The 102,163-nt window shown below is 38.4% G+C and overlaps 6 protein-coding genes across 12 annotated transcripts; 5 read left to right on the top strand and 1 right to left on the bottom strand.

Moving 5' to 3' along the window:
- Positions 1–3,739: 3,739 nt before the first annotated feature.
- Positions 3,740–25,889, top strand: abcb6a (ATP-binding cassette, sub-family B (MDR/TAP), member 6a). The gene is made up of 20 exons (XM_041782217.1): positions 3,740–3,993; positions 8,632–9,155; positions 15,037–15,177; positions 15,287–15,476; positions 15,793–15,885; positions 18,246–18,438; positions 18,539–18,660; positions 18,748–18,857; positions 18,934–18,999; positions 20,308–20,433; positions 20,599–20,675; positions 22,624–22,687; positions 22,766–22,851; positions 22,941–22,998; positions 23,084–23,188; positions 23,898–24,072; positions 24,254–24,366; positions 24,456–24,550; positions 24,652–24,720; positions 24,809–25,889. Exons 2-20 carry the CDS (start codon positions 8,640–8,642, stop codon positions 24,963–24,965), a joined length of 2,556 nt encoding a protein of 851 aa, XP_041638151.1. The 5' UTR covers positions 3,740–3,993; positions 8,632–8,639; the 3' UTR covers positions 24,966–25,889.
- A 2,702-nt stretch (positions 25,890–28,591) lies between these two features.
- On the top strand, positions 28,592–37,769 carry cnppd1 (cyclin Pas1/PHO80 domain containing 1). The gene is made up of 8 exons (XM_041782299.1): positions 28,592–28,787; positions 30,249–30,351; positions 32,946–33,027; positions 33,140–33,260; positions 33,394–33,522; positions 33,603–33,664; positions 33,785–33,902; positions 36,145–37,769. Exons 1-8 carry the CDS (start codon positions 28,725–28,727, stop codon positions 36,787–36,789), a joined length of 1,323 nt encoding a protein of 440 aa, XP_041638233.1. The 5' UTR covers positions 28,592–28,724; the 3' UTR covers positions 36,790–37,769.
- A 4,694-nt stretch (positions 37,770–42,463) lies between these two features.
- Positions 42,464–52,652, top strand: prkag3a (protein kinase, AMP-activated, gamma 3a non-catalytic subunit). Of its 5 annotated transcripts, none has more exons than XM_041782223.1 (14): positions 42,464–42,607; positions 42,934–43,187; positions 43,306–43,345; positions 43,461–43,561; positions 43,665–43,746; positions 45,721–45,779; positions 47,174–47,234; positions 47,321–47,375; positions 47,469–47,595; positions 47,669–47,834; positions 48,451–48,488; positions 49,482–49,628; positions 49,700–49,893; positions 52,451–52,652. In XM_041782223.1, exons 2-13 carry the CDS (start codon positions 43,170–43,172, stop codon positions 49,814–49,816), a joined length of 1,011 nt encoding a protein of 336 aa, XP_041638157.1. In that variant the 5' UTR covers positions 42,464–42,607; positions 42,934–43,169; the 3' UTR covers positions 49,817–49,893; positions 52,451–52,652. The 5 variants fall into 5 exon arrangements, with proteins under 5 accessions (XP_041638157.1, XP_041638156.1, XP_041638158.1 ...); XM_041782222.1 differs by having other exon boundaries at positions 42,919–43,187; XM_041782224.1 differs by lacking the exon at positions 42,464–42,607 and having other exon boundaries at positions 42,621–43,187; positions 49,700–49,793.
- A 1,177-nt stretch (positions 52,653–53,829) lies between these two features.
- retreg2 (reticulophagy regulator family member 2) lies at positions 53,830–77,185 on the top strand. The gene is made up of 9 exons (XM_041781972.1): positions 53,830–54,134; positions 58,538–58,641; positions 61,759–61,789; positions 62,122–62,251; positions 64,938–65,022; positions 65,354–65,491; positions 68,134–68,222; positions 74,953–75,088; positions 75,999–77,185. The coding sequence occupies exons 1-9, from the start codon at positions 53,881–53,883 to the stop codon at positions 76,760–76,762; spliced, it is 1,731 nt and encodes a 576-aa protein (XP_041637906.1). The 5' UTR covers positions 53,830–53,880; the 3' UTR covers positions 76,763–77,185.
- Positions 77,186–79,349: 2,164 nt separating this feature from the next.
- mdh1b (malate dehydrogenase 1B, NAD (soluble)) lies at positions 79,350–91,826 on the bottom strand. Its single transcript, XM_041781971.1, has 10 exons — positions 91,805–91,826; positions 91,590–91,702; positions 91,365–91,499; positions 90,944–91,086; positions 90,705–90,870; positions 90,316–90,634; positions 88,520–88,661; positions 86,695–86,867; positions 86,371–86,510; positions 79,350–86,301 (listed from the first exon to the last, which is right to left on the bottom strand). Exons 1-10 carry the CDS (start codon positions 91,824–91,826, stop codon positions 86,263–86,265), a joined length of 1,392 nt encoding a protein of 463 aa, XP_041637905.1. The 3' UTR covers positions 79,350–86,262.
- Positions 91,827–92,092: 266 nt separating this feature from the next.
- fastkd2 (FAST kinase domains 2) lies at positions 92,093–100,829 on the top strand. Of its 3 annotated transcripts, XM_041781970.1 has the most exons (13): positions 92,301–92,610; positions 94,050–94,732; positions 94,808–94,911; positions 95,111–95,219; positions 95,508–95,631; positions 96,692–96,831; positions 96,908–97,080; positions 97,306–97,469; positions 97,560–97,796; positions 99,250–99,321; positions 99,355–99,643; positions 100,354–100,468; positions 100,589–100,829. In XM_041781970.1, exons 2-13 carry the CDS (start codon positions 94,109–94,111, stop codon positions 100,709–100,711), a joined length of 2,274 nt encoding a protein of 757 aa, XP_041637904.1. In that variant the 5' UTR covers positions 92,301–92,610; positions 94,050–94,108; the 3' UTR covers positions 100,712–100,829. The 3 variants fall into 3 exon arrangements, with proteins under 3 accessions (XP_041637902.1, XP_041637904.1, XP_041637901.1); XM_041781968.1 differs by lacking the exon at positions 92,301–92,610 and adding an exon at positions 92,093–92,230 and having other exon boundaries at positions 99,250–99,643; XM_041781967.1 differs by having other exon boundaries at positions 92,302–92,610; positions 99,250–99,643.
- The last annotated feature ends 1,334 nt before the right edge of the window (positions 100,830–102,163 follow it).

The following is a 102,163-nucleotide window of genomic DNA, read 5'->3' as shown; positions in this document are numbered from 1 at the left end:
AAAAGGAAATAAACAGGCTTTTCAGTGGTATAAGATTTATTACCAGGAAGCATTGTTACAACAAAGAAATAATCTACCAAACATAAATTTCCTTACTTTTTGTGCTGAGTTTACATATCTACATATCTAAAATATCATCTGTTGATAAACTGATCCTTCAGGCTTTGGCTCTTTGTAGATGGTAAACTCTGGTGTGTTCATATTAAGCTCTGTACCTCTGTCTTCTCTATGAAGAACCTCTGCACACTTGTGAGTCGTTCTCTCACACAATAGATCATTTGTGATTTGTGAGTATTAACTGTAGCAAAGGTCATCTACAGCGAGCTGAATTCCCAATCCTTCCACATTCATCACAACCCAAAGCTTTATCGATCTCTCTCAGCACTAATGAGATTGGACGTAGCTTTCCTAACACCACCCATATTCTCCTCTCACTAAATCAAGGGATTAGATTGGCGTGCACATCCGTTTCATCCCCACACCTTCCGTATGTGTGTCAGCCAGGCAGACAAAGAAAACGGGAATAAAAGAAAAGGTGGGAATAAAAAAGAGGCACCCAAAGGACTCATAGGGCTCCAGCTGAGAAGTGGAGGTGCCTACAAAAAGGCGGAGGGAGATGAGGGCTGTGATGGGCAGGCCGTCACATCCACAGGGAGACAAAAGAGGCGAGGCGATGGACAGAAGGTCCATTTCCACTTGCACAAAAGAGCCGGGGAGATGAAGCAGATTAGCAGCTCTTTATTCCCATTGTGAAGGCTCTAAATGATAAGATTTACCCCCTTTTTTCATCCCTCTGTGTGCATGTGTGCAAGTGTGTGGGTGTTAGCTCTCAGCAGACATCACAAGCTCCTTCCCTTGCCTTTTTTCTGTGTTTATACACCAGGATATACTTCCCGTTTTTCATCTTCCAAGCACACGCAGGTACACTTTTATTCTGAGCACTCTTTTATTCCTCCCCATAGGATGGACACATGCGACAGCTGCCTTTTGAGTCACTTCCCTCCTTTGTGCACAGCCTTGAATTTATAGTTTGATGGGAAACGCTCTTAACTTAAATCCCTCCGTCACTCCAAGACGCTGCTTTTTATGTTCCTTTGACTTGAAAATTGCTCTTTTCAGCACAAGAGGCGCTTGGGTTATGCTGCTGCAGTCATTAATCACTCATTCAGCAGCCTAAATATAGCAGTAAAATTACACCATTAGTAATAATATTCATGCCATTATGTTTCATTGTACAGGCACATTTCTTTTTCCCTCTACCTGTGGGACCTTTTGTGATGGGGCTTTTATGATCTATTGTTCACCCATCAGTCACTGTGTAAAGTGCTTTCCTCTGATTATTCCTTAGTATGTACTGCCATCTGCTGGACACTGTTTAACACTGCACGCTCCAAATTGTCAAACAATTAGAGTATCCATGAAAATGATCATATACTAGTGCCTGTGTTTAATTCTGAGGGGCTCTGCCTCTCTAAAATGCTCCTTTTATACTCAGTCATGTAACTGACCAGTTATCAATAAACCTTATTAGCTGCAACATGCTGTTTTCATAAGCACCACTTACTTTTCCAGCCAGTTGTTGTCCCGTCCTGACTTTTTTGAGATTGCCATCAAATTTAAAACTAGGTAATGTTGTCCATGTCTCCGTTTCAACGTCTGATGTGTCGTTTATGTTCTATCGTGAATAAAATATGGGTTTATGAGATTTGATAATCATTGCATTCTGTTTTTATTTACATTTTAAGTGTTCCAACTTTTTTGAAACTGGTTTTGTATATTCACTATAACACAAGACAAGATATTTAGCATTCAAACAGATAAACTGAACTGATTTTTTGTAAAGTTAAACACATTCTGAATATGATGCTTGCAACATGTTCCAAAAAAGTTGAGACGGGGTAAGAAAAGACAGAGAAAGCTATAAAAAAAACTCGAACATTCAACAGGTTAGTAGGTTAATGGTTAAAGGCATGCAGATAAAGAAAAAGGAAATGAAAGAAATCCAGAAGGGGGTAATTTTTTTTTTCACGACACTGCATTTATATATTTATTTATTTATTTACTCTATCTATCTTTCTGTCTATCTATCTATCTATCTATCTGTCTGTCTGTCTGTCTGTCTGTCTGTCTGTCTGTCTATCTATCTATCTATCTATCTGTCTGTCTGTCTGTCTATCTATCTATCTATCTATCTATCTATCTATCTATCTATCTTTTATCTATCTTTTCATTCTTAGATAAATGTTTTATTTTTAGCATTGAAATATAAAAGGAAGCACCATCTCATTTAAATACGGCAAGAAAACATTTATTATTTCCAGGTAATCATCTTAAAATTCAAAAGATACCGACAGTAGTCACGTTAATATCATCAAAGGATAACATAGAAGGAAGAGGGGATAATACTTACAGTAATTTAGGATGATAAAATCAAGTTTCCTTGGTTAACTTTTATGCTGCCCCCTCAGTTTTGTGAAACTTAGACTTATGTCTATGGCACTGATCATCACCTGGCAGCTGAGGGCCAAATCAGGCCCCCCAAAACTTTCTGTCCAGCCCCCAGAAGATCATTAAATTCAGAAAAGGAGAAAAAGAAGATGTTATGGTTTTAGGAGTGTCTTTTGGCTTCAAATGTCTGCAGCTGTTAAATCCATCCAAAATAAATGACTATTGAAATAGTTTTAAAATGATCTGATGTTGATCTGTTTTTACAGAAATTCACTCGTCATTCATAATTAGTAAATATATTTTTAATAATGGGTTAAGACTGGCAGAAATGTTGCAAAAATGGCCCGAGTAAGTGATGACAAGGGGTTAGAGAGTGGCAAAATGGGTTGTGGAGAGACACAAAGGGGCAAAAATGTGCAGGAAAAGAGGTAAAAAAAAAAAAAAACGGGGCAAAAAATTGGTAAAAGAGGAAAGAATGGGCAAAAGGTATAAAAAATGAGTTATTAGTTGTAAAAATGGCACAAAAAAGTAATTTAGAAAAAAGGTTAAAAAGTAGCAAAAATGGATACAAGGATGGCACAAAGGGGCAAAAAGTCAGGAAAAATGGTTTGAAAGGGTTAGAGAAAGAAAAATCGTTTTAAAGAGTCAAAAAGTGATCAAAAATGAGTTAAAAGTGGCAAAAATATTGCAAAAATAGCCTGGCAAAGTAGTGAAAGGGGGTTAAAGAGCGGGACACAGGAACAGTTATTGGCTGGAAAGTCGCAAAAATGGGTTAAAGAGTGGCAAAATGGGCAAAAGGGGCAAAAATTGTTTTAAAAGGGGCAAAAATGATCAAAAATAAGTTGAGGGGCAGAGAATGTTGCAGAAATGGCCAAATGAAGTAAGGAAAGGTTTAAAGTGTCAAAAATGAATCAACATCAGTGCTTAGTTACAGCTGTGGAGGGCCCATTATTTGGGATTTTCAGGGACAATTCTGTGGGCTGGCCTGTCTCTCTGTGGCCTGCTGCAGTATAGATAATAGGGATTGATCTCGCTGTAAAACCTAAAAAAATCCTGCGTTTTGAGAAGAAAATACAAATACTAACACAATAATATTTTAATCAGACCAAAATATTTATTTAATTTTTGTTTATTTGAAAGTCCGGCCCCCAGAGTCTCTGGTCTCTGGACTTCTGTCTGTGGTACGTCTATGTTGTGGTTGTAGGCTCCGTCGCCATCCACTAGATGGCGCTGAGTCCCAGGCCATGCAGTCGATCAGTGTTGTGTAAAGTGTCGATCGCCGAGTCATCGATGGGGGTTGTTTAACGCGCGTTGCAAGGACAACAGCCCTCACAGCATGAGTGCAAGACCCAGGTCAGCGTGGCTCCGAGAGAAACTTTAGTATGCATCACAAACTCTCACCTTTCTGTCACGATATTCGCTGTTATTTCAGTCTCAGCTGCGTTTAGTCGAAGAAGCTAAGCGAACGGCTAAGTGGACTTGTTAGCCTCTGGAGTAACGTCTGTGTCTGACAGGGGAGAGGAGGACGTCCGTCAGGAGAATACGGTAAAATATGTATTTAAAAAGCTCCTAAAAGTATATCATGTTTATATGAACAGCCTCTGAAATACATGACATTGTATTCTCTGCTTTCTTTGTTTCGTTTTTTTCGCCTTTTACTTACGTAAGGTAATAATGAGCGGTTGAATATTTAGTTTATCATTGATAAGAAGTCTATTTCTCCCTCTACCATTTGGTTAATGTAGTGGTAATGTTATTCAGAAAGGTGGCACCTTTTTAATTTACAACCAGCAGCTAATAGAGGTGCTTTAGTGAAGCATGACTCAGCGAAATGTCAGTGAAGTTCACAGCCTTAATATAGCAGAGACAGGACATACGAGTTTGTGAGGGGCTATAAGAGGATCAGCTGCTTTGTTAAAGACATATTTTCCATTGTTTAAGACTTAAACACAAGGGAGATTAGAGTTTTTTTGTACTGCTAGGAGCAAGTGAATATAAAAACATGGGAAACTGTCAAAAATACAGGCATAGTTTGAATAAAGTTGAAAGCTACAGTCACTAATACTGATGAATGATTAGACAGACTAGTAAACATGCAGACTTTGGTGTAGTTTTACTGTCCAGACCACCTTTACAAAACTAAATGGAGATCAAAACAGTGCAAGTCAGACACTTAATTACTCACTTACAGAAAAAGACACTCCTTTCTCAGAAAGCATTCATGAAAAACAAATTATAATAGTTGCAAAAAATATATTTTAAGAATGTGAGAAGTTACTGGTTGCGTTTACAGCAGGACATATTATTGTCATGGTATACATCAGAGTAAAAGGTCAGTTTAGTTCAAGATGAGGCTGCAACCTTTAAAAAGTGATCATGAGACCAAACCAATCTGGAGCACTACAACACCGCTGTGTGGTTTCTGATAGGAGCAGGAGCATTTTACTTGTAAGAACATGTTCGGATAAGTTTAGAAAAAGCTGCTTTCTGCAGGATTTGCTGGTTGCACAAGAAGAAATTAGTCTCTTTGGTTATTGCTGCAATCCCAGAACAGATTTTGGTCTTACTGTTTTATATATCTTTGGTTTGCTGCAGTAAAAGATTAGTACTATGCTCAAGAGAGCAGAGACTAAACTTCTCACACAATTACAATGAAGAATGTTTACTTTTCAACCTTCAAGTAGAGATGCACAAAATTTAACTTTCCCTGCTTTAAAATATAAGGATAAAAGCAAATTCATTTTATCTGATGTCAGTGTTGTACAGGTCTTATTCTTCAGTCTTTAAAATCTACTGTAATACATGGGGAATGAGGATGAATACAAAAAGGAGTTGATGTAGGCCTGTTGGTCCTGCTTAGAAATAAGTACATTTTTTCATACTTGCAGCAAATATTAACAGCTGATATTTCCAGACAGCATAGACCGATATTTACAGCTGCCGTATGCAGATAGATGAAGAAAATAGAGGCCAGTATTTAGATTGATAATTCTGAATTACAAAATACAAACTTTACAGCTGATATAAGCAAATATTAACAGCTGATATAGGCCAATATATACAGCTGATATAGGCCAATATTAACAGCTGATATAGGCCAATATTAACAGCTGATATAGGACCAAAATATAAACAGCTGATATAGGCCAATATTAACAGCTGATATAGGCCAATATTAACAGCTGATTTAAGCCAATATTAACAGCTGATATAGGCAAATATTAACAGCTGATATAGGCAAATATTAACAGCTGATATAGGACCAAAACATTAACAGCTGATTTAAGCCAATATTAACAGCTGATATAGGCCAATATATACAGCTGATTTAAGCCAATATTAACAGCTGATATAGGACCAAAATATAAACAGCTGATATAGGCCAATATTAACAGCTGATATAGGACCAAAATATAAACAGCTGATATAGGCCAATATTAACAGCTGATATAAGCCAATATTAACAGCTGATATAGGACCAAAACATTAACAGCTGATTTAAGCCAATATTAACAGCTGATATAGGCCAATATATACAGCTGATATACGTCAATATTAACAGCTGATATAGGCCAATATTAACAGCTGATATACGTCAATATTAACAGCTGATATAGGCCAATATTAACAGCTGATATACATCAATATTAACAGCTGATATAGGCCAATATTAACAGCTGATATAGGCCAATATATACAGCTGATATACGTCAATATTAACAGCTGATATAGGCCAATATTAACAGCTGATATACGTCAATATTAACAGCTGATATAGGCCAATATTAACAGCTGATATACGTCAATATTAACAGCTGATATAGGCCAATATTAACAGTTGATATACATCAATATTAACAGCTGATATAGGCCAATATTAACAGCTGATTTAAGCCAATATTAACAGCTGATATAGGACCAAAATATAAACAGCTGATATAGGCCAATATTAACAGCTGATATACGTCAATATTAACAGCTGATATAGGCCAATATTAACAGCTGATATACGTCAATATTAACAGCTGATATAGGCCAATATTAACAGCTGATTTAAGCCAATATTAACAGCTGATATAGGACCAAAATATAAACAGCTGATATAGGCCAATATTAACAGCTGATATACGTCAATATTAACAGCTGATATAGGCCAATATTAACAGCTGATATACGTCAATATTAACAGCTGATATAGGCCAATATTAACAGCTGATTTAAGCCAATATTAACAGCTGATATAGGACCAAAATATAAACAGCTGATATAGGCCAATATTAACAGCTGATATAAGCCAATATTAACAGCTGATATAGGACCAAAACATTAACAGCTGATTTAAGCCAATATTAACAGCTGATATAGGCCAATATATACAGCTGATATACGTCAATATTAACAGCTGATACAGGCCAATATTAACAGCTGATATACGTCAATATTAACAGCTGATATAGGCCAATATTAACAGCTGATATACATCAATATTAACAGCTGATATAGGCCAATATTAACAGCTGATATACGTCAATATTAACAGCTGATATAAGCCAATATTAACAGCTGATATAGGCCAATATTAACAGCTGATATAGGCCAATATTAACAGCTGATTTAAGCCAATATTAACAGCTGATATAGGCCAATATTAACAGCTGATATAGGCCAATATTAACAGCTGATATAGGCCAATATTAACAGCTGATTTAAGCTAATATTAACAGCTGATATAAGCCAATATTAACAGCTGATATAGGCCAATATTAACAGCTGATATAGGCCAATATTAACAGCTGATATAGGCCAATATTAACAGCTGATTTAAGCTAATATTAACAGCTGATATAAGCCAATATTAACAGCTGATATAGGACCAAAATATTAACAGCTGATATAGGCCAATATTAACAGCTGATATAGGCCAATATTAACAGCTGATATAGGCCAATATTAACAGCTGATATAGGCCAATATTAACAGCTGATATAGGCCAATATTAACAGCTGATTTAAGCCAATATTAACAGCTGATATAGGCCAATATTAACAGCTGATATAGGCCAATATTAACAGCTGATTTAAGCCAATATTAACAGCTGATATAGGCCAATATTAACAGCTGATATAGGCCAATATTAACAGCTGATATAGGCCAATATTAACAGCTGATTTAAGCTAATATTAACAGCTGATATAAGCCAATATTAACAGCTGATATAGGACCAAAATATTAACAGCTGATATAGGCCAATATTAACAGCTGATATAGGCCAATATTAACAGCTGATATAGGCCAATATTAACAGCTGATATAGGCCAATATTAACAGCTGATATAGGCCAATATTAACAGCTGATTTAAGCCAATATTAACAGCTGATATAGGCCAATATTAACAGCTGATATAGGCCAATATTAACAGCTGATATAAGCCAATATTAACAGCTGATATAGGCCAATATTAACAGCTGATATAGGCCAATATTAACAGCTGATTTAAGCCAATATTAACAGCTGATATAAGCCAATATTAACAGCTGATATAGGCCAATATTAACAGCTGATATAGGCCAATATTAACAGCTGATATAGGCCAATATTAACAGCTGATATAGGCCAATATTAACAGCTGATATAAGCCAATATTAACAGCTGATACAGGCAGATATATACAGCTCAAACAGGCCAATATTAACAGCTGATATAAGTCAATATTAACAACTGATATAAGCCAATATTAACAGCTGATATAGGACCAAAATATTAACAGCTGATATAGGCCAATATTAACAGCTGATATAGGCCAATATATACAGTTTATATTGGTAGATTCAGAGCAGATATAGGCTGATATTTATGACTGTTAAATGCAGGTGTTTTCAGCTGATATCGGCCAATATTAACAGCCAATTTAGGCAGATATTTATGGCATATTTATAGATTGAGGTTGGGTGTGATGTTTTTGCACATCTTGTATATTGCATCACTCATATCCTTCGCCTTGTGTTTGAAGGAACCATAAATAATCCAGTATCGTAACTTCCTGTCTTGCTGGCAGTGGATAGACTTTGTTATCCATATTTGTTTATTTTGATCTTAAGCGTGCTCTAGATCGTGTTGTTTAGTGTCAGCTTCCATCTATTATAATAGTTAACAACAGTAGATCTGCCTCTCTCTCTCCTCAGCTGCAGCCATGGGTTTTATTCAGAGCTACTGTGAAGCCAACTCCTCCATCTCCCACACCTGGGTGGACCAAGGCATCGCCCCCTGCTTCTACTTCACCCTCGTCCCCTCCATCCTCCTCACCATAGCCTTCTTCCTTGGCACCGTGCACTGCATCTGCTACCAAAAATACGGCACAGCCATGGAGCCCAAGTTCATCCCTCGTTCTCGCCTCTACGGCCTCCAGCTGGTCATCTCCATCCTCCTCCTGCTCCAGTTTCTCGGCGGGATGGTGTGGAGAGCTGCCAGTGGAGGAGAGCTCCCGGGTTACGTGGTTCTTTACGGTTGTTTCTCCATGCTTGGCTGGGTTTGGGCGATCACTCTGCTCAGGACGGAGAGGCGCAGGGTGTTGGTGATGGACAGAACGAGGGGCCACAGTGCAGCTCTGCTGCTGTTCTGGGCCGGGGCGTTTTCAGCGGAGAACCTCGCTTTTGTGTCCTGGTACAGTCCACACTGGTGGTGGGGTCTGGAGGACGATCAGCAACAGGTAGGCTTAGCTAAATGCCAACAAAAAAGATAAACATGTTGTTTTACCATCACTGCCTTAAACCCACAAAACTTCGTCACAAATATGACTGATATTTACTGCAGGTACAGAGCAGTTTTAACAGTCAATATGTTGGTTGTAAATATCATCAGAAATGAAGATTACATCCTGCATGCCTAATAAACTGGATATTGCAATGTTAATATTTTCCACCATTGTACAGCTATGTAAGCAATCTACTCCTTTAACTGTTGTTTTAGATAACAAATACAGATGTTGGTGTTTCATAGAGCCGGTTTTTACTGCAGAAGTGAGAAGAAAGAGTGATAAAACATCTAAATCACAGTACTTTGTGGTTATTTTTCTGTCAAGATAATCACTCTGTTGCTCTGTGGTTGTATAGCACAGATTTATAACCAAAGTATCTCCACACACTTTAAGAAGACTTTACTCTCTGTTATGTTGTTTTTAAAGAAAACACCCAACATTAATCACCCACCATGAGCTCAGCGCTTAGGGTCATAAACCTCCAGCAGAAGCAGACTCATAGTGAACTTCCACAGCTGAGTATGTAGGAGATGAACAAAGGGACGGAGGAAAAGCAGCAAGAGCCGAAGGAGACAGAGAAAGAGAAGATAAGCAGAGCAACAATAATGATCACAATACATTTCTGACTGTCCTGGCCATAAATCCATCTCAACCTTATTTAACATGCAAAGTTTATGTGCAAGAGCATGTAAGTCACGGGTGTCAAACTCAAGGCCTGGGGGCTAAATCCGGCCCATGGTGCAGTTATACTCCGTCCACCAGATCATATGATATTTTTATCAGAACTGGCCCACCAGTATGAGGTCTGCAGATTTCCTCCAGTATAAAAATGTAAACTTAACCTTGAAGATTTAAAATATCCTTGTTGAGTCATAAAAATTAGAAAAAGTAAACAGTAAAAATATTTTGTTAAAAAGTCAAGAATGTGGGGAAAAAATTAGTGTTTTCTCTATATTTTCAATTTTGCATCTCACAGTTATGACTTAAAGTTATGATTTTGACTTTTTATTTCATATTTAAACCTTTAAATCTTATAACTTTGACTTTTATCTCATAATTTTACCTTTTAGATTCATAATTTTAAATTTCAAATCCTATTTAGACCTTTTAAATTCATGATTTTGACTTTTATCTCATGTTTTGACCTTTTTTTAACTCCTAGCTGTAACTTTTATCTCATTTTTTTTACCTTATAAAGACTTGATTTTTTTTTTATCTCAGTTTTTTGACCTTTTAAAGTCCTGATTTTGACTTTTATCTTACGTTTTGACCTTTTTCAACTCCTAACTTTAAATTGTACCTCATTTTTTTTACCTTCAAAACTCATGATTTTTAATTTTATTTCATATTTTGACATTGAAAGTCACGATTTTGATGTTTACCTCGTATTTTGACTGTTAAAAATTATTATTTTGAATTTTATCTCAGTTTTTGACTTTTAAAATTTATGGTTTCAATATTCTTTATCATATTTTGCCTTTTAAAAACATTATTTTGACTTTAAATGTCATGTTTTTACCCTTTAAACTTATAAGTTTGACTTTTTATCTCAGATTTTGAGTTTTTAACTTATGTTCACCTTTTAATCGCAAAATCATTTTCCACAAGTTTTTTACCCCCATAATTCATTGCTGGTGAAAATAAGGTTGACATTTTATGGTTAAATATCGACCCTGTTAGGCCCTCAGGTTAGACCCAAGTCCAGAATCCGGCCCCTGCTGTGACTGGGTTTGACACCCCTGTTGTAAGTTATTTCCATCTTCACAGGATATTAGAGGTAGTTACTGTGATTTTTATATCTGGTATTTAATAGCTTAATTAGGACGGTCTGAGCATGCTCATCATCCAAGGTTGGCAGGTGCCAAAAGGACCAACATGAAGCAAACAAAAACCTCACTGCAAGGCTCCAATGTCCAAATAATTTATTGCACCGGAGCAGAGATGTTCCTGCAGTGATGAAGGACCTGAGTTCATTCGCAAACTGACAATTACAAAACTGCCTCCTTGAAGTCAAACGTTAGAAGCATCTCAGTCTTTTTGTCTTCACATTTATAAAGAAATAATAATTTAAGAATTCACATTTTATTTGGTTCTACTCCACAGTGAGGCTGTCGTCTAATCCTACAGTTTCAGGGAAGTAAAGGCTCAGTGAGTCATTTCAACTGTTGTGCAAGTCTTATAAATCCCCTGGATAGCATTTGACATGTGCATACCTGATGCAGAGCTGCTTTAGACTCAGGGTTAACTTCTCGTCAATGATCCCCATGTTATTTCCAGCCAAAGATTGTTAACTGCATGTTACTCACTTTGAGAACAATCAGAACTTTGTCTTTCTGAATTCCAGAGTATTTAGCCTTATTTCAAGGAGTCTGCAAGAGCATTAGAAGCATATTTTTTGCACATTTTTCTACAATGAGAACATAATTCTGAAATCTGTCTTTATTGCAGAGTAATCTGCTTTTTGTAGGTGTAGCTTTTTGGATTTACAGCACGTTTCCCAAACATATCGGCTTATTTCATGACACAGGCACGAGAGGTTGCTGCTTTAGAGAACATGTCCTGCCAAGTTTGACTACCTTTAGACTCAGTATATTTTCTAAATAAAAAAAATAAGCAACTTGCATTTTCTTCTCCTGTTGGCAGAAAATTTCTCCAGTTTTTAGGGACTTTTTCTTCATTTTGTCTGCTTTTCTTCTAAGTGAGACATATTTTTTTAAGTGTGCCACGAGCTTTATCCAGGTCACATGTGCAGCCTCTTTCTCCGGCAGCTCAAACCATCATGCAGCATGTTTTATGCTCTTTATCTCCATTCCTGTCTATTCAGCGCTAAAGTTGATTTTCCTGCTGTTGTTTGAAGGAAAGCTTATCATGATCCCTTATCAATATCTGTCTCTGTAAATGTTTTATAGTGTTGATGGTGCTGTGCCGTTAATCAGGCTACAGCGTGGTTATTTATTAAGAACAGGTGTGTCCAGAGCAGTCCTCATAAAGCCAGGCAGTCGTTCCTGTTTTAAGTAAAACTATGATACACCCAGACACACGAGCAGGCATGCAAAATATTCACAACACCACCACAAGGCTCATTTCTGCTGAGTCACTGCTTCATGTGACTCACATCCTCTAAGCTGCACGCTAACCAATCAGATCATAAGACCAAACATGGCCCCGCCCACTCAGTCAGAGGTTGAGTGGTTATCAGCGTGACTTTAAGAAAGTTTTAGTCATGTTTATCCATCTAAAGCCTGAATTATTGTTTTAGAATGAGGAATATTTTCACTGAAACAGTGTTTAATCCAGGATTTTACTGAAAAAGTCTCTGCTCAGAAGAAACATGTCATTAATATTTCAAAATGTGAGAAAAAGGAGAAATGTCTTTTTTCTGTGATTAATCATATTAAAATTTATTATCATTTGATAGCCTGATGTCTTTAATATAAACAGGGTAAGAAAGGAACATTTTTTTCACTGTTGTGCATAGGTGTTCAATTCAGTCCTGCTTGAAGTTTGCAAAAAACTCCACATGAAAGCCAAGTGGGCTTCTCACTCGATTGCTTAATTTGTCCAGGCGGCCAGCTCTGTGAATCATCCTGTTGTGCTAAACTTCTTGCATTAGAGAGTTCTGGAGGCCACTGTGCTCCTGGAAACCTTCTGTCCAGTGTCTGAGTTATGCAGCTCTGCAGCTTCTTTGACCTCATGGCTTGGTTTTTGCTCTTATATCATTGTCAGCTGTGAGGCCTTCTATAGAGAGGTGTGTGCTTTTCCACAACATGTCCAGTCAGTTTAATTTAGCACAGGTGGACTCCAATCAAGGTGTAGAAACATCTCTGCAAAGATTCAGAGAAATGGGAGGAGCCTGAGCTAAAGTTAGTGTTTCTGCAAAGGCTCTGAGTAATTCTGTAAATCTTTTATTTCCGTTTTTCATTTTTCATAAATCTGCAAAAACTTCTAAGAGTCGGTGTTCACTCTGTCATGATGGGGTACTGAGTGTAGATCAGTGATACTCAACCCGTGGCTCTGTAATGTCTTAATTTGAAACACTTTTCCCATTTTTGACACTTTTTTTTGACACTTCAATCCTGATTTTTACAGTTTTTTGCCCCTTTTTTGCCACTTGTCGCCCATTTAAGCTGCCTTTTGCAATTGAATGCCACCCATTTCCCATTTTGACACTCTTTGATGCGTCTTGCCCATTTTAGTCACTTTTCACTCATTTTTCGCCTCGGTTTTGCCACTGTTGGACCATTTTTTGCCACCTGTAACTCATTTTTTTTCCACTTCTCACCCATTTTGCCACTTTCTTGCCCTTTTTCGCCACTTTATCTGCCCATTTTTGTCACTTTTCTCTCAGTGTTTGCTGCTTTTATCCCTTTTTTGTCACGTCTTTTTGTCATCTTTCATCCATTTTTGACACTTTTATCCTGCTCTTTGCAATTATTTGCCCCTTTTCTCTCTATTTTTTGCCACTTCTCACCCATTAAAGCCTTTTGCAGTTAAACTCCAATAATTCCCATTTTTCCACATTTTTCCAGTTTTTGCCCATTTTAGTCACTTTTTTTAGTCACTCATTTTTTGCCTCGTTTTTACCACTTTTGGACCATTTTTGCCACCAGTAGCTCATTTTGCCACTTCTCGCCCATTTTTGCAATTTTTTTCCCCATTTTTGCCACTTTTTGACCATTTTTTGCCACCTTACACTTATTTTTTGGTCACTTCCCAACCATTTTTGCCACATTCTGCTCTTGTTCGCCACTTTTCTCCCAGTGTTTTGCTGCTTTTCGACCACTTTTGCCACCTTTAACTTATTTTAACTGCCACTTTTCACCTCTTAGATTGTGGCTCTTTTTTCAACAGACTGCACTGTAAAGAAATTGAAAAAAACTTTCAAAGCCATCCCAGCCTGAAATCTCTATAATATCTTTAAAAGGGTTTCTCCGCTCTTCGGCTAATGTGTCCTCATACAGCAGTGATCATCAGTAGGCCCCCCATATCTCCAAATCGGCCACCAGGAAAATATCAAATTCAGGAGATGTGCAGAGGAAAAACATGTTGTGGTATTTTTTAATAAATTCTTTTCAGCTTTTAAAAGAACTCCAGAAAACTGCGATTAAAAAGAAATCTCAGGAACGTCTTTATGTTTCATCCATTTGTCGGAAATCTACCTGTCAGCCATTACTAGCATTTAAACAAAAACATGTTAATCAGACCATTTAAAGAAAATTCTGTAGTTTATTTGAAAGTCTGGCCCCCAACATTCCTGTGCAGGAAAAAGCTGGCCCTTGTACAGATGTAGTCGATGATCCCTGACATACCGCATGTCCTCACCTCCCAACTGCTCAGGATCGGATTTGATGGTTGTAGTCTGCATAGGATTGCAAAACCAGAATGAGACAGCAGAAAAAATCCTACATGAACACGTAGAGGACAAAAAGTGCTGCATTGACAAAAACATAAAGTTCCTCATTGGAGCTTCAGTAATAAAGAGTGGTTAAAATGAGAAGACATAAGTCACGAGACATTTAAAGGCTAAAAACTTCATTATGTTATTGACGACTCTGGTGGATAATAAAATCTATCATATAGCAGGTTTACTTTGATAAATTACTGTAAATATTGTCACTAGTAATCCCATGAGGCACCTTTTCCAGCACATTAGGACTCCATACATTCTTGACATGATGTTTGAAGTAAAGATCACAGTCTTTCCCCCGTATGGGCTCTTCTCATTCACAGCTTCGTTCTGATCATTAAACTCACATCTCCCCGCCTTCACAAGCTGTTCAACTGCAGCCTAGTGTCCATACTGATCTTATTTTACTGTCTATGAACCCCTCAGGTGCAGTTTGCGCTGTGGCTGATGCGCTACATCTTCAGTGGGCTGCTCTTCTTCATCGGTCTCAGAGCTCCTGGGTTGCCCAGGCGACCGTACATGCTGCTGATTAACGAAGACGAGCGAGACGTGGAGAACAGCGCTCAGGTAGTTTGAGTTATTTCCTACTGAACTCGAAAAAGCTGAAGAATTTGACGCCACAGTTGTGCTCTTCTTCCACGTTGTGTTCAGCATCTGTTATTTTTCTCCACTTCAGAGCCTGCTGGGCGGAACAGGTGAGAACGATTCCACCTGGCAGGGCTTCAGGAAGAAAGTCCGCCTGCTCGTACCCTACATGTGGCCCCGGGGAAACCACCTCCTTCAGCTGCTTGTCCTCTTCTGTCTGGGTCTGCTCGGAATCGAGAGAGCTATTAACGTCTTCGTGCCCATTTACTACAAGAACATTGGTGAGTGAGACTCATATTTACATAAACCTGGAGGCTCAGATGTCTTTAGTTTCCTTCCAGAGCTTTTTCTTTGTTCATATTTGATGCACATTTTTATCACTTTTAATACCTTAGAACCACACACACCAAATGGCAGATAATATTCCCTCTTTTGAACTTAAGCACCTCCACGTGGCCAGAGAAATATTTCTTATACCTAGAAACATTGTCTGAATTTTAGCCATCTGATTATTCGTCTGATTTACCTTCTTTAACCTTGACCTAAATCCTTCTTTATCTGATTTCTTCTTCGTTTATGTCTTTGTCCCTCTCTCAGTGAATGAACTCACTGATGGCAGCAGCTGGAACACTGTGGCTACTACAGTGTGTGTTTATGTCCTGCTCAAGTTCTTCCAGGGCGGTGGAGCAGGTAAGAAAAAACATAAATGTTGTAAATATAGGACATGTTTATGACAAAATGAGGGAGAAAAGATGTTAAAGGGGCCCAGCTTGCCTTTTAGCTCAGTTTAAGATTCTTGAGGGTGCGGTGATTTTGTGCTGCCATGTATTATACCAACCAAGATTTTATGCACAAAGGTGCCTTTTCTTGGTGGAGTACGATGAGCCAACCAATACAACCTGGATGAAGGCGTCCCAGACCACCTCTGTATGAAGTCTGAGCTGGCCAAATGTTTCTGTAGACCAGTGATACTCTACATGTGGCTCTAGAAACACTTTTTTGATGATTTGTGGCTCTTTTATGGCTTAATTTAAAATATTATTCCCCAAAAAAACCTTAAAAAGGGAAACTTTGACCTCAGAAATTATCCATTTCAAGTAGCATTAATCAGTTTGTTTCCCACGCCCGGCTTTAATTGTCAACTTTTATTTTTTGTCTGTATATTTCCATTGCCCTTATTTGCAATTTTTTGCCACTCTTAATCTATTTTTACAGCTTTAAGGCTATTTGCCACTTTTTTTTGCCCAATTCTGCCACTTTTATCCAGTTTTTGCCCCATTTTCCCCAGTTTATGACTCTTTTATCCTGCGTTTTGATATTTCTGACAGTTTCACCCATTTAAGCCGCCTTTTGCCAATAAGTGCCACTTTTTCCCCCCAATTTTGGCCACTTTTTGCTGCTTTTTACCCATTGGTTTTGCTGCCTTTTGCCCATTTTAGTCACTTTTCACTAGTTTTTTGTCTTGTTTTTGCCACTTTTGACCATTTTTGCCCCCTGCAACTAGAGCTGGGCAATTAATTGCAAATTAGATTAAATTGCAATATGGCCTGCTGCAATTTTCAAATCGCAGAAGTTGCAATATTTCTTTAACTTGAAATGTGTCAAATTACCAGTTTAATAAATCAATTTTTGCAGAGAATTTATGCTTATTATGCAAATATTGAGTGTCAGTTTTTTATAATGGTTTACAAAAATCCTCTTTTTAGTGTTTTATGTATGTTTTTCTTAATCAAAATGAGTGACATAAATATGATAATGCCCTTAAACAAAGCAAATGACATCACTTTTGAAATATGACCAAAAATAGTTATCTCATTCTAAAACTGATGAAGCCTAGCGTTACTTCACTACAGTTATACCCCAGCTGTGATCAGCTTCACCTCCTCCACCCAAGCTGCCTCCTTTATAGCTTAAAGCTTGTTGCTCCCTTATATTCACATTCATGCTGCTATGGATTAATTGCTTCGGAAATAATTTAATTGTTTTCAATACACATGGTCTTATTTATGGAATTATTTATTGCTTGAATTTGTCAGAAAAAACAGGCTACATAAGATTAACTCAAGAATAATCGCATATTAAATCACAATATTTGGGAAAAAAATTGCAATTAGATTATTTTAGCAAATCGTTCAGCCTCACCTCTCACCCAAATTTTGCCAGTTTCTGCCCCTCTTGCCACATTTTTCTCCCCATTTTTGTCACTATTTACCCAGTTTTTGGTACTTAATGCCTACTTTTCCCCTTTTCACCTTTTATTGCCACTTAACCCATTCTTGCCACTTTTCACCACTTATATTGTGGCTCTTGCAAAGATATTTTTCAACAATTTGGCTTTTTGGTTGTCCAGGATTGAGTAACACTGCTGTAGACTGAGGTGCATCTACACAGAGCATTAACGATGACCATTTGGTGTCTGAAAGCCCAGCATGGATGTGAAACCCTTTTAATGCAAGTCTAAATGTGACGTAGGTCTGTTTTGTAGTTTTAGGACTCTGAGAATTAAAGATAAGTCAAGATCTCAAGAAAACATCAACAAATTCCTCTTTATTCCAGGAAACAGTGAAGCCAATACAGAAAATTGTCAGTAAAACACACTGATGCTTGAATGTTGGGGGCTACTGGAGCATAGCAGCCTATTTTTAATTGGTTTATGCTATCATCAGATTGTTTAAAATACATGCTTGAAAGAAAGCTGAAATGAAAGCTTTTTTTGCATCCAAACATCACTTATGCATTTTTTTAGATCAATCACAACACTGAGTTTTCAGTCATTTTTACAACCAGTCATTTATCTGAGTACAAGAGAAGAAAAACAAGAAAGAGAGCATTTTTTCAACATTTTTCTGTTGTATTAGGAGTTACTTGATGCAGATGAATGCTCAAAAAAGATTTGAATAAGGCACATAAAGAGATGGCATGACTACATCAAAACCAGATGAATTTGAGCCAAACCATTAATGACAGTATTTTCCCTACAGTTCAATCTTTTGTCGATCACATCCCTGCAGCCATCAGGGTTTCTTTCATGCTCCTCTCTCTCTCCACAGGTGCCTCTGGGTTTGTCAGCAACATGCGCTCCTTCCTGTGGATCCGGGTGCAGCAGTACACCAACCGCGTGGTTCAAGTGCGTCTCTTCTCTCACCTGCACTCTCTCTCTCTGCGCTGGCACCTCGGCCGCAAGACGGGCGACGTCCTGAGGAGCATTGACAGAGGAACCTCGTCCATTAACAGCCTGCTCAGGTAAGATTTACAGTTAAAGCTAAACTTAAATCTTTTTCTGGATACACAGACCCCCAAATCTTCTTCTTCTGCTGCATTTTAAAGGTTGTTTTCCTCACAGCTACATCGTGTTCAGCATCTTTCCAACCATCGCTGATATCGTCATCTCCATCATCTACTTCATCACTTATTTTAACGCCTGGTTCGGCCTGATAGTCTTCGTCTGCATGGCGCTGTACCTCAGTAAGCTGCTCCACTATAACCGTGTATTTATCCATCATATCCAAAGACAAGCATGTGAATTTAGCTTAAATAATGTGTTTCCATCAGCTCTGACAATCATCATCACTGAGTGGAGGACGAAGTACAGGCGAGACATGAATCAGCAGGACAACAACGCCAAATCGAAGGCTGTGGACTCGCTGCTGAACTTTGAGACGGTATGTTAAACATTCAGACGTCCACCTTTATTTTATCTAAGAAAATTCCTCTTATCTGTTCTATTTTGTTATTCAGGTAAAATATTACAATGCAGAGAACTACGAGGTGAGCCGGTTTGAGGATGCCATCCTTAAATATCAGGTGAGCCAACAACAATAAAAACAGGCTGGTGGAAATCCAGGAGTGAGGTCACAGGCGTTTCTCCTGCCTCTCTTATTAGAGTTAGATTGTCTGAATTTGATCAGGTCTTCAAAACTTTAAGATAGCTCAAACTTTCCAGAGGATATTCATTTTTTTACTTTAGAATTGTGGTCTCAGTTCCTTGAATTAGCCTAAAATGTCTAAGCTAAAATGCCATTTTTTTCCAATACTTCATACTTAAGATTTTTTTCCATTACATTGAAGCAAAAAAGAAAGAAAGAAAATAACAACAAATTGATCCCTTAGAAAATGAAATGAATATATCTGACAGACACATAAGCTGTAAAATACAAAAATAAATAATTAATGGTAATAATAAATGATTACATCCGTATACAGCACATACAAGCATACATGCCTATATACATTGGTTCATATGTGTCCTTACAATAATAAGTATGAAATATAAAAAATACATGCCAACTTGGAATTTCAGGGAGAGGCTTCTGAGAGAGATATTACATCTAAAATACCTGTACATTAAAGGTGACATTGGAACCATTTAAAAAGTAAAAAGTCACAATTCTGCTTGGGTTAGAGGTGATGTTTCGACTTTTGATTTTTGATGCCATTTTTGATCTTAACATAAACTAATGCATTCCTTTATGTTGAGATTTATGATAATAATAATACACTTTATCTGTATAGCACCTTTAAAAACAGACGTTTACAAAGTGCTTGGATTTCATTTTGGACTACTAGCTTTCAAATTTTAAAATAAGAAGCAAATTTATTTGAAATGTATTTTATGTAAATTAGTTTAGGGGCAGTTAAAAAACAGTGGAATTGTGTAAACATACTTGCCCTTAAAGGCTGAAAACCCAGAATATATAATATATGTATGTATTATTTATCTATAATATAATACAATGATATAACAATGTAATATAATAATAATATAATATAATATTGTAATATAATATATAAATTGAACAAAAAAATTGACATGTATATCTCAGGTTGGAGTAGTTTTAAAAAGACTGACTTAATTTAAGTTGAAAAAAGCTAATCTCTATTATTTTTACAGCGTTTTTTTTTTGGGAAGGGGACATTTTTTGTCATTAAGGACAAGTGCTTTTGGATTAAAAGGGTTTAGTGCAGAATTTCTGGTTTGTATTAAACAGATGATGTGTGTTGTAATTAACATTTATAAGATGTTTTTTTTTAATCAAATCAGTTTTAAATAATAAACTAGTGCATGAAGGACTTAAATTGTGTCTTAATATTTTTTCTTCTTCTGATGTTTAGGTGTCGGAGTGGAAGACCCAGGCGTCCCTGGCCTTCCTGAACCAAACCCAGAACCTCATCATCGGATCAGGTCTCCTGGCCGGCTCGCTGCTCTGTGCTTACTTTGTGACTGAGGGAAAGTTTCAGGTAGCTATCACTTCTCTCTGCTCTCTAGAATAAGAAATGTCAACTTTCCACCTCAAAGAGGTTTAAAATAATAGCAGTTATCTTCCACTGATTCAGGTGTAAAGAGTGCGATTTAAGGTGTTCCATCAAGTAAAAAACTGTTTTAAAAAAACGGTTTTATTGTAGGTTGGAGACTTTGTTCTGTTTGGTACCTACATCATCCAGCTGTACACCCCCCTCAACTGGTTTGGGACCTACTACAGGTAAGAAGAGGCTCTATTTACCTGATAATACCATGTGATATGTTACAAAACAAAACTATACAATACGATAAAAACAGCAGGCTGTTTGCAGTAATGTGATCCTGAATGTGGGGAGGAAGGGTAGTATTCTACATCTCTAAATGGATCTATATGCTGCAATTATCAGCAGAAAATTCCTACCTACCTCGAGTACAATCTCTACACTTTACAAAAAGGCTTTTATTCCACAGTTTAACTTATTTACCTGGCACACAGGTGATCACTGCCACCAATGACTGAGTCCTGCAGACCGTCTAGTGTTATCTAGTCAGATGAAGGGAGACCAGAGTCTGGAGGGGTTCAGTACTGAACTTAATAAAATCCTCATTTTGTCACAGATGTGCCAGCAGTGATGTAGGGGGGTGAGGGTTCTTAAAATTCATCCAAGATGTTGGATTAATATTCCTTAAAAATTACAAAAATCCCTGTCCACCTTTTAGCTAGAACATCCTGTTGTAACTCTGCCTTTCCCTCATAAGACATATTTAAATCTCATTTTTAAGCCTTTAAAATTTTACTGAATTATATTTTGAACTTTACATCTCTAGTGTGCGTTTTTGTTTTATTTAACCTTTTGGCATCCCTTTAAACAACTACACACACACACACATCCCTTGGGGACTTTTTCTGTACCTACTTCAAATGCTACAATTCACAATATATTATTTCAAAAATAGTTTTATGTTGTTTTTTTTTCTTGTTATCACTTCCAGCTCTGATCACGAAATAGCAAATCTTTGGTCATTGTCATGATTTTATGTGTTTTAAATCATCTTTAAATGATGAAATCAATTACCACCAACATCAAGTTTTATGCATTTTTAATTTTTTGTGCAGTGTCCAGAAATAAGTGGAAATTATACAAAAGATGTTCCCCAAGGAAACATTTTGACCCCTGCTTTATATGGTTAAATTCATAGCTTGTTTTTTTAATTAATTGATTTTTTTTTTGTAATCACCTCCTCACCTCACCTCAGTTCTAATCATGACATAGCAAATCTTTGGTTATTTTTTATTATTATAATGAATAATCAATAATTTGATCAAGTTTTTGATCAGTGGGTGATTGATGCGGTTTGGCAGCGAACATATACCTGCAGCATATCCCCAACAGAATGCATTGGAGTGGTGCTTCAGAGATGCAATTTCCCAAATCTAACATGTAGAACCCAAGTTTATATTTATATCAACACCCACAGATATTTTTTATTTCATTTCTTTATGCCTTTATTTCACAGAGCTATAAAAAAAATCCCATAGTAAGTGTGTCTTTTAAGTCCCTTACGGATACACGCTTGGCCCAAAAAGAGTAATGGGGCCATCTAGTGGTTAGTAGAAAAAAAAATGCAAGTCTACGGTCCCCTTTCAGAATTGGAACACAGATAATGGCAGTAACAGTGGTACATGGTATTGCAAATTTGCAACCAAAATAAGCGATTATAATGGGTTTAAATGGGCGAGTTTTGTCCCCAAGGGGTGTATACGTGAGTATTTTCCTTTGCACAATACCAGACTGGTCAATGTAATGATTTGGCTTGAAAAATTAAAAATGAGCTAAAATACACATCTTTGTGCAGTTTCATGTCAGTCGCATCTACAGAACACAAACTGGTTTAAGAAATCCTAAACAGAATGCAGAGAATGAGCCTAGGTTTACCTAAGGGTTAAAGGACTTTTAATTTTGTCCTTCTGCTCTTGTGATTATATTTTTGTCTCTTTTACTTTGTTTCATAACTCTGTAAAGTAGCTTTTAATTACAGCAGTCTGAAAATGTGAATACAAATAAAGACTTTGTTTAGAGAACTGGATTTTCAGTATTTGAACTTAAATAAAAAGATCTCCTTTAACATTCTTCGCTTGTTTTCTCCTGTTCTGATTTTAAACCGTTGTCTCTGTGTCTTCGCTGCAGAATGATCCAGAACTCGTTCATCGACATGGAGAGCATGTTCAAACTTTTTGAAGAAGAGGAGGAGGTTCGTCTGATGGCCAGCCTTTGGTTTACACTGTGAACTCCAGCTGAATGAAAATAGTTTTCTTTATTTTGTCTGTAGGTGAAGGACGTTGTCAATGCAGGAAATTTTCTGTACAAACTGGGAAAAGTGGAGTTTGAGAACGTTTACTTCAGCTACACTAATGGGTATGTTTCGCTTCTAGACTGTGTTTATGTCTGAAATAGTGATGAATTACTTTCATTCTGTGAGTCTAAATTTGACTTTTCTTTTACAGGAAGGAGATTCTTAAAGATGTTTCCTTCATTGTTCTTCCAGGACAGACCGTGGCCCTGGTAAGACGAAGGAGAAACTGAAACCTATCATTTATTTACACTGAGTATATTCTGTTTCAATCTTACAGAGTTCTGTTCTCTCCAGGTCGGACCATCCGGCTCTGGAAAGAGCACCATTGTTAGACTTCTTTTCCGTTTCTACGATGTTCAGGGAGGCTGCATCAGCATCGATGGCCAGGATATTTCAAAAGTAAGGGTTCAGCACAAGAATAAGCTCCTGGAACGGCTTAATTAAAGCACAGCAAAGGCACTCATCTATGAAAGTTAGAAAAAATATTTAAATGAAAAAGTAAAAAGCATTTCCTGCGCAGCAAATACAACCTTTGTGATCTTTATGCATCAGGAACCTCAACAAATACAGCCAAATGAGCCCTCTTTGATCAAATATAATTAGATTTTATATAATAAGCCTGAAATTATAATGAAAAATCTGCTGTAGAGCCATCAAAAGCTAAGTAGCATTCAAAGGCTGTGTACAGCATTTTATGTATAAATAAAGACGTCCAGTTGATGCAAATCCTCTTAAACAGCTCCAGAAAAGAGAAACCATTAAAAATAGATGCTTTATTTGTTGTATTTTATTGTTTATAAAAAGAAGAGAAGAGGCATGTGTAGTTGCAGTTTTCAATGTCTGGAAAATACTGCATCTTTTTGTAATCTTCCCTCACTTGTGATACCAAAATTCCAGGGAAAAATCAGGGAAATAGAGGGTTTAATCATCAGAGGCTAAAAAGCATGTTTTCCTGAGCATTGTGCAACATTTAATTTGTAAATGAAGTCATCCAGTTGCTTCAAGCTTGAATGAATCCCATGTTATATCCCTCTTCGGATCACCAGGAGCAGTGGGAGCCCAGGTTGCGGCTTCTCTTTGACACCTATAATCCGTTTTCCGTCCTCAGGTGAAGCAGACGTCTCTGCGAGCTCACATCGGCGTCGTTCCTCAGGACACCGTGCTTTTCAACGACACGATCAGGGAAAACATCCGCTACGGCCGCATCTCTGCCAGCGACCAGGAGGTGGAGGAGGCCGCTATCGCTGCCGACATCCACGACAAGATCATGACTTTCCCTGAAGGTAACACTGAGATCAGCACTGCTTTTTCATGGTGTCTCTCTGAAATTTAAGCTGCACATCCACCATTTATGATGAATCATTTCAGAGTATTAAATACCCTCAGATGTCTGTGTGTGAAAGAGGAAATGTCAGATCTTAATCTCTAAAAACATTTCTGTAATCTGTTTATATTCTCCTGCAGGTTATGACACCCAGGTGGGAGAGAGAGGTCTGAAGCTGAGTGGAGGAGAGAAACAAAGAGTGGCCATCGCCAGAACCATCCTCAAAGCTCCACAGATCGTCCTGCTGGATGAGGTGGGATTACCAAGAGAGGAGAAAAACGCCGGATCTCATCAGCTCACATTTGCCTTACTCAAGTTTTAACATTGAATGTTTCCCTGCAGGCTACATCAGCTCTGGACACACAGACGGAGCGAAACATCCAGGCCTCGCTGGCTAAAGTCTGCTCGAATCGTACAACAGTGGTTGTTGCTCATCGGCAAGTCATGCATTCAGTTTGGTTTATTTCTACGTCCCTTCTAATGGAGAGGAAACATTTCATCCACTAACTTGTGTTTGCTTCTTCTTTTTCATTCAAAGGTTGTCTACTATAATCAGTGCGGACCAGATTTTGGTGATCAGTGACGGGCGGATTGCTGAGCGAGGACGGTGAGCGTGCATTTTTGGTCCTACACTCATAAAGTGCATCCTCTTTTCTTCCGTCTAACTAAAAGTGACTTCCTGCCGTCCTCTGCAGACATGAGGAGCTGCTGCTGAAGGGAGGTTTGTACGCAGACATGTGGATGAAGCAGCAGCAGGCCCAGGACTCCGACTCCTCAGACACTGAAACCAAAGACAGAAAGTCTGAGAAACTTCAGCCGCCATCGACGTCTTCAGGCCGCCACGGCCACTGAATGTGATCTGGAGTTTTATTTTGAAGGAGGACTCCACATGAGTCCTCACTAAAGTGTTAAAAGTTCATAAGTAGTTTGGGAACACTCAGAAGATGGAGATGGTATTTATTTTTAGGAAGTTTAAACTGAATGTGCAATGCAACGTTAGATGCCTTCATGTGGTGACACCATGAGCTTTTCAGGACTTTAGGTATAAAATGCACTTCTGCCAAATCAACGTTAGTCTATGCTGAAACATAACAAGCATTTTCTTTTATCAGGGTCATTTTTGTCTGACTTGATTTAAATTATTTAAAGATACAAAGGGAGAAAGAAAAAAATCTTTAATCACGGCATTAGGCTGCTACAGAAGCTGCAGAGGATTTTATTGTTTTGTTTTAAAGGTTCTGCTGTAGTATTTAAAGAGACGTTTGAAATGTTTGATCACTAAAGTAAAGCTGGGGTACACTGCTGGTCTGACCACATGGCAATGGTTTATAAATACACAGAAAGTTGATGTGTTATTCAGCAACTTTCTGACTTTTTAAACGCTGTTTTAGATTGGTTAATACAAGCATAAGTGGTAAAATCAATGTTTCCTAATCCTCTGTAGTTGAAAATGATCGGCCGTCCTCATGGAGGATATTTTGACTTGGATATAAAGGAACCAAGTAAGTGATTAGCTGGATTTGTGTTGAAGTTCAAATATCTTTGATGAAAAGGCGCTCAGATGTTTATAAAATCATAATAGTGATAATTATTCTCATTTAATGTCATCCTGGTGAACAAGTATACAAAGCCATAGAGGTCATTTTACTCTCAGAAATAGCCTGTCTTTGAATTTTGTATTCCTACCTCACAAAGGTATCGTTGAAGATTATTACTCTTGTAAATATTTTGCTGTTGAGTCTTGTTCTTATGAGAAATTAAAGACTTTGTTTTTTATTCCCATGTCTTTCAGTCTAATTATTTAAAATGATTTTGTTTAAAACCGTGTTGAAGTACAGGTAAACTCTGTGCCAGTAGGAATCACAAATTATTCTTTTACTTTGTTTTTTAAATTTTAGTTCAACTAAGGGAACAGTAGAGCTGCAAGTCTGTCACCAGGTTATGTCGTCACTTTAATCTCAGAAAGCTGACATTTCAGATTTGTTATCAGATATCTAACATTAATCTAAGAATTATGACAGTATTCTCATAAATCTGACATTAATCTAAGAATTATGACAGTATTCTCATAAATCTGACATTAATCTAAGAATTATGACAGTATTCTCATAAATCTGACATTAATCTAAGAATTATGACAGTATTCTCATAAATCTAACATTAATCTAAGAATTATGACAGTATTCTCATAAATCTAACATTAATCTAAGAATTATGACAGTATTCTCATAAATCTAACATTAATCTAAGAATTTTAATTATAATCTCAGATTTCTTTTTTTTTTCTCAGAATTTTGCAATTTACCTCAGATATCTGATTTAAATTTCAGAATTTTGAGTTTTTCCTCAGACTACTGCTTTAATCCCAGAATTCAGACTTTTTTTTCTCAGAAATCTGATTAAACTCAGATTTCTGATTTTAATCTTGGAATCCAAAATCTTTTGTGGGGGGGGGGGGGGGGGGGTTCTAATTTTAATCTCATAATTCTGCGATCAGTGTCTTATATCATAGTTTTTAATCTCAGATTTGTGACCTTTTCTCTCTGAAATCTGATTTTGATTCTAGATTTTTGATTTTCTTCTCAGATTTCTAATTATATTTTTTTAAACTTTCTGTTTTAACTCTGATTTCTGATTTTAATCTTAAATTTCTGACTTTTTGACAGAGTTCTAATTTTAATCTTAGACTTCTGACTTTTTTCTCATAATTCAGACATTAAACCCAGAATCCTGCCTTTTTTCAGAGATTGAAAGGAAGTTGTTTCTAGAAAAGTTTCAGTGGCCCTTCTCTACCATGGGTATCATCAGGTAAAATACAAGAACGCCTGTCAGACTGCCTTCTACCATGATTGTTCAGTCCCTCTATCACTTTTCATCCTTACTCTGATTTGTGTTAATGAGAAGTTGAACAGGTGTACCTAATAAAATGATCGCTGAGCATATATTGCACCTGATATAATGAAACACCAAATATTTCTATTAAAATATCTCTATTTTGAAACAGGTGTGAAGGGGAAGATTAAATCCTAACAAAAAGCAGACACACCCATATTTAATGAAAGAGGCCACCACTTGAATGTAAATGTCCTCTGTATATTTACATTGTTTTTAAATCACTAGTACAGTGTTGCTCAACCAAAGAGCCAAAATTGTTGAAAAATACCTTTGCAAGAGCCACAATCTAAGAGGTGAAAAGTGGGTGTAAGTGGTAATAAGAAAAAGTTAAAGCTGGCAAAATAGGTGAAAAAGATGCAAAAAAACATGGCGAACAGGGGAAAATAGGCAGAAAATGGCAGAGACTGGGTGAAAAGTGGCAGAAATGGGTGAAACGTGACCAAAAAAGTGACTTAAAGGATGTCAATAAGAAAAAAAAAAGCGGAAAAACAACTAAAATTGGAAAACAAAAATTTTTAAAAAGGGTGGAAAATGAGTGAAAAATAACCAAAATTGGCAAAAAGGTGGGGGAAATGAGTGAAAAATAACCAAAATTGGCAAAAAGGTAGGGGGAAATTAGTAAAAAATAACTAAAATTGGCTAAAAGGTGGGGGAAATTAGTGAAAAATAACTAAAATTGGCTAAAAGGTGGGGGAAATTAGTGAAAAATAACTAAAATTGGCAAAAAGGTGGGGGAAATTAGTGAAAAATAACTAAAATTGGCTAAAAGGTAGGGGGAAATGAGTGAAAAGTAACTTAAATCGGCAAAAAGCAGCCTTAAAGTTAAGGTTAATGTTATGAGGACACATATTTAACATAGATATAATATACGTAGGCCTAGATGTACGAAAAACATTTCAACTGACAGTAAGCAGTAATATAAAGAATAATGTCATTGCATTAGAGGAGACAAATAAACTTCACTTTTCTGTATTTTGGGCATCAGAAAGCTGTTTATTCTGATAATTACGGAAACATATTAGATCTCTCTCAGTTTAATCATTAGATCCAATAAAATGGGCTTAAAAACTAAACAATGAATATATTGTTAGGGAAATGTTTGATTTTTGTTTTGGAGTTTTTGAGGAATATTACTTATTTTTAAGTATTTTAGCAGCTCTTATGAGGGCAACGACACATGGGCTGTACCGCTCAAGTCTGCCTGGCTCCAGCAGAGGGCGCTCATGTTACAGAAAGCACCAGTCCTAATGGAAACTCAGATTAACACGTTATAAACAGTGTTTAGACACCCAAAGCTGCAAATGAGTGCAAATTGTAGTCACTGAGATCATGAATACTGCTACAAGTGTCCCCCTTTCATAACAGACTGTACTGTGATTATTTAAGTAATATTTCACCCGTGTTTCCCAGTTTTTAAGCATGTCATTGCACTATTTCTGCACCGTATGTCATCTAATATTTACTACATCGAAGCCTGCGGAGTTAGGAAACAGTGTCATGCGTAAGTTAAAAATAAAGGTATCGTTTATGACTGGTTGTGTAACAGCTCCCCCGCCCTCCTCTGTCTGTCTGGAGAGCAGCTAACAGCTGGAGGCTCAGACTGTCCCCGGTCAGACTGCGAAGCTAACCCAGCCTAACGTGACAGGCGGGCGGGATCCAGGCCAAACAGTCGTCTTCTCAACATTCAGCTGACTTAATGTCAGGGTTATAGTAAATATGGATTTCGACGCGTTGTTTAACGAAAGGACGTTCCAGTTTTCGGACTTCCAGGAGTTCACGGTATGTGGTTTAGATAAGGAACACTGGGTCAACGGAGTGCTAATGCTAGCGTTAGCCGCGTTAGCTCATGTCATTCTGTTAACTGAACGTTGTGTACCTTCTCTAAATATGCTGACTGGGGGGTTCAGTTAGCCTCCTAGCTGTCTGCCTAAGTTACCCAGATATATTTGTCTAACTAAAAATAACATTTGTTTAAATTCTTGTGTAGTTTATTAAGCCAAATAACTTAAACACGGATTATAAAGATAGCGAACGCTTGTAGTTTGTTAGCTAGCTGCAGCTAACTTACTGCTGTACTCGCTAAAAGCTTAGCCGTCGTTAACGCACTAATTTATCTCCGTATGCTGTTTTAAAGTGTGCCGTATTTTATTCATACGAAGTTTAATGGAAATAAACGTTCAATATTCATAGACCCCACCTAATACATGTATTGTTTTAACGACTGATATCATGGACCTCCAAATATTTCCATTAAAATATCTCTATGTCGTCAAACAGGTGTTAAGGGGAAGATTAAATGCTTCTAATATAAGCAGACTAACCCTTATTTAATGTAAGAAGCCTCCACTTTAATGTAAATTTCCTCTGTATATTTAGCCTACATTGTTTTTAAATCACTTGTACAGCGTTACTCAACTAAAGAGCCAAATTGTTGAAAATACCTTGGTATTTGGTGAAAAGTGGCAATTACAATAAGTTAAAGCTGGCAAAATAGATGAAAAAGCTGCAAAAAAGTGGCCTAAATGGGTGAACAGGAGTAAAATAGGCAAGAAATGGCAAAAACTGGATAAAAAGTGACAAAAAATGTGGAGCAAAGTGGCAGAAATGGGTAAGACATGACAAAAATGACTTAGAGGTGGCAATAATGGTAAAAAGAAAAAAAAAAGTAAATAAAGTGGCAAAAACATGGCCGAAAACGAGTGAAAAGTAACTAAAATTGTCAAAAAAGCAACAAAAACAGCTGGGGAAATGAGTGAAAAGTGACTCAAATTGGCAAAAATGTGGGGGAAATGAGCGGAAAGGGACTGAAATTGGCAAAAGCAGCAAAAATGTGGGAGAAAATGAGTGAAAAGTAACTAAAAGGTGGGGGGAAAAGGGAAAAGTGACATGTAGGCTAATGGCAAGAGGTACCTTAAATGGGCTAAAATTGGCAAAAAATTGCAAATAAGGGCAATGAAAATATACAGACAAAAGTTAAAGGTTGACAATTAAAGCCTGCTGTATGAGTGTGGGAAACAAACTGCAATGGATAATTCTGAGGTCAAAATTTCCCATTTTTATGGTTTTCCGGGGGAATAATATTTCTGATGTAGACATAAAAGAGCCACATGTAGCTCTAGAGCCAGGCGTTGAGTATCACTGCACTAGTACAAGGCTAATGTAGCCCTGTTATTGTTCTGTATTTTGTACTGCCGACCTTTAATTGTTCCACATGCTGTGATGTGCTTTTTGTCTTCCCAGTTTCTTCCTGGACATCAGAAGTTGACTGAACGAGTGAGAAAGCGACTGTATTATGGCCTGGACAAAGATGTGTCTTTAGATGCCCTCTCATGCCCTGTTACAGGTGAGTTTCCAATCATATAAATAAGTATATTCATCTCTGACACACCTGTGAAAATGCAAATGTTTGATTTGACTTGATATTTGCCTAAGGAATCATGTTTTTACAGTTCATTGTGTAAGTAGTCACTTTACTTGGACTTTTCACACAATGTTATTGTCACAGCCTGAAATATAGATAGACCTGTTTACTTCTTTCAAGGGTTAAAAATCAAACAGCAGCTGTCAAAACAGGTAGATGTGATTAGATCATGGCTTTCCATAAGCACCAGCTGTCAGCCAAACAGCAGACTGGACACTCACACAGTTGGCTAGTGTTTTTTTTCCCTAATTGCTGAGTTAATGATACATTTGACTAACAAATTGTAATGCAGTTGTCCTGTAAGCATTTGATTTACTTAGAAAATGTTTAGAAAACTATTGATTAAGAATTTTTCTGTGCCACTGAAATATAAACATAAAAATAACCTTACTGTGATGACATCACTCATATATTTAGTGTTTGTCAGTAAGGTTTGAACGTCTCATTTGAGTGATGTTTAATTCTAAACACTCTATGTGGATGAACAACAGTTCAAATCTTGCAAACGTCTAAGCCTTAATTAATGAAGTAGTGGATTTTTTTATGTTGATAACTATGTTTTTATTTTAGAAAACCTAAGATCCACCACAAATTTTTCTTAAATTTTCCTCAGATTGCAGGAGTTAGGTGTCACATCTTCAAAACTTCTCAGATGTCGTCTTGTTTTTTGTGCCTTGCTATGTTTAATGAACGGGGTGCAAGTTTTTGGACCCCACCCCAAATGTATGCACACACTTCTACTGTCTCTGTGTGTCGCGCGTGGGCTGAACAGCGTGCTAGGATTACATAACATATCGGTGATATCCTTTCTTACTTGATAAGACCTCAGTGTGTGATCCTGTGATAACAGTGGCTGTATCACTTTAACAGGAAGTAGTAGTAAGTGATCAGCAGATTTAAAGCATGATTAAGTACAGAAAGAAGGCCATTTTGCTGCTTTTTAGCATTTTTTACCACTTCTTATTACTGCTTTTGACCCCTTTTTGCCACATTTAATCAATTTTTGTTTCATTTTTGCAAAATTTTCGCTCAATTTTGCTGTTGTTTGGCCTTTTTTTCCATCACTTTTAACCCCTTTTTACCACCTTTCAGCAGCTTTAACCCTTTTTTGCCACTTTCTGCCACTTGTGGTCTATGCTGCCACCATTTTGACACTTTCAACCCATTTTTGCCAGTTTTTGCCCACTTTTGCCTTTGTTTGACCACTTTTTGCCCAATTGTGCCCTTTTTTTTACCACTTTTAGCCCACTTCTACCAACTTTTAACAACATTTAACCCTTTTAGACCACATGTAACCCATTTTGACACTATTTTGACACTTTCAACAAGTTTTTACCAATTTCAAGCCATTGTTTGGCCACTTTTTAAACAATTTTCCCCATTTCTGACTTTGTTTTGCCCAATTCTACTATGTTTTTCATCACTTATAACCCATTTTTGCCACCTTTTGCCATCTCTATGATCCCCAGTTGGCTGGGCTTCAGAAAGCTCTCCCTTTATCTCCCCTTACAGGCTGTAACATTATTTAAAAGGTCTATTTTGTATCGATTTTAATATGGAGTGCCTTGGGCGAAAAAAGGTGGAAAAATCACTGCTATAACCAGCACAGTATTAGATTAAACTAGAGTTGGAAAATTTTGAAAAACTATCTAATCGTGTTGATTTCGACTCATTTTTGCAAATTGGAAATTAGAAAATTGAACATCTATTAAAAAAGGATGAAAAAAAAGCTCTTCAGTGTTAATTACAGCTTTTTAAGGACAAAAACTGGTATCATCCTAAATCTTTATCAGTAGGGTCAGACTCAAAGCGGTCAGACGTTAGAATTGGCCTGTCGAAGTGGAAGATGCATCTCTGGTTTAAGTAGAAACTAGAGCTCTTTTATTTTAAAGAGACAGAATCTTTCATAGATTTAGCCTCGTATTTTTGTTCTGAAGGTTGCCTAGATTCATGTTTTTAGTTTTGAAATGTATAACTTTTCTCCTGGGGCATCCCCGCGGACCCCTGGAAAGTAGGAGTGCACATGTTCAGGAAAACCAGGGGAAACCCCTTTTAACGGCGCCGTTCTGTTGCTGTATCTGATTGATGTTTTGTGCTGAACAACGATTGTTCTCTGACATCAACTGCACGTTCTGACAACTACACTCCACCTATTTGTCATGACTAAGATCCATTTGGATTTGGGTTTTTTTGTTTTATTTGTTTCTTTGTTTTGCCGGGTTGAAGGATTGAATAGCAGGCATCACTAAACATCATCATTTGTTCAAGATCAGCAAAGCTTTTCATATCCTTATTTGTATTTGTAAAACATTTTGATAACAGTCTCAAAACCTTAATATCCCTGGTTTAAAATGTTTAATTGTTGCCTTTTCAGCTCAGTTCATCAGAGCAGGCCTCCATACACTGGCCTAAGGATCAACCCCGGTCTCTGCACTGTTTGGCACTAGACGTTCTTTAAAATCTAAAGTGAAGGTACTTGAGTTGACATTTTTTACCTTTTCTCTCTGTGATTCCAGATATTGCCGTTGAAATCTTCCAGAAGTCTGCCCCAAGCCCGATACGAAAGCTCCAGAAGAAGTATGCTGCCCACGTTTCCAGGTGTGCACTCCTCGTCTGACATTTATGCACACATTTTATTTACCTGGCCCGTCACTGGCAGCCTTTAACACTTCTTCTTAAACCATGTTAATATCATTCTTTGTTGCTGTAGGGAGGCCTGCATCTCTCCTTGTGCCATGATGCTCGCTCTAGTTTACATAGAAAGGCTCCGACACAGAAACCCAGAATACCTACAGAAGATCTCCTCCTCTGACCTCTTCCTGATCTCCATGGTATGTGTGTCGGGTTCAAAGGCCTGACTAAATGTGTCACAGTGTTCTTACTAGTAACTGATATTACAGCTTTGTTCCCAGGCTGCTGTTTTCTCCAGATTATCCACTTACATGACCTCTTAATTTAAATTAGATGGTTGCCAGCAAATACCTTTACGATGAAGGTGAAGAAGAAGAGGTTTTCAACGATGAGTGGGGAGCAGCTGGGAAGCTGGATGTCAAAACCATCAACAACCTGGAGATGAACTTCTTGAATGCCATTGTGAGTGTTTGTCTGTTTACTTGTATGCATGGTTGCTTCTTCTTTTTCTTCGTCCCTAACATTATTCTTGATTTTTATAGGAGTGGAGCCTCTTCACGGAGCCAAATGACTTCTTTGATATTCTTAGTCAGCTTGAAACCAGGTCAGTGATCAGTCTTATGAACAAGACTATACCTAAGGGGATTATTTATCTACAAAAAAAAAGCCATAAAAAAAAGAGTTTTAAAACATATATTTCTGACCCTGGCCTTTTTATCTTCAGCATTGCGGAGCGGCAAGGGATGAAGCGCGGCTGGTTCACCTACACTGATCTTTGTGTCCTTCTGGAGCAGTCAGCCTGGAGCCAAGCGCTCACAGCGATCTATCAGCACTTTACTAAGGTGAGTGGGATTTTCAGGGATCCTTCAATGCACACACAGATACAGAACACTATTGTAGTCATTTTAGGGTTTTAATAAGCATAGAAAAAGGCAAGAGAGCATTAAAGTGACTGTTTTCCTGAGCTGTTTCCCCCTTTTTCATTATCTAAAATTATTTTTAGAATTAAGCTTAAGTTCACAGTTAGGGTAGGAAAAATATTTACACCCATAAGGAAAAAATGCAAGCCAGAGGGAGCTCCATGTTGTCCAAAAAAGGCAACAAGAATGGCATGCTGCTCCTGCACAGAGCTGCCTGTAGACTTGACGTCACAGTCTGCAGGACAGCTCTGCGTCATAAATCTGCCAAAACAAACATGTACGACCTTGTAAAGGTTTAATTTAATATTTACACTGTAGAATAAATAACCAAATACTTTGGATTAAATTTCTGCAATGTGCAACAGGTTAATTTGTATATGGAAATCAGCAGCATCATTCTGTCATTAATCAACATTTCTGCAGACATGCAGAAATGTCTGCATGTAATTTTAAAAATGTTTTTAGATTTTTTAAGGCATCTGTAGACGCCCTCTCAGTGTCTCGCGACCGTCAATTAGGTCCCGACTAAGGTTATTATAGCTAACTAAAACTAAATAATTAACGCTAAAATTCGAAAATCATTTTAGTTAACTGAAACTAAATCAAAACTAAGCTTTACCAAAAAAAAAGAAAAAAAAAAAAAAAAAAGGAAACCAACTAAACCAGTTTAGTGCGCTTACAAACCTAAAATAGAATAAAAATGGAGTCAAAATATCCTTAGTTTTAGTCTTTGACACAGCCATACTGACTGGCACCTACTCCCAGGTTTAGAGAGTGACAATGGCCTGATTTGATTGGCTAAACTTCACACAGTGGTAGTTTCATGTCTGATGTTGTATTCAAACATCATCATTAAATAGATGAATAAAAAGTGAAGAGTAGCCTGTTTTAATGTTTTTTAAAATGTATGACACTCACTCAGGCCAGACATCTATCTGAAAAAAACTAAAACTAATAAAAAATAAACTAAAACAAAGCATTTTTCCAAAATAAAAGCTAAACTAAACTAAAAAACTAGCAGTAAAAACGAATTAAAACTAAACTTTAATATAGCACACAAAGTGAAAATGAAATGAAAATAGAAACTAATGAAAAATCCAACACTATTATAACCTTGGTGTCGACCTCAACGTTGAGAACCTCTGCTATAAACCACATGTTGATGGAGAATGGCAGAATTGTAGTGGATGAGTAAGGAGCCACATGCATGAAACATGAAGAAGCATCCAGAAAAAGTGAAGAAATACATGAAACTTGCAGGACAAACATGATGCAGCTTGAAGAAAACATTTACAAACACACAAAGCAAAAAAATATACAATTAGTAATTTTTTAACAATATTAATATTTTTAAAAGAGGAAATAGTTGGTGACTTGTTAGTGGTTAAATAGCTTTTTCCTGGTTTTTAAGGTAGAATGTGGTTTCCTGGGGCTCAGATGATGATTTGAAGTATGACTAATCCTTGATAAGAGTTATGAAATAAGAAACATGCCTGCTGGTGTTAAAACAGAGGCTGTTTGTGCTCTGATGTACAATGTGGTTTGAAAAATCCACAGAGGAGTCTTGAATTCACAGTAGAATCTGGATTATGAGTGACACTGGTTCTGTTTGACTGTTTTGGGGAAGAACAAAACTGACTTCCTGTCTGATGATTTTCATCCCCTTCATAAAAACCCACAATGCACAGTTCATGTGCAGCTCTTTAGCTTGGTTAATGCTTCTGTGCGTTCTGCACCAATGAGACTGCTGTGGACTTGTGCATTGATGTGTCCAAGTTGCTCTGCAGTACTATGTCCAAACTACACTGCAGTGGGAATTTTATGCCAGGCCCCAGTCCTGTGGCCACATTTCCAGCTTGTTTTTGTTCAGGAAAGCATAAGAACTGAAACCAAGCGTATTATGTTGGAGTTGGGGATGATAAATATTCAGCAACAGTTAATCATACCACAAAGAAGAAGAGAAGACATCCCAGATAGAAAGTACTTGAACCCTCTTTTACTCATTCAACCCTGGAGTTTTCAGGACAATGTCAGAGTAAGCTACTCTGAAAATATCCTGACTTGCTTGTTCACTCTTACTTTACTCTCCCTGCAGTTTGTATTAAGGTAGAAAGACTTGTGTGTGAGATTTTAAAAGTTAAGTGTTCTATTTCTTTCTTCCCAGGTCTCCTGCATGCTCGGCCTCGTCTATCTTACCAGCGTAGCCGGTCTTATCGCTACCAGCGCTGTGCTTCATCAACTCAGCCTCTCCAGAAGCGGCCAGTCCCTCCTTCCACCTCCACTCGAGATTAGCCCCACCCACCTCGACACCTCCAACCTGAACTCAGACGCTCCCTCTGCAGCCCAGCGCCCGCCTTGTTGTGTTCTGGCCAATAAGAGTGTAAACCGGCAGACTGGTAGCATCAACCAGCAGCACACTCCCTCCAATCCCCCCTCTGCTTCCTCGCAGACGTCGTTATTGTGTCTCTGGGGCTCTCTCCTCGCCTCCATTGGTCACACACATCCTGACATTAATTCTGACATGGACTCGGCCCAGACCTGGTCGCCTGTCTCTTACCTCTGCCCCGGCTGCCTCGCATCTCTCCCTCCTCTTCAGTGCGGACTCAGAAACACCTCCACTCTCTCCGCTCGCGGCCCCTTCGGTAACAATCAGCATCATGCACCATGGCTCGCCTCAAGCTTTATCGGAGGGGCAGAAACAAGTCTGAATTCTCGCCTTGGGGTGTTTCCTCCTGTACAGCTGGGACCATGTCACCCTGAGTCTGTGCTACCTGTCAACAAAGCCCAAGCTCTCCTTATGCCCGGCTAGAGATCAGCTAACTGTCCCGCTGTCTCCCTCTGAAAACAGACTCTGGAAATTTAAACCAGCATCATTTTCATGACTCCTCGGTCATGTTTGTGTTACTTTTCCAAATCTGGATGACAGGTGGAAGTGGGAGAACGAAAGGCTTTATTTGAGTCATCACAGGGTTGAAATTCACTTAAAAGTCACAACTCCAAAATAGATTTGCCATAAGCAAAATGCCATATTTTTCAGTAAATGCTCTGCAGCTTGAGAAGAAGCGACTTGAAGATGTTTTTCTTGGCTGCAACCTCAGACGTGTGTACTACAAAGCAAGGTTAACGGTCTAGTGAGGCCCTGAGACAGTTTTTTTTATCAAGAAGGTGGCACTCTGGTATGGTTTCTCATGCTGCAAGCCTAATCTTTTTGGGACAACAGTTATAGATTTAATCAGCAGAGGACATCACTTCCTTTTTCCTCTAGTTCTTCTCCTGACAGAAATTCTTAACCAATAAGAATATTGAAGCAAACGTGCAACCATAAAGCGACCTTAGTAGATTCCCCAGGGTGCAGAAAAAGCATGCAAATCCAGTTTGCATCATTCTGCCAAAGGAATGGACAAGCAATCATTTAGTGATGTCAGATATTTTCTATTTCTTCTCCATTCTGGCAGATTTTTTTATTTTAAAGGGAAATATTGCCCCCAGAACTGATTCATTGCAATTCACATCTACCAGTTAAAGTCCCCTACCTGCAGCTGTATCAACCAACCAATCATGGTTGATCTTATTCCTCCTGCTCCGTTTTATTCACATTTTTCAAAAACCAAAAATTCTCAACTTTTGAGCTTATTGGATGCACCAAACAAGTATTGCTGGTTATATAAAAAAACAGATATTAGTTATTGGAACTTCGATATTATTGCGATTTTAAACATTTTGCAATACAGTGACTATTATGATACCATATATTGCGATCTATACCATTTTTTTCAACCGTTTAGCTAAGCGTTACTCAACTCTGCTCAACCAAAGAGCCAAATTGTTGAAAAATGCCTTTGCAAGAGCCACAATGTAAGTGGTGAGAAGTGGCAAAAACTGATTAAAGTGGCACTAAAAATAAGTAAAAGGTGGCAAACACTGGTCAAAAGGCAGCAAAAAAGGGGCAAAATAGGCATACAATGGCAAATAAGTGTGTGAAAAGTGAAAAAAAACAGGGAGAAATAGTGGCAAAATAGAGCAGAGAATGGCAAAAATGGGTGAGAAGTTACCAAAAAATGAATTAAAGGTGGCAAAAATGGCCAAAAAACATGGCATTTAAACAAGTGTAAAAATGACTTAAATGGGCTAAAATGTAGGGAAAAATGGTCAAAAAGTGGCAAGAATGCTGAAATCAGTGGCATTTAATGGCAAAAAAGCTTAAACAGGTGAAAAGTGGCAAAAAAGGGAAAACTTGCAAATGGCAAAAAGCAGGATAAAAGAGGCAAAACGTGGCCAAAATGGGATAGCAGTAGTAGAAATGGGCAAAAAGAAATGGCTAAAGTGGGCTTAAAGCAGTGAAAATGGATTAAAAGTGGCTAAAATATTGAAAAGATTTGCAAATAAAGGTAATGGAAATATACAGGGAATAAGTAAAGGCTGACAGTTAAAGCCAACTGTATAAATGTGGGGATTCAAACTGATTGATGTGACATGCAAAGGATAATTTCTGTGGTCCCTTTTCAAGGTTTTCTGGAGAAATAATATTTCAAATTAAGACATAAAAAAGCCAAAAATCATCACAAAAGAGCCACATGTGGCTCCAGAGCCATGCGTTGAGTATCACTGGTTTAGCTGATTCAGCATTAGTCTTGCCCTCATGTTTGTCGTATTTCTGCAGTATTTTATTTTCATGTTGCATTTTTTACAATCCTCATGTGTCGCGTCCATCTCATCCGTGCCCTGCTTGCATTCCTAATGACCTTCCCCTGGTGCTGCCAGGGGAAGGTTGATGTTATTTAAGTCAAATACCATACAATCTGGTAAATAAGTCACACTTTGAACATCTGTTTTCTCATCTAAAAGTCAGCTGTGGCTTATGGAGCAATGAGCCAATATACGGCTTTAAAATGCAGACACAGGACGTCCTTAACCGCAACGGGATTGAACATTCACCTTTTTCCCTTGGGAGACTCAAAAAAACAATAATGCAGCACCTTTAACCGTCTTCAGGTAGAAACAGCCGTGGTAACACTCCCAAACTTTGCCCCAAGCATCATTTATTTAAAAAGAGTAATCCAGTGTAGAAATCAGCAGGAAAATCGCTTGATAATGAACTAAACTAGGTCATTGTGATGCATTTAAGGTAAGCTCAGTAAAATGACTATCTTCATGCAGATCCTGCTTTGTAGTACACCTCTCTGTTTTGCTCCCAACTTTTTTGGAGAGTTCAGCCCTGTTAGAAGTGAGGCAGTGGGTTTGAGTGATATCCTGTTATGTTAAAGCTGCTTGGCTCTTGCTGTGAAAAGTGAAAGTGTGTGGAGGGTTTGCAGCTTATCTGAAAGTTGCTCTGTAGGTTGTTCCTCGTATGGTGGTGATTTTTCAAGAAGAAGGGATTTCTCTTGTTTACTTTGCTAAATTTTGGCTTAGGTTTCCATATATTCATACGTCTTCATCAGACATTTGGTCAAGCACTGATTCCCTACAGCAGATCTTTTTTTACTGTTTGCATCGTTACATTGAAACCTAGATATTTCTATTCAAACACAATGCAGATGTCACCTCCATACCTCAGTTTAACAGTCTCCTCTTACCCTGGTCATTCTAAGCCAAAAAAGTTCCTTATTCCTTCGTATTGTCTTTATTTTTTTATTTTTATTCAGTAAGAGGGTTTATTAGATCTATTATCAGTTCAGCCAAATTGAGGAGAGAAACCTTGGGTTTCCTTTGGTGTGTTGATAACAGATGGGTTTCTGGTTGGAGTTTTGAAGTGAGAATCTTGAATATAACACGCTAACAGCACTGTTTGTTTGATTTGCACATGTAGCTACAGTTTGGGTTGCTAAAGGACATTTCACTCCATTATTACTTCATAGTCGAGTGTCTTTTTTAAAACATGAGGAAAAATGTAAAGAATGGCTTTTCTTTTTATATTCACAGCTGCACATGGTCCACGGGACTCTTTGATTTGTTACCGAACCTTTTGGTAAACTGAGCATCAGATTTGATACGTTTTGGAAGTCCTTTAATTTTTGTACATGGTGTAAAAAAACGAATATTGTAAAAAATCTGTAGAGCTAATAAAGAATGCATTTCTTTGAGACGCTGGTTTAACTGTTTTTGTTTTCACATCAGAGGTCTCAAAAATGTTCGCACTGAAATTTTCAATGTAAAAGACTAATCAATGAATAATGAGCAACACATTTCAAATCATTATTTGTGTTATGTGTGAAATATCAGACTAAATAATACTAATGTTAGATCAGGCACAGGTAAAGAGAGGGTTAGCAGGAGCGCTGTGCACATGTACACTCAGATAGTAGAGTTTAAATGAACAGATCGAGCAAAATAGACAATTGTGAACAAAAATGATCTGAAAGAAAATCAGTATTATTAACATAAATGTGTCACATCTTTGTTGAGACTGTCCTGCACAGATTTTCTGTTATTTTTTTTATTAGAAAAAAGAGCAGAAGTGTAAAAAGATTCTGATTCACACTTGATTGGTATTACCTGTGAACCTGTGTGTGTGTGTGTGTGTGTGTGCTGAAATATGGTCGGTAATTCGGCCTGGAATTTTTATCTTGTAAATTATAGACATCTTTGATTTGCATGGGATTAAAACACAGACGTCCCACATGATAATTGCAAACTACCAGTGGTCCCAAGGTAATTCTAATCCCATGCAAATAGAACAAATTATGGCACTTTAGAGAGAACCACATTTTATCTGTTGAGTGGACATTTTAATGTGTTTTCACCACTGGAAGGGAAGCCTAAAGGGCACTTTACCATGTTTTATCCATTAAGAGGATACTCCAGATGGCCCTTAACCTCTTGTTGTCTACTGGAAGGGCAAAATACAGGGCACTTAACCACATTTCGTCCAATTAGCAGACAATTGACCATGATTTGTTCACTGGCAGGGCATCCTATATGACACTTTACCATGTCATGTCCAGTGGGCACTTTACATCTCTTTTGGTCTACTGGAAGGGAACTCTGGAGGACACATTACCATGGTTTCTCCATCAAAAGGGCACTTTACCATGTTTTGTCCACTGGAAGGTCATCCAAGAGGGCACTTCTCCCCTCTTTATCCATTAGGAGGACACTCCAGAGGACTTTTAACCACCTGTAGTCTTCTGGAAGAGCACTTTAGACGGCACTACAGCAGGTTTTTTCCAATGAAAGGACACCCCAAAGGGCAATTACCCAGAATTCTATTAAAGCACACCTTAGAAGGGCACTTTACCACATTTCAGCCAATAAGCAGACAATTTATCATGTTTTTTTCTACTTGAAGGGCATCCTAAAGGGCACTTTACCATGTCCTCTCTTTATTAAAGGTCACTCTAGAGGGCACTTTAACATGACCTCTCCATTAAAAAGTCACTCTAGAGGGCACTTTACCATGTCCTCTCCATTAAAAGGTCACTCTAGAGGGCACTTTACCATGTCCTCTCCATTAAAAGGTCACTCTAGAGGGCAACTTACCATGTCCTGTCCATTAAAAAGTCACTCTAGAGGGCACTTTACCATGTACTCTCTTTATTAAAGGTCACTTCAGAAAGCACTTTACCATGTCCTGTCCATTAAAAGGTCACTCTAAAGGGCACTTTACCATGTCCTGTCCATTAAAAGGTCACTCTAGAGGGCACTTTACCATGTCCTGTCCATTAAAAGGTCACTCTAGAGGGCACTTTACCATGTCCTCTCCATTAAAAGGTCACTCTAGAGGGCACTTTACCATGTCCTCTCCATTAAAAGGTCACTCTAAGAGGGCAACTTACCATGTCCTGTCCATTAAAAAGTCACTCTAGAGGGCACTTTACCATGTCCTCTCTTTATTAAAGGTCACTCCAGAGAGCACCTTACCATGTCCTGTCCATTAAAAGGTCACTCTAAAGGGCACTTTACCATGTCCTGTCCATTAAAAAGGTCACTCTAGAGGGCAACTTACCATGTCATGTCCATTAAAAGGTCACCATAGAGGGCACTTGTCCACACTTTGTCTGTTGGGTGAACACTTTACCATGATTTGTCCATTAAGATTACACTATACACGTGTTGTTAATTGGAAGGGCACCCTTGATGGCACTCTTTACCACATTTCATCCATTGAGTAGATGCCTTTACCATGCTTTGTCATTTAAGACGACATTCCAGAGGCACTTCTGCATGTTTTTCCACTGGAAGGGCACTCTGTAGGGCATGTTATCACATAATATCCACAGTAAGGGTACCTTGATGAGCACTTTATCACATTTATTTCATTTGAATGGCTTTCAGTCATGTTTTACGTACTGCAGGGGCATCTGAGATGGCACCTACACAGCTTTACTTCTAACAACAAACACTCAAAGCTTTAATTCCCACAAACATCACAGTTTACTTCAGGCAGCATTGCAAAAGCTGGACCAATCAGCTCCTGGAGACATGATGTACTAAGGGGGGCTGTCACATGCTAACTGAGAACAAGCTCTCTAAATGCTGGCCAGCACTTTAGACCAGCGCTCTGTGCTATCATGTCAGTGAAAGTAGGCATGTTTATTTTATCGTGATCTCAATATTGACATTTTAATATTCATGATCCTGAGTTTTGTATTTATTTAGCAGCCATTTGGGACTTTATTTTTGTTGTCAAGGTAAGCATGGTTTGTTTTTATCTGCTATTGTGTCAAATTTTAAAATTTTGATGCTGTGAAAACCTATAAACATGCCATTGTGAATGCATTGACCTTGACTGCACCAACCTTGACATTTCTTGACATTACTGACTCAATTTCACGCTGTTTTTTTCTGAAATAGCAGGTGAAATTGTCCCTTTTATACAGGCCCAGGAAAATCTATTTTTAAGCATGCTTTTGGATCAATTCAGCATGAAAATGATGACAGATTTCTTGAAAATGTCAGCTCCTCTCAAAGAGAAATGCATTCCCTTAAACAATGCTAGAAGATGTGTGTTTTCCAGCGACGGGAAGGAGACGGGAGTCTGCTTCTGTGCAGAATCTGCAGTGGCGTCCCTCCCCCCCAGCCTGTTCCAGCGTCTTCCACCCCTCCCCTGGCTGTGGCTGACACATACCACTCGGAGAGTTCCTAATATAGACCCGAGTGCTCTGAAGGAAAGGGTAACAAACGGAGCCGAGTCACCCTATGGTTCCTATCTGCTGCTGTTAAAGGACTTTTTCATGGACACAGCAGTGAAGAATGGAGCCTTTCTCACAGGTGAACGCTGCTCCAGGATGAGAGAAGGGGTTGTTGTGTGGGGAACAAAGCTGGTGTTGTGTATGTCAAGCTATGTGGACAATGTCATGAGGAGAATGTCTTCTGTGTTGTGTTGTAGGTGTCATTCCCGGGGAAGAGGAAGGAATCACAGACACACGGTAGGATTATAACAGCGTTCAAATGTGCATGAAATAAGAGGTACTGCTCACGTCCATGCTTGTCATTGTGTCTTTGTAGGTGTGTGCCTGCTTGTTAACGTGTGCTTTTTCTCAGATGCTGATGCCACAGTCTACATGAATTTCATGAAGAGCCACAGCTGCTATGATGCCATTCCAACCAGCTGCAAACTGGTCATCTTTGATACCAAACTACAAGTAAGACTGCTTTTCTAACAGCTCTTAATCTCAGCGACATGCACTGAAGTAGTCAGAGGATTGCTATTTTTGCCTGTAAAGGTGTTGAATTATTCATCCACAGGTAAAAAAGGCCTTTTTTGCACTGGTGGCAAATGGCTTGAGGGCTGCGCCTTTATGGGACAGCAAGTTACAGAGATTTGTGGGTAAGAAATTAATTTTAAATTGCCTATTTATAGTCATATCATGGCTTCTGTGAGGCAACATAACTGCACAATAAGCCTTTAATAATGCACTTTAGCCGTTCTTTGCTAGAGAAGCATTAGTGCTCAAAATAATGTAGGATGAATCATGGATTTCTGTCGCTCCGTTGACAGATATGATTGTTCTTGTTGTTTAATTCTTTACAGGTGATTTGATTTGTTGGGGAGAACTGGAGATTTGTGGTACTGTAACTAAGGTTTATTTCATGAAGGAAAAATAGACACTGAGGCATCTAAGGAATTCACTTTAGGCTGGGAAATGTGTCTGTTGTCCAAGCAAAAGGTTTCAGGAAAAAGAGCATCAGGTCTCAAGAAAAAAGGTGGCAGAAAAAAAGGCGGCAGGTTTTAGGAAAAAAAGTTTCAGGAAAAAGGGCGCAGGTCTCAGGAAAAAAGTTGTCAGGTAATAACGCGTCAGGAAAAAGGCATCAGAAAAAAAGGGGGCAAGTCTTATGAAAAAAGGCCTCAGAAAAAAAGGTTTTAGGAAAAAGAGTGTCAGCTCTCAGAAAAAAAGGCGGCAGAAAAAAAGGTGGCAGGTTTTAGGAAAAAAGTTTCAGGAAAAAGGGCATCAGGTCTCAGGAAACAGCGTTCAAATGGAAAAAAGGCATCAGGAACAAAGATGTCAGGAAAAAAGAAGTCAGAAAAAAGTCTTGAGGAAAAATGGCATCAGGTCTCAGGAAAACAGGTGGGACCTTTTTTCCTGAGACCTGACGCCTTTTGTCCTGTTGCCTTTTTTCCTGATGCCTAACGCTTTTTCCCTGACATCTTTTTTCCTGATGCCTTCTTTCCTGAGATCTGACACCTTGTTTCCTGAGACCTGATGCTTTTTCACATGACACCTGACACCTCCCTCCGAGACCTGAGGATGTCCTAAAACACCATACACAGGTGAATGTGAGAGGAGCCTTTGTGTTCTTTTTTTGTCAACTGTGGTTTTGGCCTTTGAAATCTCTCCTGGATGCTATTGTTGCCCAGTCTCTTTCTTATTGTTGAATCATGAACACTTAACTGAGTCAGTGAGGCCTGCAGGTCTTTAGATGTTTTTCTGGGTACTTCTGGGACCTCCTGGATGAGTCGTCCACGTGCTCTTGGAGTCATATTGGTAGGCCGGCCACTCCTGGGAATGTTCACCACTCTTCCAAGTTTTCTCCATTTGTGGATAATGGCGCTCACTGAGGTTCCCTAGGGTCCCACAGCCTTAAAAATGTCCTTGTAAGCCTCTCCACACTGATGGATGTCAGTGACTTTGTTTCTCATCTGCTCTTGAAATTCTTTAGATGGTGCAATGGTGTGTTGGAGATCTCTTAGCTTACTTCACTTTTAGTGAAAATCTGCTCGATTAAGATATGGTAGAGAATATAAGATTCTCAATTTCAATTTGATTTTATTTTTGTATGATTGAAATTTGGACCCTGTGCTTTAAAATGATCGATGTTAATTCAACTAAAATTTGATTGTTTAAATTTCCGTCTCTAAATTTTCAACACTGATTAATTTCAATACAACTTTAAGTTTGCTTGACTGGAAATTTGGACCCTAAATTTTAAGGCTGACTCATTTATTTTGCATATTGAAAACTTGAAATCTGAAAGGGACAAATATTTTTTCACAAACTCAATAGGTCTTGATTTCAGCTGTGTTAAACTTTATACAAACCCAAGAATAAGCTTGGGCTTTCTGAAAACAGAATTTTTTTTAATATAATATTGAAGTCTCTTTTTTTCCTGCTTTCTAAATGACAATGTCTGCTTTTGATAATTTGTTAACATCATGACCATTTTTTAACGCTGAGCTGTGGAAATCCATGATAAATCCTGCACTGATTCATGCATTTAAGTCCCACATTTTATTCATTGACTGATCATTACTGAACTGTATTACTGATGCAAATATTTCACCATGAAGCCTTTTCTGTCACAGGTATGCTGACTATCACAGATTTCATCAACATCCTGCATTGCTATTACAGATCTCCTTTGGTGAGCATGAACACACACTCCAGTAAATCACACTAAGCTTAGCCCCACTGGTTTGAAGTTTATTATGTATGTAAAGTGTGCATCACTAGAAACTACCACCTGGTGGATAAAGGCCTCTGTGAGGCGTTAAATTTCCCTACAGTTTAACAAGGGTTGTTCTTGAAGACGGGCTGTGGTGATGAGAGTTGTGTGATTCATAGCAATTTGTGCAGATCATGAGGCCCAGTGATCCTGACATTCAACCAAAATCTAATCAGTTAGTCCTTCAGTCAGAGAGGACGTGTTCAGTCAGGGATGGACATAAGGCCCACTAACTTTGACCTTTGACCTATAACCTCCAAAATCTGATGAGTTCATCCTTCAGTCAGAGTAGATATGTGTGTAAGTTTGATGACAATCCGATAAAACATTCTTGAAATAGTCCGTTCACATGAGTGGCCCAGACAGACAGATAAGAACACTTTGAGGAATTTTCTTCCAAAAAATCCACTCTGACTCTCTCCTCTCCCCTCTTTCCCTTTGCTTCCACTCCTGCCTCTCCTTCACCATTTCCCTCTGCTCCCGTCTCCCCCTCTCTTTACTTTCCCTTTGCTCCTGCCTTCCTCTCTCCTCTCTTTTATTCTGCTCCAGTTGTTGTCTCTCCTTTCTTTTCCTCCACTCCAACATCTGCCTCTTCTTTTCCTCTCTTTCTCTCTCATCCTGTCTTTCATCGTCATCCCAACTCTCTGTCTTCCTGTAATACTAAGTCTGTATCCTCCTCATTTACTATCTCCTCCTGCCCCTGTCTTCCTCTCTCCTGTTGTTCCCTCTGCTCCTGTCTCCTCCTTCCCTTTGCTCCCACTACTGTCTCTCCCTCTCCTCTCTTTCCATTTGCTCCTGTATCACCCCCTTGTTTCTCTACCTCTGCTCCTGTCTCCCCCTCTCCTCTCTTTCCCTTTGCTCCTGTCTCTCCCTCTCCTCTCTTTCCCTTTGCTCCTGTATCCCCCTTTCCTCTCTTTCCCTTTGCTCCTGTCTCTCCCTCTCCTCTCTTTCCCTTTGCTCCTGTCTCATCCTCTCCTCTGTAGAAGTCATAGGTCGAGGTTAAGCCTTATTGGTTAAGTCTCACGTTCATCCCTCACTTTTATGATTTTTACAAATCACACCTCAACAAAAGCCACCACAGCCCTACTTCTTGTCCCAGCACTTGTTCTAGTTTCCAGCTCTATAGGACATAAAACAGCTTCATGATGTTGTTGGCTGATAACATGTTATGAGCTACACTGCAGTCATCTGCTTGTTTGAAATATTCAACGCATATTAGCTCCTAGCAGAGTTGGACATAAAACCGGTCTTTGAACGGCTGCATTATCTGATTTAATGGCGGCTTTCTAACAGGATGTTTTTTCTCTCTAAAGGTTCAGATGTACGAGCTGGAGAGCCACAAGATTGAAACATGGAGAGGTGACTCATTTGAAAGTAAATAACAAACACATAAACCCATATTAACTCTGCAAACACGTCCATGAATTCCCACTATAGCTCTGCTTTGTTTTTCTCTGTAGACGTCTACTTGCAGTCTTCAAGTCACTTCCTTATAAGTATCACTCCAGAGGCCAGGTTAGCATGCAGACATCTCTGATCAGATCTGTGATACCGTCCTCCTCCTCCTCTATCCAGACTGTAAAATCTTTCTTTTCTCTTAACTTGCAGCCTCTTTGATGCCATCTATTCCTTATTAAAGTATAAGATCCACAGGCTGCCTGTTATCGACCCAGTGTCTGGAAACGTGCTGCACATCCTCACCCACAAAAGAATCCTCAAGTTCCTCCATATATTTGTAAGACTGAACTCTCTAGCGCTTGAATTAAACAGGATGTGTTTAATTTAAAGGCATATTTCCATGTTCACAGGGGAAAAAAGTTCCCAAGCCGACATTTGTCGGGAAGCAGATCCAGGAGCTTGGGATCGGGACGTTCAGGAACATTGCAACAGTCCAGCAAACAGCTACACTTTATGAGGCTCTCTCTATTTTTGTGGAAAGGCGAGTGTCTGCACTTCCTGTGGTGGACGAACAAGGTATACTTTTATTATTGTGACATGCAGCTGTGATTGACTCAGGATCTGACCTTTCTTCAGTGCCTAATGCTTGTGTCTCATTTTTGAAGATCTACCAGTGTAGCATAGAAATAAATAACCAAAAAGATCATCGTTTTTACCAAATGCTTGCTGATACAATAAGATGTTTTCTTACATTGAGACTGAATTCAAGACTCTGTAAAGAAAAATCTAGACTTTGTGTCTTAACACTCTAGATATGTTGGAATAAGGTTGTTGTAGACATGTGAAAACTCTTAGATCTACATCTGACTAATTTTTTTATTTAGACTGTTTGAAAGTTTTTCAGCTCTTTCCTGGCTTGGTTTTATTTGGGCGGGGCCATGACATCACCCCCCCACCCCCCACCCCCACCCCCACCCCCATTAGAATAAAAGGATTTTCAAAGAGAAGACTGGTCATATCAGTAAACATGTAAACATGTCTAATTTCCACCCCCTCTTAAGAATAGTAACCCAGTCAGAGCATGTTTGGATGGCAGGCTAGTATTATGTGTATATAACTCAAGAAAGTATCCTAGCTGTATTATTCACTCTCAGGCACTGATATTTAACCATCCAATTCTTTCTTTTCTCAGGTAAAGTGGTGTCGCTCTACTCCAGATTCGATGTCATTGTGAGTACTGTAAAGCAGTGGTTCTCAAATGGTGTGGCAAGGCACACTAGTGTGCTTTAAGGCAAGTCTAGGTGTGCTGTGGGAATTCATATATATGTATATATGTTGGATCAGTAGCATTGGTGCTAGCATCCTGGCTAACAGTTACCTCATGAAGAGCTGAAAAGCATTGCAAGCTATTATTGGGTTGAAATTGGTGTTGAAATTATTAATTCAGGCTATTTTTAACCAAGTTAAACGATTTTTCTACCCATTTTTGCCCCTTCTTTTGACAACTTAAACCATTTTGCTGCCTTTTACCACTTTTTTGGAACTTCTTGCCACATTTAACCCATTTTTTTTACCTTTTTGCCACTTTTCACCAAATTTTGCTGTTGTTTGGCCATTTTTTCCATCACTTTTAACCCCCTTTTTACCACTTTCTAGCAGCTTTAACCCTTTTTGCCACTTTTCTGCCACTTGTGATCTATTTGCCACCTTTTTGACACTTTCAATTCATGCCACCTTTTTGCCAATTTTTGCCTTTTTATCCCATTTTTACCACCTTTTTGCAACATTTAATCCTTTTAGACCACTTGTAACCCATTTTTGACACTATTTTGACACTTTTAACTTGTTTTAGCCAATTTCAACCCATTGTTTGGCTATTTTTTTAATCCAATTTTGCCATGTTTTTTCATCACCTTTAACTTATTTTTTCCACCTATTGCCCACTTTTGCCATCTCCGTGATCCCCCATGATCCCCAGTTGGCATGGCCCCAGAAAGCTTTCCCCTTTATCTCCCCTTATAGGCCACCTTCACTGTAACATTACTTAAAAAGTCTATTTTGTATCGATTTGAATGTGGTGTGCCTTGAGATTCTGGCTTAACCTTAGGTGTGTCTTGGGCTAAAAAAGTTTGAAAACCACTGCTGTAAAGAACTGTTGTAGTTTATAACTCCTGTATATAAAATCTTGCTTGCACAGCGCTGACTTGTTTTGTTCTCTGCCAGAATCTCGCTGCTCAGAAGACTTACAACAACCTGGACATGACGATGCAGGAGGCCGTCCGGAGGCGTACGTGTTTCACTGAGGGAGTAATAAAGTGTTATCCTGATGAAACCCTGGAAACCATCATCGATCGAATCGTCCAAGCTGAGGTACACTTTTTCATAAAGAACTGTGTGATGAAGGAGAAGCCTGTTCTTTATGCGTATCTTCTCCGCTCCAGGTCCATCGGCTGGTCCTGGTGGACAGAGCTGACATAGTGAAAGGCATCATCTCCCTCTCTGACCTGCTGCAGGCCATGGTGCTATCCCCCGCAGGTATTGACGCACTTTTGTCCTAGCACCGGGGGGGCAGAGCGTCCAATTCCTTCCTTTACCTCGTGTGTAAGCTCGAACCCTGAGCAGTTTAAACAGCCAGGTAGGCTCTGGAGCCTCTCTTTAAACTCCAATCAACCTCTGTCCTTCCCACAATGACCCCTGTCCCACCCACACTGACCCCCTCCTCCCTGTTCTCTCTTTATCAGATAGAAATCTCCTTTCACATTTAGACCACTGTCTGTGCAAAACACAAAATCCCGCAGAGAAAAAGCATGTTCTTTCATGCATGGATGCATATTCCAAAACTTTAAACAGACTTTTCAAACTCATGATTTGATTGCATTATGTCATAGAATTTTTAAATCTTGTGAAATTCACAGATCAAAATCCAAAAAAATTGGGACATGTGAATAGAGGAGTACAGTGATTTTAAAATTCTGTTGACCTTTATTCAATAGAGGGCAGCACAAAAAATATATATTTGATATTCAAACTGATAATTGCATTGTTTTTTTGGAAATGCATGCATATTTGCATTTGATGCCTGTAACACGTTCCAAAAAAGTTGAGACAGGAGTAAATTTACCACTGTGTTCCATCATCTTTTCTTATAACTATCTGGAAGCTTCTGTGGACGTAAGGCACTAATTGTTGAATGAATTAGTGGATTTTTTTCCCATTCTTGTTTGATGGACAGCTTAAGCTGCTCAGCAGTGAGGAGGTTTCTGTTGTTGCACATTTTCAGTGGGAGACAGGTCTGGACTGCACGCAGGTCAGTCTAGGCTCCGCCCTTTTAACCCTGAAGCCATGCTGTCAGGGGCGTTTCCTGCTATAAGCGAATGATGCAAATGCATAGGGCCCCACAAGCCAATAGGGGGCCTCAAAGCTGAATGTTCAGCCTCGTCTGAGGAGAACTAAGATCACCTGTCTTTATCCCTGTGTATGCTTACAAATAAAAGTAGGATATCAGAATGAAATTAGCCACAATGATAGGCTGTTGCCAGGGTTGAACTCCACTGTCATGCAGTGACTGAGGTTCGCTGACAGGTAGCATGGGAATGACTGGGTCAGTGTATTTTTGGCAGATCCATTTCCTGTTCGATTTAACAAACATTTTCTCGTTTTTTTCATTTTGGTCACAAAAATAGTTTGTCATTTGTCCTCAGCTAGCCTCGGATGAATGCTAGTTAGTGAGTGACATCAGTTGTGTTCTTGCTTTTAAAGTAAACAATTTTCAAAAGCACTCAATATGTGTTTTATTTATGACATATAGATATGTTTATGTTTAATTTTAATATGAGTGGTTATCATGCATATCATGCATGCATCATTAGCATGTTTGTGGATCATTTACTGGGTTTGAAACCTCTCCGTCACAGTTTGGCAAGCTCGGGGCCCCCAAACAGCATTTGGCATAGGGCCCCCACAAAGCTAGAAACAGCCCTGCATGCTGTTGTAACTCAGGTGATAGTGGCTTGGCACTGGCTCTCTGAAATAAGCAGGCACGTCCCTGAAACAGAAGCTTATGTTGCTCTGAACTCTGTATCTCAGTTTTAATGCTGCATTCACAGATGTGCAAGTGACCCACGTCATAGACGCTAATACACCCACACCATCACAGATGCTGGCTTTGGAACTTTGGGTCTATGACAATATCCACAGGCATTATTTACAACAACAATTTGAAATGTGGACTCTTCAGACCAAAGCACACCTTTCCACTTTAGAGAAGTGGGCGGGGCTTCTGGATGTTGTTTATAAGGCTTTGGCTTAACTTACCTCGGCTTATTTACTGTTTTTCTGAAGTGTTCTTACGCCCATGTCGTAAAATCCATCACAGAATGATGACATTTTTTAATGCAGTGCTGCCTGAGGGGGTCAAAGGTCACCAGCATTCAGTGATGGTTTTCAGCCTTGCCCCTTACATGCAGAGATTTCTTCAGATTCTCTGAACCTTTTGATGATGTTGTGGACTGTAGATGGTGAATTCTTTGACTTTATTGCAGTTGCATGTTGCAGAATGTTGTTTACTCTTGGACTATTTGCCCACACAGTTTTTTAAAACGTGAACTTCATCATGGCTATATTACCTGTGTTACCAGTCAAACTCTTTACCTGTGGAATATTCCAGGTGTTTTTTTTGCACATTCCACAACTATCTCAGGCTTTTTCTCACCCTGTCCCAACTATTTTGTAACATTAATAAATATCTAACATGTCTCAACTCTTTTGGAATAGGTGTATTTACTTATGTGCAGCACTTTTCCCTCTCAGGCTTAAGCTTTATTTCTTGTTTTCACACTTTTTGTCAAATAACCTCAGAATTTTGACATTTTGATCCCATTATAATGATTTCTGATCACATTATATGTACTTTTCTGCTACTTTTATCTCTTATTTACCATTTTATTGAACAAATATACTGCTAGAATGATCTTTTATCTCATATTTTGCTTTCTTTATCTCTTTTTCTAAATTTTAATTTTCAGGTGGATGATAATTATGAATGCCAAATTTAAAGTTTCTTTCTAATTTTAGGCTTTTTCTTTACAAAGTTATAAGTTATCCTTGGTCAAACTGAATTTAAAAAGCTAAGTTGTTAATCCTTGGGATTTTGTTGGTTGCTGAGGTGAATCACTGAAGTTTCTGTCTTTCAGATATCAACTTGTGACTGAAAAGAAAGCTTACAGGAGGAGGAGAGGACTATTTCTCCAGCTGTGCTGCTGTTTACATCGCTGTCATTACTGTGCTCAAATAATAATGGGCAGTGCGCTGACCTTAATACTGCCCAGGTTAGCTGCATTTGATCAAATTGATCAATATTTGTGTTTACTCATGACTGTGTATTTCTGTATTAAACATTTGTATCAAAACTAACTTCGGTGTGGTGTTTTCAGTGTTCATCTATTGATTAAATGCAGAGGAATATAGTGTATGTTTGGTTACATAACAGGACTTTGATGATGATAATAATAAGGATAAAACACATTGGCTGTATTTATTCAGTTTGAATAGCTGCAGCAGTAGGAAAAATGTTTTAACACTCGCAATAAAAACACATCTTTGTCTTTTTACTACACGACCATACCTCTGGGATTTAAACCCTTTCGCTACAGTAAACAAGGAAACACGTGACCACATTTTTTTCTCATCCGTGACGGGCCTTGTGATCCGTCCGCCCATCTGTGTCCCTGCTTCATAAAGTTACCGTGAATGAAGGGAGAGGAAACCCGGAAAACGATACTGATTTCAAAATAATAGAGATCATCGTCGACAATTTATGGTACTAAACCTGTATTCGTGCCTTTTAATTTTAATTACGCCATGCTTTGAACAAACCTTGATTTTTGTGTCTATTTTTGCGTTTATAATAATAATTTCAAAAATATGTGTAGGCTCTTTTTTAATATCTTCTCATGGGCCAAATAATTCTTTACAAATTTATTCTTGTCAGCACTATTCTATTTTACTATCTTTCAAAAGTTTTTTAAAATGGTAATTTGACTTATTCCCTCATGTATTTAGGTTTTTTTAATGCTATTTGTGTGTCTTTTTAAGTTCTTTCTTGCTATTTCTATTATTTTATTTGCTAAGCATGTTTTTTTTTCAGAAAAGTGCTTAAAACCGAGCGAGTTTTATCAATATTTAAATTTTTAACAAAACCATATCCACGAGCAGGTCTTAAATATAATTTATTATATTATTATATTACTGTTTTATTATACTCTATATCATTATGTATTTGTAATGTTTGATTGTTTTATTTTATTTTAATTTATTTTTTTATTGTTTTGTTTTGTTTTTTGGCGAGTTTTGCGCAATAGGGTATTTTCCACTTTTGTCAACCACTTTTTCTATGTCATTAGACTTATCAAGGCAAAATAATCCTCAAAGGTTTGTAGCTTATTTTTGTAAGATCGGAAATAATTCCGTGTAACGGCCTATTTCAGCTTGCTGTGTAAATTATCTTTTTATTATTTTGAAAGTCAGAACCGGAAGTCCTAGTTTTGTAACTGTTGTCTCGCTTGACGCTCCTCCCTCCATATACCCCGTGATATCCAAAACAACATAACAAAGTGGGGGAAACATGGCGAGCGGAGAGGAGGCCAGAAGACGCCCCTCGGTCCCCTCCTCTTCAGTCGGGCTGGAGTCCCTGTTCCCCGCGGGGTCTTCGGAGCAGGCCTGCGGGGACGTGAACCCGGAGCTCGTCCGCCTGCGGGAGCGTCTCCAGGGCTGGCTATCGCAGTATGAGCCGCTGCTGCTGTGGCTGCAGAGGCTGCTGGTGTGGGAGAGGCCGCTGTACAGCATCATTGTCGCCCTGACACTCAACACGTTATTCTGGTAACCGTTGAATTCGTGCTAAAATCACCTGTTTGACACCTTGATGACGTTGAATTAGCCGTCATTAGCTAGCTGGCTAACGTGCGCGAGGATATCGGGAGTAAACGCCAAGATAAGTTAGCTAATCCCACGTCTTTAGCCCTCTGCTAACGACGCCTGCAGGCACTTTAAACTTAATTTTCAGCACATTAAAAATGGCGTCATGTGTTGAAAACGACCTAGAAAACATTAACGCCTCGCCAAATCGACAACCACTGTTATTTTTAGTCGTTACCTTTGTTATTTTTCTTTATCTTAATCCTAACAAACACTCTTGTCATGCTTGTTAATAGCCCAGGCCTTGTTAAGCAGCTGTCAGTAACAGTAAACTCACAGAGGTGTCCTGGAAATGTCGTTTTAAATCGATTGTACTTGAATAGGAATGGCCATCAAGGGTTGTTTTACACCTTCAGTCACAAATATTAATGAAAAGCATCAGTACTGCTATGTCAGGGATGTAACACTACACTAAACTTGTGATATTGTTCTAACACTGGATGCAAGATGGGATTTTTATCTATCTATTAAGTTTTCCAATACTTCCCAAAGATGTGAGACTGAAGCCATTTCAGAATCAATAATTATTATTTTAGTATATAAAGGCAACATATCTCCACTTCTTATTTACTTCTGGGTTTTCAAAAATGTTTGCTGCTTTACTTTTTTATGCGTTTTTGAAGAGATTAATCCATGCTGCCTGAATGAATGCTGGTACTGGGCAGGGCCAAAGCTGGTACTAATTTCTCAGTAGTTTTGATACGTTAGCTGGTTTATTGTTCAGTCTACTTAGCTCTGTAGTAACCTTGACCCTCCTACAGGTGGCAGTGTAATTTATTAAACAGGCACAAAAGTCATCCTTATTCAGTCAAAAAATGAAGAAGAAAAAACTAACTGTGCTCAACAGAGCTGTACAGAACAAGCATCCTGCAGTAAAGACCACTGAATTACACAGTGTGATGGTTCATGTGTTTATTATTGTGAATAAAAACGAAAACTAATGGACTGAAATGGGTTAAGCCAAATCCATTTTCAAAACAATGTAAACAGTTTAGCCAATAAGAGTAGTACCCCGTTTATATGACAATGTTTTGCTTCGTTTTCCGTTTTCGGTTCCAAAAAGTTCAGACGGCAACGTTTTCAAAACGATCTCCGTTCACACGAGACTGCGGGAAACACCACAAACGACGTAGTATACATGCCAGGTCAGTAGATGGCGGTGTGATTTTCATGCCTGCACCAGGTTCTGACTCGACCCCATACGCCTTTCGACCGCCTACGGGCTGCCCTTCGACAGAGTATGGGTCGAGTCAGAATCTGGTGCAGGCACGAAATACGTCTCCGCTGATCCAAATGATGGTGAGGTAAATCAACACTTTGTTGGAGAAGTACAGTTAAAATCAACAGAGTGAGGAGCGTGAACAGTACACTGGTGTCGGCCATCTTTGTTTTTGGGTACGTGCATGCATTATAAGCCTACTCACACATGGATTTTTACTACAGCCGCAGTGCGCATGTTAGTTTTCAGGATGTGCCGTTTTCCCTGTTTACACGGAGACGGGGGTATTTTGAAAAACTTCCACTCTGGAGCGCGTTTCCAAAAAGTTTAGACAGCCAAAACGCAACAAAACTTTTGTGTTTTCATTTGAAAACGTCGTATAACGGGGCCTAGTGATGCATGATATTATCAGCATTAGTGTTAATTTTGTTGACTAAAACAATGACTAAAAAGGTTCATTGACAGCCTCTTTTCCATGACAACTAGATTAAGGCTAACAAAAACAGATCTGTGATGACTAAAACTAAGTCTAGTTTTGGTCAAGATGACTAAAACTAGACTAAAATGTTACTTAGTTTTTGTCTGACATTCAAAATCCATGATATTTCTCCACTGAAGGTAAATCTGTCAAAAAAAAAACAAAAAAAAACAATTCAGCTGTAGAGAGCAGGGACCCCGGGTTTAGCAGAGAACACACTGCCATGGTTTGGTACCAGATTTAGGCAAGAAAATAAATGCTTGGACTAAAAGTAAAGACTAAAATGTGAGGACTTTTTATGGACTGAAACTGTTTTTAGTTTTCGCTGACTAAAACTATAAAGGATAGAAATGACTAAAATGTCACTAAAACTAAAATGCATTTCATTTAAAGACTAAAACTAAAGCTAAAATTAAAAATAGCTGCCAAAATTGACACTGATCAGCATAATGTAGGTATCAGCAGATATTTCTAAAACTCAGTTATCATATCGGCACATATATGAACTGGGGCTGAACGATTTTGGAAAATAATTACGATTTATTTCCCCAGTATTGCCATTGCCATTGCGATTTGATATGCCATTATTCCTTAAGTTCCTCATCTTATGTATTTTCCAACAAACACAAGCAATAAATCTTCTATATTATAACCAACACAATATTAGATAAAACTAGGGATGAACAATTAGAAAAATATATGTAATTGTGCTGATTTTGACTGGTTTTGCATTTTGGATATGAATTGTTGTATTGAAGGGAATGCTCATTTTTATTTCATCCTCATATTTAATCAGAAAAAGGTACAAAAATGAAGAAAGTATGATTTTTTTGTAGACTATTCTAAAACATGGCTCTGGAATGAATGCATGATATGTAGTGCATAAAATCTCTGCTGCAAAAAAAGGTTTTAAACCAGAAATATTGCACCTTCTTCGATTTGAAAATTGCAGCAGGCCATATTGCGATTTAATCTAATTTTCGATTAATTGCTCAGCCCTAATATGAACAGATCTCCTGATATTTACAGCCAATATTTTGGCAGGTTTTACAATAAATGTGTGCAGTTTAAAACAAAACTGATGGCCTATCTCAGCTTGAGTTGATTTATTTTGTCATCTTCATTCCTTCAAAGTCAGTGTGTTTTCTAAAGGCTGAAGTTTTGGTTCTGAACATCAGTGTAATTTCATGCAGAAAAATGTGTTTTTATTGTGTTTGAAGCAATTTGTCAGGATTGTCCCAGGGAATCAGCGTGCAAACCTGCTATTTAATTAAGATAATTAGTTTCAATTACAGGTCAGTGGGACACAGGAAAGACTTGTTGGGTTTTACTATAAAAAGTAGTGAATATAATTTTATCGGCTAATATTATATCGGTTATTAGCTAAAAGTCAAATATTGTGCATTGCTAAATAAAAGGCACTCAGTGAACATTTACACAGTTGAATAACAAACCAAATTCCCCTCCAGAACAGCTATATGTATTTAAATTTCCTAGCAGAACCTAAATTTCCTTTTCTTGACAGTACATTCAAACTCATCATGACAATGTTTTATTCACCTATCACAGTGTTAAGTAACATTTCCTTGCATAGCTGGTGAACTAGCTTTTATCCTGATTGTTTCGACACAGATTTCAGCATCAGGTCGCTGTTTTTAACCAGCGGGACCTGCTATAAAGTTTGGGGAATCTTACCGTGGCTGCTTTTAGTGGAGGGGGATGACTGACCCGCAGCAGCAGCCAATAAGTGAAGGGAATTTTTATCAAGCACAGTTGAAGCTAATGCTTCAGTTTGGTTTGATTCCAAACGCTGGTGTTTTTAATACTATTAGAAGTGGATTACAGTTCAATTAGCCTCTGTAGTTAAACGGTGGTGCACACACAACGCTTCTCTCGGCTGCAGACACCAAAATGTTAATCAAATATGATCAGATCAGTGACTAGAAGCATAAATTCCAATCTACAGATCACATATTTATAATAAAAATCAGTGGACAATGACTGGTTCCCTATCAATTGTGGCAGCTGTAAATGAAAGTGTCTTAAAATATACATTCAGATTTATCAAATTGATTCATCACACTGTTGTAAGTGGAACTACTACAATTTAAAGCCTTGGCAATTTTTAAATCAATATAGCGACAGCACTGTAGGCATTACCATAAGGATTATTGATAGGCTTGTTAACTGTGTCAAGGAGAATTTATATTATTAGTAAATACCTAATTGATACTGAAACACTGACTACTGGGTGATTAGTTGTTTTTTTAGTACAAAAAAATGCAGGAAATCTCTTTCAAGTTGTCTAAATTTCACATTTTGATCATTCAAATAACGGTGATTTTTTCCCTTCAAACCTGTGGCCTTGTAATATCAAACATTTTGGCAAGCCTCTCTTGTTTTGTTATTGTTGTATAAAAATGTAAATGTATATTATTTATTCTGTTAACTTTGAGTTTTGATGGTGCTGTTTAGTGGAATATATTGTCATGTTTCCTTGTGTAGAAAAGTAGTTGCTACCTTTGGCGAGTATCCAAATAAAAACATGTTATATTGATGTGTAAATATAGAGAACGTAAGCTGACAGCGTCCTGTTTTTGGCCCTTACAGGCTTCTGTCCTCCACCTCCCTGCGGCCTCTCTTCCTGCTCAGCGTGTCCCTGCTGGGGCTCATGCTGCTGGAGAGATGGAAGCCCAAGTTGCCCATCATTACCGGTAAGTTCAGGCCCTTTGTGTAATTTGAATCTGGTCCTCGGACTTTGTCACTCATTGCCCAAGTAAATGTTCGCCGATGCCAGGAATTCAAATCTTTATTTGTGGAACACAGAACCTTTGCTAAATGGAGAAGCTGGCTACGTCTTTGTGTGTTTACACAGTGTGGGCGTGTGTGATCACAGGGAAATTTTGACCCCTTTTTGGGGCCTTTATCGGTGAGATATAAAAGTAGGTAGAGTGGGGAATCAGGGATGGAGACTGGGTGAATGACACATGGGAAATAAGCCTCCCTTTTGATCCAAACCCTGGATCCATGCCCTTTTTTGTCTTTATGGTCTAAATATCTAAAAGCTATTCAGATGTTTATTTTTTGAAATTCTTTATTTTTCAGTTCTGAAAGGCAGACATTAGGACACATCATACGCATGAAAACGTAACTGAGTTTGCTCTGCAATTCAGTCTTTTCTTTTTCTTAAGTATAAGGAACTAAGTGCAACATGGGAGAGGTAAAGTGTGCACACAAGATCAACCAGAAATATACCATAAATAGTCTTTAGGGGCTGAAAAGTAAAACAAAACCACAGCAACATTGTAGTTAGCTAAGATTACATAGCACCACAAATTCCTTAGATCACGGGTGTCAAAAAGTAAACGGTAATAATGATTTGATAAAAGTCAGGAACATGGGGAAGAAATTAGTGTTTTCTCTGTATTTTCAATTTTGCATCTCACAGTTATGAAAAGTCATGGTTTTGACTTTTAATTTTATATTTTAACCTTTACATCTCATGACTTTGACTTTTTATCTCATATTTTACCTTTAAGATTCATAATTTTAAATTTTAAATCCTATTTAGACCTTTTAAAGTCATGATTTGGACTTTTATCTCACGTTTTGACTTTTTTCAGCTCCTAACGTTAAATTTTGTTTAATTTTTTTACCTTAAAAACTCATGATTTTTAATTTTATCTCAGTTCTTTGACCATCTAAAGTCATGATTTGGCCTTTTATTTCACATTTTGACCTTTTTTCATCTCCTAACTTTAAATTTAAGCATATTTTTTACCTTAAAAATGCATATTTTTTAATTTAATATGTTGACATTTGAAACTAATGATTTCGATGTTTACCTCATATTTTGACTGTTAAGAATTTTGAATTTTAACTCAGTTTTTGACTTAAAATTCATGGTTTCAATATTTTATCTCATATTTTGCCTTTTAAAAACATTGTTTTGACTTTAAATGTTTTTACCTTGTAAACATAGATTTGACTTTTTATCTCAGATTTTGAGTTTTTAACTTCTCATGTTCACCTTTTAATCACAAAATTCATAATTCATTTCTGGTGAAAATAAGGTTGACCTTTGATGGTTAAATATTGACCCTGTTCGGCCCTCAGGTTAGACCCATTAGATCGTCACCTCCACAAAATCTGTCTGAATGGGTTTGCCATATTTAACCTGGTTGGTTCATAGTTTAACAAAATAACCTTTTGCAGATGTAAACAACAAGTAATTCTTTCCATAGCATAAACATCATTTAAGCTATTCGTATTTTTAGAGTTCCTATTGTGCTGCATGATTATATCAGCTGAACTGAGATCATCATTAGTAAACATGGTCATGTATTGATTTTAATACATGTTTGTCACATGCTTTATTGAACTTGAACACTCTCAACACTTTAACATCCTCAATATTTGATAAACAATCAATAAATGAAAATGAATAAGGCTTTTTGAGGTAGCGGTGATGTACTCTTGTGGCCAAATTCTGACACCAAACATAACAAAACATGGAAAATCAAGCAAAACACAGCATGCAGCACGGTAATTTAGTCTTGATTTCTTGCTACGGTTGATAGCTTCACTTTGCTTTCCCCCTAGGCAGGCTTTAACGGGTGCAACATAATCTTTTTGGGCACATTCTGTGCTTATGAAAGTGTTTGTTTATGCCACTGTCAGGGTCGGATTACTATTCAGAGATCCTGACCCTGATACAGAAAGATCCTCAACAGAAATCCCGTTTTTTGTTGCGGTAGGATGCTGCTTTTCAACCCCAAACAGTCCTTAAATAAATCTCAGTAAATCCACAAGACTCGTATAACATAAACTTTTACTCCCCAGAAACTGAGGGTTGGTGTCTTACTGCAGCTTTGACTGTTCATTTTGCTTGTGTTTTTGTGCTCTGTTGGATCTATGATTAAGTGATTAACACTAAAACACAAGCTAATGCATCAGTGGAAGGAGCTGTAGACCAGCAAGTCTTTGCCCTGCTACATGAAAACTCACTGCCAAAGGAGTCTGAAAAAGAACAAGCTAGCAGCCAATCCAGGTTGAAAAAAAGGATGCAAACTCGACAAAAAGATCTTTTTTTTTCGCAGTTCTTTCTGTTACAGTGTCAGTCGCTTCAAAAAAGCAATCTGAGCTCATACATGGCAAAAGGAATTTTTTGGCTGACATACTTGGATCACATTTTCCCTGAAAGATTACAGTGCAGCTGTTCTGAAACAATCTGCTAGAGCAGTTGGGAGGCTTTTGTTCCTTTTAGGTTGAACTCCAGATGGGGGTCAGGAAGAGATTTCAGATCTAGCACTATCAAAAGGCCATGGTTTTTGCTGTTTATAGCTGTGCCAACTCATCAAATTATGTGAAAAAACAATCTTGAGCTACCAAGTCCTGACAGTAGAGACATAAATCAAAAAGTCAACGCTCATGGAAAAAAACAGCACGCTTCCATCTGTAGACCCACCTTTCTGGTTATCTGTGCGGCGTCTTGGTTGGCGTCAGGGTTTGACTGACAGCTTCCACAAACAACCTGGCAAACATAATTTTAACCGGACCAAACAGGTTAGGTGTGAAGAAGCCCTAAGGCATCAAGTCATTCAGTCTTGCTTTAAGATGAGGTTTGCCTTCACACGACTAATGGAGGATGGTTTTAGCTTCATTAAACATGTGCATCATCGCATGAGAAGTGCCAAAACACAATCTTCTTTTTTGCTTTTAGCCCTAAAGCACACACACAGACCGCGGTGATCTCAAAAACCATCAATTAGCTGTGTTCTCTCAAACATGGTTTTTGATTTGCTGCTTATTGTGTTTTTTCTCCTTTCCAGTCCAACATGCAGAGGCTCACCCAGTGCAAAGGTGCGTATTGTGTACATGATAAACAGATTAGTTGTATTATAGTTTTCTGCACCACTCTTGTGTCTTAATGCTGTGTTGTGATTCAAAATAAGACCGTCTGTTCTAGTTTGACAGGGAGTAATAGCCTGCCTCTATGTTGATGAAATATTCCTCACATGTTACACCATATCATCAGAGCTAATGTCAGGCTCTAGTCCGTGTCTTAACACCGTGATTACATGAACATGGAGTCCTACGTGAGCTCTTTGTAGATCATTTAAGTACACCCTGAAGCACTGTAAGTACAGATTCAAGTGTTGATTGTATCTGTGTGTTCTTGTTTTTCCTCGCAGTGAAACAATGAGCGAGGAGCAGCGTTTGCTCAGCGTTCCTGAACTCAGTCACCACCTGGCTGAGAGCTACCTAACCTGCTGTCTCTACCTGCAGGAGATGCTGCAGTATAAAAGGCAGAACCACGGCAAGGTACGATGCTTTGGCGCTGCCTGTTCAAACATGAATAGTGGATGTGTAGGAGTCATAAATAATGGCTCATAATTTCGATATATATATGTAAAGTTTGTATCATTGAATAAACAGCCAAATTACCACTAATGTTAAATGGTAAATGGACTTCAGCTCGTATAGTGCTTTTTAGTCATCTGACTACTCAAAGTGCTTTTATACTGCTGGTCGCACCTACCCGTTCACAACCTTTCACTCTGTAACAGTGTTACTCAACCCCACTCAACCAAAGAGCCAAATTGTTGAAAAATGCCTTTGCAAGAGCCACAATCTAAGTGGTGAAAAGAGGCAAAAACAGCTTGAAGTAGCAATAACAATAAGTTAAAGGTGGCAAAAATTGTCAAAAAGCAACAAAAATGGGTGAAAATTGGTGAAAATGGGGAGGAAAAGGGTCAGAAAGCAGCAAAAATGGGTGAAGGGTGACAAAAATGAGTTACTGGTAGCAAAAAAATGGTCCACAAGTGGCAAAAAAGTGACTAAAATTGGATAAAAGCTGTCAGGAGTGGCAAAAATGGGCAAAACATAGAAAACAAGTGGTATTTAATGGCCAACGGTAGCTTAAATGGGTGAAAAGTGGTGAAAAAATGGTGAAAATGGGCAAGATGGGATAAAAGTGGTAGAAAGATGGGTATAAAGTTGCAAAAAAGTGTCAAAATGGAGAAAACAGTAGTGAAAAAATGGTATTTAAGGGCAGGAGGTAGCTTAAATGGGCAAAAATGGGATAAAAGTGGCAGAAATTGGAAAAAAGTGGCAAAAATAGGGAAAAAGTAGGAAAAAAATTAGTATTTAATGGTAAAACGCAACTCAAATGGATAAAAAGTGGCAAAAAATGTTGAAAATGGGCAAAAAAGTTTCTATTTTTAAGGTTTTCTGGGGGAATAATATTTCAAATGAAGACACAAAAGAGCCACACGTTGAGTATCATTGCTCTACAATCACATATTGATGGCAGAGTTTGATATGAAGAATTGGCCATCAGTATTAGCTAATCCTGCAGCCATACCCATTTACACGCCACCGACAAAGCAGTGGGAGCAAACTGGGGTTAAGTGTCATGCCTAAGGACACATCAACATGTGAAGGCAGCTGGGATAGAACCCAAAACCTCCCTGCTCTCTCCTCCATTCTGTCCACTCTCTTCCTCTGCCAATAAAGGAGTAAAAAAGAAAAAGAAAGAGAAAGAAAATGTTTTTTTAAAAACCTGGACAGCATGTATATTCCACCTTCAGGTTGCTCCCTGTTTAAACAATAACTAGAAAAGCACTCAGAGAGCGCAGACCTCTACCATTAGCCCTGTCTCCCAATAGTGTAGAATCCCTTAAAAAATTCCTGGATCCAGACGGTGATCCTGATCACTCCCAAAATGTAATCAGTTCTTCCCTATGCCATTTCTGACATTTCCTGAAAATGTCATCAGAATCCATCAATAACTTTTTGAGTTATGTTGCTAACAAACAAACTGACCAACAAACAAACCCTGCGGATCACATAACCTCCTTGGTGGAGGTAATACTATATGGCGTGTACAAAGCAGTGCTGCTCAACTGCACCCATCTCTGTTGTTTTGACTTCTTGTTGGAACGAGGCGTATTTACCAAACCAACACTTTGGACACATGAATAGATTTCATATACTGAGGGAGAAAAGCTGTTAAAAGTGCCCTCCTTAGGGGTGCAGGTGGCGGAGCAGTTCGATTGTGCCCCGTGTACTGGGTGGCCTGGGTTCAAGTCCAGCCTGTGGCTCCTTTCCTACATGTTATCCCCCCTCTTACTCATCCCTGACTCCGATTCTCTCCACTGTCATTTCTCTGTAGTAAAAGCATAAAAAGCACAAAAATAAATCTTTAAAAAACAAGTGCCCTTGTTTGACCTGCAGCAGGAACCAGCCCTTTTAACCGCTTTTCCTCCTCATTATGCAAAATTCACCAATAAAGGCACTGGTTTCGCTCAGGTTATGGAGGAAGCGCTGTTAAATGCATGTCGACCCCCCCACGCTATCTCCCTCTGTTTTCCTGTCAGTGGCAGGGTTAGGGAGGGGAAACTACCAGTGAGTTGGCAGACAGATTTTCAGGGTGAAAAACTCTGCTGACATTCAGGGTTTAGAAAACTGTGCAGAGCTATATACCATACCATGTTTTCACCATTCAGTAGAACTAGTTAGCTGCTCACTGACTTGCACGGTCAACAGGAAGAAGGTCCATAGTTTCCAGCTGGTAACCATCTGCTGTAGCAGACACCGACATGTTCCTGTCAATAAATCGATTCTCCTGCTGTGCCTGTGTACTGAAACAAGCATATGTGGACGGGGTTATTTCTGTAAACGGAGGAGGAAAACCTCTGTTTTCATAAAATACCCGCCTACTGATGGACCAGGTCTAAGTCTGTAATGCGTGGGTTTGTTGTGCAGAAGACTGCAAAGCAGACACACCTCAAAACCGTCAACACTGCAAACAGTGTCTGAATAAACAACAAAAATATTATGTGCTTGTGTTTACTCCAGCAGCTGATAAAAATCTGCTGTACACAAAGTAAAGTGTCTGATCTCAGCAGCTGCTGCAGCTCATCCATCACACAAAAACACACCTGCAACACTTTTTCACCTCCTCATTTGAAAGTTTTTCTGCCTAATTGCTTTCTTTTTTTCTCAGTTCTGTGTCATGATGTGCAGTGGCTGTTTCGTCCTCGCCGTGGTGGGACATTATGTACCAGGAATCATGATCTCCTATATAATAGGTTAGTCATTTGTTCCCTAATTTACATTTAAAAGCTGAAGAGCTAGCTCTGGCTTTCTGTGGAGTTGTGTGCTTGTCATGATGAGCAGCAGGTGTGTCATATGAGTAAAAATAGCTGCATGTTTGTGTGGTTTTCATTCTTTGCCAGTGTGTTTGCTTAGTATCAGAAATGCTGCTCTAGGTTTAATTGCCTACTCTGAATGATTACATAAGCTGACCTTGGGAACAAAATCAGCCCGTTTTGTTGCATTTGCAGCACATTTTTGTTCATTTGAAGAGTTAGTTTTCTGCAGTTTCTGTAAGTGATGTTGTGTCTGTGTGCATCCGTTCAGTGCTGAGCGTGCTGCTGTGGCCTCTGGTCGTCTACCATGAACTGATCCAGAGGATGTACACAGGCCTGGAGCCGATCCTGATGAAACTGGACTACAGCATGAAAGGAGATACTGAACACCGCAAGCACGACAAGAGGAGTGAGTGTATTCATGACGCTGCTCTGAAAACATTGGAGACCACAGACGTTAGAACAGTCTGTACCAATTTCTAACATTATTTCCTCTGCTGGGCCGGATTGGCCTGGCCCTCCTGTACTTCCTAGTGCACAACCTCTTCTTTGCACTTTGCATATGGGATGGAAATTTCATGGATAGATCACACAAGGCTGAAATGCCAGATAGACTGTTCTATATATCCATGGCTTGTACTTCAAATGCATGTGGCAGTCCCAAAGATGGATTTAGGAAAGGGGAGAACCCTTAAAAAAAGAGAGAGAACTCAAAGGGTGATTAGGTGAACGTTCTGTACATCACATTCAAACAAAACCTACGGTGTAGTAGGTGAGCACCTCCCACTAGAGTGAAACCCACAGGAAGCTGTTGTTTTTCAGGATCAGTGGAGCCAGTTTATAAATCAGACTCATGCTGGAGCCAAAACATCTTCAGAGGTTACGCCACCATAACAATTGTGCACGTCATGGTTAGACCCTGTAAAATAAAAGTCTGCAAGAATTTAAAATGTCAGTGCTTGGACGTCCTCCAAGATACTTCAGTTAAGCGAGTACAGGGCCTTACACATGGAGTCAGTTTTTTTGGTCCATAATTTTCGCATGTTAAAAGATAAATTCAATCTAAGGTTTTTTTTTTTGTTTGTTTTGTTTTGTTTTTTTTAATTGGTGAGAAATAAGACAGACAAGGAACACATTGTTAAGACAGCAATACAGACCACTGGAGGCCTATAGCAAAGATTTTCCAGATGGAGAACTGCTGTGACATTAGTATTATGGTCAGTATGGGGAGTTATATGCAGAGGAAAATATCTATGATAATAATAATAATAATAATAATAATGATATAATAACGATAAATGAAATTAATATAAAATTTAAAACAGTATATATATATATATATATATATATATATAATAGATAGGATTAAAGATTTTTTTTATTTGACAAATTGGACAAAATTAAAGAAATACACAAAGTGCAAATACCTTACATGAAAGATGAATAAACCAACCAACAAAATAATAATAATAATGTCATTAATATTAATAATAACAATAATAGTGATAATTCTTATAGCAGCTGCAGTTATCAAAGGGAAGAATAGGGAGACAAGTTGACCTTCATGAAATAAATTAAAGAGGAGAAAAGAAAAACAACAACAAAAATACATAAATTAAGAAAAAAAAAGAGAGAGAAAATATACTATTACTGTATGGGGTAATGAAAATAAAAAAAAAAAAACACACATCCTTTACCACGTACCTATTGGCATCTCACGTTGTAATCATATTTGCACACTGATGCAGAAATTTTCGTCCGTCATTATTTTTTTCGTAACAGGTTTGATTTTATGATTAGAGACATAAAGTATTAGAGCAACCTAAAAGATAAAGAAAGAGAGGGTCTGTTAATTAGAAAATATATCAAAAGTATTAGAGGGATAAAATTGAGATAATAAAGTCGGATATTTTCGAGAAACCAAACTTAGTGTTTTAGAGTTTTAAAAGCTTAAATTCATGAGGAAAGCTCGTAATTTTTAAGTTTAAAAGGTCTTAAATTTTAACACTAAAAACTAAAAAACGTCAGGTTTTTAACGTCTTAATGTGCGACATTCTACATGTATAAATTTACAAAAAACACACAGACAATGGCAGTGGGATAGCCCCAGTTTACAGAGATGTCTTTTCTAAGTTCAGATGACAATCCTAATGTGATGATTCTGGGCTAATATCAGGATTAATTACCTTATTGATCAGTCACAATAAGAAGTATATTTGATTGGGCTCCTAACTGCAGTACTAGTGCTAGGAAAACAGCTTCATCTGGTATGGTTTTCTTCCACACAATCAGCTTTTTTTGACTTTATATGCTCAAAAATTCAGTTTTGGTTCACATAAATGTACAACTTAAAACAATCTGATACATTTACAACTGTTTATACTTGAACATGTTTTTTCTAAGAAATGAGCAGATCCTCTTTGTTATTTTATCTTTTAGATGGCCCTTATACTGTTGTAGTAATAGATAGTTTATACATAGATCTTTTGGCAAGAACTTGTTTAGTAAGTAGGCCTGTTAAGTCTGGCTTTGGCAATAAAATCAGTGAAGAGTCATGTTTAATTTTTCCAGATGAGTCCTGGGGGGCCCACTTAGATTTGAGAAGGGGGTCCCTGAGGAAAAAAAGCTTTAGAGGCAGCCTGGACTGGAATCATAATTCTCAAACATCCCAGTCATTAGTGGGGGGTAGAATCAAGGTCCAAATTTAGCTAAAATCAGTTGTTGTGCAAACATCAAGCTGCAGGATTATGTTAAAAAAGCTGCAGGACATTCAAACGAGGCATTAACATGTTAGAGCTTGAGTTTTTGAACATAGATCTCATTTTCTCTCAGTTCCCACCAACATCAAACATGTGAGCGTAACAGTATGTTCCTCTTATGATTACAGGTGCTACACTGTCACTCACTCTACAGCTATGGCATCAATCATAATGTCATTCTGACTAACTGTCAGGCCTTACAGCCATTTAAATCTGTGTCATCAGGAGAACCTCAGAAGCAGATTTCCTTCTCCAGTGCAGCATTTTAAAGTGCATCTGTTTGATTTTACAGAGGTGAAGAAGGAGGGGGAAGAGGGCGACGAACCGAGAGCTGAAACGGAGAGCGAGAGCGAGGAGGAGCTGTCCTGTTTTGCCCCAACGGTATGAAGACAAACCTGAACATTTAGGCCACATTAGACTGCCTCATTAGGTAAACTTTGATTTACTTTTTTACTCAGGGTTACTGCAGATCTTTAAAAGTCTTAAAAAGTTGGACATTTGAAATTTAAGGCCATAAAAAGTCTTAAAGTCTGATTTTTACCAGAGAGAGGTTCTAAGTTTTAGAAGGACTTGTCTTTATTTTGTCTTCCCTTTCTAGCCAACCTTGTGTGATTTTAATCATTCCTTTCAGAGTTTACCCGTGTCCATGTCATAGTTAATAGCATTAACAGTTCTGCCTGTAGTTAACCTGTGAGTCAGCCCTGCCCCTCAGTGTGAGCAGAGCTCAGAGGAGCCTTCAGCGTTAGAGAGATGTTAGCATAATAGTAATAATGAATTCAGCCACACAGACAGAACTCATCCTTGTTAAAAGCTGTCCCAGAAAACAGCAGAAAAATGGTGGCAGCACTGTGACAGCACAGTGAGCATTACTGAAGTTGTCTGTAAATATGTTCGTACTCGCTCCCTCATATCAGGTTATTTGACATGGAACAGTCAGTTTCTGAGGTTATGAAACTTTTAAAGTATGTCAGTAATAATAGTGTCTTATAAGTCTTTCTGAGCACCATTAACAAGAGAACCCCCTTATTTTGGTGAAATCTGTAGATTATACTATTTCATATTTGACTTTATGGAAGTCTAGCTTTAGATCGTCTTTGTTTAGGTTTTAATGCAGTAAACAGACCTCTCGTATGTGAATTGTGTTTTATATATGAAACTGCTCAGTGGAAAAATCATACATTTAAGCTAACTAGAACATAAACTTCGTAAGGCGAGGCAAGTTTATCTTTATAGCACATTTCAGCAACAAAACAATTCAAAGTGCTTCACACAAGACATCAAAACATAATAACAGAGAAAAACACACAATACAGAAGCATCAAAAAGTATATTTATTAATGATTATGGACCTGTGTCCGTAGCGAGCTTTTTAGCATTGTCAGCTTATTTTTATTTCAAAACCATTGTAGTCCAGCGTTCTGTGGCTCAGTGCCCTCAGTGCCAGCATCTTTTGTCCCCATGCTTGAAGTGCTTTTAGTTGAAAATTGTTTAACTTTTAGAACAGCGCTGCGCTTGTCGAGGTCATTTCTCCCTCACTTGCCAATCAAATCAAAAAGGGGCGGGACTTCTGACAATAGCAGAAGAGAAACTGATCTGACTCATCTTTTTTAAAGGGTAGTTTTCAGGTCTGCAGCTGCTGCCTGTGTCAGAGGATACCTTTACATGGTCTGCATGTCTTCTATGTGTTAAAAATTCTTCAGCCCACCCTCATTTTACTGCTCTTCCGCTTTTTAACATTTGAACTGTTTAGAATCAGGCCAACACACCAAAAAATGTACTATAAATATCAGTGTACGACACGTTGATAGAGTAGAGGCTTTAAATGTGTCAGAAATCATCTAATTTGTGCATTTAGGGCCAAAAAAAGGTCATTATCCTTACCGATTTAACATTTCAGAAACAGTTAATTATGTCAGAAAGTTCAACGCTTGTCTTAACCTTTGGCTGTGCAAAAAGTGGTTTTAATGTAGTCTAACATCCTATTTAACTGGGAGAAGCTTGTTGAGATTAAAAAAGTTTTCAAGAGCGTCCTGGCAAAAACAAGCAGAGTGTGGGGAGTGAAGTAACAAGAAATCACTCCCATAATTTCCCACTCACCTCAACATAAACTTTTATTATTGTTCTGGTTGAGAATTTCCTGCCATGTTTAACGGTTTTTGCCAGTTTTTACTGTTTGTAAGTTTTATTTTTATACCACATAATTTAACTTAAAGGCTTATAGAATTGAAAAGAAAACATTAAAAGACATGACATTGAGCTTCAATAATACATTCGGAGATCATAGAGTCATATGTTGGGCAGTGTTACTCAACCCTACTCAACCAAAGAGCCAAATTGTTAAAAAAAAAAAAACCTTTGCAAGAGCCACAGTCTTAGTGGCGAAAAGTGGCAAAAATAGCTTGAAGTAGCAGTAACAAGAAATTAAAATTGGCAAAAATGGCCAAAAAGCAACAAAAATGGGTGAAAAGGGGGAGAAAAAGGGTCAGAAAGTAGCAAAAATGGGTGAGAAGTGACAAAAAAAATGAGCAACAGGTAGCAAAAAATGGTCCAAACACGGCAAAAAAGGAGTGAAAAGTGACTAAAATGGGCAAAAAGCTGTTAAGAGTGGCAAAAATGGGCAAAACATATTAAATAAGTGGTATTTAATGACAAAAGGTAAATTAAGTGGGTGAAAATGGGGAGAAAAACGGTGAAAAGGGGCAAAATTGGGATAAAGTGGTAAAAATGGGCAAAAAAAAGTGTCAAAAATGGGAAAAGTAGATGAAAAGTTGTATTTGATGGCATAAGGTAGCTTAAATGGGCAAAAATGGGATAAAGGGGGCAGAGATTGGAAAAAAAAAGTAGGGAAAAAAGTTCTATTTAATGGCAAAAGGATGCATAAATGAATGAAGAGTGGTTTCCAGAGCCACATGTTGAGTGTCACTGTGTTAGACTAAAAAGAAGTAATGACATGCAATGGTTAGACTTTGCAACAGTATGACAGCTGGTTTACTAGTTTCTTATTATTAAAACAGTAGTTTGATATTATTCAAGCAGTGTTCACCAAGGCTGAAAGATAAACTGTTTTTTATTTTTGTTAATTTGATACAAGATTAAAATTGAAGTGTCTCTAGAACATATAACAGTTTCAGTTAAACTTGTAATGTGGCACAGCTTCCTGTCTTTATGTATAACTAAGAAACGCCCGACAATAAGTGGAAAAAAAAAAAAGTTATTATGGTTTGAATCATCACATTATTTTCCCCAACCATTGAAAGTGAAAATGCACGTTTCCTGGGAGTAAATGATCAACGAAACCAGCTGTACTGTTTATAGGATACGAGAAACGGTAGTGGTAGTCTGTGGAGCAGGGGTTCTGTCATGCCTTTGATTTGATTTGATTTAATTATTTAACCTTTATTTAACCAGATAAAACCCATTGAGATTGAGATCTCTTTTACAGGGGTGACCTGGCCAAGATGTCAGCAGCACACGTCACAATAAATAATACATTTCAATGCCAGATTACAACAATAAGTTAAAACAAACAGTACTTTTGAAAGTGCATAGGCATTTGGAAAAGGACTCACAGAAACTAATTTATAAACACAGGCACTGTTCTGTGGTCTCACGATGTCTGTCATTAAAGACCGAAGGAAATGCTCCAAGTGAAATGAATTCAGACAACTTCAAGTCAGTCTGGAGAGTACTCCATGCAGAGGCGGCAGCAAAACTGAACGCTTTTTCAGTCCTGACACGACGAACAAGCAGATGAACAATGTTGCTAGAGCACAAGACATAGTGACTTCAGTTCTTTAAAGAAGAGCACATAAATAAGAAGTAGCTAAGCCAAGAGGAGCCTTATAAATTAGAGTCAGCCAGTGAGTGTACCTGCGAGCACTCGGAGAATGCCAGCCGGATTTCATGACTGTGTGGAAGTGTCGGCTTGTTGTTATTTTTAACTGGAATGTGAATGGAGCTCTGCGGTGTTGTGACATAAATGACCTGAGGGCGTCCGTATGTTACAGGACTACATTCTTTACACGTTACTGTAGACGTACTCTCAGTTGCTGACAATAATGAGGTAATTTCAGGTGTTGGGTTACTGTGTTTTCATGTCAGCAGGGTGATTTATGTCTAAACCACAGCATATGTAAACATGAACATAAATAAAACCTAAACTATAGAGAATTCATGGTGCATGGTATCTTGACTTTACAGATGTCACTGAAAATATCTGCTCAAGATTTAGACAGAAAGACTTGAAACTTCGGTAGTGTCTCCTAGAGTCTAGATCAGTGGTTTTCAAAGTGTGAGGCGGGCCTCCCCTGGGGTACTCCACAGAGCTTCAGGGGAGGCGTGGAACCATAAACCAGAAAAAAGGTGATTTGCTTTGCGAACCTCTGCTGTGCATGGAGCAAAATGGATAAACTTATAGTTACTACAGGGACTATGCTATAGAGCAGTGTTACTCAACCAACGAGCCAAATGATTGAAATACCTTTGCAAGAGCCACAATCTAAGAGGTAAAGAGGCAAAAACAGCTTGAAGTAGCAATAAAAATGGGTTAAAGGTGGCAAAAATGGGCAAAAAAGAGGAAACAAGTGGTAAAGGGTAGTTTAAATGGGAAAAAAGTGGCAAAACTTGGGAAAAAGTGGCAAAACTTGGGAAAAAGTGGCAAAAAGACGTCGCAAAAATGAGCAAAAAGATTGGAAAAAAAGGGATATAAAATGATGAAAGGTAGCTTAAATGGGCAAAAAGGTTGAAAGGGCAAAAATGGGATAAAAGTGGAAAAAATGGGGAAACAGAAGCAAAAAGAAGTTGTAAAATGGCCCCAAAAAATGAAAAGGGGTATTTAATGGTATTATAACTGAATAAGAGGGAAAGGCAGATGTTTAAGGACATTTACAAACCAAAATATCCAAAATATATTAATGTTAAAAATGTTTAAAGATTAGACATGAATGTTTGAAATGTTGTTGTTTAATTTTTTTTTTTTTTATTTGAATCCTTTTTGTGGGTGGGGGTCCACCAAATGGACCAGTTCTTCTTAGGGGAGACTCACTCTCACACACTTTGAAAAGCCCTGGTCTAGATTAGGAATGCACCGAAATGAAAATTCTTTGCCGAAACCGAAAACCGAAAATGAGGAAACCAAGGCCGAAAACTGAAACACAGAAAGAAATGATTATGCCAATTATTAGTACCATTGCATTTATGGCTGTGACTGTGTACTAACCTCACTAAAATCAATTCAATTGCAAAAATTAATATTAATGCTTCAAAGAATAAATCAATTACAAAATTATGTAAATATTTATGAAGCACTTCATTCCAACAATGCACAATATAAAATAAAATAAAATACAAAATAAAATGTTTAACTTGACCGCAATCATGTACACATTAAATGAGTGGTTCTCAACCATTTTTTTTTTAGTCATGTACCCCCTGTGAAGTATTTTTTCAGCCAAGTACCCCCTAAACAGCGCAAAGCTTTTTGGCCAAAAAGAAAGACATTAAAGAGTGCTGTGACAGCCGTCTGATTTATCAAACTTTGTAACTGATAAACACTTTCAAATTACAAATATTAGGTTTTTTTTCATACATTTTAAATATTAAAAATGCATGACTAAAGTCATGGCACATCTTCTCATCTCTAAATGTAGGAATTCAAATTAATGTAGCTGTTGAAAACAGAGACTGAAAAGGCTTTAAACCCAGAAGTGTGCAAAACTCTGCTCGGCTGCAGTGGTCTCTCTGGAACAATTTGGAAATAAAAACATAGAACTAGAAAGACCTAAAAAGCTGTAAATAATAAACAAGTTATAAAAAAGACTTCTCTTTTCTCAAACTGAAATCATGAACTTAGTTATAGATCAGCATTTCTTCACAAAAAATAAATCATAAACCTTTTTATGAATGGAGAGATTGTGAATGCAGTGATTGACAGGCATGTGCCAGTGTGGGTCAAACCATCCTGCCATGGGGGAGACTCAGGGGGTTTTAGGGTGATTAAATTTGATATACAAAATATTAACTCCAGTTTATAAACTTAAGGTCCTTACACTCTATACACAATTTTTTCGTGCAAATTATTTACACGAAATATTAACATTTAGGACCTGTAGCAAGTCAAGGCAAGCTTCCACACCTGCAACATCATTACGCAGCGTGACATTGCTGCGGATATTTAAGTAGCGCATTTGCGCTCATATGGACATGTCGGGCTGCCTGTTGCCTGTCTCCCTCTCTACCAGGCTAAAAACAGAGGCAAAAACACAAGCACTGATACAGACAGATATGAGGAGATATCAAACATCAGGTGGTGTTGGAGAGGAGGACGTTTTTGTTCCTCTGTCTGCCTTAAAAATCGGCACCACCACCACCATGTGCGCTCGTTGGAGCGAAACTCACACAGCTGGAGCTGTTTCTAAACTAACGGGACTTTAGTGAAATATTTACCAACACAGTCTCCCCTGACCTCAGACATACGACTTCTGAAAGCTCCAGATCAACCAGCTAAATGACTCCTCTGACCAGTCTGGAACACAAACAGGCGAGCCAGTCTGTGCGCTGTGGAGAGAGTTAACTCCTCTCACCGCGAGCCTCAGCTGTGACATACTATAACTCTTACTGATGATATTTGACATAGAATCAATGAAAAGTCAGTCCCTCCTCTTACAAACTTGGCTGGCAGTGAAGTGAAAAACGTGTCACTCCTGACGTGCAAAGAAAGGCGCTATTTTTCTTAAATAGCCCACATGTATTTTAAAATCTCGCGTACCCCCTGGAGTGCCTTCACATACGCGTACCCCATTTGATAACCACTGATCCAAGTGCGTGCTGGCCGCGGTTTTTGCTTGCGTCATCACAACGTCTTGTTTCGGCCTTGTTGTTTCGGTGATAAGTCTTTCGGCCGAAAACCAAAAATGCACTTTTGGGCCATTTTGGGCTGAAAATTTTCGGTGGCTGAATTTTCGGTGCATCCCTAGTCTAGATAATATAGCTGACTAGTTCCATTTCACTGTAATTTCACCAAATAAAAGTCAATATTCTGCCTTGTTTTCCCGACCACACGGCTGTAAGAAAAGCTCAGAGTGCAGTGATGTGATCTGGTTTTGTTGTTCAGGTTGATGTGAAGACCACCGCTCTGGCAATGGCGATCACAGACTCTGAGCTGTCCGATGAAGAGGCATCAATCTTGGAGAGCGGAGGCTTCTCGGTGTCCAGAGCCACCACGCCTCAGCTCACTGACGTCTCTGAAGGTAAAGGACAACTCCTCTCAGCATCACACTGTAATTTTGTCATATTATTTCTCTTGCTTAACTCTAATGTGTCTGGTGTACTTTTAACATTATTAGTCATTTCATCATTGTCTGTGTGCTGTTACTTGCAGAGCTTGCCACACGTCTGCAGATCTGCATATTATCTCTGCCCAAAAACTTCCATGTGGAAATTAAATCAAAAATAATTATCAAAACCTGTAACGTCATCTAAATTCGTGTCTGTTAATGCCAATATAGTCACTCAGTGCACTTGTATGATGTGTAATGCTGGTCATAGAGGGGGAAGAAGAAGATGAGCTGGTGCAGTAAAGGTGTACTGGGTTTGACCCCCCACAGTCTGTTATTTTAGCTGAGAAAGAGAGGCATCTAAACCCAGCTCTTACAGGGTAAGATAGACAACCTGAACAAGAACAACAGCTTACTGAGCTGCTAAAGGGGCTTTTATTGTGAAATTCTCCTTGACCTACAGGAAGTTATGTTGTTTTGCAGCTCTCCTGAATTGTGGTGATGTATCAAAAAGTCATTGTACTTGACATACAACACAGTAAACATCTCAATCGTGTGTTCTCTCCTCTCCAAGTTTGATGTGTGTAATGTCAGCAACATGCAGCAGGTGAGCTCACTTTGCTAAGCGTCTCTGTCGGCCTGATGGGGCTTTAACACACACTATGAGCTGCATTGGACTGAGGTTTGTTTTAGGAGGAGAGGGAGGTTGTCACACCTGAATATGCATTCAAATTGTCTTCTCTTTTAATTTTGTAATACCATGATATAATACCGCTACCATAAAGGACAAGAAAAATGCTGTGTTGTTAATTTCAGGCCACATCGCCTACGCCTGCTTTGACTTTTTAATCAGTATTTATTTTGTGTCTCTTCTCTACTGCAGACTTGGACCAGCAGAGTTTACACAGTGATCCTGAGGAGGCCTACCTGCGGGATCTCCCTGAGTTCCCTTCAGTGGAGGAGTTCCCGTCCATGGAGCACAACCTCCTCCACTTCCCCCTGCGAGGCCCGGGTCAGGCAGAAGGAGCCCAGGCTGGAGCTCCGTCAGAGGGGGAACCTCTGAGCCCGGCCAGCCTCCTCATCCAGCACCTGGCGTCTCCGCTGCATTTTGTGAACACGCACTTCAACGGACACGGACGACCACCTGGAGGAGAGGAGGCCACGCCGCCAGGCGCAGCGAGGGCAGAGGCGGAGGGGAAGGAGACTGCCGTTACCCAGGATGCACAGCGGTCTTTGGAGGCCTTGAGTGAGGAGATAGTGAGCACGGCCATCTCCACCGTGGTGCAGAACACTCTGTCAGCTCTGCTGCGCTCCTCAGAGGCCAGTGAAGAGCCTACACTAGCCGAGTTCCTCCCCACCGAAACCCCTCCCAGCGCTTTGGAGATCTCTGCCCAGCCTGTCGACACCGACGCTCACACTACCGCCACTACATTAGGGCCGCTGGGGGCCGCCGACGACCTGGAGGAGACGGCGGGGAGCGGCGTGGGAGAGGAGGTACCCGACGACACACTGGTTCCAACTGAAGACGAGGACTTTGAGCTTCTGGACCAAAGTGAACTGGAGCATTTGGATGAGGGGCTGGACCTCGGCTCTGACAGAGGAGCCTCAGAGACAACGCCAGCCAGTCAGCATCAACCACAGTCATAGCTTCCTTGTCCCCCCCCGCCCCACCTCCTACTGTTTTATTTTTATTTGTACATTAGAATGACATTATATTCATACATACGATATACAAAACATTTATCAGAGAGTTTAATACAGGTGGTCAGTGATTGTGGAAAAGATGGTGGAAATTATGGGTGCTCTGCTTTGACATTACAAGGGTCAAACTTCACTTAATCATAGCGCAGATAAACACACAGCTTCTCTGTGTTTACCTAAATACACAAATTCAACCAGACATCACCAAAATACAGTTAAAGGAGAGTTTTTGTCATGTTGTGCTTCCTGTTTGTCACAGAGCAGGTTTAAGGCTGAACTAGTTCAGGTTACAAACTCAAAGGCATCATTATTGTCAGGGATAGCGAAGCATTTTACTCCTGGCTCTTCTTGATAATCTGATCAGAAAAGTCTCAGTAATGATGCCTTTCTTTTCCTCCAGCTAGAGCGTGAAGGGGAACTCCACTGTTTTCATACCAGGGTCTTTGTTTAAGTATGTTTGCATCCAAAAGAAGTAAAACTCCTCCTGGAGATCCAGCAGCAGTGATGCAGACTTTGTAACCTCATCCCAAAGGAAAAAAAAAAGGCACTTAGTCAACAAATGTTCACTTAAAGTGCTTGCTTTTGCCTCTGACAGGCTCAGATTCTTACTCCGAGTGTCTGACAGCATTTACTATAACAGCCTTCTCAGTGAAATTTGCCTTTGTAAACAGAAGGAACTAGCATTTGCCTCTTAGAAAATGTCATTAACAAAAACAGTCATTAACCTCAGTCAGTATGTGCATTTTCTTGCATGGCATTCATGTTTAAAAAGGTCCTTTTAATATGAATATCTCGTCCAATATTTGTCTCAATCACAATTAATTTTGTTGAAATTTTGATGCTTTGATTCTTTTTAAAACCACTTGTCCTTAGAAGGTAAAATCTCCATTATTGCACTTTAAAATTTGGATTATACATTGTAAACTCAAGCAAGATGCTGACTGTTGAGGGCGTGTTCCCTAGGGAAAAATGATTTCGTTTGCATACAGAGTTTAGAGCGTGCTTTTTTATGTGCAACTCTTTCAGTCCCATCTGAGTTTGCACTCCATGTCTGTACAGTGGCTTGGTTTTAGGGCTATTGCCTCATAGCAGGAAGGGTCCTGGTTCTGGCTTCCTCTCACAGTATAAAGACAAGCTCACTAGGGTGACTGGCTGGTAATCTTGCCCAAATGAGAGATTGGATCGGCTCTATCCCTTGCAACCCCTGTGCATGATAAGCAGCATAGATAGTAGACGGATGGAGTTTGCAGTTTTGCACTTACAGTAGTGAAGTCAGGACTCACAGCTTGCAAGTCACACTATCACCTTCTGTTCTCTTGTTGTCTTTAGTTGAGGAGTCTTCTCAATCATACCAGAACTCTGCAAGCTTTATTTACTTAACAGTGTATTGGCATTCCCTTTGAATGCACAGTTATGGCCAAATTCAGGAGAAAGATGGTTGAAAAAGAAACCCCAACCCTTATCCAGCCTGATCTTTCCTAGCTCTTGTGAACGGTGAAGTAACTGCTTGCTAACACAATGTTTGGGAGAATTCTAATAGTGCTTGTCTCAGTATTTCATAGTGAAATCTGGGTCGGCATATAGGATGCAGCCCATGTTTGATGGTAAAATAGAAATTACAAGGTGCTTCTAAAGCAGCAAATTTTACTGTGATGGTAGTAATAATGAAAAGTATAAAATCTTTAAAACAAACCTGCAGATCTTTAGTCTAGCTGTCATAAGTGAAAGTGTTTTTAAATAGCACAAATACATCAGCAGTGCCTAGAAATGCTGCCTATGTATTCATGCAGCTTTGACAGAGAGCAGGAGTTTGCCTGCATTTTTGACAATTAAAAACAATAAATCCCCCAATAATGGGTGTTTAGGACTTGGGCTTTTGTTGCAAAGGTAGTCTTCGATTTATAGTAGAGTCATATTAGGTTAAAAATTGAGACCAAGATCAATCAAAGTAGAGGAATCTGTGGCTGTCATCTGGTTAGGCCAGTTACGTCCTCTGAAAGTCTTTTTTGTTTTCTTTACTGTTCTGAGTGAATCTGGTTTTCTCCAACCTCCATATCAGTACATGAGTTCAGTGTTTTAAAGGTTGTCTTAGCTTTAAGACCAGTGTTTCTCAACCAAAGAGCCAAATTGTTGAAAAATATCTTTGCAAGAGCCACAATCTAAGTGGTGAAAAATGGCAATAAAAATAAGTTAAAGCTAAACAGGTAAAATAAGAAAAAGTGGCAGAAATGGATGAAACGTGACAAACAAAATGACTTACAGGTGGCAATAATGGTAAAAAAGCAGCAAAAATGTGGCAGAATACAACAGTGAAAAGTGACTAAACTTGACAAAAGCAGCAAAAAGGTAGGGGAAATGAGTGAAAATTAACTAAAACTGGCAACAAAAGGGCAAGAAGGTGGAGGAAAATGGAAAAAGTGACATGTAATGGCAAGAGGCACCTTAAATGGGCAAAAAATTGCAAATAAGGGCAATGAAAATATACAGACAACAAATAAAGGTTGACAATTAAATTTGACAATTAAAGCCTGCTGTGTAAGTGTGGGAAAAAAATTGCAATGGATAATTCTGAGGTCAAAGTTTCCCTTTTTTATGGTTTTCCGGGGAATTATATTTTAAATTTAGACACAAAAGAGCCACATGTGGCTCTAGAGCCATGCTTTGAGTATCAGTGTTTTAGACTAGCACATATTTGACTGACTGAGGTAGCAGTAAAAACTAACTCTCATGTTCGGTGCATTAAAATGACTGTTTTTGTCTGACAGCTTTAAATATGATGTTTCAGGTGGGTTTTGATTAAAATAAGCATCTTTGTCTGAATAATTTCTGGAATGAATCAGTAGTAATCATCCCAGCCTGTCGGCAGTATTACAAGCACTTTAGGGGATGTTCTTGGCTCACTGATGCTGTTTGCATTTCTACACCAGTAATAGTTTAAAAAGATCCCTGGTTACAAAACACCAGAATCCCCCTTCTCCCCTCTCACCTTGTTTTTGTTCAGAAGCAGACGTTTGTGTAGACGGTGTTGTGAAGAGTTGAAATGTTGGATTCTATAACTTTTAATATATGCTATAAATTATTTAATTTAAAGATCAGTCAATGAAACTTTATTGTTGAGCTGATGGGAGTTAAAAAGCAAATCTAATCCCTTCAGTTAGTCGTTCTGATGGTTTGGTTTTAGCGATGGCTGTGCAGGTTTAGCTCCCAGACTGCAGTAGTGTTATCCCTCAGTTGGTCTCCAGAGTTCCAGGTCAGGACAGAAACGTTGGTGGTCTTTCACTTGTTGCCTGAAAACGGAAACTTGACATTGTTGGATGTTGACAAGTCGTAGATCTTTACCCATGAAGTGACTTCGATGTGGTTAGATTAAAAAAAAGTTCCTGAAGTTCCTCCTCCACGGTGATCGATGCCTCGTTTTTATTCAGATATGTGAGTTATTTTGATTTCATCCATTCAGGACTAAAGTGATGAATGGGCTGCACATTTGTTGGAAACACAAAGCTTTATTCCCTGTGGGGTATTGGCTTGACTCTACTTGGTTTTGGTACCAGGTTCTTTGTTTTCTTGGCAGTTTACACTCTAATAGTACCTCCTCTGAGGGCGCGGCTGTGACGTCCAACAAAAAAACAATCAAGGAGGCGATGGCGTACCTCGTTCTCAGTTTTGTCCCAGGACGTCTTACAGCCGTACAAAGCCAATGATGAGAGGGGTTTGATTCTCGTCTTACAGTGGTGTAGTGCAGGGTTAACCTACTTTAAAATGCCTCTCTAGGATGACAAAGGCAAGTCAAAGTAATCTGAGTCCACTTGTGCATTGCTTTGTGAAGCATCAACCCCAAGAGAATGGCATATTTTATGTAATATACTATATAACGACCCAGACTTCCTTAAAGAAAGTGTGAAAATACTAAAAGCCCATTTGTAGGTGATCTAAACATGTATTTTTAAACAACACAGGGTGATTAGCCTTCATTGGATGGGCTGCTAAAAAATGTAGGAGATATAAAAAAGGCATACCCACTTCTCCAGGCACCCCTGCACAACTGGTCAGGCGTCTTATCATCACAGGATTTTATCTGCAGATATGAAAAGTTCTGCCGATATTATCAGCTGATATATCAGCCATGCATACCTGCAGTATAAATTATAGAACAGTGTTAAATATCAGTGAAATGTTCGACTGTACAATTAGATATAGGTGGTTGCATGGGTGCTGCACACTCAAGGGGACCCACCATGGGTCTTGAATATTTAGAATGAAACCCAAAATGTAAAACAGCTACCAGTATTGGCTAAAATGAATTTGGAAATATCAATATTAGCAAAAAACATGCATCCCTAAGACGAGCTGAAACTACTTCCCCGACATTCTGAAAGCCTGCCGGTTCACACCGCTGCAACTGGTAGAGACAGTGCATCATTTTCACTGCAACAGCTCTCTAAGTCACTCAACTTAAACTGCTTTATTGTAAGGCTGGGCAATTAATCCCAATATGGCCCACTGCAATTTACAAATCACAGAAATTGCAATATTTTTTTAACTTAGAAGGTGTCAAAATACCAGTTATAATACATTACAATACATTCATTTTTTGCAGCAGCAGAGATTTTAGGCATATTATGCAAACATTCAAGTGCCAGTTTTTTTTTGAATGGTGTACAAAAATTCCTCCTTTCTGTGTTTTATGTACTTTTATCTTAATCAAAACAAGAGATATAAAAATGATAATCCCCTTCAATAAAGCAATTGATAACAAATTTGCAGTATGAGCAAAAATAACTGCAATCAGATATTTTTTAATCATTCTACCCTAGTTCATTTTATTTATTAGTTCACAGAAATCATATACCCAGCCACAGCTGATAGCCAACTGATCCCAGTTATTGCCTCCCAGCACCCTCAACCAATCAAAGCTCTTTCTCTCAACACACGGCCCATTTAAATATGACGTACTTCTCATTAATCCCTGCTTGCATTAATGGCAATGCACCACGCTGCTGTTGTTGCTGCTGGCAAAGCTCAGCTTCCTCCCCCCCAGCTGCCTCCTTTCAAGCTTAAAGCTTGTTGCACCCTTAAAACAATGCCACTAAAGATTAAATGCTCCAAAAACAATTTTATTGTTTTCAGTATCCGTTGTCAGAAGTATATCTGCTTGTCAAACCCAAGGATCTTCTTTTGAGCAGAGCCTTCTCTGCATGTAAAACTGAATATGCATTTTACAATAAAATGGTTAAATGTATGATGACAGTGTTCCTGACTGAATATAGGTTATAAAATAGGATGATTTATTGCTTGAATTTGTTAAGAAATACATGAGATGAGGAACGTAATTGTAATCACATTAAATTGCAATCGCAATATTGGGGGAAAAAAAATCGCCATTAGATTATTTTTGCAAATCGTTCAGCTCTACTTTATTCCTTAATTTACATCACAGTAAATGTGTCCCCATGAGGTGGACAGTTCTGCACTTTTTTATCATGTTAACACTAGGCCGAATGATTCCTGCATGAAGTCATCACGTCATCACCATCCACCATGGCAGTGTGATTTCACTGCACATAAAAACACAAAAATGCTCTGCTAGCTCAGTTTGTAACTAAGATAGCAGCAGAGAGCACTAGTTTTAACGCTGACTAATTTAGCCTCTACAGCTAAAAATATCTTGTGTATTAGGAAGTATAGCACCATGCATCCTGCTGATGGAGGGGACAGGAAATCATCGGGCTGATATTCCTGTTTGAAAAGTTGATTTAACAAATATATAGATGCATTTATTTCCAAAATTCACAGCATGATTTTTATCCAGTGTAATGCTTTGAGCAAACATTTTTAAGAGAGCTTGCAATGTCCAAAAACAGCTGTTGGCAGTTTGACGAAGGCAACGCCATGAACCGGCCTGATTGAAGCTGCGGCAGCTCAGATCCCACTGTTACATCTGTCCCCATAACTCTCTACAGCATTCCCGCTGCATATCAAGTCTTTGGTCTGAAGTGGGCTTTAGTTTTAACTCGCCAGAAGTGATACCAAAAACAGTACCAGGTGCGATCCTTAAGTGGGGAAAACTAAAGAGTCGAGCCGGTACTACACAGGGAAAAAGCTCCATAAATGTACAGACATCTCTTGGTTATGTAAATGAACAAACAGCTTCATTTGTGCCACAGAAAGTCCATGCATGCCGTGCATCACGCATGTATCTACCGTCATCAGTACGTGAGGTCAGTCTCCAAAGTGTTCTTTCTACCAGGGCAGATATTTTCCTCTTTATTTGGGAGACTAATGATTAATTTGACTGCTGATAATTTGTTGAAAACAAAAAGACTGTAAAGAGGCCATTCTTGCTTTTTTAAACCACTCAGCATCCAAATCTCAGGGGTGGGCTGTACAAACTGAACATAGCATCGCAGAATCTGTTCCCCGACTCGTCGTAGTGCGTTGTGTTTGTACTAACCCTCCCTTTATTTTTCAGTCAATGCCTCCTTGTGTATAGTGTAGAAACATGTATATTCTGCATGTAAAAACAGCACCCTGTTCAAGTTCTCCTTGTCGACTGACAACGTTCTGCACAATTTGTGAGAAAATTTGAATGTTTCTGGTTAAAAGAGCCCATTACATTCAGTTTGTGTAATATTCAAGAACAAACTGGGGGAGTAGGAGCCGTGACATGTCGCCTGTTTTAAACAGAAACGGGTGATTTAGAGAAGGATATTAACAGACTAGTTTGTGTATGGTAGTCGTGTGATATATGCTTACAAATATTGCTTCTTGAACTATATAAAAAGGCACTTACTGAACTGTACAATTTTAAAAAAGGAATATATTTTCTAATTTCTCCTTTTTCCATAAAGTACTCGGTTTGATCTTTTACATCTTTGAAAATCTAACGGCATTTGGACGAGTTTCACAGAGCAGGAGGAGATTTGTTGTCATTAAACCGGTGAAATAAAACTGCAACTCCACATGTGAAAGAAAGAGAATAAAAGAACAAACTGAAACAAACTCCAGGTGTGGCACTCAAATATATCTGAAATATATCATTTTAACAACTTCAGACTGTTTCAGAGGCTGAGGGTCAGGAATGACGGAGGAAAAGTCAGATGGAGGATTTTCTTTATTTTGTTCATTTTAAGCCGAAAAGTAGAAAATAAAAAGTCAGCATGTCAGGAAAAAAAGAGTAAATGTTGAGAAAACAAAGTTGGAATGCATTGAAAAAAAGGAATCTAGAAATTTTCAGAATATTGTGCAGGAATGTTTAGGCGACCTCAAGCATGGGCCGGGAAATGATGTACATGATGTAAATTACCAAAGCTGGGACCAGAATGACGTACTGACGGTGTTTATTTACTGACTGGGATAAATTTTAATTCAACACGCTGCAAAGTGAGGAAACCCAAAGAGCATTAGGGTCAGGGGTAGGGGAATAAAATGAAAAATAAAACCTCACAAACTAAGGAAAAACCCAACAAGGGTTGGTACGTCACTCCCCACCCACGGTCAAGGTCTGCAACAGATGAACCTCAAACGCCTCACCATAGACTTGAAATGCAACGACAAAAGACAGAATGCTGAAAAAGTTTAAATGTCAAAAGAGACCAAAATGATCAAGTAACAGTAAAATGTCAAGAAGTTAAAATGTTGAGAGAAATGTCAAAATGTGCGATTAGAAATGATGGGAAAATTAAATTAAAATATGTTGAACAGGGAGATGAAACCTGGAAATGTTGATAAAATGTCAGAAAAAAAGTCCAAATGTTCAGAGTCACAATGTCGATAATAACCTCCTGAGACCCTGCGTGCACTTGTGAGGACACTGTAGCATGTTGACTTTCTTAAAACTTAGAAATAATTTTGCTATTAGAATTTAAGAGATTATTGCCCCGAAATTCCATAAAACTTTGATTCCTTTGCTTGGAATCTTTGGAGAACTTGCTTTGAAATTTTCAGGAATTTGCTTTGAAATTTTCAGGAATTTGCTTTGAAATTTTCAGGAATTTGCGTGGACATTTTCAGGTATTTGCTTGGACATTTTCAGGGATTTTTTTGGTGAAAGGAATTTTGGGACTTTCACAGAAATCCTTGGTAGTGACTTAGACATTTCCAGGAATTTAGTGGGATTTTTTATTTTTTGGGAATCTCATTATTCTAAAGGGGAATTTTCCAGGATCTCCAAACTTTTAGTTGAAATTTAAATTTTTAATTTATAGCCAGTCGTTAGAAAAGCTAACGACCCGATGACACAAACTCAAATGTGTAAAAATACAGAATATTTTAAATATCTATATTTGTGCGGGTTGTTCATTGAGATAAGCCTGTACTCATAAGCAGATTTAATCTTTTGGTAAAAAATACTTCCCATTCAATCAAGACTTAGGTTTTAAACTTACTAGGCCCTATCAATCACAAGAAAGAGTAGAAACTAAAAATGCATTAGAAACTAAAGATCAGGTCTCAGGAGGATAAAACTTAAAATGTGGAGGAAAAAAGTCGAATTCTTGCGATAACTTAAAATGTCTAAATGTCAAAAACAGGCTCAAAATGACAGGATTAGAGTAAAAAAAAGATTAAATGTTTTCAAAAAGTCAAAATGTTAAGGCTAAAAACATGTAGAAATCGAAGTTTGAAATGTTGAAAGAAAAAAGCTAATAAAAGAAAGATGAAATTTGGAGGAAGTAGTCAAAATGTCCAGATTAAAGATGTCGAGAATGAAAGTCAGAATCTAAAGAAAAAAGCCAAAATGTGTGAAGAAAGTTAAAATGTTAAGAAAAATCTCAGAATGTCCTGAGTCCCAATGTTGAGAGTAGATCATTTAAATTTTGAGGGAAAAAAAGCTAAAGCCTTCAAAATAAAAAGTTAAAATGTTGAGAAAAACAAAACATCTGAGATAAGAAAAAAGAAATGTCGAGAAAAATGTCTGAAGTTTCTTCAGTGTTGAGAAGAGAAAGCTGAACATTTTTAAAATGTTGAGTCTTGAGGAGAATTAAACTTGAAAAGGTGAAGAGAAAAAAGCAGAAATATTCAGAATAGAAAGTTGAGATGTTAATGGGAAAAGCCAGAATGTTAAGAATAGAAAGTTCAAATAAAAGATTAAAAAAGATAAATAAAATGTTGCAGGTAATATTGAGATAAGAACGGTGAAATGTTGAAAAAAATGTTGGGTCAAATGTCAAAATGTCCAGAGTCCAAATGTGGAAAATGAAAGTTGAAATGTCTATATTAAAAAAAAGCTTGAATTTCAACATATAAAGTTCAACACTGGGGAGAAAAAGACAAATGTGGTAGCTGAAAAACTGAGAGAATTGTTTGGAAAATTGTTCAGAGTCCAAATATGAAGAATGAAAGTTAAACAAACATTTCAGTGTTTCTTGTTCTTCATTTGCTCGACCCTAACTGTTGTCCACATTTTGAGCATTCCCATGTTTTTGCAGGATTTTTGCATTTTTTCCTCATCAGCTGTGACTTTCTTCATCTTCAGCAAGTTCTTTCTCCTGGGAGAGAAACAGATTTAGAAGTAGCTGTAAAAATGTGAGTCACTTGTATTTTTTACCTTGACATACCTGCTGTAGCTCCCTGGTAAAACGCTGCAGTTTCTCCTTTAACTCGTCTCCAACAGTGACGTCAAACAGCACAGACCATTTACCATCTTTGAAGGTTACCGGGACTGAGAGGACGACGCCGTCTGGAAGGTTGTAGTCATCTGATGGTAGGTGAAGAAAATCACATTTTAACACAAAATAGATGAGTGAAAATCAGCAGAAGTAAAAACACAAAGAACAAAGTTAAAGGACTGAATCACAGCAAACTGTGTTGCAAAGATCTAAAATTTCCTTTAAAAGAATCTAAATTCAAGCTGTTAGAGTGCCTGTCTGCTCCATCTTCACCTTTACAAACGACCCCCAGAGAGAAGATCTCTGCCCCACAGTCCCCGTTCCAGGCCCTGAGCACTGACAGGATCCCGCTGGCGTCTGTCATGGCAGCTGTCCTGCAGGTTTTTGAAACCACAGCTGCACGCTGACGGCGCACCGAGTCCTGCAAGTCTGTCTCGATCCATTTCCTGGAAGAAAAGAGGAGATTAATGGCTTTTCTGGGAAAGGATGTTTTGGATCAGATGGGTCAGACTATTGTGCAACCAAGACCGGGACAGGCCGAAGACACAGGGGCGGAGCTTGGTAGACCAGTAGGTGCCAGATGGGTGGACGTGACAAAAACAACAATGCATGCAAAAAAAAAAAAGACGACTGAAGTTGTTGATGTCATGTTTCAATCTGAGACAAAAACCCCGGCAGTACTGAACCAGGACTCTGGACCACAGCTGGGCTCTATTTAGCCTTTTATTTATCCCAAACAGTGGAAGGAAACTTGGAGGCCATGTTTGAGTTACGACCTTCTGTCATGTCTCAGGTACTGTGTCCTTTATAGTCTGCAAACCCCATTTACCAAAAAAGTTGGGATGATGTGTAAAATGTAAATAAAAACAACACTGATTTTCAGGTAATTTTCAGCTCATATCCAAAGACGTACGGCAGGATGACACGATATCTGATGCTTGCAACACATTCCAAAAAAGTTAGCACAGGGGCAAAGAGAGACTGGGAAAGCTGTGGAATGCTCTAGAACTCCTGGAACTCCTCAGGGAAGTAGGTTAGTTGGTGATAGTACCATGATTGGGTATAAAAGGAGCTCTCCTAAAAGGCTCAGTCATTCACAATCAATGGCACAAGGTGCAACTGCACGTAAGGGGCAAGGCTGAAAACCAACATTTAAAGCTTGTGACCTTTGACCCCCATGGAAGCACTGCTTTGAAAACTGTCATGATTCTCAGGAACACTTCAGAAACGTTGCTGCGTCTGTAAGTTAAGACTATAACATGCACACTGAAAGCCGGTTATCAACGACATTCAGAAGCCCCGCCCACTTCTCTGAGCCTGAGCTCACCTGAGAGAGACTGACCTGGAGTGGAAAAGTGTGCTGTGGTCTGACGAGCCCACATTTCAAATATTTTTTTAAAGCCGGCGTCTGTGATGGTGTGGGTGTACTGGAGTCCGTGGCATGGTTCACTCACACATCTGTGAAGGCAGCTTTAACACTGAGAGGCCTTTGGAGCAACACGTGCATCCATCCAGACGTCTTTTTCACAGACGCCCTTGTTTGGTTCAGCGAGACAATGTGAAACCACATTATGTACACGTTACAACAGCATGGCTTCACGGTGAAAGAAGGCGGGGCCTGGACCGGCCTCAATGCAGTCCAGGTTTGTCTTCTATTAAAGATGTATAGAGCATTAAGAAGGCAAAGTAGAACAATGAAACCCTGAAACTTAAGCAAGAATGGTTAAGAATTTCACTTTCAGTGCTCTGACAATTACTGTCTTCAGTCCCCAGATGCTTTATGAGTGTTGCTATGGAAACAGTGATGGAAAACAGTCTTGTCCCAACTTTCTTGAATGTGTTTCAGACATCAAATTCAGATTATATTTTGCTGTAAAGTAGTGAATTCTGCCCGTTTAAACATCTTGTCTTGGTGCTTTATTCATTGCATATATGTTGAAAATTATTTGAAAATCACTGTTTTCTGTTTTAGTCATGTTTGACATTGTCCCAACTTTTTTGGGAATTGTACACCTGACTTTTCCCTTCAAAATATTTATATTGTGTGCTCAAATAGGACATAAAAACTCCATAAATGCAGGTTTTTAGTGTAACAAACCTGCTGTGGAGAATCTTGAGCGCTGGTTTTGAAAAGGATGCCGGTCCTCTGATCGCTCCCTTGTAGTTGAAAACCTGCGCCCTCTGCAGGTCGATGTAGAAACTACCACTGATGTTTCCCCACACTATGACATCTGTAACATCTGGAGCAAAGAGAAGTTAAATTAACAAATCATTAACCCTCAGGCATCACTTTAATTTACTGCCCTCTAGAGCCGTTAAGGACAAAAATGTCCACCTCCAAAAAAACTGCTATAAAAACTTAACAGATTAATATTTTTTCAGCTTCTTTTGCATAAATCTCTTAAACAACTTCAGCTGTGCTCAAAACTACCAAACATTCAATCATTTTAAGGATTTTAACCCTTCAAAATGCCAGTTTGATTACTTAAAGTCAATGTTGTTTTTATGAAAAGAAGTGGAAAAATGTGAAATCTTCCTCAAACCAAATGTTGGATGGCTGGGGCATTATTTCTAAATTTAGCGTGGACGTGTCAAAGATTAGCCAAAATATTGACTTTGATGCATTTTTAGTTTTTGTGTAGCATCAGATTTAAAATTTACTACCCTTTCGAGTCATTAAGGACAAAAACGTCCACTTCCAAAAATGGCATTAAAAATAGTATACATTTAAATTTTTTTCTGCTTTTTTGGGTCAAATCATTTGATCAACTTAAATTCTAATAAAAAATGATCGTGAATAATTTTCAGGGTTTTAACTTTTTAAATGGCAGTTTGATTACAGGATGGTCACATTTCAAAAAAAAAAAAAAAAAAAAACAAGAAAACAACAACAACCACAAAACAATAATTATTTTCCAGATAAATAATGTTGGAGGGATGGGGGTGTTTTTTAAAATCAGTCCTGGGTACATCAAACATTAGCCAAAATATTGACTTTGATGCTTTATTTTATTTTTATTTTTTTGTAGCATCAGATTTAAAATTTACTATCCTTTTGAGTTATTAAGGACAAAAACATCCACTTCCAAAAGCGGCAATAAAAATGGTATACATCAATATTTTTACTGCTTTTATTGGTCAAATTGTTCAATAAACTTCAGTTCTAATTTTAAAAAATTGATTATTGAATAATTTTCAGGATTTTAACCCTTTAAATGCCAGTTTGATTACAGGATGGTCACATTTTTTTCTAAAAAATCACACAAAACTTGGATTATTTTCCAGATAACTAATGTTGGGGGTAGGGGCGTCTTTTTAAATGGGTCAAACATTAGCCAAAGTACTGACTTTGATGCATTGTTAGTTTTTGTGTAGCATCAGATTTAAAATCTACTACCTTTTTGAGTCATTAAGGACAAAAACGTCCCATTGATCCCATTCAAACCACATTTTTTGATCTCATAGCCATTGCATGATATAATCATTTATTCTGTAATAACATGGTTTCATTTTTGAGAAAAATAGTCAAATTTGTCATTTTTACTGTTCATCACCAAAATCAGCCTTCATAAGTAATCAAAGTGGCATTTAAAGGGTTAAAATCCCCAAAATGATTGAATGTTTGGTAGTTTTGAGCACAGCTGAAGTTGTTTAAGAGATTTATGCAAAAAAAGCAGAAAAATATTAATCTGTTAAGTTTTTGGAAGTGGACATTTTTGTCTTTAATGGCTTTAAAGGGTAGTAAATTAGTTTCACAGTGTTCCTCTCACCTACTAGAGCAACTAAAATTTAAATTCAGAAATTTGCCTAGAAAGAACCTTTGTTGAGAAACATTAGCCCACTAACACAGTTAAAATGGTGAGCAGAGAAAGAGGAGACCTTTGTTGTCTCTACCTGCAGTCGTCACTTCCAGCTTCTTTGCAATGGTCGCCCTGGCTTCGTTCCCTAGGTGAGCTGCCATGGCAACAAACTGGCTGCCGTTGATGGAGCGTGCGTTCTCCAAAAGGAGCGAGCATCTCAGGTTGACGAATGAGTCACCAGAAACAATCACCTTCACGTCCTTGTCGGCTCTTGTGTCTATGAGCTGTCCGTACTCTTTATACGTCTTTGTGATGAACTCTTTCTTCTTCTCTTCCTCAGAGCAGCTCTCCTCCAGCATCACGATGACGTCTGCCTCTTTGAAAGCCTCTGTCAGGTCTGTGTGGATCGTCACCTGTGGACAAATACACCTGAATGTCCTTCTAATGTCAAAAAAGCAGGATATCTTTAAATGATTGATATACTTGATGGAGCAGAGGGAGATCCAGGTCTTCTGTCACCATCTTCAGCTCCTCTAACTCCTCCTCCCTCTCCAGGTGCAGCAGGTGGAGGCTGATGGCAGAATTATGTGGGAAGACTTCAGCAGAGAGCAGGTGGGGAATCAGGAAGCAGCAGGTTGGGTGGAGAGCACTGGGAAGGTGTGAAAACGGGTGAAACATGTGAAGATGTGCCCGAACTTTAAGGCGCATTTTCTTTGGTCTACCTGCAGATCCATATGTGAAGAGGTTTGATAAGACCGGCTCGGTGCTGCTCCTCTACGATCAGATCCATCCTGGTTTCATGATTCTCTGCTGCAACACTCAGCATGAGCTCTGACGGCATGTCCGAGGTGATGTTATAGTAGTCCTGCAAAACAAGCAAAGGAAGACATTATGGAACTTTAGAAAGGTTTCACTTTTAAAATGATATCGTTTTCTGCCAGGGCTGTTGTAGGGCTGTTGTAGGGTTGTTGTAGGGTTGTTGTAGGGTTGTTAGACTCTTAAGTACCACATATTTCTAATGATCAAATCATATAATCTAACGGTGGTATCAAAAATTTAATATAAAATCAATAAAAGGGTAAAACATCCAAAGGGGTGAATACTTTTTATCAGTACTGTTATATCCCCAGTCCTTATTTATACCTGACAATGCTCCATGAAGTCACTAAAGCCCCCCAGGAGCATCCCTCCCCCCCCTTGGTACACCAGCTCCCTCCAAACCAAAGGAGACCGCTCGTGTTTCCAGCCATTTCTTTTGCAAATGTCCTCAAGCCATCCCTGTAAGACACCAAAGCAATAAAATACTGATAATACAAAAAATAATCTTCAAATTAAAATATAAAAAGACTTTAGAGTTAAAAATACAACCTTCCATTGGTCTGGGAGGATAGCTATCTTGTGTATCCTGAAGTTTGGCAGACATTTCTGCAGTTTATCTGCTAATAATTCTGCTTTGGCGAAATGTGGACAGTCAGTTTTACCTAAAAGGTTAAAAACCGAAATTTAGAATTATTATAATTTACAGTTTAATGTTAATGTGGAGTAAAACGCATAAATATATACACATAAAAATAAAGAAATACCCGCAAGTACAAATTTAGCCATTCTCTCTGGGAGGCGTTTGTTTCTGGTTTCTAGGCAACAAGGGTGCTGCGCTAATGTCCACCCGTGTGAAACACTACAAACGTCAAATAACAGAACAAACAAAACGACTTGGAAGATTAAAAAAAATACTAAGCTGATTTTAAATGATTTTAGAATATTAACTTAAACGATGTTTATGTGGAATGTCATAGTACCTGTAAATCCCATGTGTCATTTTCTGGCGGTACCTTCTTCACGTATCAAGTTTATAGAGGGACTACATATTGCGACGGACACAGCATGAGAACCACAGCGAATTTGACATTCTGTTTTGGGTTGTTATGTAGCTTTTTGTGTCTTTTCTGAATATCTTCTTTTACAGCATGGTGCAGAAACTTCTACGTGCTCTGTCAGGGCAGTAAGTGGTACGTTTTCTAGGGCTGCAGTGGTAAAACGGCGGGAGTCGTTTTAACTCCTGTGAGCTAGTAGGTGTATTGGTTAAACTAGTGACCGTGCTTACATGTGACTCTCAGCCGAATGCGCCTGTACTCGCGATAGTTCCGGCATCTTTTTAACTCGAAAGAAGTCCTTGTTCTGCATCCATTATTCTCCAAATATGAAAAACTCTTATTCAATGGAAAACAATATATCAAGAGGCTCTTACGTCACAAGGACGCCACGTTTTATTACTTCCTTTACGTGCGTCAGAAAGCCGCCAGTGAACACGGTCGCTCGTTAAGCCGTTACACCGGTGTTCTCATATCATGAGGCTGTCTCCTGACCTTGTTAGCTGCTGAGACATTGGGTTTGTTTTGCACGTTTTGAACTTCGTTATTTAAACGTACATGTGTTTGAGTTATATGAAGTTATATAAATTAAGTAACCGTTAACTGCTTAGCTAGTAGCTAGTAGTAAAAGTTAAAGCGGATGTGCATTTGTCTGTAACACTGTTAGGGAATGTTAGGATACACTCAGCCCACCAGATACCAAAATGTTTATTTTCCTTTTAGTATAAGAAAAACTTTTAAGTCGGTTTGATACACTTCTCTCCAGTTCCAAAAAAGTTGGGGCGCTGTGAAAAATATAAATAAAGTTGGGGTTGTATCTTTAACCCTCTGGTACCCTTTGTGCCAAAAATGGACACTTAGTTGATCAATATAAAAAAAAACTTTGTCCTCTTTCACAATTAATATTATCATGTATTGTATTTTTTGTTCATTTTTGTACAATTTTCAAAATTTTGTCCCAGCCACAACAATCAGCCCAACATAAATAAAGTAAACCTTTTTTATAGCGTTCATATCCCTGTGTGCATAAATCCCCATTGAAACCCATCCAACCACTTCTTTTGATCCATACACCATTAAGGCATGGATCATGCATTTTCTGGTTTCTGGGCTTTATCTGAGAGTTGGGGCTTTACATTTGCTCCTGGACTATTTTTTTTACCCTGTGACATCACTTTTACCATAGTCTGTTAGTGTGTCTGTGCAATAATCAAAAAATAAGTTACTGAATTTTCATGTAGTACCTTGCAAAAAAATCTTTTTTTTGTGTGTGTATTTTGCATCTAAAAATGCAGTGACATCATCGATGAAACGTGGCATTTAAAGGGTTAAAAGAATTAAAATGAATGAGTATTTGACATTTATGGTTAGGGCTGACCTTAAATGAGAAAATATAATTCAATAACAGTAAAACAATTTTGAAATGAATGATATTTATAACATGATTTAAAGGTGTGCATTGTTTGCGCAGAAGGGTGAAAAATGTGAGTATTTTAGAATAATTGACCTCACAAGAAAAACTAATAATGCATTTTAACCAATGTTGCTACTAATCAATGACATATGCCAGGCTACAACAGTCAAATAATAAGTTGTCTAATTTTCATGTAGTAACTTGCAAAAAAATCATTTTTTGTGTTTTTTTTCATCAAAAAATTTTGTTTGTTTACATTACAAACATGGCAATTAAAGGGTTAAACATATGACAATTATTGAGTATTTGGTATTTTTGTTAATGGCAAAAGTTGATGAAACAAGGAAAAAAATTAAACAATTAAAAATAAACTAATATAACTTTTTTTATTTACAGTAATAACCCCCCTCTGCATTTTTTTGCACACTTGGAGGAAAATGAGGCAGCAGTTTGTAGGGATATCAGAGAGTTAACATTGTTTGCATATTCCAAGGCTTGATGTCTCTGTTACAACTTTGCCTTTTGTTCTTCTGTGTAACACAGGGCCAGCGCTGACAGTAAGGACCCATTTCTTCTTATTAAATAAGAAATAAGACTCCACGATGTCTGCACGGGTGACAGAGGAGGTGATAAGGTGGGGCCTGCGTTTCTGCAGTCGCAGATTTTTCTGGCAACATCGCAGCTTCCTGACAACGCCAATCAAGGACAGATTCCTCCATAATGTCCCACTGGCACACGTTCTGGGTACAAGACAAACCCAGACTTGTGTTACCAGTAATCTTTCCAGTTCAGTGAGGTTTTACACAAAGGAAAAGGCGCACAGTGAGGACCCTAAGGACAAGGAGCATCTCTCGTCTCCCATCCAATCTGATGATCCTTCCTTGAAGCAGCCGCAGCGGACGTATCCTTTCATAGACACCCTTCAGCACTGCACCTCCCCTTCAGACGTGTTAGACCTCACCCATCAGTACAAGCTCACTCCTCGACTGATGAGCAACTGCCTCAGCCACATGTGGTCCTGCACCAAGAAGATGTCAGAGGATCAGCGGCGCTACGAGCTGCAGCTGATGTTTGAGCATCCTGAGTTTGAGCAGCTGCTGCAGAAGGCCATGAGGAGCGTGAGCCACTTCAGCAGTGAGGGTTTGGCTTATTCTGTCTTAAGTATGGTCAAGCTGGGAGTTCCTCAGCGCAGCAGAGTGGTCCAGACCTTCCTGCGATCCTGCCAGGTGAGATGGAAAAGTGACCAGGAACTAACATGTCTACCTTTTTGTATCTAAATATACTGAATGTTTCACCTCCAGGAGAGACTGAATGACTTTGATGAGAAAGCCCTGTCCATCTTGGCCTCCTGTTTGGAAAGTATGAAGGACAGCCCAAATGTTTCTGCCCTGAAGGATGGCATGAGGTCAGGAATAACTTAATGAATATCTCTTAAGTTAACCTGCAGTTTTTGAGGATTAAAATCAAGAACTTATTTTTCTATTGCAGTGGTAATGTTTTACCAATATTACAGTTTGAAATTCCAGCCATGAAAAACCCTGCTTGCTCTAAGATTTTCATGAACTGTTTTCGATATTATTCACTTATTTTCTGGCTGTTCCTAGGTTGATAGTCGAGGTCCGTCTTCCCGAGATTCAGAGCGTGATGCCTCTCCAAACCATGATGCGTGTTGTGGGGAAAGACGCCCCGCTGGGTCTGAAACGAAAACTAGAGGTTGGTGTTAGACAATATTTTGTTAGTTTTACCTTAAAATGACTTGTTTATGATTGCCCTATCATGCTTAGGCACAAGCTTGAACTCTTCTCTTTTTGCAGCTTTCACCAAAGATTAAAGTCCAAACATTGTCATCTTCAGAATGTGGTTTGACCATATCTGATGGGCTCAGTCGCTCTCCTCATGTCTGAAACACAAACACAACCCTCTGATAACAGCCTGTTTCCCTGTTTCTATCATTTCATGGCCAAAGACGAACTTTAACCCGTCTCTGAATCCTTCCTCCAGGCCAAAGCTCTGTCCATGAAGGATCAGTTCAGCCTCCCAAACTCTCAGCACATGATCCACACGATGGCAGCGATGGGCTTCTACTCCAAACCTCTGCTGGAAGTCTGCACCATGAAGATCAGAGGCAAATAACACTCAGAGTCACTTCAGTCACCTTTTTGTCCCCATTCTGATGCTCCTTTTGAACTTCAGCCCATCATCATCACCATGTCTGCATCAGTGTGATTGGCTGTGAAGATATCTGTTAATGAGCAGATGTTGTGAGCGTCTGTATTGTGAAGCATTATGGCTGAGTACAAGGGCTGATTAAAAATAATACAGCAAAATATGAGCATAAAGTCCCAATATTAGAGAGTAAACCTGTACAAGATAACGGTAATATTTAGAATATAGCTAAAGCTACTACAAAAATAAAGCTGCTATTGTAGGCTATGGTCTTTTTTCTCTTAAAATTAGGACTCCGTCACCTTCTATTGCATCTTTATGCTTGAAATACCACAGCTTTATTCTCAAAATCATGTTTTTTAATCTTGTTTAATCTCATATTTGGACCTTTAAAACTCATGAATTTGAATTTTATCTAATATTTTGACCTTTTGAATTCATGATTTTGAATTTTATCAGATATCTTGACCTTTTAAACTCACGATTTTGAATTTTATCTAATATTTTGACCTTTTAAATTCACAATTTTAAATTTTATCAGATATTTTGACCTTTTAAACTCACGATTTTGAATTTTATCTAATATTTTGACCTTTTAAATTCACAATTTTAAATTTTATCAGATATCTTGACCTTTTAAACTCATGAATTTGAATTTTATCTAATATTTTGACCTTTTGAATTCATAATTTTGAATTTTATAAGATATTTTGACCTTTTGAATTTGTGATTTTGAATTTTAGCAGATGTTTTCACCTTTTAACTCATGAATTTGAATTTTATCTAATATTTTGACCTTTTAAACTCATGATTTTGAATTTTATCTAACATTTTTATCTAAAATTTTGATAAAATTAGTACTCTATCACCTTCTGTTGCAGCTTTATGCTTGTAATATCACAGCTTTATTCTTAAAATCTTGTGTTTTTCTTTTCTAATATGTCCTGCTATTCTATTGTAGAATGATAATCATATTTCTAGTGTAATGAAGCTTCTTCTTTTCTCTTCCTCTCTGACAGAAAACCTTGACAGCATCCCCTTTTCCAGACTGTTTAAAGTCCTGATGTCCTGCAGAGACCTGGGCTACAGAGACTCTGATCTGTTCACGGACATTTCACACTTCATGTCCTCTGTGGTTTACATGTGGACCAACAAACAGGTTATTTCTAGCTGCTTTGATTGGCATAAATCTCTTAATCTCTGCTGCTAATGTTCTTCTCCTTCGTTTTGTCCAGATGATCCTCTTCCTGTTCATGTTTGAGTCCCTCGGTTTCTGTCCTGAAGCCATGATGGAGGCGTTTGCAGAGAAGGTGATCAAAGATCCAGACGCTCTGACGCTAAAGGACCTCCTCTGTGTCCTTAAGGTTTACTCGTCTTTAAACTTCGATCTGCAGCAGCAGAGTCAGCCGTAAGTCGCTCACATGTCTCCATTATTACGAAATTTTCTCTGGTGGAAGAACAGAGCACTCTAAAGCCCCAGAGCATCACTGGGAGTTCTGGAAAGGTCACAGCACTGATCTTCCGACTCGCTCTGTTGTCAAATGTCTGTTTATCATTCTCCATCTTCTAGCAGCAGACGCACTCCTTATCAGGATTCGTTTCCAGCCAGGTTAATTTCTTCTCGCTTTTCCAGGTTCCTGAACAGCCTCACCAGCGTTCTGGAGTCCTATCTTCCAAAGATGTCGACGATCGAGTTGTCAAAGGCGCTTTTTTCCCTGTGTCTGTTCGGTCACTTCCCCTCTGCACCGCTGGAGCTCTTCCTGCAGGACAGCTCTCTGGAGCAGCTTAAGACCGCACGTAATGCCGTTATTGTTCACTGACTGCCTTTTGTCAGGGGTTTTATTCTCTCATTTTCCCTCCATTTAAACCCATCCATTCCCTTCTTAGCTGCAAAGTTCCTGCAAAAACAGGACACATTTCTCCGGATGATGGATTTATGCCTCCGTCTTGACCGTCCTTCACTCCGCCAGCCTCTGACTGACCTCTCATCTGTCCTTGGAGAGTCCCGCCAAGATCCCACCCCTATTAACCCGCTGCTTTCACAGAGCCTGCGGGACATGTTGGGGGAGCAGGCAGATGGACTACTGCAGGAAGGGGTCATAGTGGAGAACTTCTACTTCATCGGTAAGCTGGAGAAGACGTAAAGCTAGGCCCATACAACAGAGTATTAGACCATAATAATCTTTTTAGACTTTAATACCTTAAACCAGGGGTGCCAAATCCAGCCTGTGGTACAGCAAGATCAAATCATATTTCTATTATAACTGGCCCACCGGTATGAGGTCTGCAGATTTCCTCCAGTAAAACACTGTAAACTCTACCAACATGACTTAAAATATCCTTGTCAAGTCAAAAACATATAAAAATTAAACAGTGAGAAAAGTCAGGGATGTAGGGAAAGAAATTAATTTGGGTTTTCATTTCACATCTTCAATTTTGCATCTCACAATAACAACTTAAACTTAAGATCAGGGATTTTTAGTTCATGTTGGGACTTTTTTAATTCATAATTATGACTTTTTAATCCCATAATTTGACCTGTTGAACTCATGATTTTAAATTTTATCTCATATTTTGACCTTTTAAACTTGTGATTTTGAATTTTATCTCATATTTTGGCCTTTTAAACTCATGATTTTAATTTTTATTTCATATTTGGCCTTTTAAACTTATAATTTTTTATTTTATCTCATATTTTGACATTTAAAAACAAAAATTTTATCTCATATTTTGACATTTAAAAACAAAAATTTTATCTCATATTTTGACCTTTAAAACTCAGTATCTTGAATTTTTTCTCATATTTTGACATTCAAGAAATACACTTTCAAATTTTAAGTCATATTTGATCTTTTAAACTCATGATTTTTAATTTCATCTCGTATTTTGGCCTTTTGAACTCTTGATTTTAATTTTTAATTCATATTTGGCCTTTTAAACTTGTGATTTTGAATTTTAGCTCATATTTTGACCTTTTAAACTCATGATTTTGAATTTTGGTTTCACATTTTGATCTTAAAAACTCATGATTTTGAATTTGATCTCATATTTTGACATTTAAAAACAAAAATGTAATCTCATATTTTGACATTTAAGAATTATAGTTTCAAATTTTAAGTCATATTTTGATCTTTTGAACTCATGGTTTTTAATTTTATTTCATATTTTGACCTTTAAAACTTAAGGTTTGTATTTTGTCCAATATTTTGACCTTTTAAGATTCAAATTTTTGAATATTTAGTTGTATTTTGACCTCTAAAACTCATGATTTAAATTTCCATCTCATGTATTTGCCTTTTAAAACATTATTTGGGCTCTTGGTTATAAGTGTAACCTTTTCTCTCAGATTTTTAGCTTTTAACTTAAAACATTCCCCTTTTTATCTCAAAATCATGAATCGTCAGTCTAAGTTTTTTTCCCCATAATTCATCACTGGTAAAAATGAGGTTGACTGTTCATGGTTAAATGTTGACCCTGTTAGTCTCTCAGGTTCGACCTGATTTCAGAATCTGTCCCCTGCTGTGATTGAGTTTGATACCTCTGCCTTTAACTGACTGTGTTTATTCTGGACTTTCAGATGCAGTTATAACCAAAACTACTCTAAATCAGACGTCTGTGGCTGCAGAGAGCGGTCCTGACAGAGAGGAGGGTTCTGCAGAGAGCCGTCCTGACAGAGAGGAGGGTTCTGCAGAGAGCCGTCCTGACAGAGAGGAGGGTTCTGCAGAGAGCCGTCCTGACAGAGAGGAGAGTTCTGCAGAGAGCCGTCCTGACAGAGAGGAGGGTTCTGCAGAGAGCCGTCCTGACAGAGAGGAGAGTTCTGCAGAGAGCCGTCCTGACAGAGAGGAGAGTTCTGCAGAGAGCCGTCCTGACAGAGAGGAGGGTTCTGCAGAGAGCCGTCCTGACAGAGAGGAGAGTTCTGCAGAGAGCGGTCCTGACAGTGAGCAGAGTTCTCCTGTAGAGAGCAGTCAAAGGTAAGCTGTCATCATCAGCATGCAGCAGGTAGAACCACCAGAGATCTGCTGCACATTTCTGCTTCATTCTTCCGGTTTCTGATAAACGCTGCTGTGGCTTTACGGCACGTTTACTCATGCAATGGCAGAATGGAAAGGATGTGTGTGCTGTGATAACGTCATCACCGTATGCTCTTCACCACAACGCCTGCAAAACAGCTGGCCCCGATCCACAACAAATAAACAAAAATCAGTGATAGAAAAGAATATCTTAGAGAAAAGTCTAAGACCAGGGATGGAGACAAAAACATTTCCAAAGGAATAAGAGGAATAAAAGCTTGACTATACCTTACATTTTGAACACCTACCTTTCTTCTCTGTTTCATAAAGGCTTGGTTGTAATTTTTTTGTTCTCTGTTGATCCTACTGGTGCATTTGTGCAGGAAAATTATAACAGATATCTCTGATTACATTCAGAATACCTACTATCAAATCTAGATATATTTGTTTTCAGAAAGTAGAAGACATGGCCTCACAGAAAGCTCTCTGAGATCACTGAGACTGCAGTAGCAGTGCTGATCTGATCTTTGTGTTTAAGGAAATCAGCTACTGGCTCTTTTACATCCATTTTTCTCCACAAAGATGCTCTTATAACAAACAAACTTCCACTTTCATATGATCATGCATGCATTAAAATGTTTTAAAGCTGGGAAACTCTCTTAATCTCCTAGGATTGCTGTTGTTTGCGCATCACCCTCTGCTTTTTGCTTCGGCACGCGCCACCCTCGTGGTAACCTGGCTTTAAAGATCCGCCATCTGAGGATTCTGGGATACAACACCATCCTGGTGAGATACCGACTCAGCTTTTCTGTTGAATGTTGAAGTTATAATTTTTTGATGTGAATAAATCAATGACTTTCACAAAAATGTGTCTTAAAACTGTTTTTTCTTTTGTCTTTTCTCCAGCTGGCAGAGAAGGAGCTGCAGTCTTTGTCTCAGGAAGAGAGGACCGAGTTTCTTAGGGAGCAGATTTTTCCAGAACACCGGGGATCAGAAAAACAACCAGAAACAGAGCAGCTGGGATCTTAGGGGCAAATGTCAGACTGTGAAAACAACAAACAGACTTTTCTGTCTTATTTAAAGATTTGTTGTCAATAAGAGTGATTAAAAAGGTTCTATCAAGTCTTCAAATAAACCTGTAACTTCAGCTAACAGCCAGATGAAGTTCACTTTGTTATTAACAGGTTACTGAAAAATTCATTTAATCTTGTTGATTACAGCTTACAGCTCATAAAAATAGAACAGTGATACTCAACCCTGCTCAACCAAAGAGCCAAACTGTTGAAAAATGCCATCGCAAGAGCCACAATCTGAGTGATGAAAAGTGACTAAAATGTGCTAAAAAGGGGGGAAAATTGGGGGAAAGTTGCATTTAATGGGAGAAAGCAGCTGAAATGGCGAAAAATCGCAAAGAAGCAGGATAAAGGTGGCAAGAAATGGTTGAAAAGTGGCTAAAGAAGTGGAAAAAATGGGCTAAAAGCAGCAGAAATGGATTCAAAGTGGTAAAAATGGGGGGAAGGGGCAAAGAAAGCATGCAATGGAGAAAACTGGGTGAAAAGTGAAAAAAATGTCAAGTCACAAAAAATTGAGTTACAGGCAGTCAAAAAGCAGCAAAAATGAGTGACAAGTGACTGAGGTGAGCAAAAAAGCTGTAAAAAGGTGGGAAAATGGGGGGAAAGTGGCATTTGATGGCAAAAGGCAGCTGAAATGGGCAAAACATTTCAAAGAAGCAGGATAAAAATGGCCAAAACTAATGAAAAAGGGCAAAAATGGGATTAAAGTGGCAAAAAATGGCTGAATAGTGTCTAAAAGAAGTGGTAAAAATGGGCTAAAAGCAGCACAAATGGATTCAAAGTGGCAAAAAATGTAAAAAAAAAAAAAAATGAAAAATAGAGGTTGACAATGAAGTTTGACCATTAAAACCTACTGTATACATTTGGGAGACAAACTGGTTAATGTAACTTGCAATGTTGAGTATCAGTGTTTTAGAATATCACAAACATCAGTCCACCACAGGATTTATACTACAGAAATGTTGACCTTGGAAAATTCTGTTCATTTATCGCTCAGTACTTGGTCTGAGCTCCTTTTGCACAGATTCCTGCATCTATGCTGGTGGCATGGACCGTTAGTAAAGACACATGAATGATGCATGTATTAAAGGCATGCTCTTGTGAAGAAAAGTCATACAAGCGTCTTCCATCCGTCATCGAAAGTGTGACTTTAGCAGCCGAAACACAAATGAACCACCTCAAACGTTTGCTCTGAATCACCTTTCCCCAGCCTGCAGAAAGCTCCAACAGAAACATGTCAATCTGGCTGATTCTTGTCGGTGAGTAAGATCACGTAGCTGAATGAAACCATTAAAACCAGTGTGTGTGTGTGTGTGTGTGTGTTGCTAGAACTGCACGGAAAGTGCAAGGTGAGCACAGTGGAGCTTTTTTAAGCAGCCACATCTGCAGAAAGCACCAGGAAGAGAAA

Source organism: Cheilinus undulatus, linkage group 24, assembly GCF_018320785.1.
Source record: "Cheilinus undulatus linkage group 24, ASM1832078v1, whole genome shotgun sequence".
NCBI lineage: Eukaryota > Metazoa > Chordata > Actinopteri > Labriformes > Labridae > Cheilinus > Cheilinus undulatus.
This window is presented reverse-complemented; position numbering and strand designations above follow the sequence as displayed.

Excerpts from the sequence above, each read along its gene's own strand:
- abcb6a (XM_041782217.1), top strand. The coding sequence starts at position 8,640 with ATGGGTTTTATTCAGAGCTACTGTGAAGCCAACTCCTCCATCTCCCAC. Across the intron at positions 19,000-20,307 it reads ATGCCATCCTTAAATATCAG|GTGTCGGAGTGGAAGACCCA; the intron begins GTGAGCCAACAA and ends TCTGATGTTTAG. Across the intron at positions 24,551-24,651 it reads ACAGTGGTTGTTGCTCATCG|GTTGTCTACTATAATCAGTG; the intron begins GCAAGTCATGCA and ends TTTCATTCAAAG.
- cnppd1 (XM_041782299.1), top strand. The coding sequence starts at position 28,725 with ATGGATTTCGACGCGTTGTTTAACGAAAGGACGTTCCAGTTTTCGGAC. Across the intron at positions 33,261-33,393 it reads ACCTCTTCCTGATCTCCATG|ATGGTTGCCAGCAAATACCT; the intron begins GTATGTGTGTCG and ends AATTTAAATTAG. Across the intron at positions 33,903-36,144 it reads TCTATCAGCACTTTACTAAG|GTCTCCTGCATGCTCGGCCT; the intron begins GTGAGTGGGATT and ends CTTTCTTCCCAG.
- prkag3a (XM_041782223.1), top strand. Across the intron at positions 45,780-47,173 it reads GCTATTACAGATCTCCTTTG|GTTCAGATGTACGAGCTGGA; the intron begins GTGAGCATGAAC and ends TTCTCTCTAAAG. Across the intron at positions 47,235-47,320 it reads GAGAGGTGACTCATTTGAAA|ACGTCTACTTGCAGTCTTCA; the intron begins GTAAATAACAAA and ends TTTTCTCTGTAG.
- retreg2 (XM_041781972.1), top strand. The coding sequence starts at position 53,881 with ATGGCGAGCGGAGAGGAGGCCAGAAGACGCCCCTCGGTCCCCTCCTCT. Across the intron at positions 65,492-68,133 it reads CCGCAAGCACGACAAGAGGA|AGGTGAAGAAGGAGGGGGAA; the intron begins GTGAGTGTATTC and ends TTGATTTTACAG. Across the intron at positions 75,089-75,998 it reads GCTCACTGACGTCTCTGAAG|ACTTGGACCAGCAGAGTTTA; the intron begins GTAAAGGACAAC and ends TCTCTACTGCAG.
- mdh1b (XM_041781971.1), bottom strand. The coding sequence starts at position 91,826 with ATGGCTAAATTTGTACTTGCGG. Across the intron at positions 91,087-91,364 it reads ACTTCATGGAGCATTGTCAG|GACTACTATAACATCACCTC; the intron begins GTATAAATAAGG and ends CTTGTTTTGCAG. Across the intron at positions 88,662-90,315 it reads GCTGGAAGTGACGACTGCAG|ATGTTACAGATGTCATAGTG; the intron begins GTAGAGACAACA and ends TCTTTGCTCCAG.
- fastkd2 (XM_041781968.1), top strand. The coding sequence starts at position 94,109 with ATGTCTGCACGGGTGACAGAGGAGGTGATAAGGTGGGGCCTGCGTTTC. Across the intron at positions 95,220-95,507 it reads GTCTGAAACGAAAACTAGAG|GCCAAAGCTCTGTCCATGAA; the intron begins GTTGGTGTTAGA and ends TCCTTCCTCCAG. Across the intron at positions 97,470-97,559 it reads GGAGCAGCTTAAGACCGCAC|CTGCAAAGTTCCTGCAAAAA; the intron begins GTAATGCCGTTA and ends TTCCCTTCTTAG.